The 121,896-nt window shown below is 39.1% G+C and overlaps 2 protein-coding genes and 1 non-coding gene across 4 annotated transcripts in view; all 3 read right to left on the bottom strand.

Moving 5' to 3' along the window:
• Positions 1-11,314: 11,314 nt before the first annotated feature.
• On the bottom strand, positions 11,315-68,671 carry SLC26A4 (solute carrier family 26 member 4). 2 transcript variants are annotated; one of them, XM_004459138.4, is made up of 21 exons: positions 68,266-68,671; positions 67,392-67,557; positions 65,710-65,849; positions 57,486-57,596; positions 54,843-55,027; positions 53,876-54,040; positions 46,795-46,947; positions 46,609-46,691; positions 42,897-43,044; positions 40,102-40,215; positions 35,784-35,861; positions 35,549-35,644; positions 34,492-34,598; positions 32,357-32,426; positions 30,832-30,924; positions 29,825-29,920; positions 28,640-28,870; positions 26,333-26,387; positions 24,824-24,969; positions 15,745-15,825; positions 11,315-13,624 (listed from the first exon to the last, which is right to left on the bottom strand). In XM_004459138.4, exons 2-21 carry the CDS (start codon positions 67,553-67,555, stop codon positions 13,601-13,603), a joined length of 2,340 nt encoding a protein of 779 aa, XP_004459195.2. In that variant the 5' UTR covers positions 67,556-67,557; positions 68,266-68,671; the 3' UTR covers positions 11,315-13,600. The 2 variants fall into 2 exon arrangements, with proteins under 2 accessions (XP_004459195.2, XP_058153142.1); XM_058297159.1 differs by lacking the exon at positions 68,266-68,671 and adding an exon at positions 67,841-68,097.
• LOC111764304 (small nucleolar RNA SNORA26) lies at positions 41,556-41,677 on the bottom strand. The gene has a single exon (XR_002796950.1). It is a non-coding gene; the product is annotated as a small nucleolar RNA SNORA26 (small nucleolar RNA).
• Positions 68,672-103,355: 34,684 nt separating the features above from the next.
• LOC101437845 (tRNA-dihydrouridine(20a/20b) synthase [NAD(P)+]-like) overlaps positions 103,356-121,896 on the bottom strand; it is a 137,803-nt gene continuing 119,262 nt past the window's right edge. Inside the window, exons 15-16 of the mRNA XM_071215517.1 lie at positions 112,401-112,501; positions 103,356-104,482 (exon numbers count right to left, since the gene is read on the bottom strand). Coding sequence (XP_071071618.1) covers positions 104,447-104,482; positions 112,401-112,501 — 137 coding nt within the window. The 3' untranslated portion in view covers positions 103,356-104,446. The remainder of the gene's footprint in view (positions 104,483-112,400; positions 112,502-121,896) is intronic.

The following is a 121,896-nucleotide window of genomic DNA, read 5'->3' as shown; positions in this document are numbered from 1 at the left end:
AAATGGAAGTCTGGTCTACCTTCACCCTTGCCTAGGGTGCCAGAGGAAATCAGAATGAATCTTGTCTGTCCAGGATCCAGTGCAGGATACTTCTTTGGCCCCCTCTGAATACCCCAAGTGACAACCAAGCCACTTCCTTGGAACCTGCTAGTATTTTAAGTGCTCTTCAACCATCACCAGTGTCTTAACCCACACCCTCAACATCCACTAGAATTGACTGAGATGTTTTGGCAGAGTAGTTAAGAGCTTGGACTAGAATTTTAGTTTTGCCACTTCCTGAGGGGCTTTAGGCAACTGAACTTTTTCTTGCCTCCATTTCCATTATCTGTAAAACGAGGATAGGGAAGTGGACTTGGCCCAATGGATAGGGCCTCTGCCTCCACATGGGAGGTCCGCGGTTCAAATCCCAGGCCTCTTTGACCCATATGGAGCTGGCCCATACGCAGTGCTGATGCACAAGGAGTGCCCTGCCACGCAGGGGTGTCCCCACGTAGGGGAGCCCCACGCACAAGGAGTATGTCCCGTAAGGAGAGCCACCCAGCGTGAAAGAAAGTGCAGCCTGCCCAGGAATGGCGCCGCACACATGGAGAGCTGACACGAGACGACGCACGAAAAAAGAAACACAGATTCCTGGTGCCGCTGATAAGGATAGAAGCGGTCACAGAAGAACATGCAGCGAATGGACACAGAGAGCAGACAACCGGAGAGGTTGTGTAAGGGGAGAGAAATAAATAAAAAATAAATCATTTTAAAAATAAATAAAATAAAATGAGGATAAATGTACCCATCCATGGGTTGTTTTGGAGATTGTTTTGGAGATCGAGCTAAATGGATTAGCATCACACCCAACACAGTACTGAACAAGCATTAAAGCAATGTTAACTCTCTTCATTGTTGTTGTCACCATTGCCACGGTCCAACTAATGAGGTGATGTCCACTAGGTGGCACCAGCCTTCAGTAAATAAAATCTCCCACATACACTGTATTTCATGAAAAATGTGAAAGTCCTAGGAAGAGACAGAAATAAAACTGAAATGGTAATAAGTGAATGTACATACATAAATGTATTTTGGCCCCCAAACTGAACATTTGCTCCATAATAATTACCTAACGTATGTTTTCAGGCCCCAAGAGATTGTGATGCAGGGGGTCAGCAGACAAACTTTGAGGAAGCCTCCTATTCTGAATCCAGGTGTGGTGGTATTTGGCTGACTGGGGCTTTTATTGCAGAAATCTATTCCTCCAGCTTTTGTTTTGCTGGGAAGGCTAAGGTTTGGAGAAGGACCCTGCAGGCCAGAAATTTTTGGCTAAGGTACCTTGGGAGGAAACGTTAATGAGGAAGAGAAAAAAGAATAGACAGCTGGCATAGGGGCAGCACTTGACTGGAAGAGCAAAGAAGTTTAAATAGCATTTTTAGAAAGTTTTTCTATATGATAAGAAATATCAACATAGACATGCTTTCTGAGACGATCACTGCGTGGTGGACTCGCTGACCTTCGGGGCTGGATGTCCGTACTTCCAGTCCATTTGCCACCAGAGTCCTGTTATCTCTGAAGACAGAGAAGAGGGATCCTGTGCCCCGAGCTTTGAAGATCCTCAAAGCAGCAGGTCATGAGAGAAACCAGAGAAACCTGTTCTTCCTGAGACTTCAGCAACCAAGTAAAAAATTAACTTGGTTTGGGGATGATGGTTTAAATCTCCTGCCAAAGTTGTAAGCGGCCAGCCAGTATTTGGTTTCCAGGTTTCTGGTTTGTGAAGGAAACAGGTCTAAGACTATGGGTTGGAATCTTCTCCAGGGACCCCTTGCCATTAAATGGGGAGCAGCCCCCCAGGTATAAGGCCACACCATTGGGCCCGGGCTTAAAAAAAATGAATATATTGGAATTGGTTTTACTCATCCAAGGTCTGTCCAAAAATCAAAATGGTAAATAAGTAGAGCTCTAAAGTAAAGGAAAACTGTTGTCCTGTAGATTGTATTTTAAAGCATTGGGAACAATTTGGTTATAAGCCAAGAATAAAAAGAATGAAATTATTGTGCAAAACCACATGTCCACTTTGCAAATTAGAGAATGGTCGGGAATAGCCTTCAAAGAGATCTCTTGAATACAATATTTTACAGTTTAAACTTATCTTGTAAGAGAATGAGAAAATGAAACAAAATCACATATGTATAATCTTTTATGTCTGTATCAGAATAAAAATTTGCAGAAGAGGGTGCAAAATTATAATTCAAACTAGGAAGTTTTATATTTCTGTGTTTCTGGTTTTGTGTGCCTAGCTTTCTATTTGTGTTTGCCTATTTGTTCAATATATATTTTCATACCTCCAGATGGTAATATCAAATTAGCAAATGAAAACTCTTGACAGAGCTCTATTCAAATTGCTAAAAATTAAATAAGTGCTTTATAATTGTAAATGAGTACTCTTGGAGTCCCAAAATTAGAAAAGCCAAGCTCCTCGTTCTCTTTTAAATTTATAAGCTAAGATATTCAGACTTTGGCCAATTTAATTTCACAGGATATGTACTGAAAGTCATATAGACATCTGAATAGAGAAACTATTGGAAAAAGAGGTTAAAAAAAGGGGGAGGGGTGATTTCCTAAGCTACTTGGCCTACCCTGCCACCAGGGACTAACCTTGAGTGAATTCAGGGGTCTCATTAAAACCATTTGAGGGCGCTATGGGTGAAAGATTGGGTGCAGAAAGAAGGGGGAAATGTAGGTTTAACCTAGAATTCTTTTCACTAGGTCAGGAGATTAAGAGCGATAGGGACAGAGGGACTATTACAGAATAAATCTTGTTTTACATAGTTTGTTCTGTAAAAAATATTAACAGCCTTAGAATGAGAGTTATTAATAACCCAATTGTCAAAGTTTAGTAAGTATATCAGTCAGCCAGAGGGGTGCTGTTGCAAAGTACCAGAAATCAGTTGGTTCTTACAAAGGATATTTACTTGGGGTTGAAGCTTAGAGTCACAAGGCCATAAAGAGTACATTTCTTCCCTCACCAAAGTCTTTTGCCATGTGTTGGAGCAAGATTACAGGCGATGTTTATGAGGGTTCAGCTTTCTTCCTCCTAAATGTCTTTCTCACTGGGTCGCAATTCTTTCTGAGCTTAGCTGCTCTGTCTTCTCCACAGAGTCAGCTGTAGACTTTCAGGCTTTCTCTCTTGCTGGGGCCTCTGCCATGTCTATGGGGCCATCTCTGTTTCTTTGTGTCCTTCTCCTGTGTGTTTACTTCCTGGGGCTCTAGCATCAAAACCCCAAACTTTCTCCTCTGCCATGTTGTTTTCTCTGTGAGGACTCAATGTCCTACTGACATGGCAGAATCAAAACCCCAGTCTTAATTTAATCAAGTAAAAGTGAAACCTCTGCACCTAATATAATCTAATATGCCCCCAGTTTACAAACATAATCCAATATCTATTTTTGGAATTCATAAACAATATCAAACTGCTACGGTAAGTAAAGGGAAATGTCCTTGAAAATAATGGAAAGATGTTTTCTAGATTATGCTGGAAACAAATTAAACAAATATAGTATATTCTCCAGAGGCTGATAATTAGTATGCTTTTAAGGTTATATATAATTTTGGGGTGTTATGGAAACAAAGAGCTTTTAATCTCCTATGAAGAAAAAAGAACACATTTCTTATGTAAATTTCATTATTTTAATTTTATTCTACTTCGGAGTAATCTCCCTAGGTTTATACAGATACTAATAAAATAAGTTAGCATTAAGTCTGTTAAATCTTTAATGCCTCTTCTAATTACCCTCTGTCTCCTTTCCTTAGGCAATCTCATCCCAACCATAACTGCCTTCCCTCACGGTCTTTACAAACACTCATATAATGGTAGACGTTTTGTTTTTTTGATCCCTAAATTTATCTCTCCTGCCCAGACCTGTCCTCTAACCTTCTCACTCATTTGCTTACTTGAAATTTAGCATGTCCAAATTTGGAACTCTTAGATTCCGTCTCCCCAAACACAGCACTAAAGAGTAGGGGTGCTTGTTGAGGTCCAAGTTCTGCCTTTCCTCATAACCTCCAACTTTTTTGAATCAGACATTTTAATTGTTTTATTCTTATGCAAAGTGCCTGGTAAACGTTACTGGTGTTCTAGGTTTTCCCTCCTTCCCTAGACATTTGGAAGGATTGTGTTTATCCACCTCCTTGAAGTTAGACTTGACTGGAACTTACTGTGTTCACTGAAATGTGAGTGAAAGTTAGCGTGTTGCTTGTGGGTGGAAGTATTTAAGAGCAGGCGCACAGCTCTCCTTGCTTTCTTTTGTACCAGGATGATCATGTGTTGGATATAGATGCCATCAGATCAGAGCAGCCTGGACTGCTGTGCCATCACGTGGTGGAAAATTGTCCTAGACCCACGGCAAACTCTGAATGAGAAAGGAAAACAAGCAAACAAACAGAAAACACCTCTGTGGTATAAGTCACTGAGGTCTGTGCTTTTTGTTGTGTTTTTGGTTCTGAGGGGTGTGTGTTTATGTGTTTCTGTTTATTGCAGTATAATCACACTTATCCTGATGGATATGAGTGCTGTCCAAATGCAGATTTAAGACAAATCTACAGCCCCTGCTTCCAACCAGCTGGCCACCCCTAAACCTCGCCAAACTAGAAATTCTGGAGCTGCCAATGTTCCTAAACCATCCCTCTTCAACTGTCGCTAATTTTAGTAAATTAGCATTACTGTCCACTTAGTTGCTCAATCAAGAGCCAGAAAAAGGGATCATCTTAACTCTTCCCTCTTTCTCATCCCCACATTTTGATCCCTCAGTTTTCCTAAATATGTCTAAAATTTGTTGTGTACATTTGCAAGAGCTTTCTTCCTGTTCTCCCTGCTTCCAATCTTAGAATACATATAATACCTTCACCTGGTAAAAAAACTCGGAAGTTAATAAAGGGTAAACAGTGAAAATTCTCCCTCCTGCTCTTGTCGCTCAGCCATGGTGTTCCTCTTCCTATAGACAACCAAAATGTTCCATTCCTTGTGCATCCTTTGAGAGATAGTCTGCACAGAGAAACAAGCATGCCCGTGAATCTCTCAGAGTCATCTTTTGAAAATTCAAATCTGACCTTATTTTTCCTGGTTTAATGCCTTTCAATAACTTCCCATTAGAAACTTGTGAATTTTAGGACCCTGCCTTGGCAACCTCCCCACATTCCTTCTCTCCACTATACTCCAGTCCTGCTCATCTTTCAGTTCCTAGACAATAATGTTGAGTTCTTTCCTGCCTGGGCTTTTTCCTGTGCTGCACCCTCTGCTTAGAAAATTCCTCCGTAGGTCTGTGCAATTCCTTCCGTAAATATTACCTCCTCAGTGAGCATACGTAGCTCTCCCTCCCTTGTTAACCTCTATCATCACCCTCCATTTGTTGCTTTCAATGCCTCTATCACAAGTAGTCATCAAATATTTGTGGGTATGATTGCTTATTGACTGTCTCTCACACTGGACTATAAGCTCCATGAAAACAAAGACTGTTTTGCTTACCATTCAGTGTATACTAAGTTCTGTTCCTATTACAAAACAGTTGCAGAACAACATTTGAGAAATGAATGAATGAATGAGGAACTGGTAGAAAAACTAGTACCTTGAAAGAAAGAAAGAAAAAAAAAGGCAGTCGAAACTGAAAAGACAAAACAGCCCCGGCTATTTAAATGGGCAAATTTGGCCTTCATAGTGTGTTTCTTTCCTTGAGTAGAGAGTTGTATTCCAACATTCCTCACACCGTGTGACTGGCTGTGTGTCTGGCTAAGCCACCCACCCAGCATGGAGGAGCAGGCTGAGGAGGGCGAAGACCAGGGCGTCACTCCTGACGGTCTCAGTCCTCCAAGTCTTGGAGAGAAGGTGGCAGCAAGCCCAGAGCTTGTATTTTCTCACAGACATTTAATAACTAGTTTCAATAGAAATATTAACAATCATTTCTTCCTTTGTTGTAGGGGTCCAAAGTTCTTTTTTTTTTTTAAAGTAAAAATAGCAGTGACAGTGACTCTGACATCGAAACAGCAAACTGTTTATAAAGATGTATTAACTCCACAATGTTAAATCAGTATCTGCTTCTGCCTTGTATGTTTAAAAATAACCTGTTTTCCCTTTCTTGATCATAGAAGCAATGACTTGTATAATTATAAATAATGGAATACTAGCAAACATTGTTTTAAAAGGATAAACTGTGGTAAATCACATCCATGGAATAAAAATTATTTCTAAATCATTAAAGCTGTTATTAATATTTCTTACTCTGTCCTTGGAAACCAGAAAACAAAAACCTCATTCATCACTACTTTAATTTCATCTTCTGAATTTATTTCTAGGTACCCAGGTCAGCTTATTGGATTAGCTGGGTAATGTAACTCAGCTGTTTGCCTTTATATCTTAGCAGCCTGGAGTATAAAGGCCAAGCTCCTTAATGTAGTATCTAAATCCCCTCATAATCTGGCCACCTTCCAGCCTCATTTCTCACCATTTTCTCCTCTTACTTAATTGAAGGCTTACTGGAGAAAAGTCATCGGCTCACAAATGTGTTCTCATAGTTCAGAGCTCTCCTATTCCACCAAATACTTCTCTACCAGGGATCCAAGGCACAGAAGGATTTCTAGACCTCCTTTTGTATATAGCATAGGCTTGAAGAATGGATCCAAAGGTCCTGCTGTGCTGGGTTCACCACAAATTGATGAACTAGGAAGTAAATTTATCTGGAGGGGGTAAGGTTGACTACTTTGGTCAGCATGCAGAGATAAGATTCATCCTTATGTTTGTGGCAGTGCCATCTAGTTCACAGACGACTTGAAGAGAGCTATACCTGGTCTCCCTTCTGAATAGTCACCCCAGCTTGCAGCACTGGTTAGCCAAGACTTGTATCATTCTTACGCTGATTGTAGATTCTGATCTTTAGATTCTCCTGGGTGGCCTATAGCTCCTCTGTGCCTGAAATAATAGTGAGTGAAGAATGAAGTTGCAGATGAAGGGTATGTTCTCATTGGAAGTCATTGTAAACGCTACCATAGAATGTTAGGTAGTCAACTTATCTTAGCTATAAGAAGTATAATATCAGAAATACTCCACCAGGGAAGAATAGCTATAATATGTGGGCATTTTCGGGACATTGGAGCTGTCCTGCAAGACATTGCAGTGATGGATACAAGCCATTGTATATTTTGTCATAATCTATGAAATTGTGCAGGACAGGGTGTAAACTATAAACTGTAATCCATAATTATAATAAATTGAAACAAATGTATTGCACTAATGAGGGACGTTGATGTGGGAAAGTCTGGCAGGGAGAGGGAGTGGGGCATATGTGAATTCCTGTATTTTTTATGTAACATTTATGTAATCTAAAACTTCTTTAAAAATAAATTAAAAATTTAAAAATAAATAAAGGGAAGCAGATTTGGCTCAACTGATAGAGCATCCATCTACCATGTAGGAGGTGCAGGGCTCAAACCCAGGGCCTCCTGATCCATGTGGTGAGCTGGCCCATGCACAGTGCTGATGCGCGCAAGGAGTGCCGTTCCACGCAGGGTTGTCCCCCACGTGGGGGAGCCCTCTGCACAAGGAGTGTGCCCCCACAAGGAGAGTCACCACGCATGAAGAAAGCACAGCCTGCCCAGGAGTGGCACCACACACACGGAGAGCTGACACAGCAATATGACACAATAATAACAAAAAAGAGACACAGATTCCCAGTGCTACTGACAAGAACGCAAGCGGACACAGATGAACACACAGCGAATGGACACAGAGCAGACAACGGGAGGTGGGGGGGAAGGGAAGATAAATAAATAAATAACAATTTTAAAAAATAAATAAAACTATATTTGTGATTTTAAAAACAGAAAAGAAATATTCCTCCAACTCAGAATTTCCTTGTTCAGCTGTAAGTGTGAGGGTGGTATGATATGGAGAGGTAAAGCTATGCTTGGAATATGTTTTTTGTTTTCCTGTTCCTGAAGCTAACACCATACAATGAGTTTGGACTAAACAACAGGACTTTATTGGCTCATGTTTTGAGGTTAGGAGAAGTTCAAAATTGAGGTGTCAGTAAGGCAATGCTTTCTTCCTGAAAACTGGCATTCTGGAGCTGGCTGCAGCAATCCTTGGTCCTGGGCTCTTCTGTCAAATGGCAGTGCACATGTGGCATCTCCTTTCTCTTCCAGGTCACGTTGACTTTCAAAGTCTTGCTTCCTGTGCCTTTCTCTCTGTCTGCATTTCATTCTGCTTATAAGGAACTCCAATAATAACATTAAGACACACACCTTAACTAAAAGAACCTCATCAGAAGGTCCTGCTTAAAGTGCGTTTATACCTACAGAAATGGATTAATTTAAGAACATGTTTTTCTGGGGGTACTTAGCTCCAAACCACCATAGGATGCTTTTAAAGAGGGTGGGGGGACTCAGAGGGAGGCTTGTGTGTTAAGCTTTCACTCTCTCTCTCTCTCTTTTTTTAACAATATACCATAATTTATTGAATTTGAATAGGTACGTACTTTGTAAAAAAGCAAACCCACTCTTACTATTTACTAAAATAAATATGTGCAAAAACTCTCCAAGAGATGTATACAAGGGTTTCATACTGGCACAAAATAATAAGCAAAAGCTGAAAGCAATCAAAAATAAAAGACTAGTTAAATACATTTTATATAGCAGTGAGAAAGGAAGAATTATTTGGGCATCTTCCTAGGGGTATATTGCAAATATAATGTTAAATGTGAAACCAAATACAAAGTGAAATAAACTATATGATTGAAAAGTTCAAAACAATTATATCAACCCTATAACATAAAAGGAAAGGCTAGTAACCTTGAAAACAATTGGGAGGGTAGCTATTGGTTAGGCATGTTGGGTGGATGCACTTGCCATGTTCACATTGTTCTCTTGATGGTAGTGTTTATGTGAGTGGTTCCTTTTTGATAATCCTTTGGATAATCCTTTGTTTCTTGTTTTTGTATGTGTGTATAAATGCACTAAAATTTAAAATGTAATTATACACATTATCCAATGATCCAGCAGCAATAATTTTAATTCTAGTTCTGTGAAGCTCGTTGACAAAGGGCAAAAAATGGCTAGAGTCTAAAAACAAGGGGGCCTTACTTTGCCTTAAGGTTACAGAGGGCTGAGTTGTTAAAGATTAAAAAGAGTCATCCTTTCAGTCTTGAAGGAAATTGGTAGGGAGGCAGGGAAAGGCAGTAATCTAGACTTAAGGTCATGGATGAAAGCCATGTGATATGAAGAAGCATAGCAAGTGTAAGATACTTAAAGTAACTATGGTTGAGGCATAGTGTGTCAGAAGGTGGATTGCCATCGGGTTTTTGGTAAAGTCAGGGGCCATAACACGCATAACATTGTAGACCATGGTAAAATTATTTTAAAATACTGCGTTCTAATTTGGAATTCAGTGAAAGATTACAGTTAAACATCTTGATTATTGTGGTGATTACACAGAACTATACATGTGCTAAAATTGCATGGCCCTATACAAATACACAAATGAGTGATGAAATTTGAGTGAGCTCTGTGGTTTGTATCAATGCCAGCAGTTTTCTGGGTTTTATATTGTGCTATAGTTGTGCAAGGTGTTAACATTGGGAGAGAATGGATGGAGAACCTCTCTGTACATTTCTTTGCCTTGCTATGAGTCTATAATTATTTCAGAATAAAAAGTTTAAAAGGGAGGAGGGTGTGGCTCCAAATACTGAAGCACCTACTCTAAAACAGTGCTTCGGGGATGGCACTGAAGCTAGAAGGTCTTACGCAAAAACAGTGCCTCTGTATCCAGGCCCAAAGAGGTTCCTAAAGAAAAGGATGGTCACATATTTAAAATGGGGTGTATGGGAAGTGGACATGGTTCAACTGATAGAGCATCCGCCTACCATATGGAGGGTCCAGGGTTCTATACCCAGGGCCTCCTGACCCGTAGGGAGAGCTGGCCCATGCGCAGTGCTACTGTGCGCAAGGAGTGCCATGCCACACAGGGGCGCCCCCACGTAGGGAAGCCCCATGTGCAAGGAATGTGCCCGCAAGGAGAGCCGACCCATATGAAAAAAGCACAGCCCGCCCAGGAGTTGCGCCACACATACGGAGAGCTGACGAGCTGACGCCGCAAGATGACACAACAAAAAAGAGACAGTTTTCCAGTGCAGCCTGACAATACAAGTGGACGCAGAAGAACACACAGCAAATGGACACAGAGAGCAGACAACAGAGGGGAAGGGGAGAGAAATAAATCTTTAAAAAAAAATCTATAACAAAAAAAGAATACTGATAAAATAAATAAAATGGGATGTAGTCAGAGAAATGCAAATCAAAACCATATTGCTATACTACTATATACCCTTAAGAATGGCTCTAATGAAAACAATCCAAGTGTTGGCAGAAATGTGTAGCAACTGGAACTTTAACTCATAGCTGATAGAAGTGTAAATTGGTACAAGCACTTTGGAAAACAGTCTGCAGGAGATCTACTGCAGTATTTACTGAAGCAAAAAATATGTGTATGACCCAGAAACTCCACTCCCATATTATACCCCACAGAATTGTGCACATATGTCTATGGAAAAAAAATTTACAAAAATATTCACAACAGTACTATTCACAAAAGCCAAAAACTAGAAACAACTAAGTAGCCATGGACAGTTGGATGGATAAATAAAGGCTGGTAAATTCAGACAATGGAATATTATACATCAATGAGAATTCATGAATGATCGCTAAATGCAGTAGCATGGATGAATATTCATGATTACAATGGCGAGTGAAAGAAGCCAGACACAAAAGGGAATGGGAAGAGAGAGAGAAACAATCTTGTTTGATTCCATTTCTCTACAGTTCTAAGAACAGGTGTTACAAATCAGGCCAGTTGCTGCAAGGCAGCACAAGAAGGGGTGCTGGGGTGCTGGGGTGCTGGCTCTGTTCGACTTGTTCATTTGGATACCGGCTACACTGGTGTACTTGTTTTGTAAAAATTCTTCAAGCAGTTCACTATGATTTGTACCCTTTTTATATGTGTATCATTCCACAATAGAAATATAAGAATGATAAGATTTAACTAAAATATTTGTGATTTGCATTGTTTATTGCATTGGTTAAGTCTTTACAAAAGAAACTGCACACAGACAAACGAAAATGGAGCTATAAAGATGATGTTAAAATGATGACTGAGCAGAATAATGACAGACTTGAAAAGTAGATTTTTTTTGTTATTATATTTAATAGTTGTGTTCAGAAAGGGCGCCTCGGAGTGGTTTAAAAGACACCTCTACATTTAATTTTAAAATATGAGCAAATCTTTCCAAATACACACATTTGATTTTTCATTTATTATTGAAAGTCATGTATACAATACTGGAATCTTTTCCTATCAATTAAAAATATAACAAAAGACGCTTTTAATTTCAAGTGAAATTTCCCTTGAAAATACAGAATTAAAGGTATACTTACTATTCACAAATGCATAGAAAAGACAGTATTTCTAGAGTATGCTTGGGAAACAAGCCAAACAGACTGTGGTCTTGGATGGTCATAATGGACCAAAGAATTTACAATACTCTAGCTTTATTGTAAAATGTAACTTTGATATTTCCTTTTAAAAAAACAAAACAAAAAAAAAAGAGTAGTGCAAGTTTCCTCTATTGAACAGAGGAGTTCATCTATTTTCTGCAAAACTATTACAGTCTTTCTTGGATTTTTTGCCAGTATAGGCAGGTTGTACTGTGAAAATGAGAACACATTATAATCCTGATTATAATATGCCCAATTTGGAAAGAAATGTGTTCTAAGTCAATTAAAGGCAACATAATCCATGAGCTCTAATGACTATTGCAGTATCACAATCCATTACAACTCACTCAAATTCTAATTTGCAGTATTGGATTGGGGAAGGGAGTGCTCTTAGTCAACCCGTCTGCTCTGATCACTGATCTACTTTCCTTCAAAAGTAGAAATGTTATTTCTGATTGTGTCTCAGAAGAAAAGCAGAGAGAAATGACATTCTGCCTTTGGATTGCCAAACAAGTTTGGTGATTTCATTCTATCTATGTCAAAAGGGGCCAGTATAATTCACAATCAAGTTAGGCAAGACATTGTCTCAGTTGGGGACCTGAGTAGTTACTTTTTTCTAGAAATGAAGTACTTTATTCATTCCAGCATGAAATATATGGAAATAGTCCACAGGACCAAAGCCTATATCATATAAATAATACCTAGATAATTACTGGCACTCAGAAAAGATTAAGTAAAAATAAAAGTTATAAAATTTTCTAGCCTAAAATGCGGATTTTTAGAAATGTATATATTTTCAACTTGTATATTCCATTTAGAATGCTCTATCTTTAAAAAGTCATTTTAAACAGATTACAATAAGCAGTTCATCTTTTAGAATTTTTTTTGAAACAGAATTCAGGTAAGATTATCTACTTTACATACTGCTAAATTTTTAGAGAAAAATATAACTCATTTTACTTACACAGTATTATAGATATTTATATCAAAATTGCTTTTTGTTCAAAATAACACAGTTGTTAAATTCTAAATAGAATATACCTATATATACCTCCACATAATGATCATTTCTGTAGACTAAAATAAATTAAAACTGAATTTTTAAGATACGGTATGCCGCAAACAGTGAACCCTAAGTTAAACAATGGATTTTAATTTAATAGTACAATTCCAAAAAAGTGCTATCATTAATTGTAACAAAAGTTTCACACCAATGCAAGGTGGTGGTAGTAGGTTGGTATATGGGAATCCTATATTTTATGCATGATTGTTCTGTAAACCCAGAAAAGCTTCTCTAATAAATAAATTTTTAAAAGATATAGTATGTCATATACTTTCTTTGATCTTAATTGCAATCCATGGTTATTATCATATCAAAAAATGATTTCTAAGAATCAAGATAAACTCCTTATCTTTTCATTCTTTGAATCAATGTTTCTAAAATATATCAGTTCAGTTCTGTGTCTTTTAAGTGAACCATTTCATTGATTCTTAATTCTGGCTATATAGCTGGTCACAAATAAATACTAATCAAACTCGCATTTTTTAAAATGTTGATTAATTTACCAAAAGAGACTTTGAAGATTTTATTGACTAACTTATTTCATAATTATATTTCAGCATTTAATGTGACTTTACCCTGGGATCAGTGCAGTTTATGAGTCTCAAGTTCAGAAGGAAACTTGATTTTTCATTACGATTAGTCATTCCTGACTCACCTGTCCACAGTGAATCCAACTGAACAAGAGATCCACATGAACGTGATTAGCAAACCTGTCGCGGAGATTGGCGGCATATTCTAATATCAGCAGATCCTGGACATTGCTAAATAGCTTGGATAATTCTCAACCATTTTGCACATTTAAAGAGGGGAGCTATTTTTTTAATAAATAAAGCCTAGAAACAAACTTGGTGCTTCTCTTTCAACATGTAAGAAGGAAGAAAAATACACCCAATGGAAAAGATTGAGCATTTCCATTGACTAGTCCAAAGAAATAATCAATGCAGAAAATGTTTGCATAGAGTGACATTGGTGGGTAAATTTTGCTTCACAGTCCTCGTTGGTAGTGAACTCCTGAGCCCTCTTTCAGGAAGCAAGTGTACGCATAGCCTGAGGAAGCAAAGAGGAAACAAAGCATTAATTCAACTGAATTCTCTTTAGGTCTACATTATGTTTTTTACAACATGTTTTTATAGTATTGGTTGCTTACCTTTGCTCATCCCAGGTATATCACCTCACAATAAAAAGTAAAAAACTTATCCTTGTGCCTTGCTGTACTTTAATTACATTTCATAAAAAGCAATAATTACTATTTGAGTACTCACCATGTAAAGTAACAGAACATCCTTTAATTTTCATAACTCTGTGAAGTATTACTATTCCTATTTTACATGAAGAAACTAAAATGGATACACGGTGAGTAATTTGCCCTAGGTGCACAGCTAATAAGTAGCAGAATCAGGATTAGCACTCAGGTCAGTCTTATCCTAAATCCAATGCCCTTAAAACAACTCTGCTCTACTGGCTCACTAGCTACAGGAACCCTACCATGAATCCTTTTATTCAGAAATCAATAAATCCTCCTAAAATGGAATAATATCCACAAGTTCCAATTTTGATATATGGATTTTTATTCAAATTGTCAGCCCTATATCCATGGAATTATAAACTTCTAAAGCTGGAAAGACTTCTCAGCTCAATAATGACTTTCTTAGGTTTACTAAGCTAGTGGTTTAAGATCAAGGTCTTCTGATTTTCACTCTAGCAATTTATTTTCTCCACAAATATATTCCCTGTCTTTCATCCCCACTGCCTGATTTTACTATAGGGGTTTGACTGCTATTCTTTTCAACATTTTTATTAGGACCTGGAAAAGGCAGAGAAGGTGTACTTAACAGATTTGAAGATGACTCCAGTGGGGGTGGATAGTTAATATGCTGGATGACAGATTCAGAATTCAAAACTGCCAATAGACTGGAACCAACCACATGTGAGCTAGCAGAAATATACGTAGTTCTGCACTAGGGTCACAAACTAATGATGTGAACATGAGTGGGGAGCCCAGCTGGATCACAGTTTGTGTGAAAATGCCCAAATCTTTACTTGAACCCTGCTCAGTAGAAGCCAAGAGTTTGATGTAACTATTATGTGAGCAAGCACATTTTTAAATTGCAGTAATAGAATTATCTTGATGAGATCAAGGTACGGCATGGTTGCATAATCTTCTGCTGGCCTGACCACACCTGGGGTTCTCTGTCCCCTTCTTGGCCAGAAAAGCATTGAGAGATTGTGTTTATGAAGATGATAGAGGGAACTTGAGGAATTTTCCCTGAAGGAGAGAATGTGGAGGCAATAGAGCTATTCTCAAATACTTGAAGGACTGATCAGTAGGAGGGTATGTGTTGCTAGAGAAGGCAGATCTCAGGCCATCAGATGACTATTACAGAGAGGTCAGTTTCAGCTTTGTAAGCACACCTAACATTTGATACTACCACTGTGTAACCAGCTGCCTTGACAAGGCACTAGGTGCCATTTTCTGGAAATGGCCATACAAAAACTAAATGAACAAACTCTCCATTAGGGATGTTATGTAAGGAATTCTTACATGGGCTAGGATGTTGAAACTACCTGATCACTAAGAAATTTTCAACTTTCAAATTTTATGCTCTTCCCTTGTTGTTCCAGTTTTACTCAGTAGTGGAGCTACAAATTTCCCACAGATACTAACTACTTCAAGTTTCAGTCAAATTTCCTGGAAAAAGTCTGATACCAGAAGAGCATCAGAAGTACATAGAATGAGTCTTGAGTGGAGGGAGTATCTTTCTTAAGACATTACCAGTCAGATGAAGAAAGATTCCTGTTCCTCACTGACTACTCCTGAAGCTTGTGAGTAGTTATTCCTGGGTTAGAACTTCCCTCAATTCACTTTCCCCCTATCACGCTGGCCTTAAATCTCTGAAAGAAAAGTATCCACAGGCTTAGGTATGAAATCAGGAGCAGTGTATTGGCTGCCGCAAAAGGGCAACTTGAGGCAACAGTTCTCCAAGTACTGTCTTCAAGGGACAATTTTTGTTTACCATTTTCCCCTTCTGGGAAGTCATTCCTTTAGTATTTTTAAAAATTATTTTCCCTAAACAGTTCTTAATCAGACATAATAACTATTTGTAGTATTCTATTTATTCAAGATTTAACTCCAACTTATTTTCTTAAAAAGAAAATAATGATCATACCTCATCCTGGACATCAAGTTCTTCAATCATCTCTGCTTCTATTAACTCAAGAGGATCTTTACATTCCTGGATGAGGGTGATCTTGACAAAGAGAACAAAGAGAGTATTCAGTGGAAATAGAATTGCATCAACCCACCTGATACTCCACCAAAAATGACTAAAAGCTTTGCTGATACTTCTCATCCATTATATACAGACTTCAAAATCTGTTTTCTTGTTTTTTTTAATATTTTCCACCTTGGAATTCTCCTCATTTTTTCACCTTCAAGGGTGAAATAATGGGAGATTTAAAGCCAAGCTACAAATTGGAGCTGTCCTGAGATAGTAAAATAAAGGGATTGGGAGAGGATCATATCACCACATCCACTTCATCACATCTACCTGAAGAAAAGGAAAGAACCACAGGCAGAGCTTTTAGCATAATTTACCACATATTTACTATGTATCAGAGTTGGTACTAGACAACAAGAGCACACAGAAGTATAAAGTTTCTGACCTGACAGGCTACAAGTAATACTCAACGCACTGTCCAATGAACCAGTATATTAATACACACACTCAATTATAGTCACTCTAACATTTGTTCAGAATCAAAGAACTCATCCCAATGAGTAATATAATGATGGTAGGTGCCCTCTTGGTTATTGGTTTTTGTGACATCTGTGACTTAACATCTTGGATCAAAGTAAGGGTATAGACAAATAAAACTAATTTCACATTAAGAAAGAACTTAATACTGTGGTCTTATTTTATGTTTGTTTGTTTTTTTTAACAAATCAATTTTACTGATACATATTAATAAAGCATACAATTCATCCAAAGCATACAATCACTTATACCAAATACAGGTGCTATTTGGTATAATCACATAGTTGTGCATTCATCACTTCAATCATTATTAGAGCATTTTCATATTTCATTAATAATTATTATTCACTTTTAAATCTCTCTATGCTTCCCCTGCTGTACATAGCTACTATTTCTGGCTATTCTTGCACGTTTATTTATTTTTAATTTTTAAGCAGTTTTATTGAGATATATTTACATACCATACCATCTTTCCAAATATATAATCGATGGATTTTAGTATAATCACAATGTTGTGCATTCATCACCACAAAAATATTTTAGAACCATTTCATTACTCAAAAAACCCCTGAACTCCATATCCTTTAGTAGTCACCTCACAATTCCTCTGTCCTTCCCCAGCCTTACACAACCACTGACCTAATTTCATCTTAATAAATTGATTTATATCTACATTTTATATAAATGGAATCATACAATATGTAGTACTTTGTGTCTGCTTTTTTTCACTTAGCATAATGTTTTAATACACATTGTAGTATTAACATATATTAGTTGTTTCAAAGAAAAGCGGTCTTACATATGCAATATTACCCCATTCATATTTCACATGTGGTTTTACTGTGTTACATTTTATAGCTTTCCTTTTATTAGTATACATGACCTTAGATTTTCCCTTTAAACTACTTCCATACCTATATAATAGTACTGCTAGTTCCAAAGATTATTTTGGCTTTCTCCTTTTCTATTCATTTCCAAAGATTAACACACATCCTTTATAACCATTCTGCACAAGATAACCCTCAGCTTTCCATTCTCTAACCTCATTTTATTTTCTGGTGATCCATACTCAAGTTATTAACTCCATGAAATTACACAATATATTTAGTTCATAACAGATCAATCGTATAGTATTTGTCCTTTGTGTCTGGCTTGCTTCACACAACATAACGTCCTCCAGGTTTCATCCATGTTGTCATCATATGCTTTACAACTTCATTTCTTCTTACTACTGCATAATATTCCACTGTGTGAATACATCACAGTTTGTTTATCCATTCTTTGGTTGATGGACACGTCGGTTGTTTCCATCTTTTGGCAATCATGATAACACCAATATGAACATAGGTGCGCAGATGTCTGTTTGTGTCACTGCTCTCAGTTCTTCTGAGTGTATACCCAGGAGTGGTATTGCTGGATCATGTGGCAAATCTATATTCAACCTCTTTAGGAACTGCTAAACAGTCCTCCACAGTGGCTGTACCATTCTACGTTCCCACCAACAGAGAATAAGTGTTTCTATCTCTCCACATGCTCTCTGACACTTGTAGTTCTCTTTCTTATTAATAGCGGTCATTCTGATAGGTGTGAAATGATCTCTCATTGTAGTTTTGGTTTGCATTTCCCTAATCACTAGTAATGTTGCACATTTTTTTGTGTGTTTTTTGTTGTTTTTCTTTTGCCATTTGTATTTCTTCTTTGAACAAATGTCTTTTTAAGTATTTTTCCCAGTTTTTTAATTGGATCATTTGTCTTTTTACTGTTGAGTTGAAGCATTTCTTTATATATCATGGGTATTAAACCCTTATCAGATATGTGATATCCAAATAATTTTCCCATTGTGTTGGCTGCCTTTTCACCCTTTTGACAAAGTCCTTTGAGGTGCAAAACTGTCTAATTTGGCAGAAGTTCCATTTATCTATTTTTCCTTTTGTTGCTTATTCTTTGGGTGTATGGTCCAAGAACCACCACCTACCACAAGGTCTTTGATGATGTTTCCCTACATTTTCTTCCAGCATTTTTTTCATTTTGTTTTTTTGGTGTGTTTTTTGTTGGTTGGTTGGTTGGAAGGAAGGAAGGAAGGAAGTACTGGGGATTGAACCCAGGACCTTGTACATGGGAAACAGGTGTTCTACCACTGAGCTACATCTGCTCCCCAATGAGCATTGGTTTTTTTCATTTGCTTGTTTGTTTTGTTTTTGGGAGGTACCAGGGATTGAATCCAGAACCCTGTACATGGGAAGGAGGTGCTCAACCACTTGAGGACATCCACTCCCCTCTTCTAGAGTTTTATGGTCCTGGCTTTTGTATTTAGGTCTTCGATCCATTTTGAATTTATTCCTGTATAGGCAGTGAGTAAGGGGTCCTCTTTCATTCTTTCAGTTATGGATATCCAGGTCTCTTGGCACCATTTATTGAAGAGATTGTTTTGTCCCATTGACATGAACTTGATAGGTTTGTCAAAAACCAGTTGACCATACAGGTGAGGGCTTACTTCTGGACTCTCAATTCTATTCCACTCATTGATGTGTCTGTCTTTATGCCAGTACCATGCTGTTTTGACCACTGTAGCTTTATAATCTGTTTCAGGGTCAGGCAGTGAAATCCCTCCTGTGTCATCTTTTTTAGAATACTTTTGACTATTCAGGTACACTTTCCCTTCCAAATGAATTTGGTAAATGCCTTTTCTATTTCTGGAAAGTAGGCTGTTGGAGTTTTGATTGGTATTGCATTGACTCTATAATCCAGTTTGGGTAGGATTGACATTGTCATGATATTTAGTCCTTCAATCCATAAACATGGGATGTATTTCCATTTGTTTAGGTTTTCATTGATTTCTTTTAGCATTGTCTTATAGTTTTTTGCATATAGGTCCTGCTCTTCTTTGGTTAAATTAATTCCTAGGTATTTGAGTCTTTTTGTTGCTATTATAAATGGAATTTTTTTCTCTGATTTCCTCCTCAGATTGTTCAGCACTAGTGTACAGAAACATAACTGATTTTTGCATGCTGATTTTATATCCTGCAGCTTTGTTGAACTCCTTTATTAGCTCAAGGAGATTTGTCATAGACATTTCAGAATTTTCTAAATATAGGATCATGTCTTCTGCAAATAGTGAGAGTTTTACTTCTTCCATTCCTATTTGGATGCCTTTTAATTTTTTTTCTTGTCTAATTGCACTAGTTAGAATTTCTTGCACAATGTTGAATAACAAAGGTGACATCCTTATCTTGTTTCCAATCTTAGAGGGAAAGCTTTCAACACTTCCCCATTGGTACAATGTTGGCTATGGGTTTTTCATATATGTCCTTTATTATTTTGGGAATTTTCCTTCTATTCCTATCTTTTGAAGGGCTTTTATCAAGAAACAGTGTTGGATTTTGTTGAATGCCTTTTCTGCATTGAAAGAGATAATAACATTTGTTTGTTTTTTAGGAGGTACAAGGGATTGAACCCAGGATCTCATACATGTGAAGCAGGAGTTCAGTCACTGAGCTACACTCACTCCCTGTTTGTTAATTTGGCGTATTACAGCAATTGATTTTATTATGTAGAACTACACTTGCATACCAGGAATAAATCCTAGTTGATTATGATGTATAAGTCCTTTGATATGCTGTTGGATTCTATTTGCAAATATTTTGTTGAGAAATTTTGCATCTATGTTCGTTAGAGAGATTGGTCTGTAATTTTCTTTTCTTTTCTTTTTTTTTTTTTTTTTTAAAGATTTATTTATTTATTTAATTTCCCCCCCTCCCATGGTTGTCTGTTCTTGGTGTCTATTTGCTGCGTCTTGTTTCTTTGTCCGCTTCTGTTGTCGTCAGCGGCACGGGAAATGTGGGCGGCGCCATTCCTGGGCAGGCTGCTCCCTCTTTTCACGCTGGGCGGCTTTCCTCACGGGCGCACTCCTTGCGCGTGGGGCTCCCCCACGCGGGGGACACCCTTGCGTGGCACGGCACTCCTTGCGCGCATCAGCACTGCGCATGGCCAGCTCCACACGGGTCAAGGAGGCCCAGGGTATGAACCACGGACCTCCCATATGGTAGACGGACGCCCTAACCACTGGGCCAAAGTCCGTTTCCCTGTAATTTTCTTTTCTTGTAGTATCTTTATCTGGCTTTGGTATTAGGATGATGTTGTCTTCATAAAATGTATTAGGAAATTTCCCTTCCTCATCAATATTTTGGAAGAGTTTAAACAGCATTGATGTTCTTCTCAAAATGCTTGGTAGAATTCACCTGTGAAGCCATCTGGTTCTGGACTTTTCTTTCTTGGGAGATTTTTAAGGACTGAGTCAATCTCTTTAAATGTGATTGGTTTGTTAAGTTCTTGTACTTCTTGTAGCATCAGTGTAGGTTGTTTGTGCATTTCTAGGAATTTTGTCTAGTTATCTAGTTTGTTGGTATACAGATTCCCATAATATCCTCTTATGATCCTTTTCATTTCTGTGGGGTCTGTCATAACTTGTGCCTTTTCATTTCTGATTTTATTTATTTGCACCTTCTCTCTTTTTTTCTTTGTTAATCTAGCTAAGGGTTTGTCAATTTTATTGATCTTCTCAAAGAACCAGCTTTTGGTTTTATTGATTTTCTCTATTGTTTTGTTCTCAACTTCATTTATTTCTGCTTTAATCTTTATTCTTTCTTTTCTTCCTCTTGCTTTGGGAATGGTTTGCTGATCTTTTTCTAGTTCTCCAGTTGTTCAGTTAGATCTTTGAGTTTATGTCTTTCTTTGTTAATATAGGCTTTAAGGGCTATAAATTTCCCTCTCAGCACTGCTTTTGCTGTATCCTATAAGTTTTGATGTGTTATGTTCTCATTTTCATTCATCTCAATATATTTACTAATTTCATTTACAATTTCTTCTTTGACCCACTGATTATTTAGGAATGTGTTGTTCAGCTTCCACCCATTTGTGATTTTACCTCTTCCCATCTTGTACAGATTTCCAGTTTCATTCCATTATGATCAGAGAAGGTACTTTGTATAACTTTGGTCTTTTTATATTTATTGAGAACTGCCTTGTGACCTAAAATATGGCCTATCCTGGAGAAATACCCACGAGCACTTTGAGAAAAATGTATAACCCGCTGAGTTTAGGTGCGATGTTCAGTATATGTCTGTTAGGTCTACCTCATTGATCATATTGTTTAAGTTCTGTTTCCTTGTTCATCTTCTGTCTAGTTATTCTATCTAATTATGTGAGTTGTGTGTTGAAATCTCCAACTATTATTGTAGAGATGTCTATTTCTCCTTTCAGTTTTGCCAGTTTGTCTCATGTATTTTGGGGCACCCTGGTTAGATGCATAGATATTTATGACTATTATTACTTCCTGGAGGGTTGTCCCTTTTATTAATATATAACGGTCTTCTATATCTCTTATAACTTTTTTGCATTTAAAATCTGTTTTGTCTAATATTAGTTTAGCTACCTCTGCTCTTTTTTGGATACTGTTTGCATGAGTATATTTTTCCAGCCTTTCACTTTCAGCCACTTATATCCCTTATATCTTATATCACTTATATCCCTAGGTCTAAAGTGAGTCTCTTGTAGGCAGCATATGGATGGCTCATATGTATATATTTTTTATCCATTCTGTTATCCTGTATCTCGACTAGGGAGTTTAATCCATTCACATTAAATGATATTACTGTCAATGCGTTATTTACTTCCACCATTTAATTCTTTGGTTTTCATATGCCATATCTTATTTTCATCTGTCTTTTTACTCTTTTTGGTTATTCTTTCTGATATTCTTGCTTACTATACTTTTCTCCAAGCCCTTGTATGTAATCATTTGCTTCTCTTTTGCTGCTCTCAGAATTTTCTCTTTAGCTTTGACATTTGACATTCTGAGTAGTATTTGCTTGGACTGGTTCAATTTGGGTTTATTCTGACTGGGGTACACTGCACTTCTTGGACATGTAAGTTCATTTCTTTCATGAGAGTTGGGAATTTTTCAGCCATTATTTCCTCAAATACTCTTTCTGCCCCTCTTCCATTCTCTTTTCCTTCTGGAACGCCCATGACACATATATTATCTTTTATGTTATAATTCAAATCCCTGATTTCCTGCTCAATTTTTTCTAATTTTTTTTTCTCTTTTCTTTCTCTCTTCAATTTCAGGTGTTCTGTCTTCTGTATCACTTATTCTTTTCTGTCATTTAGAATCTGCTGTTGTAGTTTTATCTCACCTTATTAGTCTTTCATTTAGAATCTTTCATTCCCATGAACTCTGTTACTTTTCTATTCAGGTTTTCAAATTCTTCTTTGTGCTCACACAGTGTCTTCTTGATGTCCTTTATCTCTTTAGCCATATTGTCTTTCAGCTCATTAATTTGATTTTGGAAATTTGCATGCATCTCGTTGATTATTTGTCTCAAATCTTGTCTCTTCTGGGGCTTTGGTTGGGCCATTTCTTCCATTTTCTTAGTATGGCTAATAATTTTTTGCTGATGTCTAGGCATCTGATTAGGATGGTAAGCTTACTCAGATGCTCAATTTCTTTTTGTAGGAATTTAGTGGAGGGAGGCTGTGTGTTACTACTATTCTTTGATTCTTGGTTGAACCTGTTCTGGGTCTTTAGGATTGTCCCTGTTAGTTGCTCAAATCTGGGCACTGGACCAGTAATGGGCTTTGGGGAGGGAGTCTATAAAGACTGGAAAAAGTCTTTCATCCTTGTTTACTCAATTCCCTCATGTGCACTTCCTTGGTCTGCCTGTACATGGTGCACTTCATCACACCTCTCAGTTCAAAGCCTGATAGGAGTGGTATTGCTGCAACATAGACTGGATCAATGTGGTAGAGGGTCCTGCCAGTAAGTTAAGAGCCTCACAATTCAAACTACCTCAAAGTTCTCCAGTCTTTACTGGCAGGTCCCTCCCTTTTCCCATGTCAGAAATAATTCCACTCCTTTTTGCATCCTCAATATCCAGTCCCGGTCTGTAGAGAGGGTGATTGGGAGGGTTGGATCTCTTTAGTTCTTCACTGGCTCCCAAGGCAAATAGTGGTGCAGCCCCACCCAGCCAAATTTGTGGGTCAAAGCTGAGTCAGCCTTAGACTGTGTCCCTCTCTCTGCCTTTTCTGGGGAGATGGATCCCTGCAGGCCCCTTTGTCTGTAGCCGCCAAGTCCAAGACCTGAGAATTCAAAAGTGCCTGTAGTGTGGGGGAGGGTGCTGTCAATTGCTGCTGCAGCTTTTCACTCCCAGTTTTGCCATCACGATTCTATTCCTTTGCCCTCTCTCTTCTGGGCAGTGTGCAGCCTTCCCCTGGTGTCCTAAACCCTGTAAGATATTTTTCCAGGCCATTTCTGCTTGTCCTCTAGCTATATTTTTTAGGAGAGAAGAGAGTCTCATGTCTGTCTAGTCTGCCATCCTCCCAGAAATCTGTATCCTTGTTTTGCTTTTAATATGGGGTCTTTTTCATCTACTTTATATGATCCTGCTTTATTCGTATTACTATGGGTTAAAGAATTTTAAGTTAAATAGAAAAGGGTTTATGAGTTTTCCAAGAGGAATCTAATATCAGATTTGAGCAGCATGCATGTAGGTTTCTTGTTTTTTCTTTGTTTTTTTCCTTTTTCACATTTAAGGTCCACGCCTTGGTGTTCAGGACTGGTATGTTCTCCAGGAGAATTAAGCAAAACAATCTCTCCAATATAAATAGCTGACAAGAATGTACCATTGTTTTCTAAATTAATTTTACTTCAAAACATTATCTTCTAATCTACAATACAGATCGACTTATCCTAATCTTAGGAAAAAAGACACACAACTTAAAGTGTACTGCATTATATCACTGGAGTCATTATTAGTTTTGTAAGTATTTATTTTAGTCTCCCAAATTTTCTGCTGGAGGGTTCTATGAGTAATGAGGTTCTTGTACCAGGCCCACCAGTAGGCCCAGCCTAATAAACTAGACCAGAATGTTCACCTCTCCTGGGTATTCAAAAGAAGTTTCACAAAATAAGGAGGCCTATCAGAAATCAGGGTTTAGTGGTGGGGGTGGAGAGATGGGGAATTAACTCTGGGTTTATGCATGGTTTGAATTTTTCTTTTTCAAAGCTTACTTATGGCCTGATGGATCCTATTTAAAGATATGTATATTTCACGGGTTTCCAGATTGCTGCAAATTTAAGCTATTTGTGCACACAAATCACAGAAGATTAAGACTCAGTGCTGTATTCTGAAAAGGCCTTAAGGCTAATGCCCTATTTTATTAGTAAACCCACACATTAGACAATCATAAACTAGGTACTGCCAGGTATTTTATTATAAACTAGCTTTTTTGGTCCCCACATCTATCCAGCAAGATAAATGCCTTCACTCCCATTTTACTGACTAGTAAACTAAAGCTCCAAGAAGTTAGGTAGATGGCCTAAATGTTCTCCTGCAAGGCTGCGACTAAAACCTAGATTTGGGTGATTTTTGCCATTTTACAGAAATCAAGATAGTTTAAAAAGGATACATATGTAGAAAGGTTGAATGTTTACCGTTTCTAAAATGGAATCTTGAATCTCTTGGGATTTAACCTGGTTCTGTAGATGGAGTATAGCATCATGGACAGTCAAAAAGAACATGTCTTTTCTAACGTTATCGTCAAAGAAACCACATTGCTCCAGCTTTTCCATCACCTGGTCTTCAAAAGAAAGAGATAAATAATGTTTAGTTTGTGAATCAAGAGAAATAATATAGACTCTAAGTCTATGCTTGATATATTTCCCATATTAGGAGAAGATGTTTTCCTAACTTCAACTAATGCAAAGTTTTTGTAACTCCTCATTTAATTTCTCCTCATTTCCAAAATATGGCCTTGCTCTAACCTAAGAGTTTCTTTTCCAGAAGCACATAGAATAATTTTACCATAACTGGTTGTGGTAGATGATCTTGGTACCCTACTGTGTGGCCTTTGCCGGCCTCCAGCTGCTGTGTGCCTGGCTGCTAACAGCTCACAGCTGTGCCCTTCTCTGAAGAACTTCCTCAACCAGTGGGAACTGTCTCACCTGAAAAGGCCTGGGAAGTTGCACTGCCACCCAGGGGAGGCCTGTAGCCAATTACTGACTAATCTGGAGGTACAAGGGCGGGTCCCCTTGCCTCAGGGAGGGATAAATCTCCAGTGTTCTTCCTGCTGTGGGGTGCCCTGTAGAATCAGGCTGAGGCCAGACTTCTGAAGCCACATCTTTGCTTAGTCCTATTCTGATGCCCTCACTCCTTATAAATTTCTCCACAAAGCACACTTTCAATAAATCACTTGTGTAAGAATCCCCATCTCGGGGAGCAGATGTGGCTCAAGCAATAGGGTTCCTGCCTACCGAAGAGGAGATCCCAAGTTCAGTTCCCGGTCCCTCCTACAGAAGAGAAGCAAGACAGCAAGACGTGACAGGCAGGTGCAGCAAGCTAACTCAACAAGATGATGTAACAAAAGAAACAAAGAGGAAACACAATGAGAGACACAACAAAGCAGGGAGTATAGGTGGCTCAAGCAATTGAGCACTTCTCTTCCACATAGGCGGTCCCAGGTTCAGTTCCCAGTGCCTCTTAAAGAGAAGAAGAGCAGACACAGAGAGCACATAGCAAATGGACATAGAGAGCAGACAGCAAGCGCAAACAAAGGGCAGGGGATGGGGAGGGGGGGTAATAAATAAATAAGATAAATCTTAAAAAAAAAATAACAATCCTTATCTCAGGCTCTGCTTCTAGAGAACTCAGCCTAAGTGTTGGTATTTTTATACACATATAAAATCATACATAGATGCATACACTTGAGGATCCTCTTGTTCTAAGGAATCTAAGTCAACTCCAACTCAACTCTTGCCATTATAAGGTCACCCCCATCGACCCTGCACAGCTGTCAGGACTTAGGTTTCCATGCACTACCAGCCCAATGGCCCATATTGGATTTAATAACCTTCTGGGTTAAAAGAGGCCCTTGGACATCATATGCCCATATTCCAAGATAGAGAAAAGGGAAGTCTTATAGATAGATATGTATCTTCGTTTACCTTGAAGCGATGCAAAGTACACATTCACATCAATTCTCTGGAATTCTTTGATAATCTAATAAAAGGAGGAATTGGTAAAAATTAGCAACTTCATCTGCCCCATAAATCAGTAGTATTCAATTATTTGCTCAGGAGAAACTTCAAGGCTTTGAGGTAAGTTCATTATTGGAACATGTGTAGAGGTTTTCAACCTTTAGTGGGGGTATAACTAAAGATGAAAGAGGTGACTTCATCCAGTGCTCAACAGCACAGCACTCTATAATGTGGAGGTGCTCAAGAAATATTTTCTGAGGGCACATGCTACAGTGTGTATGAAACTTGAAAATATTATGTTCAGTAAAGGAAACACAAAAGAACATATACTATATGATTCTATTCACATTTAATTATAGAATAGGGACATCCATAGATTCAGAGAGTAGATTAATACTTGCATGGGGCTGGGTAGGTAGGAGAGATAAGAGCTAAAATACTTGAAAAATGACTGTGGTGATGGTTGCCCATATCTGTAAATACACTATAAAAAAATTGAATTTTAAACTTTAAATGGACAAATTATATGGTATATGATTTATAATTGGATAAAATTATTTTTAAAAATATTGTGGGCAAAGGGAAAGGACAGGAGGCTTCCTAATATAGCTCCTGGTGATTCAAGAAAAGAGCATAAGTTTATAACTTTGAGTAGAAGAGATACAGTTATATGTGGCCACCAGGTTCAGAATGTAAAAACTGGCCTTAAAATCGAGGCTTCTAAATTTTGAATGTACAATATTCTAATTGCAATTTTGTATTAAAGTTTTGCAAGATATTACCACTAGGAGAAACTGGGTAATGGATACGTGGGCTCTCTATTAATTTCTTACAACTGCCTGGGAATCTATAATTATCCAGAAATTTAATTTTTAAAAATCAAGACAGAAGACAATAATGACTGAACTTGAAACTTCTGGGACAAAAATCAAAGACTCTATTCAAGTATAAAATTTGGAATTTTCTTTAGTTTTCGTAATTGTCATTATAGCACTCGATAGCAACTATTTGTTGTTAAATGTGGAAAATAGCATTAAATTTGCCAAGTCTCTCCCAAAAGTAATTTGTTAAACCCTTCGGTTATTACTGTCTGCAATGGAACTGAGCCAAGGCCTAGAGTGAAATGTCCAACAAAGAACAAGAGGGTATTCTCAAATAAGACAATAACCAGGTAGATCTGCTAAGGGAACTGAAACAGAACCTGCCGAGCTTATTCTCATACTCTTTTGCCAAATGCATTCACTTCTGTACTTTGCCTGCCCAGTACCTACACTCTGAATTATTTCCAACCCTTGTAGATTTTATCCGGGAAGCCCCCAGCTGAGCTAAACCTTAGTTAAGGGTCACTTCCATATTATGACATCTGATTGTTGGTGCCTTAAACCTGCTTACTTTGCTGCCAGTCCTCTTGATAGCTACCTGAACTTTCACTTAAACTTGAAATGTCTGGGTACACCCTATTTAATATGTTTTGGAGCATTTGATATAGTTATTATTAATAAGATTACCTGAAACCTGCCTTCCCCTATAGACTGCTTAATCTCATGAGAATAGGGACTATGGCTGCTTTATTGCTAAGAGTCCTGTGGCTGGCAGAATGCTCGAAATACATTAGACAATTTCACATCTATTTGTTGAAAACATTAATGAACTGAAGCTTGCATAATTGGATTTATTATGAATGTTCGACCCTTACTCTGACTTCCTAGATGCCTGACCTGCTTCCTGCTCTAACCTCTTACTAAAGCCTGGCTCTTCCAGCCCTACCTCCATGCTCCTTACCTTGCTGCTGTTCACATAAATAAAAACATAGTACTCAAAACATACTTCTGCTTGTATTTTCCTTTTTTCATATTCCCTTTCCTACATATTCTCACTTTTAAAAAACGTAATTAATATTAATATTGCTAGGAAGTAACTATGTGCCAGACAGTCTTCTCAGTTCCTTATATCTATTAGTTTATTTAATCATCATAACAATGCTATGAAGTACCATAATTACTCCTGTTTTACAGATGATGACATCTGTACAGACAGATTAAGCAACTTGTCCATGTTCACACTGCTAGCAAGTGGCAGAGTCAGGATTCAAACCCAAGTAGTCTGGCTCCAGAGTCTGGTCTCTAAAATATTTTATTTTACTGCAAAAACATTCACCTAGAAAAATTACAGAGCCCACGCATTTGCCCTTTTTAGCAAGGCTGTAGAACCCATATTACTATTGCCAAAGTTACAGAATTAGAATTAAAAAACAAAAAAAAAACAGAACCTTACCACTCGCAATGATTTCACTCCGACAATATCCAAGAAAGACACAGCCCCACAATCAAGCACAAGGCTATTGATTGGCACTTTTGGAACATTCACTTTGACTGGAAGCTCAGAGTTCCAATCCACTTGAATCTCTATTTCCTTGGTTGGGATGTCAAGTTCTTCTGGGTCTTCAATATCCTCGTCAGGCTCAAATGCCTTGTTAGACAAACCAGCATCACTTATGATGCCGTTCTAAAAAAGGAAACACTGCCAACTTAATTACCAATGATATTTGGACTGTCTTTTCAACAATTCGCTTCAGGTAACTTAAAAGTTTTATACCCTATTCTGTTCCTTGCTAAGAAAAATGGGATGAACTCTCATGGAATGACACTTACCTCAATCCAGACTTTGGTGTTTGCTAGGAAGAAATATAGCAGAAGAGAGGAGCCTGAACATTTGATTTGGGGAAGATTGTGGAACTTTGCCAAGAAATACATTGGAAGAAGAGTCTGAATAAAAGGGAATGGCTTTAAAAGTGTGTGAACTTATTGCCTTCTCGTGTGGATAATTTTCTAGCATTGAATTAATACTTATTTTGTTCCTTTCAATAAAAATAAAGTTGAAGAAATAACGTGGATGTTGTCCATGATGATTTCATTTTATTCCCTTCCATTCCCTCTTGCCTACAGAAACAGTCCAGCTGTTCACATACACATCTGGGTACCAAAGAGGATAGATTTAATTTTAGCCTTTCTAACTGCTTACATCAAAAAAAGGAAAACTGGGGAAACAGACTTTGGCCCAGTGGTTAGGGCGTCCGTCTACCACATGGGAGGTCCGCGGTTCAAGCCCCGGGCCTCCCTGACCCGTGTGGAGCTGGCCTAAGCGCAGTGCTGATGTGCGCAAGGAGTGCCCTGCTACACAGGGGTGTCCCCCGCGTAGGGGAGCCCCACGCGCAAGGAGTGCACCCATAAGGAGAGCCGCCCAGCGCAAAGGAGGGAGCAGCCTGCCGAGGAATGGCGCCGCCCACACTTCCCGTGCTGCTGACGACAACAGAAGCGGACAGAGAAACAAGACGCAGCAAAAAGACACAGAAAACAGACAACCGGGGTAGGGGAGGGGAATTAAATAAATAAAAATAAATCTTTAAAAAAAAAAAAAAAAAGGGAAAACTGAAAGGGAAAAAGAAAGATGTTGTCTCACCTTTGTTGCCCTTAATTGCCCTTTTTTGATGAGTTTCTGTATTTTCCTCAATGCTTGGAGCCTCTTATTATATACTCGAATGGCATCAAAACCAACCTTTGGAAATAAATGTCAAGTTACTTAAAATGTCTGATTCCTAATGCTCATTAATATGCATTGTTATCCAGGAAGGTTATTTCTCAGAGGTTATTACTTGAGATATTCTGCCAAAAAAAGGGAATTCTGGATCTGGTGGAGCAGATCCCTCTCTACTACCAGACCCCCACACCCCCCACACACAGAGACTCAAGAAGACATTAGCATATTAAATTCTCCAAGACAGTACAAAATAAAACAAAACAGCAAAAAATAACCCTTTTAGCTTTAAGTCTGTGTTTTCCACATTTCCTTGACATGATAGAGCTCTTTTGTTAGGGCAAGATCTATGAACATTCCTCTGGAGCAGTTTGACCTGGAACTCACCTGGAGAAACACTGATCAAGAGGCAAACTCCAAGTTTAAAGTATAACATGACATTCAAGATGAGAATTTCCTGCTTATATATTCCATTAGTACTTTTTATACTTTATTCCACCTAGGCAACTCTCCCCTGCATACATGTTACCATCTACTCCTCTCAACTCACATAGTTCCCAAACACCAAACATAATTTCATTTCTTCTACCCAACTGCTGCCTAAAGCCTGATCACTCACTCCAACTAATATGGATCTCTCCCTTCTGTGAACTTTTCACATTGTATTACCTATTTGGAATTTACATTCTGCCTAGGGACATCTCTAGCATTGTTGACCGCCATAGTTATTGCACCTAGATTTTAGTGAATGTGGGAATTTTCTTCTATCCCAAATAGATTGTAAATTATTTAAGAGCAAGGATGTTACATTATAATACTTGATGCCCTACCCAAAGGGAATAGTGCACAGGGCTTTATTCTCAGTTGGATCCCAATAAATACTTGTTTCAATGGAGGCTAAAAAACTAAATTTCTAGATATAAAATACTTACTGTGGACTTGATACATTTTTTAAAGCTATCGACATTGCCATAAAAAATAGGACTGGAAAATCTAAGAATCTTCACTCCTTCAGGTTCTTCAATCTGTAATTTAAAAAAATTATTAGCTGAGTTTAAACAGGTTCAGGCCTCAAATACTCAAATTTCTGTCAACTCAGCTAGGAGCTGGCTCACAGTTGCTTAGAGGAGCTGTGCTGCTGGCAGGATTTCACTTTCCTTGACTAGGGGCTTTATCCCAGTTGGGAGGCAACAGGCTGTCGAAGCTCCTAGACCCCTGCAAACCATAGTTTCATAGGTCAAAGTTAGGGTCTTAGAAAAGTAATTTATTCAGCCTTCTCATTTCCAGAGACTGATGCTTAGAACACTGATATGATTTGCCTTGAGTTCCTACCACTGGCACTCTTGATTTTGCTAAAATTCTTTTAAAATATTAACTGGCAAAACGTAGCATAAACAAGGGGATTTGTAAAAACTGAAGCCTGTGATGTTATCTGTTTGTTCCCGCTCTGACACACAATGGCCAGACCAAAAATAGAACCCATGGAATCATAGAATCATAGACTTTTCTAGTCTGTTGGAATCATAGCAATTTGAATTCAAGTCCTTTAGAGAAGAAAACTGAGGCCTTGAGAGACAGGGTGACTTGGGAAAGTTCTCACCCCAACAGAGTCCAGAACTCAGAACTCCCCAACTCCCTGCCGAGCCAGAAGATTCTCCAGAATCATTTTAGAACTTGGCTCAACATAACTGAAAATGATTGTGGTGATAAATGAAGTACCAGCTACTGGAATTTTAGGTTTAGTGCCCAACTTTTTTTAAATGTTAAGGTAAAATGAAAGACAACTTCTTAGAGACCACATTAAAATTTTTGTTTTTGCTTTCAAAAACTAAGTTTTGCTAAATTAGTGTTTTCTTAATTTTCTTTCTCTGCCTTTTAAAATCTTGTTTTCAGTGTGTATTCTCCCCTTGGCCATAAAGCAATTTTATCTGCAGGGACTGCTAGCCCATCAGTGGGATGCTTAGTTTGTTTTCCATTCCCTGTATTATATATTATATTCTACTATTTCAAAGCTAAAGCAAAATATCAAATAAGGTTCTTAGTGACAGAGAACTTGAAAGTCTCCTATTAGAATTGAATGAAGAAAATCTTATAGGGATTTCAGACAAACATAAGATCACATAGCAGAGAAATAGAACTCTGGTTCAATGTCAGGAAATAATCTAATTGCCTGTTTTAAAAATCCCTCTTCAAATGGTTTTACATTAAAATGATATGCTCCAAAAATATTGGTGACATTCAATTAGCATGGACGAAATTCATATAAATCATGTCTATCAGAGGCCATGTTGGCTCAGAAGTTTTCATGATACCCCCCAGTGGACTGAGGGACTTTTCCTTTTTGAGTCTCCCTCTTTGGTTACCTTGTATCTAGTATTCTAAAAGAGAATATGCAACTATCTGAAATTCTAGGCTAGGAAACCCAAGTCTAGCAAAAAGTCTTACAAAGGCACTTACGTTTTTGTAATTCTTGGTATTTTTGTAGATGTCTGTGGTAGGGATGCTTCCAAGGCCATTCCATGAGGGACTAAGAGAAGAAAAATTAAGGTCAGGATTTTTTTTGATACATGCGTATTTTGGAATACGAAGTTAAAAGAAGTAACAGATAAACTAAAGAGCCCAGCTTTCTGCGGTTCTGGGTTCTGGCACGAGTCTTTATTGCAGATGACATTTGCCTGTAGCTAACTCTGAAATGAACAGCTGCTGTTTGTGTGAAACTGGGGGAGCAGGAACAGTGATTCTTATCATCTGATGCTTAGAGAAATAAAAAGCATCCTACCTTCATGTGTATAACACTTTACAGGATAAACAAAGCACTTGGACACCTGTTAGATCTTATTAATACTTACAACTGTCATAATCCTGAAAGGTCAGCAGCAGCATCCTCATTTTTATAAATGAGTAAAAGTAGGTTCATCAAAATTAGGAAAGGCCCTAGAGGTAAGTGGCAGCGCAGCCTGCCTTTAGCCCTGTGTCTTCAGTGCCTGCCATCGTGCCTGGCGCTTACTTATGAATGGCGGCAACGTCCTGAGGAGGTAGGGGGCATCTGTGGGTGATCAAATTAGTCTCATTTTAGAAACAAGCCCTTCCTGTCTATCAGACTGTTGATTTCCTTTTCCTGATGCGATCAGATAAAGTCGGTAATTCTTCAAGTGTGACTAGGGACAAATGCTAAATACAGTTCCCAAAGAAAGAGTATCTGTTTTGGGGAGTTCTTTCAGCAGCATGCTCTCTGGATCGGCATTATAATTGCTGGAAATTCAATACTGTGAAGGATATTGCTTTTTGCTGGCTAAAAGCCTAGTTACCAAAGCAGCAGCTAAAATGTGTGGCTGGTTTCTCCTCAGCTTGCTCTGCTGTGCTGATTTTTAACTTAAAGCTGATAAGCTAAATAGTTTCTTTCTACAAAACCCTTCTCACAACCACACCTACACGAGAAAAAGTAGACACTAAGGCAGGAGAGGCAGTATCTTCTGAGAACAGTTGGTGAATTATTCTCTAGCAGCAAATTGGTCACTTTGGGAGCTCATGAACTCTTTCAGACCCCTGGGCTGTTGAGGGCACTGAGGCAGTAAACACAAGCCTTGAGTAGACACCAACATGCCAGGGTAGGGAAGGCGGGCAAAAAAGGATAACTGGTTGGTGGGACGGAAGAAGTGGGCTTATACTTTATTCTAAGCTGAAGACTTCTGTGTCGATGTCTTTGCAGATTTTCTACTTCATAGCCTGAATGCTGGCAGAAAAGGAGCAGAAGTCTGGAGAGAAAACAGAAGCGCCGAGAAGGGGAGAGACTCTGCTCCTCTCTGAGCCTGGGAGGACACATACCCAAAGCCTCTCGAGAGTGAAAACAAACCAACCCCCCCCCCCAGCTTTGGGCTCCCTAGCTTTGCCTGAAAGGTTGTTTTCTATTACTTTAAATCTTGTCTTTGCTGCTTTCCTCTGCATATGATCTAATCATGTCTACTTCACATCATTATCTTTATCTAATTGCTTATTCAGTATATGCCTTATTTGGCAGATTTGAATGACTTTTGGCTATGGTCAACTCTTTTAAAGTTTTCCGGCTCTGGGTTATATAACTGGTAACCTCCTCATACCAAAAGGAAAAAGGAGCTAAAATATATTGCAAGCGTTGGAACCAGACCCAGTGCTTCACATGCTTCATCTCATTTGCAGAAGAAGCTATGCAACAACCTCAGTCTTTTGCCGGACCATGTGTCATTTTGTCTCACCATGACCAAAAGGAGAGCACAGCAGTAGAGCACGTGGCTGAGTGTGTGGACTTTGGAGCGAGATACAATTGAATTCAAATACTAGCTCTGCCATGTGATCTTAGGGAAGAGTCTTAACCTTTCCGAACTCACTTTTCTTCCCTATAAAAGAAGAATAATAAAACCTATTCACGGTTTGTTTGTTTTTAAAGCTTAAATACGATAACATCTATAAAACATTGTATGCTTACTTTAAAGAAGTACTCAGTATACTGTAACTATTATGAAAGGAAGTAGTTTCACTGTATTTGTCAAAATGGCATGAGAAAGCTCAAGGTGTGCTGTCTTGTTCATAGGAATCCTGGGTCTTAAAATACTCACAACTGAACTCTCAGGACCACAGTCAGTAATCCAAACAGCAGGCCAGCTAGTAAACCGAAGTCCAGCCCCAGAATGATGGATGCTATGCATGTAAATACCCAGATAAGCTAGACAAAAGTTGAAATGAAAAGAATTGCATTAATTCACAGATATCGTAAAGGGAGATAACTAACTGTAAAACATAAAAATCATCAATTATCCATGAACAAATTACAGCACTTTTTAATATTCTGACTTCATTTATTTTATATTTACATACAAGGAAATTGGCCTTCCCACTAAAAACCAATTGACGCATTTTATTTATTTTTAATTTAACTTTAAATAGGTAATATATCCACGTGGTTCAAAGAGTAAATAAGATTTTTTTGAAGTTATACAGTGAAAAATCTTGCTCCCAACCCTCTCTTTTCTCTACCCATTCCCAGCTTTCACTCCTAATTGTGTCCTCTGGTTTGTGTGTGTGCTTTTTTCCAACATTTCTTTCTGCAAATACGCACATATGACCTAGATTATATCTTATTTCCCCCCTTTTAGTGTATTATACACACTATTCTGTTCAGCAGTAGTCTTCTTAAATTGTCTAGGATATGTTTCCATATCAATATATAGAAAGGTTTCTCATTCTTTTTATCTGTTCTGGTTTCAATTAGAGCGGAACTCTAAAGGTTTTAGCACCTGGTTTTTACCAGAACAGGACATCTGTGAAGGTTACTTTGGTTAGAATTATCATCAACATTGTATTTTTGTTTTTGCTTTGTCCTTCTAAATTTTAAGATTTTTTAAAAATTTGTTTTTTGGCTTTAGAAGGCCAGCAGTGTATGAATGAGACTCAGGTGGGATTCTTGCTGGAAACAAATCTTCCCAGCGATACAGGATCTTCATAAAATGCAGTTCATATGGAAGGCTTCACTGCTTTGGTTCATCACACAATTCTGATTTCTGTTCTGGGGTTCACAAAATGCAAGTAAGATTTAGAAGAAAGAGGACACAGTGTTATGGGAGCATATAATAACCACGTCTTACATCGGAGAAAGCTCAGTGTTAAATGACTTACAGCATCAATCTTATTCTGCTTCCACAGACGAGGAACGTCACACACTTGCATAAACATCCCTTTCAGGTTGGCAATTACAACAGCTGCCAAGACTGACTGCCAAGAGAGACAGAGAAGGCTGTTATTCAGGGGAATGGTTTTCCATGTGATGATTTTTTAATCTCCTGTTATTTCTCTGGTTGCAGGGCAGTGAAGGGAAATTATGCAATCAGTGTGTGGAGAAGCAGGGTTATACCTTCTGCAGTGGCTCCAGCAGCTTCCCCAGGGCAACAATGGCGATGAGCACAATCCCGGCCGAAATGATGCCAGCAATCTGAAAGACACTCCTCATGTCAACAGGGCTGCTCCTCACCCCTGGCACCTTCCAACTCACTAGGTGAATGCCTGAGGGAGCCTGTTCACAGGAGCACTTGATACGCCCTGCCTCCCCCAGCCCACTCTCTCAATACAGTTGAGAGAAATGAGAATTATTTGCTAAAACCCTACAAAAGGGAACAAAAAGGAGAACACATGTGCAGTCGCCATGTGGGTTTCCATTTTAAAACAAGCTTGCTAAAACTAAGCCAGTTTGACCTGGCTGTCATTTGGGTTGGTTACAGACCTATAGTTTGGATGTCAATTTAGGAGGCCATTCTTGTAATTTTTGCCATACCAGGAAACATTGACCATGCCTTTTCCTTAATGAGGAATGGAGGGATGTAATATTCTTTTATTTTCTTTTTCTTTGTCTTATAATATTCTTAAGAAACAAATTACCATGGCACTAATAATTCCATAACTGATCCTAAAAATCCTGCTGCATTTTTGAAGCAGCAGCTATAATGGTATGCCATCTTGCTCTAACACATGAAAATAGACTTTGGTGAGGGGAATAAATTATGCTTATGGCCTGGTATCTGTAAGCTCCTACCCCAAATAAATACCCTTTAAAACCTTGGGAAGTGGACTTGGCCCAGTGGTTAGGACGTCCATCTACCACATGGGAGGTCCACAGTTCAAACCCCAGGCCTCCTTGATCCATGTGGACCTGGCCCACATGCAGTGCCGATGCGCACAAGGAGTGCCCTGCCATGCAGGGTGTCCCCGGCATAGGGGAGCCCCACATGCAAGGAATGTGCCCCGTAAGGAGAGCAGCCCAGCGTGAAAGAAAGTTCAGCCTGCTCAGCAATGGCGCTGCACACACGGAGAGCTGACACAACAAGATGAAGCAACAACAATAACAAAAGAAACACAGATTCCCATGCCGCTGACAACAGAAGCAGACAAAGAACACACAGCAAAATAGACACAGAATACAGACAACTGGAGGTGGGGGGGTGGGTAGGGGAGAGAAAAATAACAACAACAACAACAACAAACAACCTATTTCTGGTATTTTACATCAGCACCTCTTCCGCTGACTAATACTGTCATTTATGTTCAGATTGTAGTTAGGCCAGCCTGAGGCTAAATTATGTACAATGTACTAAACAATTTGCTTTATACACCTAGTTCCCCTTTTCTAGGCTCCTCAGCACCTCCTAGCAGCACACCTCCAGGTTCTCAATAGGTTGGTGAGCTTTCCCCTCTCTGTCTAAGTGAGGAAGCTAATATCCTTCTTCCTTTTCCTACTTTTTTCCTTCCATGCAATTGCTTGACCAGTTTTATTGTGCCATGAGTTCCATGTGCCACTTATATCACACTGTGGATATAGGGCTCTGTGAACTGGTGAGGGATATGGAGATTTGGGGTAGAGACCACAGCCAGCTGCCTAGCTCAGGCCAGGGGAGTGGCCACTTGCTAAGTTTATGTAATAATAAGCCCCCAATTATGGAGACCAAAGGCTAATCGTCATCACTATATTAAGCTTGTCAATGCCCCATCTAAAATGAAATCAATTTTTGTACTTACTCCATAAGGCTGGTTTGATGGAAATACTGCAGATTTTATATTTATGAGCAGACTCAATTACTAGGAAATTACCTATTCTGTTAAGTGAAAGCATAATCAGAGTTAAAGAGTAGTTTAGAATTACTTTGTCATCAGTCCATAAGAGTTAGATGGGGGTGGGAGACAAAGTTTAACTCTTCTACAATATGTAGATGTACTAAAATAGTTCATGCTCACCAATATTCTTTCTTTTATTACTTCATTCAGTAAATATATGGATACTTCTTATGTGCCAGGCACAATATGTACCATAGGCACTAAGATGCTCCTATCTTGAAGAGCTAATACTAGAACAATGAGCATTCACAAATTTGTGTCAAAATTTAACAAACATTTTTTCATTTAATCCTTAAAACATACCTGTGAAGTGGCTATAATTAACCCCACTGTATAGATGCAGAAACTGAGTCTCTAACATATCAGAAAACATGAGAAGCAACACTCGCAGGGAAAACTTGCCAATTTATTTGGTCATGGACCTCTGGATTTCAGTCCAGGCACTTAGACTTTAAACCCTAGAACTTAGTATATATTTCAGTAATTAAATATCAAGCCATGACTGAGCTTCATTCTTCAGTGCTGAAATCCTGGCATGCTTCATTCCTAAATAATACCCTCCAGTGTGTGGCAAGGGATATTAGCTTACTAGAACACCATTATCCCCCAAACCCTTTGCCAAGGAGGTCACTTTACATGGGCATTCCTTCCTGTCATAGCCTAGCAGGCCTCATTAGAGCCTGGAAGTAACAGCAAGAGAGTGGACACCAGCAGCCTGGGATTTGCCTCCACCTACTTCAAAGCCACGTGGTGGGAGAACTTGTCAATGCTCCGTCTGAAATGAAAGCAGTAGAAACTCCCTCTGCTGATAGCTGCAGCCTGAACCAGGGCACAGCTTAAGTGATAACCTCTGACTTTTCCCCCTTGACCATCGATCTTTAGTTATGCCTCTCAGGGTAGAATGTATTATTTTACCTTTTCTCCTGCTCCCTTATGGCTAGAAATGTTTGCCAAAAGAAAAAAGTAAACTCAATTATAAAAAGGAAATGTCTGAAATTGGAATTAAAATTTTGTTCAAGAGAAGCCAAGAAAGTGGAAGGGGCCAGTTCCTCCAACTCTGTCATTAAAAGCCCATTACAGAAAAAAAAAAAATCCATTACAGGGAAGCTGATGTGATTCAGGCGACTGAGCTCCCACCTACCACATGGGAGGTCCATGGTTCAGTTCCTGGTGCCTCCTAAGGAAGACAATGAGCTAACACGACAGGCAGGCATGCAAGCTGATGCAACAAGATGATGCAACAAGACATACAAGAAGAAAAAACATAATGAGAGAGACAAAAAGTAGGGAACGGAGGTGGCTCAAGTGATTAGGCACTTCCCACCCACATCAGAGGTCCTGGGTTCAGTTCCTAGTGCCTCCTAAAGACACAGCACACAGCAAGTGCAAACAACAAGAGGGTGGGGATAAATAAATAAATAAACAAACAAACAAACAAAATCTTTTTTTTTAAAAGTCCATTACAAACAGGAAAGGAGCATCTGTGCACTGTGGAGAACATCAAAACTCTCCCTGGGCAAGCCACTGTTGGAGACATTAGTTTTCTCAGTTGTTCTCTTTAAGTGTCCTTGCCTTAATATCTGTTTAAAGACTTTGTATTGTGTGTGTATGTGTATTGCTACTACTTTGTTTTGGTTTGTTGTTCCTTCTTTGCAGTCTCAATACACTTTCTGCTCTTAAATAAAAACTCTTTCTGTGTCAGGAGGATAAAACCCTCACAACATAACATGAACACAATTCCCAAGGTTGCCCCTTGCAGTCTGCCTCATCCTCTTGGTTTGGCACGTCTGATGCCATGTCTAGCTGGAAAGTGTGCCCTTTGAGAAGGGTTCCTGAGCTTTCTGAACGATTGAGGGAGGAGTTATTTAGAGATGAACTGTAATGCTGGGTTGGTTGTTTTCTGTTTTGGTTTGTTTTTTGTTTTTTGTTTTTGTCATGTTGTGAAAGTAACAACTTAAAACTAGAATTAAAAGGCAAAATTAAATCCACGTTCAGACCTTCAAGAGGAAACACCTTACTCAGGAAGAAATGCCAGAAAATTACAACAAAAACATTCTTGGCTAACAAACTGCTGTTCTGTGGGAGCCAAAGGCCTTTGGAGGAAGTTCTTGATCCTTATAAAGGAAATGTGAATAGATGCATTTCATTTTCTTGATAAATATAATAATTTACTAAGCCATGAAATGCTTTTACTAAGCTCTCTCTATCCCCAGATAACAAATTGATAAAAATCAGCATTCTTTTTAATTGAAACCTTGTCAGTCATTATTGTTCCTGGAAAAACAGGTAAATATAGCTCTCTGCCAGGTGAGCACTAACACAAAGAGATTTGGGGATTGCTTTATCAGAAGATCACACATGTTTTTATAAGAGGTTTTAGGTTAGGGGGTGAACCAAGGGGATGGTTAGCCCCGGGCTGAATCACATCAGGAAGCCAAGTCCCTCTTTTTCAAAGGCTAATTGTCCTGCTCAATTCTTGTGCAGACCTCTCCAAGCTGTCCCTCCCCTGATTTGTTTCTCATGATAGTAAATGCAAGTTGTCACATTACTAAACTGTTGTTTCATACCTGTGTCTTTCCTCCAGTGCTTTCCTGGACAGCAGTGCGAGACAGGGCAGTGGTGGCCACAAAACAGGAGAAGAATCCGGAGAAAATATTGCTGATCCCAAAGGCAATGAATTCCTAAGGGAAAGACTGATGACGGTGATGCTACAAATAAACTCTTTGCAAGACCCTTGCGGAGTGTTAAAGGAAGCACATTAAGGAAGTAAATTTCCAAACCCTTCCTGCCTAGTTAGCCCCAACTTAATTTTTATAGTTAAAAGTACATGGGTGCAGCAGACTTGGCCCAGCGGTTAGGGCGTCATCTATCACTTAGGAAGTCCACGGTTCAAACCCCAGGCCTCCTTGACCCATGTGCAGCTGGCCCACGTGCAGCACTGATGCGCGCAGAGTGCCCTGCCACGAAGGGGTGTTCCCCGTGTAGGGAAGCCCCACGTGCAAGGAGTGCACCCCATAAGGAGAGCCACCCAGCGCCAAAGAAAGTGCTGCCTGCCCAGGAATGGTGCCGCACACACAGAGAGCTGACACAAGATTATGCAACAAAAATACACAGAGTCCCGTGCTGCTGACAACAACAGAAGCGGACAAAGACACAGCAAAAAGACACAGAGAACAGACAACCAGGGTGGGGGGGGGAAGGGGAGAGAAATAAATAAAAAATAAATCTTTAAAAAAAAAAAAAAGTACATGGGATCCTTGTAAGACATCAGGAGCTTGATCTAATAGAATCTAAGAGAGGCCTCACTGCTCCCAATTGAATTTCACATTGATGAGGGATCCTTTGCTAAAATGTTTATTTCACTGCCTGATAAGTGGCATATCTCTCGTAAAGTGAAAGCAGCCATCGACAATATGTAAATTAGTGAGCAGGGCTGTGTTCTATTAAAAACCATATGGGGAACGGGTATACCTCGGTGGTTGAGCACCTCATTCCCATGTACGAGGTCCTGGGTTCAATCCCCAGTACCTCCATAAAGAAAGAATAGATAAATCGATGAAATTCAACCTAAAAATTTTATTTAAAAAAACTTTATTTACAAAAACAGGCTATGGCTTACAACCCAACAACAAAAAGAACAAAAAAAAATCTTTTTTTGGTCTTGAGAGAAAGCAGGTTTATTAACACCAAAGGAAGGGCAGGAGATGGGAGTACCTCAAGTCTGCCTTTCCCAAACCACGGGAACAAAAGTTTTTATGGATTCAGACCAAGGAGAGTAGAGTGGTTACCATCACAAGGGCAGGTATACACAAGGGTGAGCCTAGTTCTGTAATAAAGTTAAAGTCAGTTGAGGGAGTTTTAGTAATTTCAGGTATTAACTTTTGACTATTTGTAATATACTGGAAAAGTAAGAAAAGTATTTCAGTTTTTTTTTTAATTGAGAGTTCAGAAATAGACCCTCATATTTATGAACTATTTATTTATTTATTTATTTGTTTGTTTGTTTGTTTGTTTTCTTCTCAGCTGTGACTCCAGACAGGATTTAAAGAGGATTTTTATCATCTCTTCTCTGAGTTTTATGGAGACTTACTTTACCCTTCTGCGTTAGTCTCTTAAAGCACTGAATCAATCTTAAAAGGCCACAGGAAAGGGCAAAAAAAATTTTTTTTAGTGAGCAAAGGACTTAAATAGACATTTCTCCAAAGAAGGTATACAAATGGCCAATGAGCATATGAAAAGAAGCTCAACATCATTAGCCATTTAAATAAAAACCACAATAGGATATATTTCATCACACCCATGAGATTGGCTATTTTGTTTTTAATGGAAAGAACAGTGTTGGAGAGGATACAGAGAAATTGGAACTCTGGTGCATTGTTGATGGGAATGTAAAATGGTGCAACCACTGTGGAAAGTAGCATTGCAATTCCTCAAAAAGTTGAAAAGAGAATTACCAAACAAAACAGCAGTTTCACTTCTAGGTATATACCTGAAGAAACTGAAAACAGGGTCTTGAGGAGATAGTTGTAAGCCAATGTGTATATAAGCAGTATTCAAAATAGTCAAAAGGTGGAAACAACCAAAGTGTCCATCAACAAAAGATTGGGTAAACAAAATACACAAAATGGGTTATTATTTGGCATAAGAATGATCGATGTGTCTTTAAAATGAGAAAGATAATTTTTAAAAATCTGAAAAAAAAGAATGAAGTTATGAAACATGCTGCAACATGGGAAACCTTAAAAACATGCTTAGTGAAATAAGCAAGGCATGTAAACACAAAGATTGTATAATATCACTTATAACAGGTGACTAGAAATAGAAAATTCGCAGAGACAGAAAGTTTAGAGTTTACAGAGGAGCAGCGAAGGAGTTTATGTTTGTTAAAAAATGTCTGGATGCAAATATAATAAGTGCTGGCTCTATTATAGGAGTGTCTTATAGAGACAAACCTTAAAACACACACAGACACACACACGCAAAATGTACTCACTGAAATGTATACTTGAAAGTGATTAATATGGGAAATGTTAAGTTGTATATGTTATCACAGAAGAATTTTTTTTAAAAACCTACCTAGACTAGACACTGGGTTACATGAAGAATTCTTATTATTCCCTAATACATTAAATTTGAATGTTATTCATACCTCTGAATTACCTCTTAAAATTAGGATTGCTTCAATTTATTTCTTATAAAACTTAAGTGATACAGTGTCCGTATTTCAAAATAACTTCAAATTCACAAGCACAAGAGGGAACGCAGCCCAGTAAGGATCAGTGGAAGAAGACAATCTTCCCCATTTATGTTTTCTTCCCATTTTTAGCCCTGTAAAACCATTTTAGAAAAAGGGTGCTCTTACCTGGTTCCCATCTATGGTATAATCGTACTTGATGGCGTATACTTTTCCTACAGACACTGCAATAGCATAAGCCACCACAGCAATGGAAAACGATGCAGCCAGCATCTCAGAAAACAAGTTCACAGATGGAAGTGCTGGAGGCAAAAACCTAGTGAGTTTTTAAAGAAAAAGGCTGTGAAGATTTGACCACAGTTCTCTTTTCCCATTTCATCAAGTATTATATCAACTCAGCCTCATGGTAGACATGAAAGTATTCGATCCTAGAGAACAAAGAGCACCTAAGAGACCTTAAGAGGTAGCATGTGCTATTATGGTTTTTAATTAGAAGTTGATATGATCTCACCAGCTGATTTCTTTGTCCCTTATTTGAGAGCCTACCAAAGCTGCACCATCTATACCTCTGACAAAACTAAACCTGGTTTTGAGGATTCTTTAATATCCTACAACCCCATGCCATACCTTTACACACATTAGCATTTCTCCTTACACAATTTCACCCTAATGGTCTTTGAATTTAAGAGATATTCTAGCCATGAAGTAAGATTTATGGCATATAAAGAGATACCAGGTCTGTTAAAGAGACAAAGATAAGATGCTAAAAGAACTAAGTAGAAAATCCGCATCTTAAGAGTCATGATATTTAAAATCTTCCTGAAGTCAAAATAAACAAATTTGTTTAATTATCAGAGTGCTCCATAGTCACAGTGACTAAAATATCCAAGTGATTGTGGGGTCAAATGACTACTGTTTGTTAGATACTTCTATCCAAAGGACAAAACCAGAGCTACTCTACAAACCATATAAAGAAATAAGCCTAGTAGTTTATCATCAAGAGGTTGTCCCACATACTAAAATTTTGGGGGAAGGCCCTTCATATATATTTTGATGATTATCCAGAGGTCTTACCAAAAATATCTCCCCATCTAATTCATTTATGCCTGAAGTTCCCATAATAGGGAACTACATTTTTTTACCCTATAATTAGAAATGGTAAAATTCAAGGAGAAATAAAATTCTCCAAGAAAAATCATAGAAATTTAGAGCTGTAAGCATCACATATATTGTTGGCTCTACCTTGCTCATTTTTTGATAAGGGAAGTGAGCCTCAGAAAAGTGAAGTACTTGCTCAAGATTACTTAATAGGTCTAGATATGAATGCTAGATATTAGATGATTTCCTAGAAAGAAGTTCTGTTTTGTTCTCTGCTCTTATATCCTTCCTGTGCCCACAAGTGAGGTTCACTGACCCCACTTCACATCCTAAACCACAGGTAGGCTCTGGAATGGCTCCTAGTTGTAGGCAGACAGGATATTAGGAAACCTGATCCAGCACTTGTGTGACTCAGTAACACATCACCTGCTAGTCAGGATCTGAAATTGTACCTCACTTCCTTAAGTGTGAGATCCAGTCAGTCCTAGGTAAAGTAACTGGGGCTTGTCATGAAGACTTTATGGTCCTGCAGTGAATTTAGTTTTAATAACACCCCACTGCCAGGTTCTAGATCCTTGATTCCCCATGGTTACAAAGTGCAAAGAGCCAAGACTTGAAATCAAAGGACCTGAATTCTGGCCCCATAGCTTCATAAGTTAGTCTATGATTTGGAAAAAATTTTAACCCTACTGCATCCCAGTTTCCTCAGCTATAAAATGGGAACTATATACTCTCCTCATAGGGTTCCTGAGAGGACTAAATGATGTGTGTACTTAATTAGTATTTACACAATGTTAGTACAACCTGTTAGGACATGTTACAGTAAACGTTTGGACAACCTGATTCTGCCATACTCCTATCACCCATTTGTACTATCTTGCCGGATCTTCAGGGCTCCAATTATCTGCCCCAAGTCTCTCAACTTAAAGTCCTGGCTGGACATCTTCTAATGACCTTTATGTGGTCCTTTCCCCTTTCTCCTGCACTCCTTCAGTGGACATAACTCTTACCAAATTCTCACTCAGTGGCCCTGTTTGGCTGTAGCCAGCTTTCACACTCTGGCCAGATCATGAGATAACACTACCAAGATCCTGTGATGCAGTAAGAATGTGAACACGCATTTACCTGAAAAGATGAGGACAGGGCTAGGTGAGCCCCTGAAAGATCAGAGGCCCCATAAAGGAGAGGCAAGAATGATAAACATAATGGGAACTGCACATTTTTACTTCAGGTTGGCCCTGATTGTTTGGAAAATGCACCGCCACTCTAGCCAAAGGGGAAATGTGGCCCTTGGAAAACAACTAGAAAAAACCCTCTGTGGTTTTGTTGGCCTTGTCCCTGCTATTTTCCATTGTGCCACACTTCCAAGTACAACTGCAAAGCACACAACACTTTAAAAACAGTGGTAACAAACATGATGACAAAGAGACCTCTAGCACTGGTAAGGAGAGAACTGGCCACTGGTGTGCTCAGAGTTGAGGCAGGAGAGATAGCAGTGACTAAAACTTAGAGAAGAAAGTAGGCCGTCTTGTTATGAGGTGGAAATGATGACAGATGAGATAAAAGAAAAACCTAGACTGTGATGAGTCAGCAACTGGACATGTTGTGGGCTGCAGGATAAAGATCAGTTGCCTGAGAAGAAAGGCATGTTGTGGGTGGCCCTGTTAGAGTCTGTTGGTTAAGAAAAAGCTTAGTGACTTAGGGCTTTTTGGTTTGGGGGAATCGTAGCAGCATACTGTCTGGACATGGGGGAAACTGAACATTTTGTCAGGAAAGGGAGTGAGAGAGCAAGGTGCAGAGTCACAGTTTATGGCTGTCCAGTGGGACACTGTTATTGAGGACACGGCAATTCTAACATACGGTCCTGACCCTCGAAAGGATAAAAGGAAGTTGCCACCAGTAGCTTTGCTTTTACCCCTTTATTGAAAGTTTGTAGGGGGGAGGAGATGAAAGGGTAAGATATCACAATCTTTCTCTTTGTTTCTTTTCCTTTTCTTGTACTCACCTCAACCACTTCAGCACTACTTTCCTTACTCTTTCCACTTCTCTCCACCCCATTCTCTTTTTCAAGTTTGTTAATGTCATCAGAATTGTGTTTGTGCTACCAAGTGAGATCAGGAAACAAAGGCCTTTCTGTGGCTTTATAATGACATATGCTTAGGCATTTGTTCCTTTAAAATATTTTTTTCTGATTATGGGCTAGGTCCTGTACTAGGGAAACAACCAAACAAGACAAATGGGGTCACTGCCTTCATGGAGGAACTTGTAATTCTTGGGGCCAGGCAGGGTAATTAGGTGACCAAGCTCAGCAAGGGTCTGTCAGAAAAGTAACCTTGGTTAAACCCAAGGGCCGAGGCTATGGATCCATTCCCAGGAGATGGAGAACAGGCAGGAAAGCTCTCTATAGGGTCAGGAAGGGTAATTTAGGGCAGCAAAAATAAGTTCCCTGAATCAATTAATGGAATTTGGATTTATGGGGCATTGTTACTATACATACCAGTTTAAATCAGGAGTCTGTTGTTAATTGTACATGCACTGCCATGTTTTAAGAAAATGGAAAAGAAGAGAGAGCATTGGGTCCTGTTTTTAAATAAATGGCTTAAACTTTATCTATACACATACTGTTCAACGGTTTGCACAAATGGGTACTTCTTCAAGATTACATGCAAATAAGACTATTGAAGGATCACCCATAAAATTAAGCTTGTAATAAAAGGTTTCATTTAAATAGAAAGTACTGATTTAACATACTAGTATTGCCTAAGAGGAATGCCAAACTCACCCCCTTGGGATGGATTTCACAATGCCAGCATTGTAGTTTTTTTCCAGGTTGACTCCATATGAAATGGCAGTAGCAAGTATTGTCTGAAATAAAACACAAGAAGAGGTAAAAAACTCCACTGATTTTAATAATTCCTTTCTCATCAACCCAGTTAATGCTGATTTTCTAATTACACATTCTACTTACCACAATTACTTCTATAGGAATCGGGATTGGGATTTTGTGTTTAAATCGATTATTTAATTCCTTTACTGCCATACAGATGATAATGGTGAGTAATCCAGCAATGAAATCAGCAATATTGGTGTTACCAACATTTTGAAATATCTCAACCAGAGTCTGTAAGAAGAAACTAATTTTATATACTTCCTTTAAAAAAAAAAAGCATTTCTCACATGAATATTTCAACCTGAAAAATTATTATATCATCACCAAACAGCACTTAGGAGTTTCATGTAGAATCATGAAGATCTGTTGGTTAATACAGAGAACATCAAATGCATCCAGTCTCTCAAAAATATATATCAAATTATTAATGATGAGAAGCAGATTTGGCTCAACTAATAGAGTATCCACCTACCATATAGGAGGTTCAGGGTTCAAACCCAGGGCCTCCTGACCCATGTGTTGAGCTGGCCCACGCACAGTGCTGATGTGGGCAAGGAGTGCTGTGCCACACAGGGGTGCCCCCCACATAGGGGAGCCCCATGCGCAAGGAGTGAGTCCTTCAAGGAGAGCTGCCCCATGCAAAAAAGCACAGTCAGCCCAGGAGTGGCACCGCACACACAGAGAGCTGACATTGCAAGAATACCCAACAAAAAGAGACACAGATTCCTGATGCTGCTGACAAAAACGCAAGCGGACACAGATGAACACACAGCAAATGGACACAGAGAGCAGACAATGGGGGCAGGGGGGGAGGAAGGGGAGAGAAATTTTAAAAATCTTAAGGCGGTGGACTTGGCCCAGTGGTTAGGGCATCCGTCTACCACATGGGAGGTCTGCAGTTCATACCCCCGGGCCTCCTTGACCCGTGTGGAGCTGGCCCATGAACAGTGCTGATGCACGCAAGGAGTGCCCTGCCACGCGGGGGTGTCCCCAGCATAGGGGAGCCCCACGCACAAGGAGTGCGCCCTGTAAGGACAGCTGCCCAGCGCGAAAGAAAGTACAGCCTGCCCAGGAATGGCACCGCCCACAGGGAGAGCTGACACAACAAGATGATGCAACAAAAAGAAACACAGATTCCCATGCCGCTGACACCAACAGAAGTGGACAAAGAAGACGCAGCAAATAGACACAGAGAAGGGACAACCGGGGGGGGGGGGGAGGGGAGAGAAATAAATAAATAAATCTTTTTTTTAAAACCTTAAAAGAAATTCTTAATGATGATTAATTGGAGTGTTAAGACTATGGTGATTCTGTTTTCATATTTTTGCTTATCTGTATTTCCTACAATAAAACTGAGGAAATTTTAGGAGGAAAAAAATTCATTATATATTGTCTTTTATTTGCAGAAAGGCTTTAAAAGTTTATATTTCTAATTTTAAAAAGTTTATATTTCTAGTGGTTTTAGAAGTGCTATTAAATGGCCTAGTTTTTACCATGTTGATATGGAATCATTGAGACTAAAGGCTGACAAACCAAGTTTTCATCATTTTGGGGAGGGACGGTTCACTTATCCAGTATTTTGGGTAAAGCTCTTCCCTAATCCTAAATAATACAGGCATTAATAAAAACTCCTAAAAATACAGGTGGACTCATCCATATTTATGGCAAAGAAAGGCTATTGAATTGGTATATAGCCTAAGTATGAAATTTTGGAAATCAATTTAGTACTTATTTCAAACTTCAACAAAGATGGCTTAAATAAAAGTAATTCTTTCCAAGTAGACAAACAAGCCAGCTCAAGAAAATTAGTTTTGTTTTGTAAACAGAAGGTTTCTGGGAATCAAGGGTGTTGTTCAAGGAAATTAGTAAAGGGAGACTCCCAGGGGAAAACACTAGTATCTTTGTTATATTAAAGTTCAGTTCCAAGGGGACATGACTTAAGAAGATAATTCTTCTTCAGTTTTTTGAGGCAAGTAATTTCCAAGAGAGGATTATTTCTCTTTGCATGAGTCTTTTTATGGATAAGTTTTTTAATGATGGTAAAGGAAATGGAGCATCTTATAGTTTATAACATGTATCTTACTTTTATAGACAAACTCTACTTGAAACAATCATAACAATCAAGTAACAATCATTATGTATTATGAATATTAAGTAATCTAGGAGTCATTTTGCCAGCAACCTGAACTCTCTGGAACACATTGAAGAGTAAAGGAATGGAGAGCGAGAGTTATTTGCTGTCAAAATATATTCCACCCAAGTCCTTGATCTAGAGTTCAAGCATTTGACTTGCAGAAAGCCTTTTGAATCTTCACTGAGAGGGTATTTTCTGCTTTTACTTTAAACCCATAATAAGATGTTCACTTTGTCTGTTTTTCAGAATCAGGGAAACTGCTAGAGGCAGATAAACTGACAGTAACAATTTGAAGCAGTTGACAGCATGGTGAAAAAGAGAAAATGGAAAACCTATCAAAAGTGGACACAATACCTGAAGAACTTAGGGCACCTAACATGGGGGCAAACTGCCCCACATATCTCATAGTTTTTATAAGGTATCATTGCTGTTTGGTACTCCACATAACCAGTTTTCGAAGATGACTCTCATTAATTCATGTGCTAGTTATAATATTTCAATAATTGTCAATGTAAAAAAAAAAAGACTTTTCAACCCAAAATGTAAAAATTAGAATTTAAAAAATAAACATTTGAAATAATTGTCCCATTCATGAAAACATTTTCACCTTACAAAAGGAACTACTGCAGGATTCCCATTTAATCTATGAGAGTCACTTAGACTTTTGAATAAAAATTACCTCTGGTTTATTAAAAATATAATTTGATTTGCAAAAAAAAACAGTTTATATTACACAATTGTATCAAACAAGGCAAACAAGCATACTAGTAACCTATACATTGAGTAGTCTTTCAGAATCTCTCATGAAATGTTCTATAAGAGAAAGTTTAATCCATGTGGGAATGAAACTCATCCATATAAACTGAAATAGTCAGATGGTACTCAAAGATATAAACATGAGACTGTACGAAAGCACTGAAACATGATTCTAATTTAGTTTACTATTAAAATATTGACAAAAATATACTTAAAATAATATGGATTCACGTGATTCCATATTTTTGCCTTGTATTCTGAATCATTCAGACCATAATGGACTTTTCAGTAAAGGATACATTTTTACTATGTTTCCTACCATGTTTGGAAAATTTTAGGACCATTTCATTTAGATAAGTCATTCTTTCCTAGCATTACCCGGGTGTTATGAAACCACAAAGAAAAAAGTTATACCTAATATTGTGTATGAGGACATTCATTGGTTAAATTTTTTTTCTTTATTTTTAAAGGAACTTTAGAATATATATGCATTACATCGAAAATATAGGGGAATCCCATATATACCATCCCTTATTGGTTAACTTTTAAAGCAGAGTTAATTTTAATTCATCTTATCTTTATGAATATAATAAACCCTTCATAATCATCTCTTTGCTGTCAGCATTTCCTGCTATCAGATCCTTGTGTATACATAGAAAAACCTTTAAGGTGTTACTCTATTTTAATAGCTTGTCTTTTACATACTGAAATGGGTTCAAAGTCATGAATCTGGTCAAGCTTATTGGTGGCTTCCAAAGCTCTCACCATCAGGGCAAACTCTTCAATGTGGTCTTCCTCATCTTTGGAGGAAGAAATGGGGCAGGTAGGATCACTTAAGTAAGCAAACTGACAGGCTCTCCTTGTCTGTTGAGACAAACTGTTCAACTCAAAGTGAATGGTGAAAAATAATCACTTTTAAATGCTCTTTGGGATTTATTTCCATATTGAGTAGATACATGGAAGCTTCAAGAATATTACCAATTCTAAATTGCTGCCAACATCCTGTCATTCTCCCCTCTGGATCCTATACACAGCATCTCTAGCACTTGAGAATTAAAGTGGGTTTTTTTTGTTTTTTTTTTTCCTTTCTTTCTTTCCTAATATTTTCTCCTCCAATTCTTTGTATTTACTATTTCCAGTTGTCAGTACACCTTCAGGAGATGGGGTGGAACAGTACACTCCATATCACAACCTTACAACAAAAGGGATATTAAATTAACTACATTCCAGGGAAAGAATCTTACAGCAATCTTACAGCCTTTCCTGAAAGAATTTGCTACTACTATGCATTAGTTGAAGGATTCTTTCTTGAATGATTGCAACTGGTAATGCCATAAGCAAAATTCTCTGTTTAGGGTCTGAGTGGCTCATTCATTCAATCTTTATGCAGTCATTTCCAGATCTGCTGATTCTTTCTTGTCAGAAGGGCAAAATTATATTCACCATCACTGAGGGATGATTAAAATATCTTCAACCAGTTTGACCAGCCTGCAAGGAATGTCTTGCAAAATTATTTGACACATTCTAAACTGAGGCTTCAAGAATAATGTTCAACAGGAACTAAATCCTATCATTTTGTGTTTGGTTTAAACATTATTTTTGACCTTATTTCAGTATTTCCTGGTCACTTGTGTCCCTGTCGAAAGTGGGATCATTTGAAGCAAGTTTCTTCTGAAACATAGTCCAAGGTGAACAGAATTTTCAATCTCTTATTCTGCACAAGTCCAGCAAAAGCCAGGCACCCAGGTTAGCCATTGGTGAACATCTCCTATGAGCTATATAGATGCAGAGTTCTCACAAAGAAAGGAGTGAGCTCAGAAAGGGATGTCTTGGTGCATTCAGGAGTCAGTGGGTTTGCATAGGGAGTGAACAGTGCCTGGCCCATGATAGGTATTTAATAAATATTTATTAAATAGATAAACTGAATGAATGAGGATGAATAAATGAATGAACAGGTGACAGGAAAGTGTGAAGGCAAGTAAAAGCTGGGTATGTCAGGTTCTGCAGAAATGAGAGAAGCAAGCAGAATAAAGCAGTGTGGAGTTCTGAAAAGAAAACTGAGGACTTGGTGGGGATAAAAAGCAACAAGGATGTAAATAACGATCACTCAAAAACAACCTGTATTGGGCAACATTCCATTCCTAATAGCTAAAACGCAAGCCTCAGGAACTAGTTGTTTGTGAAATCAGTAAACCCTGCATCAAAAATGCTGAACCTATTCTCTCAGAAACTTTCAGGACAAGCTGAAAGTTTGACTACACTCGTAATTTTAGGTAGCCACTGTGAATATGTAACTCCTTCTCTACTGATAAACATGGTGAATGTCTGTTCCTTTGTTATCTGCCTTAAGCACTGCATTCTGTTAAAGTCACATGCCTTCCCCATCTGCATGTAGACTTGTACTATAAAAGACCTATTTCATTTTGCAGTGAGTGCAGAAGCTTGAGCTCAGAACTGTTGTCTCTCAGTTACTCTCCAAAAAACACCAGCCTGTGTTAATGTCTTCTAAAGTGAGTTCTGAATTCTTTTCATCCCTGATGATGGTGTTGTAGATAATGATGATAAAGTGAGTTCTTACTATGTGCAAGACATAGTGCTAAGTGCTTTATGCAAATTTTCTTTTTTAATCTTCACAACTCCAAGACATAGCTGGTATTATTATTCCCATTTTACAACTGAGGATGCCGAGCCTTAGGCAAGTTAAGTATAACACATCTAAGGCCACACAGGTAGTAGACGATGGAACCAGGACAACACAAGTCTTTCGAAGTTCTAAGTCCATGATCTTAAACACTGTGATTTACTACTTCCTCTATCTATTCCCACTGCTTACCATAGTACCTGGCCTGTAATCAGTACTTGGTAATATTTGTTGACTGGATGGAATAATGTGGGCCTATGGCACTGTTTGAATTTGAGCAAATTCCCAACAACCTAACTAATTCTTAGAGATATATGTATGACCTTACAATGTTTCAGAAGCTAATGCCTAGGTCATTAAAGGACTTAAACTCCATTTAATGTTAGCACATTATTTTTGTGTAGTATTATTTCCACAAGCTGGGATGACATCATGTTACTATTATCATCTTTCAAGCATCAATAACATGCTTTATATAGAATGTATATTTAGACCCAAGAATTTTTTCAAATCTAATTAGTCTGATCTACACTCTTCTTCTACATCTCTTTTGCATGTTGAATCATCTCTGAATGTAATGTTCCTTTTCATCTATAATTGCTGAGACATTTACATTATGCATTTTATGGCCTTTCAGAGTTAGAAAGGACTTTAAAGATACCTCTCCAATCATTTCATTTTACAGATAAAAAAGAAAAGGAGCCTTGAGATGTGAAAAAATAGTTTCAAAATAAATAAGGTTTGGGAAGCGGCTGTGGCTCAGTCAGTTGGGCTCCCGGCTACCTTATGGGTAGGCCCTGGGTTCACATCCCAGGGCCTCCTTGTGAAGGCAGGCTCGCCCGCGCACATGCAGCAGAGAGTCGCTGGCCCACAAGCATCACAGAGAGCCAACTCAGCAAGATGATGCAACAAAAAAGGGAGACAAGAAAAATGCAGAAGAGCGTGCAGCAAGCAAGTCACGAGGGGGTGGGGAATAAATAAAAAATAAAATACAGACACAGGAGTACTCACAGCAAATGGACACAGAGAATAGACAGCAAGCAAACAAGGGGGGGGAGGGGGATAAAAAATAAATAAATAAGGTTTTTGATTACTTGTTACACACCGACTCCTACTCCAAGTGCTTCTCATCCATTATTGTATCTAATAATTCAGTGAAGTAAATGTTATCATCCACTCCACTTTACATGAAGGAAACTGAAGTGTGATGATTTGTTCACATGGCCTGTAAATAGTAGTCAGGATTCAAATCCAGGTTCATCCAGCTTCAAACCTGGGCTCTCAGCCACTACCCTCTGTGATGCATCTAAGGACATTGAGTTTGTCAGAGGCAAAGCTGAGTCTGGAACTCAAGTCTACTGAATCACAGACCAGTCTTCACTTCGCTATACCACTTTATGAATAGTTTTAAGTGTAGTGACATTTTTACTCGTGGAGAGCAATGATTTCTAACACTTCACTGGTACTCCTGAATTTATTGCTTTTTTCAGAGAAGAATGTTTTCAGTGCCTCCCAATGTAAGCCTGAAGAAACACACACTCCTCAAACTCAGGGTGAAGAGGGGAAGGTTGCATTGTCTTTCCTGGGATGAACAGTGACGGATCCCTGGAGTAAGAAGCAACACTTACATAGATAATGGAGAGAACTCCATCATAATTTTTGGTTGAAACGTTGAAGACGATCTTTAACTGTGAGACCAACACTTGGAAGGCAGCAGCTGTGGTAAATCCACCAACCAAAGGATCTGCCAAATACCTCACTATGAATCCAATCTGTAAACTTCCAAATATCAACTAGGAAAAGAAAAAGGAAAGAAAAATTAAATGTTTCCTTGGGAGAAGAATCAGCTCTCTTTAAATATTAATGATTTAAGCTTAACACCAATTAAAACCTTTGTAGCCTGCCTATATCACAAAAATAAATGTTGGAGAGCAAATCTGAGTTTCTTAATGCCATATCCCTTTGCTCCCTTCTACCAGCTGAAAATTTTAAAGCCATGTGTTAGTATAAACCTTGAAGAATTTCTATAAATGTACTTAAAACACAAAAATCATGCAGCTTTTTTCTTTGACTTTCAGATCCCATGGCTCCATCCACAAGAACATTTTTTTTCTCCTTTATGAGTTCTCACACTTCCCTCCCCCCATCCTCACTTGGCTCTTACATGCTCTTTTGTGGAGTTTTTTGTTTGGTTGGTTTTTTTAAGATTTATTTATTTTACTTTGTTTTATTTATCCCATCCCCCCTTGTTGTTTGTGCTTCCCATGGCGGCACGGGCCAGTTTGCATTAAAGGAGGCCCTGGGAATTGAACCCTGGGCCTCCCATATGGTAGATGGGAGCCCAATCACCTGAGCCACATCCACCTCCTGTTTGTTTGTTTGATTTGCTTTTTTTTCATTTCTGACTTGATGATAAATGAGCCTTTCCAACTACTTTAGCATCCAGTCCTAAACATGCAATTTAGAAAATAACTTGAAGGTCTAGGTAACTGCATCATTTTTGCTATTAAATGAATCTTAATTCTACTTATGCTTTTCAGTTAGTTACTTAAATAAAAACCACTTTAATATGTATTTTAGTTGTAAGTCCATTACCTGTATGATTCCAACCAGAACAGTAAGGGTGCTTGCAATCATTACTCTCCTTGCATCCCTAGTGGCAAAGTCTATCACGGTCGTATTTAATGCAGTCCCATTACTGCTGGATATGATAAAATGTTCATCAGGGGCCATGGTCAGAACAACAGATCCCACCATTAAACTGACCACTGGGAAAGGTCCTGGGGAAAAAAGTATCTATCAATTAGTAAATTATTTATGGCAAGTATTCGGCATCAAACATTTTTACATGGGATTAGAGAGATGTGCAAAATAACTAGCCGTGATAGGGAAATAGTTTGTTCACAAAAGAAGCTAAACAGGCAGATATCTCAAGACATTCATAACCCAGAAATAGGAGAGAGAGACACACAGGTAGGCCATTATAACACAGCACTCAAGATGCTTTGTGAGTACATTGGAAGGGCATCTACAATATCTTTGGGTGATCATGTGTATGGGGATTGGGAGTTGCCAGGAATGACAATGGCATATAAACTGAGGCTTTACTTGGTCTACCTTATTTCTATTTCCTAGTGCATACAACATCCTAATGTCTGTGGACTGAGTACCTTGATCATTACAATGGGTTCCAAATTATATTCCAAAGGGAGAATATAGTTTCTCCTTTTTTCTACTCAGGAAAAAATATTTTTTCATATCAAACTCCAGTCTGTAAGATTCTATGTTAAAAAACACTTTCCTTCCAGCAACTGCTCCATTCACTATTGAAATTTTTAGCCGTGATGATAATTCCAGCCTTAGACGATCACAGGCTTTATGATTGGGTGGACTCAGTACCAAGATCCAGAAACCTAGAACATCTAAATTTTTAGAAATACCGAGGAGAAAAAAACAGTTTCTATGCTCCTTACCTAGTCAAGCATTTGATGCTGACTTACTCCCCAAGGAAAGGAAGTTCCTTCAATCAACAACCTCTTCCTGATCTCTTTCTAAGGTCAAGGCAATAGGCTAGATACTGGGGAAGGAAAAACTAAGGACAAGGAGATGGGTTGGGAATTGAGTATATGACTGTATTTGAGTTTCAAGAAGATCATCCAGGTAGACATGTCTAGCCAGCAGGTGGATTCAGAGCAAAATGATTTCTGGTATAATGTCAAAGTTGCAAAATAATATTAAAACCCTCATTTACTGGAACATCTTAACAAAAGAGAGTTAAAACTTTAAGACAGCAAGAAATAAATGTACTCTGAGCCATACCGAGAATAAAAGCCAAGATTACCATCCAAATTGTGTTGGCAAGATTTTGCTAGTCTTCCTATATTAGTGATTTAAAACAAGTATACTCTTTAATAAGATAGAGAATATATATTTAACAAATGCAGTGTTTAAAATGCTAAGTTAATCTTGCAATACAATAGGTTCAAAGGCCTCTTGAAAAAAATTTTCCCCACTCATTCTATATTTAAGAAGAGAACACTTCCTAAATATGGAGTCAACTTATTATGTTTTTTAAAAAATCAAAACAAGTTAAATTTGAAGGTGAGCTATAATTTTCATTGCTTTCAATTTTCTCCTTTTCATTAGGAAAAACAGGTATATAAAGCTAACTGTGGTAGGTTGAATTATGTGCCCCAACAAACACATGTTCTTAACCTCAATCCATGTTCTGTGGATGTAAACCCATTATAAAGACTTTTTGAAGATGTTGTTTTTGAATCAAGGTGGGTCTTCATCCACATTATTAGAGGCCTTATAAAAAGAACCCAGAAGACAGAAGCCAGAAGGGAGAGGACAGCACCATGTGGTGAGAAGCAGGGATACAAGCCGAGGAACCCCGAAGATTGCCAGCAGTCAGCATTAGAAGAGTCTTGACTCCGGGAGAAAGGAAGCCTTGCTGATATCTTGATTTTGGAATTTTTCTAGCCTCAAAACCATGAGTCAGTAAGTTCCTGTTACTTAAGCAAACCCATTGTGTGGTATTTGTCACAGTAAATTGGCAAGCTAAGACACTAACTAAAGGCATATTATTTTATATTTATATTTAATTTTAAAAGAAGCTTTAGGTTACATAAATGTTACATAGAAAATAGAGGGAATCCCATATACCCCACCTTCTCCCCCTCCCCCATTAACAACATCTTTCATTAGTGTGGTACATTTGTTCAACTGATACACACATATTGAAGCATTGCTACTAATCATGGTATCTAGTTCATATTATATTAATAACTTACACTTTGTGAACTATTAATTTTATAGGTTTTGACAAAATGTCTAATGGTCTGTATCTGTCATTGCAATGTCATGGAGGACAACTCCAATGTTCCCAAAATGCCCCATATTACATCTATTCTTCCCTCTCCCTCCTCTCAAAACCTCTAGTGGCCACTGCCTTTATATCAATGATACAAGTTCTTCCATTTCTAGAATAATAATGTCTACTTTCGTCTATAGTTGCATTCACCCCTTATGTTTGTTCATTCCTCAATCTTGAGGTTTGGGAGATGGTGATGCTTATTTTGAAAGCTACAAAGATTTGTATCCTTGATTTGGAAAAGCAGGCAAAACACTAAAGACCTACTTTCCTGGAAAATATTAATGAAGCATGGTAAATATAATATAGCTGAAACACTGTAAACATGAACAAATACAAATGGAGAATATGCTTATAATTACCAACTGAGATGTGTCTTGATGTTCCAAAAACAAAATATGTAAGGATAGGAAAAAAAGCAGAGTAGAGACCATATCCAACAGGAACAGCAGCTAGTAGAGCATATGCCATACCTGAAAATACATCCAAAACAATTAAATTCACAAACAGAAGTTATGGTATCTATCTACTGCACAAAGAAAAGCCTTTTCGTTGATACCCTTAATTTACAATTTATATATCAGCCTGCCCTGAGCGGTCTCATTTTGTTTATAGTCTGTGCCTATTCTAGAATATAGAACATAATATGAATCAGGTGAGATATTGTTTGCACCTATACGTATGACCTGCTCAAATGAATTCACACAACTTATCAATAATTCAATCATCTACTAATCAGGTCAGTGGAAAAAAGTTAAGTCAGTTGCTTACAAACTTGGTCAATTCAGTCCAGAGGCTCTAATGAGTTTTGCAGGTAGTTTCATCCGGGTTCAGAGTTTTTCTGTGTTCTAGAGAACAGTCCCATTCCACTGCCCATTTTCCCTTTTTGTTAGGGAAGAGAGGTTAGATGCAGGCAAAGAAAAAAACCATGACGTTTCTACTTAGCAGCAGACAAGGCAACTCTTTTCCCTGGTGAAGGAAACCAGCTCCTTATTATGCTATCCTAGCAGCCTCTGGGTCCATGAATATCAGACTCTGTAAAAAATTTCATTTTGGTGTACCTGGGAGTTAGAAGATAATGATAACCTATTCTTTCCCTCTTGCTTAGACTCTTCTTACGTAGGAGCCACATCTTACTCTATATTACATCCCACTCAAACAGCTGAAAGGGTATCACGCCCTTGGGTCCTTCAGCTATTAGTAAAGGATTGATGTACCCTTTATTAATTATAATAATAGAAAATGTCCTAAATGTCCTAGCCCACAGGTGCTCAAGAATTATCGATTGAATGAATGTTCCAAAATAAAGAAGTGGTAAATAAATTATGCTTCAGGGGAAGCGGTTGTGGCTCAACCGATTGGGCTCCCATCTACCATATGGGAGGCCCTGGGTTGGCATCCCGGGGCCTCCTTGTGAAGGCAGGCTCGCCCGCGCCCATGGAGAGCTATCGGCCCATGTGCTGAAAGCTGATGGCCGGCGCACCGCGGAGAGCTGGTGCAGCAAGATGACGCAACAAAGGGAGATAAGCAGATACAGAAAAAACGCGCAGGAAATGAACACAGAGAAGAGACAGCAAAGAATGGAACAAGCCACAAGGGGGGATGTAAATAAATAAGTAAATATTTTAAAAATGGTGCTTCATACATTGTAATTCTGTGAATGACAATGATGTGACCAATAGAAGTACAATTACTGGCATAGAGAGAAAAGAAACAAAAGTTTAAAAATGGAAAAAGCAGGATTCAAACACTGAAAAATATGTATGTTCCTACTTTTGTAAAAATAAACATGTATATTGTATGCATAAAAAATCTGGAAAAGATTTTAATATAAATTAAAACATACAAAAAGATAAGGAACGATATAATAAACACCCATGTATCCATCATTCAACCTAAGAAATAACATTGCCAGGAGCAGAAATGCTCTGTATATTGTTCCTCAGTCACATCCTCATTCAGATCAATGCAAACAGTGGATTATCTAGGGCAATGTGCACATGCCCATGAAAAGACACGTGTGCAGAAAAGACTGGCCTTTCGCCTCAGGCTGGTCTCTAAAGGTAAACTCTAAAGGAGAGTGCTCCCACAGGCTAATCTGCAAAGACTGGGAAAGGGAAAATGGTGCAGCCTCTGAGGACACAGTGGTTCCTCCCATACAGCCGAGCAATCCCACTTCTAGGTTTATACTCAAAAGAACTGAAAGCAGGAACTTTAATGTATTATTGTACACCAATATTCATAGCAGCATTGTTGACAAGAGCCAAAAGGTGGAAGTCCCTGGAGGTCCATCAGCAGATGAATGATACTTGGAATGTGGTATATACATGCAGTGGAATGATAGTTAACCCTAGCAAGGAATAATAATCTGATACATGCTATTTCATGAATGAATCTTGAGAATATCAGGTTGAATGAAGTAAGTCAGACATAAAGGGACAGGTTCTGTATGATTCCACTATGTAAGAAACCTAGAATATGCAAATTCATAAAGATAGAAAATAGAGTACCGGTTACTGGAGCAGGGGAAGAGGGAGTAGGGGATTCAGATACATAGATAAACATGGATTAGTTAAGCAACATAATCAAGGTCTTCTTACTAATGAGAAAAATGAAGAGGAAAAAATGCTTAATTGTATTCATATCTCACAAAAGCAAAGCCCATATTCTTTTTTACCTTTAGAATTAATATAGTACTAGCTTTGCTTTTGCTACAAAAACACTATGATTTTGTAATTAACTGTAGTCCACAAATTACATTAGTTATATTTTTCCCATATATCACCATATTCTTAATACCCTGTAGTAGAACATTCCTGTATTTATATTATTAACCACAATCTTCGTCTACTTCCAAAATCATTGTTGTACATTCCCAATATTATCCTTCAGCTGCCCTCCAACTAACATTAATCGTCCTAGACTACTCATTTCAGCCACAATCACATCCATAAATCGACATTTTTGTTAAATTCATTATAATGCGTTACCATCAAGTCAACCATATTAATTTTAATATTAATTTGGTTATTAATATTAACTATATTAATGTTAATGTCTTTAACTTGATAACTATACTTAAGATGATTACATAAGTGAATATCCTTGTTCTTAGGAAATGTACACAAAAGTATTAAATGTTCAAGCATACAACTTGATATATACTTAAAATAAATGTTAAGTATGCAACTTAACTCAAATGTTTAGGATGTAGGTAAATAGAAAGATAGACAGATGGATGGATAGATAAAATGATAGGGCAAATGTGGCAAAATGTTAAAAGTTGGTGGGTCTGGTTATCTGGGTAGGAGGTATGTTGGAGTTCTCTGTATGGCGTTGGTTATTATTTTTGCAAGTGTACTGTAAATTTGAAATTATGTCAAAATAATTTTTTCTAAAAAGAGAAAAAAGATGCGATTATGAAATGAAATTAACCCAATTGAATTCTATACTTGAAAGTGGTTAAAGTGGGAAATGTTATGTGGAATATATAGATTACTGTAATAATTTTTTTTAAATGTCATTATCTGGCTTCTCAGTTACTTGAGCTTGTCTTCTATGATGAATTTTTCCTCCATTCCTCACCCACCCCATCTATTGTTATATCAGGGGCCTTGTCTTCATCAGAAACTGTATACCTCTGAATTCTTGATTTTGAGCCTCTCTCTTGAAGCTATCACTTTCTAGCCTTCCAGTTCACCTGCTCCAGAATCCTTACTGCATCTATCCATTAACTGATCCATTTCTTCACTATCCTTGGCACCTTCCTTTTTTACCCAGTCCAAATTTCATGGACTTTTGCAAATATCCTTAACTCCCCTGCTTATCTCTCTCTCTCTCCCTCCCTTCTCTTGTCTGTCAAAACCACAATCTGGCTGAAACTAAATATACATGACAGCCTGGAATGGCATAAAATAAAATAAACCATATGTGGTGCCTTGTAATGTTTGTCTAGTCAGTTCCCCTTCTGAGTGAAGATCCCACCTGGCTCTGCCCCGGGCTTGACCACAACTAGCATTGCATGCACCTTCCTATTGTTTGGATGATGAGCCACCTTTAAGTCTCCCAATGGCCCCTTGCTCTTTCATGCCTCATAATTCACTTGTATCTCCATAAGACTTGTATCTCCAAATGGCTTAGAGGATAAGAAGCTATCCTCATCTTCTCCTAACAGTTCTTGCTGCTTCTCCTTTTTTGCATCATATAATATCGTTTGAAATTCCAAACCCCAGTAGTCATGGGAAAATCCTTTTCCCCCTGGGTCATAATAAAGGCAAGAGCCTGGAACCCACTTGTGTTCTTCCCCCATTCTTCTGCAGACCCTCTCAGGAGCCTAGGTTAGGTAAGCCCTGTGCCCCTCCACCGCCTCATTCTCCCTTCTCTACCTCCAGGCTCTTTGATCTAATAATTCTGTCCTTCCATGCATTCTCTTCTGTCTGGCTATCTGTGTTTGTGATTCATCACCCAAAGATCTTTCATCTAACATCCAAAACACAACCTTCGAGCAGCTAAAAAACCTGGACTAGAGACATCTATGTTGGGGCTAATAAATTTCACTTAAAATTCATGATCACAAGACCCATATGGGTACTCAGCACTTCCTGACAAGCAATTACATTTTCTCAGTGAGAATGTTTTTCCTCTCTCTGAGACAACTATTCAAACCTCGCCTATTCTCCTCAAACTGCTCATCACCCTTCTCCACACAATCTCAGTTAACAGACTCATTTTGCACTTCATCAAAAATCATAGAATCCATAAGATATATCCCTAATTTGCTTTTCACCAAACTTTCAAACTTATCTGCATCTGCACAGTTTTGACTATCTTTCTTCCTTTTAAAATGGATGAAATGAAAATGTCCTTTTGCCATGAAGGAGCAATCTTCCCACTTCTGTCCTTGCATCTATCCACATTTGCCTTTTCTCAGGACTTTGCTATTTCACTTGTTTCTCCTCTAGCCCTTGGGCCACAGATTTCTTTCTGTTAGGACATTCCCACCAATTCTAGTATTTCTCATACTGAAAGAAAAATAAGTCCTCCCCTCGCTCCACATCCATCCCTTAACTACCCTATAATTCAGTCCCGTTTCTCTGCTCTGCTTCACAGTGAAGTTTCTTGAAAGAACTTTCTGCATTCATTTGTCACAGTCTCCCCACTAGGAGTACTGGTCATATTGGCCACTATCATCTTTGAAAAAACAAAAACTCTATCGAATGTACATGGAAGTATTAAGAGTTTGAGAAATATGAAGTATACAACCCACTCTCAAATGTTTAGAAGGTAGATAGATAGATAGATAGATAGATAGATAGATAGATAGATAGATAGAATGATAGCACCAATGTGGCAAAATGTTAAAAGACGGTGGATCTGTGTTTCTGGGCAGTGAGTATGTTGCAGTCCTCTGTAGGAATTTTTACTATTTTTGCAACTGTCCTGTAAGTTGAAAGTTATGTAAAAATACAAAGGTTTTTCTAAAAAATAGTAGAAGAAAATTCAAATATAGAGCTACCACATGACCCAACACTTCCACTCCTAGGCGTATGCCCCAAAGAGTTGAAAGTAGGGACTCAAACAGGTATTTGTACACCAATGTTCGTAGCAGCATTATTCATAACTACCAAAAGGTGGAAGCAACCCAAGTGTCCACCAACAGAAGAATAAATAAATAAAATGTATGTATGCACAATGGAATATTATTCAGCCATAAAAAGGAATGAAGTTCTGATACATCTACAACATGGATGAAATTTGGAGACATCATGTTGTATGAAATAAGCCAGACACAAAAAGATAAAAATTGTATGATCTCACTTATATGAAATATCTAGGAAACTCTTGATTTTCATCCCAAACCTACCCCTCACCCAGACTTTGCCATTTTAGTAAATGGCATAACCATCTCCCCAATTACTCAAGCCAACTACCTTGGAATTGCACGCAAACGTCATTACTCTATCAGTAAACATCTGCGATTCTCCAAAATACAGTTCAGATCTGTGTAGCTCTCCCTATCACCTGCTCAATCTGGATCTGGTTCAACCTGCTAAACCTAACCTCAGGGCTGGGACTAGGCTGAGGCAGGTGAGGTACTTAGGGCACAATATTTAAGGCAGCACACTAAGAATTAGGGCCTCTATTGATTCACCCTAGTCCTGCCCTCTCCAAATCTTATCTCATTCTGCTCATCCACTCCCTCCTCTGTACACTCCACCCATGCTGTTCCCCCTTTGAAAACACTAAGGGCTTTTGGCCCCAGGGCCTTTGCACCTTTGCCTGATACACTCCTTTTCATCATATGGCTGTTTTGTCCTTCTCATCTTGGTCTCTGGTTAAATTCCAACTCCTCAGAAATGATCATTCTATTTAAAATAGAATGTCCCCCACCAAATTAATCCCTACCAGACAATCCATATCCATACAAATATCCATAGTGATATCACAATCTGTTATTCTTTTTCTCTTTGTCTGTGTACTTATTTGTTCCTGTTTTTACACTAGAAATGAAATTGATGAAGTCAATAACTATGTCTGTTATTGATTCTCCATGGTTGAATGCCTGATATGCAGAATTAGTTTATAAATATTTATTAAGTGAATAGATGGTGATGAGTGAATAAGGGAATGAATACATCAGATTAATAAGTGAATGAATGAATAACCCAGATTAACCTCTCAGCAATCCACTTTAAAAAGACAACTTTATATGTTATTATGTTTCTGGAAAACATAGTACCCATAAAGTAAAGAACTACATTAGTTAAGATGATAGGAAGTAGACTCTGGGTTCAAATTGCAGCTCTATCACCTATCAGCTCTGTGACCTTGGGCTAGATTTGATAGATGTATCATTTATTTTTAAAAAATGATAATAATAGTACCTAGTTTGCAGAGTTGTAGTAAGGATTAAATAAGTTAACTAGCCTAAGCCTTAGCACAGTGCCTGATATTTAATAACCAAAATTAATTATTATAAGATACTTGTGTATGAAAACTTGATAGGCCTGGGACTCGAAACACTGTCTTTTATATGTAAAGATGACTCAATATCAGGAATACAATTCAATCCCCTTTACCAAATATTTACGGGACCATCTATTATATATTGATTTCTGTGCCGGGCACTGGGTACTCAAATATGAATTAAACATGGCTCCTGTCCCCCTGTGCCACATCATGACTGGTAGAGTCCCCTGTGCACACAGACCTTTGACACTGTTTAACCAGGACCTGCACAGCCCCATCCTTCTCTCTCTCCTGTCTGCCCTGTGATGGAGAACATGGTTGAGTGGGTGCAGCTCCACACCAGGGCCATAGAATACCTTCCTTCTCTGTGGGACTCTACCTGAGCTGCTCTAAGTAATCATAAGAGTTCCACAACTGAATTTTCGCTCATAATATTGCTCAACAATTATTACTAACTTTAGAAATAGTCTATTTTTAAGTTACCTTTCGACACACATCCACACCCCACCCTACTTCCCATCACTTAGCAAGCACAGACATCCTTCTGGGAAATTGGCTTCGACATCTCAACTTTCAGGAAGCCATTCCTGAACCCACAATGCTGTGTTGAGTGTACCTTGTTTATAATTCCTTGGTGGTCAGTGTTACAAACCCAGCCACAGCCCTCATCACACCAAGTTGTAATTAACTCTCTCCTCATTGTATTATGAACTCCTTGAAGGCAGATGGTACGTCTAATTCATGTGCCTGGCACATACTAGATGCCCTGTAAATTTTTTCTTCCATAAATATTTAATAAGTAAATGAAATTCTTTTGTGTGTGTGTGGTAGTGGGGCTTTAGGGAGTGGTGTTGGGCAGGGGGCAGAAACAAGATGGTAAGGATGGGACAAGGAGGAAAATGCCCATACCACTGTGCACCATCTATGAAACAGACATTGAAGATGCACACGTGTAAAGTCAGTTTAGAAAACAATCACCTGTGTTGGTACATTTTTCCAGAATATTAAGAAAAGGGGAGGGATGTAACTAAATTTTTTAAAAGATAAGGAAGGCAGGAAAGACACTCAAGGGTAATCTAGGCCAAGATAGTTTCTTTACTTTCCTTTAAGCCAGTTTCAAACTGCAGGACAAGACCCATGTATGAAAATGGGAAAATTTATGATGTAGATATGTTACCTAAAACTTGTACTTGAAAAAAGACCCACATGTGTGATGTAAAATACCTTAATGGGCTACATTCAACATTTTAAAAAAACAATAGAATAGACTATCACAGTGCATCACTTGTAGTGAGGATTAAGTGTGTATGAGTCATGATGTAACACGTCACATTTTACTGTGAGATGTGGTCAATAAAAGTTGGGAAACCACAGTTGACATGATTTGCCTCTAGCTGGAGCCAAGCAGCTAGAGGAGCATCAGGGTTTCCTAAGAAGGGAACTCTAAGGAAGAGGAGAAAAGAGGTGAACATCTCCGCTAAGGTGCTCTAGAGGAAAGATGATGGCCTTGGAGGATAAGGAAGCATTTGGGGCAGAGCTGTAGTAGCTGGGGGATATGAACTGCTGCTGGAAACTGGGACTCTCAATCACTAGGGAGCCAACTCACCATCATCTTACCTTGCAGCGTACCCACTAGGCCAGTACTAACTCCTGAAATGATGTCACTAAGCAGCCATTCCTTGACTCGGTATTTGGGGAGCCACTCCAGGACTGGCAGGAGAGTTTTCACTACACGGAGGGCTCTCTTTCTTGAACAACTGTCAAAAAGCAAGAAAAGTGGGTTTCCAGTGCAATCCGCATCACAACCAATCGCAAATAATAAAGTTATGAACTGAATTCTTCTGATGTTTATAACAAGATAGAAAAATTACATGGAAAACACTAACACTGAGGTGCTTAAGACACCTTTGCCGAGAACTGCAACTGTGCTTTAAAACGTACCGTACTAGAAAACACAGGATTAAGTGTCCACTACCCACTCCCACATTTTTAATCCTCTGAACAAATATCCCTACACAAGAACTTATTTTCTGGTCCAGCCACTGACTAATCAATGTTGGGTCTGTGAATGGAGATTAATTTTCAGACTTCTAACTCAGGCGCCTTCTTCTTCTTCTTCTTCATATGAAAAAATAAACAAGCTCTGTATATTTTGGCATCAATGCTTGGAGCCAGTTTCTACAAAAATCTGAACATGATGAATGTATACCTTGTACCTTGCTACTTAATTGTTGTTTTTTTTAAATTCAGCAACCCGTAGACAAAAGAGACAAAGAAAACACATCAACAGTGGCTGAAACTTATTTGGCTCCTGATTCAAATAAACTATTTTTTTAAATGATGACAATTGGACATTTGAATGATGACTGAATATCTGGTGATAGTAAGGACTTCTTTTTTTCAGATGCAAAAAAAGATTGTGGTTTCATTTTGTAAAAAATAGAATCCTTATAAACATATACTGAAATATGTACTGGTGGAAAAGATACAATATGTGGGATCTGCATCAAAATAATAGGGGAAGAGGGCAAATGGGTGGGGATAAATGAGACAAGATTAACTTTGAGATGATCTTTGTTAAAACTAGGTGATGGGCAAAGTCATGGGGTGGGGTTCATTTTATTACTATGTCTACCTTCATAAATGTTTGCAATGTTCCATGACACAAAGATTTTTTTTTATAAGAAAGAATGAAAATCTGGCAGCCGTTGACTAGTACTCCAAGTTCCTTATGTTTGTGATCTCTAATTACGGGTGGCACATTTGGATTTAGGGACTGATAGTGGTTCCCCTAGGGGCCCCACTGCCTCAGAAGAACTCTTTGCTGTTTTCTAGCCTTCATTCCATTTCTCTAACTGAATGTTATCTTGCTAGGTTAGTTCCGGGTTTCAAGGACTCCTGGTCGCGGATGGGTTTACCCATCATCTCTTCAAAGAAGTCCTCTTCCTCCATTCTATGCTCAGTTTGGCCTTCACAAGAAGGCTGTAGGAATCTGCTGTGTCCCAAGACACACTTCAGAGTTCCTTAAGAAAGGAAATAGAGGACGGGGCGTCCAGTATATACTCTCCCCAAAGGCGAGTTTCTGAGAGTCAACTTTAGGCTGGAGAATGAAGGAATCTGTCTCACCCTAAAGAACTAATTTCGGACGGGAAACCCTTTGGGAAACCCTTCGGGAGAAGCAAGCGGGTGGGCCGGGCCCCCAGCGCGCTGCCTCCCAGGGTTCGCCTCAGGCAAGTCCTCCCAGCCGGGCGCCCTGGACGCCCCCTGCATTCCCCCCGGTGCGGAGCAGAGGCGGCTACCTGCAGCTCTGGGCCAGGCGTTCCCGCAGCGTCCTGCGCTCCTGCAGGCGACGCTCGTGCTGCTGCTGGAAGGCGAGCTCGCTGTAGACCGGCCGCGACACCACGTAGCTGTAGGTGCACTCGGGGAGCTGGGGCGGCTGCAATCTGCCGCCTGGCGCGGCCATGGCTGGCGCAGCGGAGGGCAACACGGAGAGGAGATGGAGAGAGGCAAGAGAAGAGGAGGTGAAGGGGGAGGAGCAGGAAGAGGCGACAACCCGGACCCCGCCAGCGGCAGCAGACCCTGTGAACCCCGGTCGCCCCCAGTCGCGCTCTGCGCTCCCCGCACGCCGCCCCTAGGACGCGCTCGGCCAGACAGCAGGGGGGCACCCGAGGACCTTCGGGCCGCGTGGCTGCACCTGCCGCCACGCGCTTCCCGACTCTGTAGCCAGTGAGTTTCTTTTGCGGCGTACCCTCCGGCGGGTGACCCGGACTCTGTCCGCTTCCAGAAATCTCCCCCAAACAGCCCAGGGGCAGGGGTCCCCCGCGCGCAAGGCGGGAAGCTGGCGCTGAGCGTCACTCTGTACCCGCACGTCGCGGGACCCAGGGCGCAGCCCCAGCAGCGCCTCTCAGCGAAGCGCAGGTCCCGGGCAGAACGGGGTTGCCTCGGGCGCCCTCGCGGGATCCCCGGGCTGCCAGCACTCGAGCTGCGCGCAGCTCTCCTGGGGGCAGAACTTTCAAGTCTCTTCCCCGGGCCTCTTTCTCTCAGCTTCTCAGAAAGAAACCTGTCCCGTCCCTGCCCGCCCGCGCTGTGTCCTCTCACTAGCCCCGTCCCAACATCGATGCCTCCCCGAGAGTTAGGCCAGGGCAGGTTTTGCATCTTCAGCTGCGAACTCACCTGCTTCGACGTGTGTCCCGCTCGGAATGTCGTCGGGACAGCTGTTCTGCTGCCTTTATAGCGCTCGCAGAAGGCAGTGAGACGTTTTATTTATGGAGCAATAGAGACACCTTGACCGAAAGGGAGGAAGAGAGGAGCAGCGATCTTTCCCCACCTGCGCTACCGAGAAAGAAATCATACGCGTTCCTCGTTCTTTCCCTTTCCCGAACCCGGGAGACCGAGGCTTTTGGAGATCACGCAAGAGCCACCGGATTCTCCCTCACCGCGTAATTACTAACTCGAGCAGTAAGGTCGGGGGCGGACCAGGGCCTGTTCCCCGAGGGCAGAGCCGGGCTGGGAGAAGGGGTCACCGTTTCCTGGGGGGTACCGATCTTGGCTCCTAGGCTGCGTGGACCAGGAGTTCCGCAGTCTGTGTGGCTCATACGAGGTGTGTGTGTGTGGGGGGGGGGGGGGGGGGGGGGGATCAGAGCCGTGGACGGTTTTGTGTATTAATAAGGCTCTGGATTTCTAGAAAGTCTTTCTTTAGAAGTACCTACCCAGTGGATGGTGGTTTTAGGGTGATTCACTTTATCTTATTCATAAGTTTTAGATAAATATTCTATGTACTGTCCTCTGTGTGTGATATTTCACAATCCAAATAAAGTGTCCAGGTTGCCCCCTGTCTTTTACCACTGTCTTTCTGGTTCTTTCTATTTGTCTTCTCATTCGTTTAGACAATCGGAGAGGCAACAAGCTGGCCAAGGAAGGAACCGAGACTAGAAAGGGAAAGATGGGAAGTGGCATCTATCCCATCCCATGAGTATTTTGCTTTCTTCTCGAATGAACCTTGCTAAAACTGCTTAGTGCAGCATTTAATGAAGAGGAATGGGAAGATTCACACTGATTATTCTGAAGTAAATGAAAATGAGTCTCCAAAATATGGACCTTCTGAATGCTAGCTTTCTGTTACCCATACAGCTGTAAAATATGGACCATGGCAAGTCTACAAGCTCCAGAAACAGAACCCATCTCAGGAGACTTTAGTGTATATTCCACATGGTGTGAGCATGTACATTTCTTTTTTCCTGAGGAGTGAATGAGTCACTCTCACATATCTGCAAAGGTTTTCTTGATCCAAAATAAGGTTAAGAACCATGAAAGGAGCCTAAAAAGAAAATTCAAGTCGTGAACTTTAAATTTTTATTGACCTGCAGAGTAGAGGGAAGAGATCTATTGCATATGTTTTGTTTGTGTATAGCAGTGGTTCTTAAAAGGGGGCTGTTTTGTCCCCTGGGAGACACTTTTATCAATCCCTGGAGATATTTTTGGTCGCCACACCTGGGAGATAGATACTAGTGGGATCTAGTGGGTATAGGTGAAGAGTGCTGCAAAATACTTTACTATGGATTTCCCTGTCCCTCTAGGCTTACATATGTGATTCAGAATGTACATTTATCAATAAATTGCTACATGTACTAAGCATATGCATTTTTCTGTCTCTATTTCTCTTTGTAGATAGGTAGATGGTAGATGCATAAATAGGTAGGTAGATAGATAATGATATGTGATTTCCTATAAGCAGCACATTATTGCTGGCTGTGTAATTCCACTAAACTGAAAGATAAGCAAGTGTTTGTTTTCAAGCAAATTCTGAATGTACCCACTCTATACACCCTCAAGCACACCCAGGCCTAGTTAAAGCACTATATCCTCCGTTAACATTTTTTAATCCTCTTAGTCAGAATTAATCCAGTCCCTTTTATCACCTTGGCCTCTTTAAGACACTTGTCACTATCTACCTTAGTATCCTAGTTTTGTTTACAGACAAGTCTTATCTCCCTCACTAGACTGAACATTTCTTGCGGGCAGGAACTATGGCTCCTATCAACCATTATCAGCTCTGTCTTTATTGATTTTCTGTAGGTTTAAGAAAAATTACCCAGAAAATACAGAGGCCCCATGTACACCCCCCCCCCCCACATGCACACACAGTTGTCCTTATTATTAACGCTTGTATTAGTGTGTGGCCTTTTTACAGCTGATAAACCAATATTATTATGATTATATTATTAACTAAAGTTCATAGTTTACAGTTGGGTTCACTCTTTGTGTTGTACAGTTCTATGGGTATAAAACTTTCTTTTATTGTGGTAGCATGTATACAACATAAAATTTGTGATTTTAACACTTTCAAATATCCAACTCAGTGGTGTTTAAATACATTCACCATCTACCATCACCATCTTCCATTACCAAAACTTTTCCATCATCCCAAACAGAAACTCCATACCCATTAAGCATTACCAGTTAAAATTTTCTAAAACTAAAAATTGAATTGCATATCGGTCTAAAACTTATTTTACCCTTCAATTAAGGCATTGTCATAGATATAGTTTTATCTAGATGAGTACATAAGGATTTTTCTTAATCTTGTCATTGGATACTTTTGTTTTTTTTTTTTTTTGAGGTACCATGAGTGGGGTCTGAAACTGGGGACTTCATATGTGAGAAGTCGATGTGGCTCAGTGGTTGAGCACCAGCTTCCCTGAAATGTTATTTTGCTTGTTGTTTGTTTCTTGTTGTTTTTTCAGGAGGCACCAGAAACCTCCTCCCAGGTGGGAGGAGGGTAGGCAGCGCAACCGCTTGAGCCACAACGTCTTCCAGTTCCTTTTTTTGCTAAAGCAAATACCATACAATGGGTTGGCTTAAACAATGGGAATTAATTGGCTCATGGTTTTAAGGGGAGGAGAAACCAAGACAATGCTTTCTTCCAAGAGACTCTGGAGTCCTCCCTGGCTTTTCTGCTACAAGGCAATGCACATGGCAACCTCTCCTGGCTTCTCAGCTCTGTTGACATTGGCTTCTGGCTGCTCATGTGGCTTTTTCTCTCTATGCGACCTGCCTTATAAGACCTTCAGTAATAGGATTAGGACCATCCTGAGTCAGTTGGGCCACACCCTCACTGAAGTAAACTCATCAAAATGTCCAATTTACAAGAGTTCAGACCCACAGGCATGGATTAAGTTTAAGAACATGCTTTTTTTCTGGGGTACATAGCTCCAAATCACCACAAATACATAGGATTCATTTTTTCAGTTCCACAACAACTCACCTGGATGACTCACATCTCTAATTGAGTTGCAGAGGCTTTTTGTGCAAATTTAATTTTTTTTTCTTTTTTCTTTTTTATATTCCCTGTGCAAATTTAAATATAACCCACATTCCACTGTAATAGAGATTTCTGCTCCCTATTATTTTCTATTTTAAACACTTTTTTTTTTCCTATCTGATTGCGTCATCATCTTTTTTTGGTGTGTTTCTCCCCGCGCAGCCCTGGGGTCCTGCCCCTCTCTGAGCAGATCTGGGACCCTTTTTTCTTTTTTTACCAGGACGTCCTGGGATTGAACCCACAGTCACTTCCCTATTCAAAGACTTTTAATCTGGTCCAACCATTCCTGTAGACCACTTTGCTTTAGAACTTGGAGAGGGCATGATAGTGATTGAAAAGAATAAGGAGTAGGTAGGGTAGAGATGGTAGAAGCACAGAGGAGGAAACTGACTACTGAATAACACTAGGAATAAAGGATGTATCTTCCCTTTGAGAGAAGACACAATCCTTCTCTCTACATCCTTTGAAATATATCCCTTTATATTAGAAGTTAGGTCCAATAATCATACTCCTATAAAGCCTGCATGTTTCTGGATGAAGAGATCGGTTTCTTCTGTTAATCACCTTTTCTACAGAAAATAATATTGCATGAACAGAATGTCATCACCTTACAGGTTTCTACAAAATTATAGAATTGCTTTTCTTATAGGTAAAAGGCAGTGTGCCTGAATTTGGCTGTTTTTAAAAAAGAGAGAGGAGTAGGAGGTGATAACAGCTTGCTTTCCCCACTCAAATTGCTTCTATATTAAACAGTGCAGATTACTCACTTTCACTTTACCAAATCAAGCTTCACCTGTTTCACAAAGAAGTGGGTGGTTCTAATTGATCAGAGTTTAATCATTTCCAGGACTTCTTTCCTAAGAAATAGATATGTCACTTCTAAAGAAAGATCAGAAAATATTATTGTTATTTTATAGCAGTTACTTAGCAGTTAATTTTGATTTTAAATGCGCTTTGTTATTTATCATTTAGGCATTTGGAGTGTAAGACAAACCCCACTGTTTGATTTACTCAATCACTTGTTCATTCATTCATTCATTCATTCACTCATTTAAGAATTTATTAAGAATTTATTTGTTCTGATCATGGATACAATAGTGGACAAAAGAAACATGGCCCTGGTCTCATATCTGTGGGTACAGCAGACATTCATGAAATGGTCACAAAAATATTTACCCATTTCACTGATTCTAAAATGCACATTTTATTAGGATTCATTTTACAATTGATGGTGTGCTATTATTCAATTGGCAGGATTTTTTCTTCCTTAGTGATTCATAAAATAATGGGGAGTGTTATAATTAATGCCACTCTAAATGGATTGTGCAAAGCATGGGACTGTATAACAGTGACTCTTGTGGTGAAAGATGTTAACAGAATATATATGAGAACATTTTCCCATGAACTTTAATAAATACGTAATACTAATTTTTATTGTAGTAGTATATATACAACTCAAAAGATCTCACTGTAACTACTTTTAAGTGTACAATTTGGGAAATAGATGTGGCTCAACCAACTGGGCTCCCACCTACCATCTAGGAGGTCCAGGGTTTGAAGCGCAGGGGCTTCTGGTGAGGGCGAGCAGGCGCATGAGGGAATGTGGCCCCACGCAGGAGTGCTGCCCTGTGTGGGAACGTGCTGCCTGGCACAGGAAAGCCACCCCATGCAGGAGTGCTAGCCATGCAGAGAGCTGGTGCAGCAAGAAGACACAACAAGAGACACACAGAGAGAAAATAAGATGTAGCAGAACAGGGAGCTGAGGTGGTGCAAGAGAGTAATTGCCTCTCTCCTGCTTTGGAAGGTCCCAGGATCAGTTCCCAAGCCGCCTAATGAGAATACAAGCAGACACAGAACACACAACAAATGGACACAGAGCAGACAACAGGGGGAATGGGGAGAATGGAGAGGGGAGAGAAATAAATAAAATAAATCTTTAAAAAAAAAAGAAGTGTACAATTCAGTGGCATTAATTCTAGTGACAACACTGTGCTACCATCACTAACATCCATTTTCAACTTTTTCATCACCTCAAACAGACACTCTGCACCCATTAAGCAGTAACACGGTCTTCAACCCATCCTCTCCACCATGGCCCCTGGTAACATATAATCTACTATCTATCTCTGAGAAATTTGCTTACAATAGGTATTCCAGATAGGCAAGTTCATACAGTCACACAGTGTTTGTCTTTTTGTGTCTGCTTGTTTCACTTGACATGATATCTTTGGGGTTCAACCATGTTGCAGCTTGAATCAGAAATTCATTCCTTTTAGTGGCTGGATAATATTCCACTGTGAGTGAATGGAGGTGCCATTTATATGATGAGAATTCTAGAAGTCAATTTATGACATAATAGGTTTAAGGCAGTCATATAGATATTTTATGTAGAGTTAATCAGTGGGTTGGTGCTCAGGGGAGAGTTCTGAACTGAAGATACAAACCTGGTCTTTCAACTTTTGCAGAGAAAGAGAACATGCAATATTAAGAGACACTCAAATTCTAAGGAATTTGTCCTAGCAATAGATTGCATGTTTAAAATTATATTTGTACAAATTATTTTTTGAAACATTGCTTTTAATATTACAGATTATAAATCACCTAAATAGGTGCTGATAGAATTAGATATATAGTAATATACCTATAAATGGAATATTATATAGTTGGTAAAAAGGATTGGGTAACTTTATATATTCTGATATAGAATGGAAACAAGGGGCAATGTTAAGTGAAAAAAAAAAAAAAAAGGAATAGAACAAAATGTAAAAAAAAAAAAAAAAAAAGGTATCCCAGAATTGATGAATAAATTCATGAAGGTATCTATACTTTTGAGTGTATACTTTTGAGTCAGTCATTACAAGAATGATTTAAATTAAGACCTGTGTTAATTTAACTGAGAGCATTAAGTCTTGCTACCTTCTTTTGCCCTAACGGGCAAATATCGTGCAATTTCTTTTTTTTCTTTTTTCTTTTTCCCCACAATTAAAAAAGTTTCTAATCAAAAGAATGGGAACATGCAAATAAAGCCCAAAGAATTCTGTCTTCAAAGGCAACCCAGATTCTGTTTCTTAACACTTTCTACCTTTGAATTGTAATGTTTGTAGCTTTTTTTCTTTTTAATGTAGAGTTGAATTGAATCACTTCCGTTTGGAGGCAGCTTTTGAAACCTACTATTTTCCTCATTTAAAACTGAAACACTGTTCATATTTCAGCTTAGCATTGTTGATCAATAGAAGCCCTGAAAAAACCAATGGCCTGGTATTATGTAATATGGTAATTTTCCCTGGGAAAAGTCAATGCTAATCCTGAGCTTTTATTTTCATTACACTTGTTAATTTTCTGAAGACAAAGGATGCTAAATTTTCTGCTGTATTTATACAAAAAGACAATTTGAATTTCCTCTCAGCTTTTCTGATCTCTCCTTCATTGAACAACTTGTGGGCAAAACCATCCAGTTTTATACTCAGTTGTTTTCTGTTTGTTTCCTTTATGTTTCTATTTTTTTCCCTCCCCAGGTATAAATTATGCTCTGTGGCAGTTTGATATAGTTTATGAATTCCAAAAAGAGGTATTGATTATATTTGTAAACTGGTCTGTTTCTCAAGGCATGATATCCTTTGACTGTGTTCAATTCAAAGGCTTTACATTGGGGAAGTGGATGTAGCTCAGGTGACTGGACTCCCACCTACCTCATGGGAGATCGCAGGTTCACATCCTGGTGCCTCCTAAAGAAAAGAGCCTGCTGGCACTATGGGCAGGCGTAGCGAGCTAACGCAACAAGATGATGCAACAAGAGATGCAGGGAGGACACAATGAGAGACACAACAGAGCAGGGAGCAGAGATGGCTCAAGCAATTAGGCACCTCCTTCCCACTTTAGAGGTCCCAGGTTCGGCTCCCAGTGCCTCCTAAAGAAACAAGGAAGATGAATAGACACAGAAAGTACAAACAATGAGGGGGTGGGGAGAAATAAAATAAATCTTTAAGAAAACAAAAACAAAAAAACACAAAGGCTTTCCGCTTTCTTGATTAAATAAAGATTAGGACTTTGATTCGACCACATCGTTAGGGCATGCAGGGTTGACTCCCTGCCCCCTTGGTGGGCTATATAAATGGACGCTCAATCAAGAACTCAGAAACAGATACAAGAAGAACACAGAGGACTAGCGAGAGCTCCATAGACATGGAAAAGGGGAGAACTTGTCAGCTTTGATCCTGTGGCTCTGGAAAGAGAGGTGAATCATTTGCCTGATAGCTTACAGCTGACCTTGTGAAGAGAAAAGAGCAGCTGAGACCAGAAAGAAATGGGCCCTCCAACACACAGCTGATATTGGAAGAAACTGGGCCCATGGAGCCTTAAGAGGGACGAGGAAGACTGAAACCTCGCAGACATCACCCACCACCTTCTGTTAACATGTGGCAACAGACTTTGGGTGAGGAAGTACCTCTTATGGTACCTTGAGTTGGACTCTTTAGGGCCTGGTAACTGTAAGCTTCTACCCCAAATAAATACCCTTTATAAAAGCCAACAGATTTCTGATACTACACATCAGCACCCATTTGGTTGACCAAACCATGCTCCTTAAAGGGACAGAAGTTATATCTTATATGCCTTTTATGGTATTAAGTGAGACATGGTTATAGTGGACAATTTGGAAAATAAAGTATAAAATAGAAAAGAGCAATAACTTCTTATCCCATTATACAGATAACACTGTTGAACTTTTTACTTATTTAGTTTGTGTCTTTTTATTATTGCACCATATATATACATTTTAAGCCAGTAAGTTTATAATCTTCTTTTGTATCCTTACACAGGACCTTGGCTTGTATGGGATATATATTTGTTAAATTATTGATTGATTGCTTAACGATAGGATCTTGAGAAACCTTTAGGTAAGAATGAAACTAATTTTAAAGGTGACAATCCTTTTTTATTTAAAAAAAAAAAGGCCAAAAAAGGATTTTTTTCTAACCCTTTTATGGCTGTCCATTCCAACTTAAAATGACTTTCAGTATCAATAAAACTTCATTCTTATATTATATAATTCAATAAATGTCTCAGCCAGTAGAGGAAAACTCTAACATTCTTTAATGTGAACCCAAATTTGAATGTGGTTTAGTAAATTTGTCTCTCACTAGCATGAAATAATAGCATAGTTTTTTGAATAAAGAGTAATTTGAGGATCCTTCCAAGTTTCTCATTATTAAATGTATTTAACTTTCAAAGTTATCCTTGGATAGAATAGGGACTTAAGGAGAAGAGGCAGAAAACCTAGTAAGTTTGCACAATACCACCACCCAGTAGGAAAAAAACTGGAGCAGCATCCTGCAGGACTCACATAAACAAGTTATCGGGAGGCAGCTTGCACCTGCTGACATGCACAAACAAGTTGTGGAAATGCAGCTTATACCATTCACCCATCCGCTGGAGAAGTGGTCCTGGCAGCCTTGGCCTGCTGATGTGCATAAAAAGTCACAGAACACAGCTAGCCACAGTAAAAGGAGAAAAACAGGATATTCTCACACTACCCACTTATTTTCATAAGCTCCATTTACAGCCAATTCCAGCAGGACTCAAGAGCAATAGCCAGGAGCAAATCACCACCAGATACCAACCCCTAAAAATCAAACTAACCAACAACCTCCTTTGCCTAAATACTCCAATCAGTGTAAACCCTAACCCCTAATGACGGCCAATAAAATCAGAAGTCCCTAGAGAGGGGCATGTGTCTCGCCCTATAGCACACCTGCACCCATGTCTCAGGTTGCATACTATCTCTTTTCTTGTTTCTTAAATTCTTTACTCTCTTGCCTACCTATGGCATGTCCTTAAATTCCTTTATGCAACATAGCCAAGAACCTAGACACCGTCTCTGAAAATAAATTGTTTCAAGTAAATGCTGATATTTGTCATGTATTACCATGAGTAAGATGTTTAAGTATTCCATCCATTCATTTATTCATTCATTCACTTATCATCCAATGAATATTTTTTGAGGCCCCTGCTTATGTCAGACACTATCCTAAGTGCTAGAGATACATCAGTGAACAAACTCCCTGTCCTCCAAGGTCAGGGACTATAAGGAAACAAATAAATAATACTCCATTATGAGGAAAGTTATTGGAGAAACAAACAGAATGATGTCTTCTGGAATAACTGTTGGGGCAATGCACAGCATGGGGACAACAAAGACTACTTTAGATGGGGTTGTCAAGGAAGGTCTTTCTCTTTCTGAGGAGGTGACGTTTGAACAGAAACCCAAAGGATGAGATGACCTTCCTGCAGAGAGAACAGCAAGAGCAAAAACCTGGAGTCAGCAAAGAGCTTGATGTGCCTGAGAATCAAAAAGGAAGTCAGTGTGGCTGAAATTCAGATATGTCAGATCTGTAGATAACAATGGGTACTTATTAGCTTATGAGCTTACCATTTTGAGGGCATGACAATGTCCAAATCAAGGCATCATCAAGGCAATGCTTTCTTCCTGAAGATCAGCTGCCATCCCAGACTCCTCTGCCACATGGCAAGACACATGGCAGCCTCGCTGCTCTTCCCCTTCCCTTCTGGCTTTTTCTATCTGTATTCATCCCATTTATAAAAGACTCCAGTAAAAGGATTAAGGCCCATCCTGTTTTGAATGTAACATTTAAAAGAAAATATAGAAGAAAAAAATAAAATACTAAAAAAAAAAGACCCATCCTGAATGAGATGGACCACCTTAACTAAAGAGCCTCATCACAAGATCCTACTTGCAATGGGTCCACCTCCACAGGAATGGATTAACTTTAAGAACATGCTTTTCTGGGGTACATGCAGTTCAAACCATCACAAGTAGTAAGGGAAAAAAGAAAACAACCCTAAAAAAGTCATGAATTCCTAGGAGAACTATTTTCTAAATGAAAAATTGGGGGCAGCTATATTTTAAAATGATGCAGGTAAAGAAAAACCTTTTTTTTTTTTTCAGTAATAGTGGCACCTTATACTCAGCAAGTTCTTCTCAGTAGCCAAGATAACTCCTGTAGATCTGAGCAGAAATTCATTCAGGCAATTATGCTCACTACTTTTTTTGTTTTTAGGGTGGTACATCTGTTACAATTGATGAGCAAATATTGAAGCATTGCTACTAACCATGGTCTATAGCTTATATTACGGTTTACATTTTGCACCACACAATTTTATAGATTTTGACAAAATGTATAATGGTTTGTATCTGTCATTGCAGGACAATTCCAATGTCCCCAAAATGCCCTATATTCCACCTATTCTTATTTCTCCCTCCCCTCAGAACCTCTGGTGTCCACTGTCTTTATATCAATGATACAAGTTCTTCCATTACTAGAATAATAATAAGTCTACTTAGTCCATAGTTGCATTTCCCCCTTACGTTTGTTCATTCCTCAATCTTGAGGATTTGGGATGGTGATGCCCACTCTGCTTCTGACTGAGAGAGGGCTTAGTTCCCATGGGGCAGATGGATGGAACAGTCTTGCTTGCAGTTATAGATACTCCTGTTTTGGGGGATAGGTGGTGTCCATCATCATCATTTTGTTGGTTGTCCTGGGTGAGTCTGATGAACTGGAGAGCAGATGTTGGTTGCATCTCTGCTGAGATTCAGGGCTCAACCTGCATATGAACAGCCAGAAGATTTAAGTCTCTGGGACACATATTTGATGGGTATAGTGCTAATTATAGGTTCCAAAAAAAGGGGCAGAAGAGCCATGTATAGGAAAATTATAAATGAGTAACTCTGATACGTTGGGGAGATAGGTTACATATTCCAAGGTTAGGCCTACCAACAGGATGCCAATTTCCTGATGTTGTCTGCCCACTCACTACTTTTGGTAGAAAACAGCAGCACATCATCTGAGGCAGTTTATCTTTCTTTTTCAGCTGGCTGACAGCTACTTTGCTCTATAAAGAATGCTTTTTTAAATTCACCCGTGCATCCTCTCTTGAACTGCAAATTGGTAACAACGCAAGTAATTCTAGAATTTACTGGCAAATTTTTCATTTAAAAAGAATCTTAAATATTAACAGAGAGAATGTCTGTCACACATAAGATTGGTGAGATGAGCAGCAAAGAATGAGGGAAGGAAAAGGATGAGAGAGGCTGAAGAGGAAGAACTGTAGGATCTTGAATGCGGAGGGAGGCTAGACAGAAGCTCCTGGCTTTATTTCTACTGGATGTATGACGCTGCCCAGTGTGATCTGACTTGAAACTTACCTCGAAAGCTAAATCATTTTTGAGCATAAGTATTGCCTGGAGGTAGGTATTGTCATTCCCATTTTCCAGGTGAGGAAATGCCCATAGAAAGGCTAAATTTTCTACCAGCTTGACTATGAGCCCAAGCAGTTTGTCTGAAAATCCCCTCTCTTAACTCCAACACAGGATTATAGCAACATCATTGCACCTCACTCCTACATTGTAGAATTCCCAGCCTTCGTGGGCCCTCTAATTTTCAGCTTTTAATTGCCTTTTCTTGATATAATACATAAAAGTTTAGTAGGCACACACAGTGAAATACTATGGGATACTAACAAGGTGAATCAATATATATGGACATGGAGAGAAACCCCTGGTGTATTGTAGATGAAAAAAACAAAGCAAGGTACAAAACGTGTATAGTATTGTTCTAACCCATATTTGAAGGACATGAGTTTGGGCAGCCATAAGACCAAAGAATGCACGAGGCAAATATACATGCGTTTTATTGGGACTTAGGAACAGGAAAGGCTCTTTGATGGCAGCCATAGGAAGAATGAAAATAGCACTCTGCAAAGAAACAAGAAAATGAGGGGTGCTTTAAGGGGTTTTAAAACAAAGACATTCCACAGGGTATGAGAAAGAGTTTCTGCAAGAATTACAGGAGCTGAATAAACAAGGGGGTTGGTGATGTTATCACAGAAAGGGAGTATACAGCCTGGAGAAGATTATAGAGTTTTCAGTACCACCTGAACATTCTTTCCTCCAGGAAGACCAGTTACTTTTTAACTAGTGAGTATCCAGGTCATCCGGCAGCTATGTGATTCCGGCTGTGTTTCTTGGAAGGGAGGAGAGGGCATCCCAGGACCTGGACGAAGCTGAATTGACTTGGCTAAAGAGATAGTAAAGAAAGCATTAGCAAGATCCAAAAGAAAGTGATAGTGACATAACTGGGTACTAATTTCTTGCAATAAACTGGCAATGCTAGGAACTGCTGCATTCCGCAGTGGAGTTACTTTATTTAATTCATAATAATCTACTGTTATGTATCACATACATGTGAAGGGCACATACATATCACATATATGTTGCAGCACCCCCCCCCCATCACCGCTCTCTTTATGTAGTCATAGGGCTGCTTCATCAGCAGAGGTGGACAAATCAGATGAATATGAGCCAAAGCATCCACCTCTTGATTCCCAGGTGGAGAGGTTGTTTCAGTGACATTTAACATTTTATAAATAATTGCAACATGATTCACAACTTATACTATTATCTAATATTATGCATAAACCATTGTTAAATTTATAGGAATTTTATACAATCTTTATGTATTTATATGAATATTTTACCCATACAACTTTGATTAATAGAAGGTTAGAAAATCCCTTTTACTTTTTAACATTTTCTAAACACTTTTCATTCAACTTATATCAAATGAACTTAACTGGTTTTTGTATTTCCCCTTTTTTAAGGTGAAAAACCAAATAATTTGCCACAGTTTGAAGTAAAAAGATACTTTTCAGGATTTGACTTTGAGAAATTAAAAAGTTAAAAGTAGTTAAGTTTGAACATTATGCTCTTTTAAAAGTGAGAAGACTTGTTTTTCTTAAACCACCAAGAACATGATAAAGTTAAGTACATGAAGCTATTTTTTTAATTGACTTTGTAATAATATTACATTAAAAATATATATATATATGAGGTCCCATTCAACCCCACCACCCCCACCCCACCTCTCCCCACCCCCAGCAACACTCATTCCCATCATCATGACACATCCATTGCATTTGGTAAGTACATCTTTGGGTACCTCTGCACCTCATGGTCAATGGTCCACATCATGGCCCATACTCTCCCCCATTCCATCCAGTGGGCCCTGTGAGGATTTACAATGTCCGGTGATTGCCCCTGAAGCACCATCCAGGGCAGCTCCATGTCCCAAAGACGCCTCCACCTCTCATCTCTTCCTGCCTTTCCCCATACCCACCAGCCACCATGTCCACTTTTCCCAATCCAATGCCACCTTTTCTATGTGGACATTGGATTGGTTGTGTCCATTGCACCTCTATGTCAAGAGGAGGCTCAGATTCCACATGGATGCTGGATGCAATCCTCCCACTTTCAGTTGTAATCACTCTAGGCTCCATGGTGTGGTGGTTGTCCTTCTTCAACTCCATCTTAGCTGAGTGTGGTGAGTCCAATGAATCAGATTGTAGGTGCTGGAGTCTGTTGAGGCTCAGGACCTGGCTATCACATTGTCAGTCCAGAGATTCAAATCCCCTAAATATATCTTAAACCCCAACACTAACTGCACCTCCAGCTCTCTGCTTTGTATACCAATTATTCAGGAGAAAAACGCTTGATAATCTTCTACTAAAACAGATTAATGATTTAAGAAACTTTGTCACAACAGAGAGAGATCAAATTTTAGATTTGCATCAAAGATTTAAAAGCTTTTAAAAGGCTTTTAAAACTTTATAGGTAGACCCATCAAATCTTTACTCAACTTTGACCACAAAAATTCCTTTTCCATGAACCTTCCACATTTCCTTATCCATTCAGCTTTTGTCCCACATTTTACTCTTTCTTAATAACTAGTAATTTATTTTAGGACAAAATTATTTTCTTTTCCTTAATAATAAAAAACACATTCTATGTACCTTACACACTTAAGTTACAAAATGACTTTGGAAACTGTCTATAAGCATACTTCTTACAACATACAATTACCATCAAAATTAAACAAACTTGTCAGAATAGTGATTCAATTTGGTTATATGCAAACATAACATTTCTTCGGTTCAAATATATAGTAGCATGCAATACTGGAACATTGATAGCTTATAGGGGATAGTTTTCAGAAATATAAGTTTCCTTTAGTTTACTATTTTACCAGTATTTTGGTGAGATACAATATGAAACATTTAAAGGACACATTTCTGAAACAGTTTTCTGGAGACAAGCTGGCAGGAGAGACTGATTGCTATCTAAGCTAAGCCATGATGGCCCTGCAGGCTTACAAAAGCAGCCAGGATTTTTCTTTCTTTCTTTCTTTTTTTTTTTTTACTTCCTCTTTTACTTTTATGTCCATTTCAAAAGTTACTAAACTTTAACAGCCCCGATTTTATCAACGTGGCCATCCAGGCTCAATTAGAATTAACATGAAAACAGAACAGAGAATATTAATATTGCTAAGTTTTTCTACTTCTCCAGCAGTTAAACTAATTCCATCAGTCCCCACTGGCCCACAGTCCCACCATCCAGGTGGCAAGGGGTTTGTGGAGTTGCTGCTGGAATGCTTTCCCCACCTCATGCTTCCTTACAAGCATGATTTCACAGACAATTGCCTCATTTAGCACTCTTACTTGTGTGGGACAATGTAGCTGTGATTTATCTTTCATTTGCACAAGCAGTTTAACATGATTGAAAGGGAAGTGGATGTGGCTCAAGTGATAGGGCTTCTGCCTACCATATGGGAGGACCCAGGTTTGATCCCTGGGGCCTCCTGGTGAAAAAGAAGAGAAAATGTGCTCATGTAGTGAGTCAAGTGCCCACGTGGTGAGCTAGTGCCCACACAGTGAGCCAGTGCCTGCGCAGTGAGCAGTGCTTGCACAGTGAGCCAGTGCCTGCGCAGTGAGCAGTGCTTGCACAGTGAGCCAGTGCCTACGCAGTGAGCCAATGCCCAAACAAGGGAGTCACACAGCAAGATGATGATGCAACAAAAGAGAGATGAAGGAGAGAGTCAAGGTAAAGAGCATCAGAGACCAGAAAATGAGGTGACACAATTGACAGAGAACCTCTCTTCACATCAGAGGCTCCTGGATAATCAACTTTTGGTGAATCCTAGAGGAGAAAGATGGGAAGACAAAAAGAGAAATAGATACAAAAGATCACAGCAAAAACAGCAGGGTGGGGGGAAGGGGGAAATAGTTAAATAAATCTTTAAAAAAAGAACATGATTTAAAGATTTTCTTCTATAGTTGCTACATCTGAATCATTATCTCTTTCTTGCCAAGGGTTCCAGGTCTTAAGATCCTAATCCTTCCTATCTAGTTCCTCAGAGTGACATGTCACTATGGTGGAGGTGGAAATCCACAAATCCCTTTTAGTTGTAACTTTTCCCTCAAATGGTGGATTTCTTTGTCTTCCTTGAGACAATCTGCTATAGCTAACTGTGTTGCCCATAGCAACATCCAGCTGACTGCTGTGGCAGCATACCTGCTGTCTTTACTAAACTTCGTAATCTGTTGTTGCAGCATGCGATTTACCCTCATCAGCATTTTTGGGGCATCCCTGTACTCACACAGAGTTCCACAGCAGTCAAGCAAGTGGGCAATCCCTACTTGTCTGGTCCCCACTCATCCAGGAAGGTAGCCACCCTTTCCCACATGGACATTATAGGCCAACTCAGGATTTCCTCTGTGGATCGTCCCTTCCTGGAGCTCATGTCCACCACTGCCAGTGGTCCTTCAGGCTCCTGGCTGTGGCTTGCCAATTGTTCCAACCCAACTTTTTTTTTTCTCTCCCCTCCCCCCCCCCCCCCCCGTGGTCTGCTCTCTGTGTCTATTCTCTGTGTGTTCTTCTGTGTCCGCTTGCATTCTTGTCAGCAGCATCAGGAATCTGTGTCTCTTTTTGTTGCGTCATCTTGCTGCATCAGCTCTCTGTGTGTGCGATGCCACTCCTGGGCAGGCTGCATTTTTTTTCACACAGGGCGCTCTCCTTGAGGAGTGCGCTCCTTGCGTGTGGGGCTCCCCTATGTGGGGGACACCCCTGCATGGCATGGCACCCCTTGCATGCATTAGCAGGGAACATGGGCTAGCTCACCACAAGGTCAGGAGGCCCTGGATTTGAACCCTGAACCTCTTATGTGGTAGGCAGATGCTCTATCAGTTGAGCCAAATCCACTTTCCCCAACTCAACTTTTTTTTTTTCAAGATTTATTTATTTATTTATTCCCCCACCCCCACCCCAGTTGTCTGTTCTCTGTGTCTATTTACTGCATTGTCTTCTTTGTCCGCTTCTGTTTTTGTCAGCAGCACGGGAATCTGTGTTTCTTTTTGTTGTGTCTCCTTGTTGTGTCATCTCTCTGTGTGTGCGGCACCATTCTTGGGCAGGCTGCACTTTCTTTTGCACTGGGTGACTCTCCTTATGGGGTGCACTTCTTGCGTTGTGGGGCTCCCCTACACGGGGGACACCCCTGCGTGGCAGGGCACTCCTTGCACACATCAGCACTGCACATGGGCCAGCTCCACACGGGTCAAGGAGGCCCGGGGTTTGAACTGTGGACCTCCCATATATTAGACGGACGCCCTAACCACTGAGCCAAGTCCGCTTCCCCCAACTCAACTTTGAAGGGCACAAATTGGGGCACCTATAAGACCAAAGAATGCACCAGGTAAATTGTTAGACATGAGCTTTATTGGACTTACGAACAAGAGAGGCTCTTCGTCAAAGAATGAAGACAGTGCTTTGCAAAGAAATGAGAAAAGGAGGAGTTTCAGAACAAAGACATTCCATAGGGATGAGAACAGAGTTTCTGCAAGAGTTACATGAGGCACACAAAAGGGGTGTTTGGTGATTGTTGGAGAAAGTACAGCGCTTACTGGGACATGGAGACTGACTGACCATAAGTAAAGAATTTATTAAGAAGCTCTCCCAATGGAGGGAGTCTGAAGAACAGACTTCAGTCCCTCCACCAGCATGGTGGGGTCTGAAAAGAGACTTCAGCCCACTTCTGGAAGAGTGGGACTTGATTGAATTTATACAGAGCTTTCCTAGGTGGGGAATTGATAGTGGGAGGGGGGGTTGAGGGTCTAAGTGAGATAGTGGGAGGGGGTTGAGGGAGTTTATGATTTCTTTCTCTTTTTTTCCTACATTTTTAAAAATTTTCTTTTAAATGTTACATTCAAAAAATATGAGATCCCCATTATAACCCCCACACCACCCACACCACCCCTCCCACATCAACAAACTCTTCCATCATTGTGGCACATCCACTGCTCCCGACGAATACATTCTGGAGAACTGCACATGGACAGTGGTCCACATTGTAGTCCACACTCTCCCCCAGTCCAGCCAGTGGGCCACGACAGGACACACAATGTCCAGCATCCATTCCTGCACCACCTAGGACAACACCTAGGGCAACTCCATATCCTGAAAATGCTCCCACACCATATCTCTTCTTCCCTCTCCCGACCATCAGCAGCCACCGTGGCCACCCTCTCCACATCACTACTACAATTTCTTCCCTTACTAATCACAATATTTTCCCAGCAGAACACCAGTAAATCCACTGTAATCCATACTCAATTCCTCCATTTTCTGGACCTGGGATGGCTATGCCCAGTCCCCCTCTACATCCAGAGGGGGCTTAGATTCCACATGGATGATGGATACAATTCTCCTGCTTGCAGCTGTAGGCACTCTTGGCTCCCTGGTGTGGTGGTTGACCCTCTTCACCTCCCTGTCAGCTGGCCAGGGTAAGTCCAAGAAACCAGAGGGTAGGAGCTGCAAGTCTGCTGAAGCCCAGGGTCTGGCCGTCACATGGACAGTTCAGAGATTCAGGTCTCCTGAGTATACACCAACCCAAATGCCAACCACAGGTCCAGTAAAAGTAACAGAAGAGGCATGTGTAAAAAGGTTATATCTGAGTCCAACTCCATCACACTCAGGAACACAAACTCCAAAGTAAGGCCAACTGACATGGCCCTGAACTCCAGAGCCATCTCCCATAACCATAGAACCTGTGGGTCGCTGCAGCCCTCAGGAGAACCAGCACCTGGGTTTCCATCTACCTTGGCTGTCTCTGGTACCCTGCTGAGGCATGCATAAGCATCACCCCCTGATGACCTCCCCGATCCATTTTGGAGACTCATAGCCATATAAACTCATTTGTCCTTTCCATTTCCCCCTTTTATGGAAGGTCAAAATGCTGTTTTTAACACCTGGTATTACATGTAGGCTGAGATATTCTGCTGGTCTGAGTTGACCTCTTTGTTCATGGTCTTTTTGTAGTTACTGCTGCTCATGTAACTACAAAAAGACTGTGATTTCTTGGAATTCTGCAGGAGCAGATGTTTCTTTTCATCTGTAGGGATTAAAGGATATGTAAATAGTGAAGGTTTCCTTCTTGGTTTCCCTCTGATATGCAGGTAGAGGTAGTAAAGATCTCCATCTACCTCTGATATGCAGATGGTGAAGATCTCTATCTCCCTTTATTCCTGTCTCTATGGGGTTTCTTTATTTAACTGTGGGAAGGTGCCTTGCCCTGTCCTCAGGACACAGGGGAGGGGGTTTGCCTTTTCCCAGTGCGGATCAGGGGAAACTGAGCTACAGCTTGTTAATTATGGTAAACCCTTAATAGTGATGTTGTCTCAGGAAGAGAGTACACAGCCTAAAGAAAAGTTTGCCATACCACCCGTACATTCTTCCCTCCAAGGAACAAGGAGGCTACTTTTAACCAGTGAGTGTCCAGGTTCTGCCAGTGGCTATGTGCTTCAGGCTGTGTTTCATGTAAGGGGGGTGGGGCATCCCAGGGCCCTGGGCTCCCACAAGTATGCCCATACACTATAAATGAAGAGAATATGTATTTGTATATTACATCAATCAGTCCAAGCAAGAAATAGATAGCGCACTCAAATGGAGTTAATAAGGAATGGTTTGCGAAAGTGTGGGCAGGATCAAGGAAACCACTGGGCTAGCTGAGGAAGCTGTGACGGGAGCAGCTGTTACCAGAACTTAGGGTGCTGTCGGAGACAGCCGCCCAACAGGATCTGCTGCTTTCAGTCTAGGAATGGAGCCACTGCAATTCCAGGCCCAACAAGGAAGGAACTGGGGGAATAAATACCCCTACTTCCCTCTTTTCTCCCTCTGATCACCTGCCAGCCAAATCTTTCTAGAAAAATCTAGAGAGCGAGGGAGCCTGTTGACATTGCCCAGAAGGTCAGCCTCCTGGACATGGAGTAGTGGAGAGAAAGGTGGAGAGAGGATAGAGAGCCGCAAATGGAGAAGAGCCCTACATATAGGCACAGTGTATTTCTGGAAAGATTCATAAGAACCTAGGTTTTGATGGGAACAAGAGATTTTTTTTAATAGACTTTATTTTTAAGAACAGTTGTAGATTTACAGAATAATTGAGAAGATAGTACAGAGAGTTCCCATATACATCACACATAGTTTTCCTCAACTAGCATCTTACATTATATGGTACATTTGCCACTACTAAACAACCAGTATTAATACATAATTATTAACTAAAGCCCAAAGTTTACTCATGTTTCCTTGAACTTTAGCTAATATCCTTGTTCTGTTCCAGAACGTCACCCAGGATATCGTTAGTCATCACGCCCTCTGAGACTCCTCTTAGCTGTGACAGTTTCTCAGACTTTACTTGTTTTTGATGACCTTGACAGTTTTGAGGAATACTGGTCCAGTATTTTGTGGGATGTCCATCTATTAGAATTTTTCTGATGATTTTCTCATGATTAGACTGGTGTTACAGATTTGGGGGAGGAAGACCAGAGATAAAGTGCCATTTTCATCACATTGTATCAAGGGTACATATGGTCACTGGTCATGTTTAAGTTAGGTCTTGGTATCTTTTGAGGTTGATTTTTTAAAAAGGTACATGTGTGTAGGTATATATGTTATTTGACGTTGCCAGAATTGCTAATTTTATCTGTCAAAAATTTCTTCCTAGCACGCTCTTTTGAGTCACAGATTTTGGCTTTTAAGTAAGCTAAAGGTTGTTAATTGGGAGAACGGCCAGGAAAACTTATCCACGGCTTTCAAATCACATGTTGAACAAATCTGGCATCACAAGCATCAAGCTGCCTTCTGTTTCTAATCATTTTTCATTCTAATTTAGTTTCTCCCACCCAAAGGGAGTATAATTGATTTTTACTGCAGCGTCCATGAAAGATGTCACAAGGTGTAATAGGAATTATTTTCAAGTAGATGGAATCCATATTTGCTGAACAGTGGTATTGGTTTTATGCCAGATGTTGAGCATTAGTAACAGTTCCCTGGATTGAGAGACTGTGCCGCTGATCTGAAGGGGCTGGAAAATGCCTTGGCTGAGAAAACCTTTTTTCTCATCTATGCTTCTGAAGTTCTTAAAAAAGAAAGAAAAAAAGAAAAATGGCAGCATTTTATTTATGAAAACCTCTCCAAGAGGCAAGAGGTTTGGATGGTCTCTGCCACAAAGACTTTGAACCCAAGGTTTATCTCACAATGTTCTCCCCAAGGCATTTCTTTTCATTTCTTCAATTTCCAGTATCGACCCACTCCCACCCTTTCTTTAACTGTAAGAGCACAACTTCCCTCCCTTTGGTTCACATATTCTGTTCTTTCTCTCCCCACTTCTTCTTACCATTTTTTAAGTTTAGGCATTTGTCCCTGCTGTGAAAATGCTTTAAAAAGAATTGAATCTAGGAATAACTTTTTAACACTAAAGCCACTATCTTGTAAAATAATGAAATATTTACAAAAAGATGAAAATTGCAGGTATAGAAAATTACAAGAATCAGGAACAATGCTATTCACCCCTCTTCTCTGTCTATACAAATCCTGTATGCATCAAGTCTTTGCCCTCTTTTTCTGGAAAGGCTCACCAGCACCTCCCTCAGAGAGAACACTTTTTCCTTTAAGATCATACTATACTTTTTGGTTCTACCTCAGACCTGGCATCATCTTGTAGTTTTTGCTAGTTTCTTCTGTGTTTGTAGTTATCGGCCAGTGGCATATAAATTTCTCGAGGGCAGAAGCTCATCTCTGTGACCTCCTGCAAGTTCCCTAAACTATCTCAAGAGTAAAATGAAGGAACAAATCTTTCATTAAATTAATGTGATTTATTGAAAATAAAATGGTAGAACTTTCTGGATCATAGTAAGTGCTCAATAAAGCCAATTCCTTTGTCTTTCCCCTTTAGTGTTGTGGTATCCTCCATGGTGCCCATAACTATCTGGTGGGAGGCAATACACAACACTAAATCAGAGTATGGGCTCTGGGGTTGATTCCCTCCTCAGCTACTCCCTAAGGAATTCAGGAAATGTACTTAATCTCTCAGTGCCTCATTTTCCTTATCTGCAAATAGGGGATAAGAATAGTGTAAGTGTGATAATTAAAAGACGTGGAGTAGGCAGAGGAATTAGAACCTAGCATACGGTAAGTATTCAACTAATGTTGGCTGTTATCCTAATGCTGAGTATAACGGGTTCCTAAAAAATACTTAGAATGAATTGGAAAAAAATTCACAGCACAGTCCTTCTTTAATTTTTAATTTTAATTTTGGTAAGCAATAAACCTTTTAACAAGCAGATCAGCTGAGGTAAACTTGATCACTGTTCTCTACCCAGTGGCTGTCTTCTTTTAGTTTTTCCAATTTATCTTACACCTGGAACTTGTAAAGCATTTGCTGTACAAGTTCAAACTATATTCAAGTCATATAATCAAAAGTTGTTTGGATGACAAAAGCCAGAAGGAGTTATAACTGGAATTATAATCAAATAGGAAAGGCGTTTAAGGAGGGTAAATGAGAGGTTCCCACTGGTATGCATCTTATTTCAAATCTTAATTAGCGTACTGGAAAAGACAGTTATGTGCGAATGCAATGTTAATGTAATTACATTAGGAATGAATGGAAGTGCTAATACAGGCTGAAGACCAATATAAAGAAATTTAAATTAGGCTTTTTCTTCCAAAGAGCTCATAATGTGTTATCAACATTTCATTAATCTGCATTGTATTTCCAGAAAAGTAAAAGAACATACTTGATTCATCAATATTGCTTTCTTTTAAAAAGTTTTAGGGCGGAGGACTTAGCCCAGTGGTTAGGGCGTCCGTCTACCACATGGGAGGTCTGCGGTTCAAACCCCCCGGCCTCCTTGACCCGTGTGGAGCTGGCCCATGCACAGTGCTGATACGTGCAAGGAGTGCCCTGCCACGCAGGGGCGTCCCCTGTGTAGGGGAGCCCCATGCGCAAGGAGTGCGCCCTGTAAGGAGAGCCGCCCATCGTGAAAGAAAAGTGCAACCCAAGAATTGCGCCGCACACATGGAAAACTGACACAACAAAATGATGCAACAAAAAGAAACACAGATTCCCGTGCTGCTGACAACAGAAGCAGACAAAGAAGAAGACACAGCAAATAGAGAACAGACAACAGGGGCAGGGTGGGGGGGAAGGGGAAATAAATAAATAAATAAATCTTAAAATAAAATAAACTAAAAAATAAAAAGTTTTAATTTTAATTTTATTAGTATAGTTTGATCCTACTAGTTTTACAAGGGTAAATAAGATAAATTGCAGTCCCCAATCTCCCCACCCAGAGGTCCCCTTTCCCAGAGGTAACCACTTTAAGATCTTTCAGTTCATACTTTCACATGCATGTCCAAATCTCTAAATAACGATCGTGCATTTTTTTTCTACTTTTCTTATTTTGTGAGGTGACCTTTGCATACGTCCCATTTCCCATCCTCTTAATACAAAATCGTAATTTTGGTTAGATGGATAGTTTTCACATTATAATGATTACAGTGGGTTTTTTTTTTTTAATATTTATTTATCCTCCACCTCCTCCACCTGTTGTCTGCTCTCTGTGTCCATTCGCTGTGTGTTCTGTGTCTGCTTGTGTTCTCATTAGGCGGCTCTGGGAACCAATCCTAGGACCTTTTGGAATGGGAGAGAGGCAATCACTCTCTTGAACCACCTCAGCTCCCTCTTCTGCTACATCTTCTTATTGTCTCTCCTCTGTGTCTCTTGTTGCGCCATCTTGCTGTATCAGCTCTCCGTGTCTGCTGGCACTCCTGCATGGGGTGGCTTTCCTGAGCTGGGTGGCATTCCCGGGTGGGGTGTCATTCCCATGTGGGCCAGCACTCTGCATGAGCCAGCTTGCCCTCACCAGGAGGCCCTGGGCATTGAACTCTGGCCCTCCTCTATAGTAGATGGGAGCCCAACTGCTTGAGCCACGTCTGTTTCCCATAATTATGTTTTCTATTAAGAATGGAGCTATGTGGTAAGCTGCAATTACCTTTTATATCCTGCACATTTTGGGGGTGTTCCTTTGGTTTTAATTGTCTTGCTTTTTTGTTTCTTTGTCTTATGTTATTTGCTTAGTTTTCTGTGATCAGATCCTTATTCCTATTTAATCCAAAACTCCCTTGCTGCTTATGCATAAGTTTCCTTTTGATATGTTCATCCACATGAGGTATTTTATCAATTTCATCTTGCAGAAGCCTCTCCCCAAGTCATCAGAGCTGACTGCATCTAGACGCATTGCTTTCTGCTTGACACACAGCCAAAAATCTTTCTTCCCCCATCATCCTGTGGATTTCCACTATGTGAATCTCCTTTTTCCTGGTTCTCATCTTCCTCTTTCTTGGTTTACTCATCCTTCTGTAGGTGGAGCACATCCTCTAGCTTCCTGAGGAACGCTGTGTGGGAGGTAAAATTTTTAAGGACTTGCAAAATGTCTTTAATCCCCATTCACACTTGATTTATAATGACTCAATATAGAATTATAGGTTGGAAATAATTTTCACTGAGAATTTTGAAAACATTGCACCATTATTTTCTATCTTCCAGAGTTCCTTTTGAGAAATCTGAACCCGTTCAAATCCTTTAACCTTTGTTTGGAATCTTCTCTTTGATTCCAGTTCCTTGTTAAGGGTGCTGGGTATTTGGTGAGATCTCATTCTGCTTCTCCCCATCCCTCACTCTCAAGGGCTCCTTTTTATTCTTTGAGGAAAAGTGTTTTTAAATAGTGTCTGATCCTTATTTCATGGATGCGATAAAATAAGAATTCATCTCTCTGAAGACAAGACTTTGTTTACTTGTCTTCTGCCTATCCAGTTTCTATTTTCTGTTTTCCACCTTTTTCTGTTTGTTTTGATCTCTATTTTTCATGTTAGAGATTTTTCTCAGATCTTTTCAGGCTTGATTGCCTGCTCATATTTGAAAGTGGAGACCTCAAGGACTGACTGGAAGTGCTGAATGAATGGGTGAGGCTTGATCATGGTGATATTTCCTGTAGATGAGCAGGCTGTTTATTGGGGGATCCCCTGGTGTCCCATTCATGTTGGTATCATAGGTTCCTTCCTCCTGAGTCTAATTCCCACCAAGAAAAGACTCATTTTGTCTTCTGCCGGGAAGTAAAGGACTGGCTGCCAGTGTCTGGGTTAAGGAAGAAGATCTGCATTCAGGATGTATTCTACATTTACTTAATTCTCCTGTTTTCTGTTTATTAAAACAGACCCTCTGCTATACCCTCCTCATAGAGTAAGCCTATCTCTGCTGTGGGCAAGGAAAAGCAATCCCCTATCAATTTGGAGGAAGAGATGGGGATTTCGGAACCTAACTGCGTCTCAAACTGCTTTCTACCAGCCCTCCTTATTTTAACACGCTCCAACCCTCTCTTCTAGAAGTAGCTGGTGCCACCAATCCCTGAACCTTGCTTATTTTATGGTTTAAATTGACTTGGTTCTTGGCTTACCTCATTGAAGAATTATAATTCAATCTTTTTTTTCCCCCAAGGAGGTACCAGGGATTGAACCCAGGACCTCGTACATGGGAAGCAGGTGTTCAACCACTGAGCTGCATCTGCTCCCCCAAGCTATTATTTTTTATTTTATTTTAGTAATATAGATACAACCTATTTCCCCTTTTAACCATATTTAGAGATATAATTCAATAGTATTAATTACATTCACAATGCTGGGCTACCATCACTGCCGTCTGTTACCAAAAGTTTTCCATTACCCCAAATAGAAATTCTGTAACAATTAAATATTAACTCTCCATTCCCTATTTCCTTCCTGACTCCTGGTAACCTATATTCTAGTTTCTGACTCTATAAATTGTCTTACTTAAATTATTTCATAACTGTGGGTCCATACATTATTTGTCCTTTTGAGTCTGGCTTATTTCACTCAAGGTAACGTCTTCAAGATTCTTTCATATTGTTGCATGTATATAAGAACCTTGTTCTTTTTTGTGGCTGCATAATATCCCATTTATGTATATACCACATTTTGTTTATCCATCTGTTGATGGACACTTGGGTTGCTTCCATTTTTGACAATTGTGAATAATGCCTTTATGAACCTGGGTGTGCAAATATCTGTTCAAGTCCCTGCTTTCAATTCTGTTGGTTCTATACCTAGAAGTGGGATCACCAGGCTGTATGGTAATTATATACTTAAATTTTAGAATTCAGGCTTTATCAGTTCTACCAAATCAGTATACTACTGGCTCATCTGCTTTCCAGCTTCCAAAAACTTGCTGTTTTCTCTCATGTTCACTTTATCTTTGTAGGTTAATGCCTCTAAAAATACCTTTATTATAGTTTCAGTGTGTTTGAGAAAAGAGTAAAAGTATGTGTTCAATCAGCCATCTGTTTTGCAATTTTGTGTTCTGTAAGTGAAAATCCTACATCTGATATTGTCTAGTGTTTGGAGGCTTTTGCAGCTGCTTTCATTTGGAAAAACCAAAGGCTACAGACTTTGGGTGAGATGAACTTGGAGTACATACTTCCTTTCAATTCTGAAAGGTAGAGTTGTTCTTTTACTTCCCTCACAGATAGTCTAATTAAGAATGAAAATTCTCCAAATTAAGAACCAATAGTAAGTTATGGAAATATGAATGCAAGAAACATTTTCAAAAGTACTTGGCAAACTGGGAGTGGATATGGCTCAAGCAGTTAGCTGCCCTCCTCCCACAGGTGAGGTCCCAGATTCAGTTCCCAGTGCCTCCTAAAGAAAACAGACAAGAGTAGACAAGGAGCGAAAAACCAACCAACCAACCAACCCCAAAACAATGAGATGACAACAAGAACAAACAATGAGCAAAAACAGCGAGCAGATGAGGGAGCCATGGTGGGGTAGGGACCAAGTACTTGGCATTCTTATAATTTAGTGACAATGGTAGGCAGAGTAATGGCCTCCCAAAGATGTCTACATTATCTTAAACCTATGTTAAATTATATGGAAAACAGGAATTAAAATTGCAGGTGGAATTAAGGCTGCTTATCAGCTGACTTTAAAATAGGGAGATTATCCTGGATTATTCAGATATGTCCAATACAATCACAAGGACCCTTGAATATAGGAGAGGGAAGCAGAAGAGGCAGTGTCAGATCTCTCCCACAGCTCCCTCCCTTCACAGTTCCCTTAGCTAGTCTAGTGGTTTTCCTTGATCCTGCCCATACTTTTGTAAACAATCCCTCATTAACTCCACTTAAACATGCTATCTATTTCTTGCTTGGACTCTGATTGATGTAATATACAAATACATATTCCCTTCATTTATACAAACATAAATATACTATACATAGTTTTTAACCTTGCTTTGAAAATGAGAAAGACTTGCCTGGCTGCTGCTGACTTTGAAGATGAAAGGGAGCCATAAACCATGAAATGCAGGCAGGCTCTAGAAACTGGCAAAGGCAAGAAAACAGATTCACTACTCTAGCCTCTAGAAGGAACCAGTCCTGCTGACACCTTGACTTTAGCTCATTGAGGCTGATTTTGGGCTTCTGACCTCCAGAACTATAAGACAATAAATTTATGTTATTTTAAGCCATTAAGTGTGAGGTAATTTGTTACAGCAGGAATAGGAAACTAATATACTCTATATAAATGAAAACATAACCACCCTGATTGTGATTCCTATTACTTTAAATTTTGAGTTTTCAGCAAGTTGACTCTGTCAACCTTGTCCTCTCTTCCCATGCTTTGAGACAGATTTATATGGACTTAATGAAGCTTAAGCTTCAGATCCCTCAAGTCATAGGGGTCTTTGAATATTGAAATTGTAGAGTGTGGGAAGCAGATGTGGCTCTAGTGATTGGGCTTCCGTGTACTATATGGGAGGACTGGGGTTCAGTCCCTGGGGCTTTGTGGAAAGCTATGCCCACACAGAAAGCCAGGCCTGCGCTGCCAGCCACACAGCAAGATGATGACACAACAAAAAGAAAGATGAAGGGGAGAGTCAAGGTGGGATGCAGCAGAAACCAGGAACTGAGGGGGCACAAGTGACTGGGAACCTCTTTCCACATCAGACGTCCCCAGGATTGAATCCCAGTGAATCCTGGAGAAAATTAGAACAGAAGACAAAAAGAGAAATAGACACAGAAGATCACACAGTGAATGGACATAGAGAGCAAAAAGAGCAGGGGTGTGGGGAGGGGGACAAAATAAAAGCTATTTATAAAAAGAAAAAAATTGTAGAGTGTCATAAATAGAAAGGAGAAGCCAGTAAGGAAGCATTCTTTTTTTTTTTTTTTTAAAGATTTTTTATTTATTTATCTCCCCTTTCCCTCCCACCCCAGTTGTCTGCTATCTGTGTCCATTCACTGTCTGTTCTTCTATGACCACTCCTATCCTTATCAGCAGCACTGAGAATCTCTGGTTTTTTTTGTTGCGTCATCTTGTTGTGTCAGCTCTCCGTGTGTGCGGTGCCATTCTTGGGCAGGCTGCACTTTCTTTCGCACTGGGCAGCTCTCCTTACGGGGCGCACTCCTTGTGCTTGGGATTCCCCTATGTGGAGGACACCCCTGCGTGGCAGGGCACTCCTTGCACGCATCAGCACTGCGCATGGGCCAGCTCCACACGGATCAAGGAGGCCCGGGGTTTGAACCACGGACCTCCCATGTTGTAGGCAGATGCCCTATCCATTGGGTCAAGTCTGCTTCCTGGAAGCGTTTTTGATAACTTACCCAGAGAGATCTTACATGAAAGTGATCTGAATCTCCAAGTTTCCAGGAATTTGTTGTAATTTCTGTTCTTATTTTGAGTAAATTCTCATGGTCATACTTAATTTTGTTTTGTTAATTTTGTATTGTTTTTTCTTAAAAAGAACACCCCAAATTGTATCTGCTCTAGGCTCAACAAAACCTGGATCTGTCTCTACCACCTTTGAAAACAACACAAAAACAGAGTTAGAAACCACACACACATGCATATATCTGCATATATATTTATATCTTTGGGAAAGGAGGGAAAAAGTGAATTGCAGGTAAGTTTCAAAACACCTCATATCCAGATCCTTCCACAATGTAAAATCTGCCAATGGGATTTGAAAGAAGATACATTAGTGTACAGGAATAGGGAGTTATTAATATTTTTAGAAGGTTAGTCAAAATTGTAATTGATTATGTCATAATCTTGAGACAACAGAACACATTAAAGACTAGGAAGGCAAAGAGTCATCTGAAAAATATCTTTTATGATAGAATTGAACTGCATTCAACACAAATAAACAAGCATTTGTTGCACACCTAAGCAAATTGTGTACTATGCTTTGTCTAGGATGGTGTTGGGAGCAGCTGCGGCAGGGGGATGGCTGCATTGTTAGGAAAAATCACTCAAAACTGCCAAAAGTAGCAGTTTGATACTATTGATGAACTCCAAAAAGAAATACTGGATTATGTTTGTAAACTGATCTTTTCCTCTGGGACTATTAGATTATATTGGATTCATAGGTTTACTTGATTAAGTAATTATGTAAACCTCTTGTGCCAGTAGGACATTGAGTCCCCATCCTTTGGTGGGTGGGGACTCAAAGATAAGAGGCATGGCAAAGGACAATTAAGGGTTTTTGATGTTGGAGTTTGATGCTGAAGCCTTGAGCTGGAGCCCCAGGAAGAGAGGAACCCTGAACGCAGAGAGAAGCAAGACACTGGAAAGGAGGAACCCAGGAAGCCTGAACCCTCACAGACATCGGCAGCCATCTTGCTCCAACACATGGAAATAGACTTTGGTGAGGGAAGTAACTTATGCTTTATGGCCTGGTATCTGTAAGCTCCAAATAAATACCCTTTATAAAAACCAACCAATTTTTGGTATTTTGCATTAGCACTCCTTTGGCTAATACACTGCCTAACAGTCCCACCACAGTACATTTCATTACATAGAACTAGGAGTTCAGCTTTAAAAATGTATGAATTCTCCTTTCAGATGATTAAAATATATATATATATATATACATATATATATGGGGGAATTTACCATTTGGTGCCAGTTTTTGTATAATGTTCAGAGTTGCTTACCACCAGAAACCATTAAAATGTCTTACATGTATTTACTGGTTTAAACCTCTCAACAAGTCCATGAGGTGGTATTTTATTATCATCATTTTAAAGATTGCTCAAAGTTGAACAGCTAATGAATAAAGAAGATGTTACTTGAACCCAGGTTGTCCACAGATATAACCACCATGCTCTATCACTTCCAGAACATTTTCTTCCAATGAAGAGTCTCATGAAATACCCAGCAACTGGGCAAAGTTAAACACGCTATGTCAAGAACAAGGGGTGTTATCCTCCTTTTCTGCCCCCTCACACTTGATGGTTATGAATGATCTCTGGTTGTCTGGGTCAGTAATTCTCAATAGTTGTAGTGCCATATGTAGATTATTTATGTGGAAGTGGGGAAAAAGTAGGTCATAAAATAGTATATATAACTAATTTTGGTAAATGTTTTTGTGTATAGGAAGATTAATCAGTTAAATTTTTTCTGTCATTTCTATATTTTCTGGATTTACAATGCATTAATTTTGTTTCAAGGGGAAAAAGTCAACTAACTGAAAATTTTTTTCAGGAAGTAAACTCCTTTGGAGGGTTATTTTAGGAATCTGTTGGCTGAGAAATGGTACTCTAGAGGTCGTTTGTGCATTAGGAAACTTTCAGCCTTTAGAACAGTGAGATAGAAATTTTTACTACAGGGACAGTGCTTCAGGGAGAAACAAAGATTTCTGAAGGAGCAACAGACTTTTTGGAGGAGCATGGCTAACTAAGAAGGCACTTGGTTTAGAGGCAAAGTCAAAACTTCAAACACATTCTTTGCTCAAATTTAGGAAAAGAACCGATAATCAAAAACAAAACCCCATAGGAAACTTTTTCCTAATTTTATCACAACTATACATCAAGAAATTGTGTAGTGTGTATACATAATGTTGCTGAATCGTTTTATGTTTGTGGTGGCTGCTTTTCTTGTGTTGTAAATTACATGGTAAAGGACCAGAAAGACTGAGAGACCAGGATGTCTGTTTCTCTTGTAAACTCTTACAGTGTGAAGTGCTTAGGCACTGTGGAGGCACATTGCATGTTGTTGAAGGACTAATGAAAGTGAAGTTAGAAATAAAAGGTTGAACATGCAGAAAAAGTAGAGGATATAAGTTTTATCAAGATCCCAGCTTAAAATATAGGGCCAATGAGATGAGACCCCACAAGTAGAAAGATAAAGAAGGCTGATGATTTTGTGCTACATAGGAAATACCTATTTATGGCTTTTTCCTTATCATTAGGACGTGAAGAAAGAATGTATTAAACATATGTAATGCTATTCATTGATCCAACGATTGATTGAGTAGCAATTCAGGACAGGTGTGGTATCAGGGACAGAGCCTCCTACTTTGTTGGTCCATTTTGCATGACCTCAATCTCATGATCTACAATGGCAGCATCTCTATTTCCAGCAGCAGGGTGGAGAAAGAAACAAAGAAACTACTACATGACATTTTAATCTGTTTCCACCCAGATTCAGGAAAGACTGGAAAATACTGTTTTATGCTTAGCAGCTATTAAAAAATCAGGGTATTTATTACAATGGAAGAACAAAAGAATGGACATTGGGGGACAATACCCTCTTCCATAAACATGTATTGTAGGAAACGGACTTTGGCCCAGTGGTTAGGGCGTCCGTCTACCATATGGGAGGTCCGCGGTTCAAATCCCGGGCCTCCTTGACCCGTGTAGAGCTGGCCGTGCGCAGTGCTGATGCGCGCAAGGAGTGCTGTGCCACGCAAGGGTGTCCCCCGCGTGGGGGAGCCCCACGCGCAAGGAGTGCGCCCGTGAGGAAAAGCCGCCCAGCGTGAAAAGAAAGAGCAGCCTGCCCAGGAATGGCGCCGCCCACACTTCCCGTGCCGCTAATGACAACAGAAGCGGACAAAGAAACAAGACGCAGCAAATGGACACCAAGAACAGACAACCAGGGGAGGGGGGGAAATTAAATAAATAAATCTTTTAAAAAAAAAAAAAAAAAAACATGTATTGTAGAATTTCTCATCTGTGTCTCTACTGACATGTTGGAGTGGCTATTTCTTTGTTGGGAGTGGGGGCCACTGTATTGTGTATTGTAGGTTGTTTAGCAGCAATCCTGGCCTCTACCTACCAGTAGCACTGATCCAGTCTGACAACCAAAAATATTTATATTCCTTGCCAAAAGTCTTCTGTGAGCATTACTCTCCCCACTTTCACCTGAGAAGCACTGATCTACTGTATGCATGAACTGTGTTAGCCACTGGGCAGGGAACTAAAACAAACAATAAATGAGATAATTTCACATAGTGGTAAGTTTTATGATGAAAATAAAATAGATAATGACACACAGGGTTGGGGTCCAGCAAGAATGCCAAAGCCCTAAGAGAGGGAAGACATTGGTGGGGAATGTAGACTGAGATGAGGCAGGAGAGTAGGTGAGAAATGGTAAGGTGTTGAGATTTGATTTTAAAAAACTTAATTTAATTTAATTTTAACTGCTGTATTTAATTATATAAAAAATAATTTAAAAAAAAGAACAACAACTGTTTGTTCATTTTCCTACCAAGGGGCAATTAGGGCCCTGCTGCCTTGCGACTCACACTTTCTGCAGCAAACACGCTCATAGGCATTCACTCTTGCTGAAGTTTCCCTGGAAGTGCAGTCGCCAGGCCACGTAGTCTGCACGTCAGTGGTGCTGCGGAGAGACCGACTAAGCAGGTTTACCCTCCCGCATGATTGTGGACTGAATTGTGCTCTCCCTGAGGCACATGCAGGTCCTCAGCCCTGGTCCCACGCACGTGGTCTTACTTGGAAAGAGGCCCTCTGAAGACGTGATTGGCTACGATGAGGCCAACCTGGGCTAGGGTGGCTCCGACACAGCAGGACCAGTGTCTTCACAGGGAGAAGAAATGTAGACAGACTCAGTAAAGGACAGGGTCGCGGGCCACTGCACGACACAAATGCCGAGGAGTCGTACTGCGGCCTAAGAGAGATTTGATCTTAAGTGCAAAGGGAATCAACTGGAAATCATTAAGCAGGGAAGTGTCATGCTCTATGTTTGAAAAAATATCATGTGGCTGCTGAAAGCATATAAATAGGAAAGAGGTAAGAGAGGATGCAGGGAGACCAGTGGGAGATTGTCATAGTAGTCTAAGTGAGAAGGCATGAAGTTTGGTGATGGCAGTGGGGATGGTGAGAAATTAAACTGAAGGATGGATTGAAAAACAAGATAGGAGATGGCTATGTCTATCTTTGATTTACCCAAATGACTAATGTAGTTGAACTTCAGGCTCTAGATTGGGGTTCAGAGGCAGAACTCTGTCATCAGGTGATCCCAGGCTTCAAAGTACTGAAATAAATAGCCAAGAGTGGAATACAGGCCATAAAGAATAAGGTGGGTATTCGGTTTCAGTATTGGGGCCCAAGACAGAGGCAGACAAGCCACAAAAATGACTCATATCAAATTCTAGAGTGCATAACTAGAACTTCTTAAGGGCCACTACCTAGACCCAGGTACCTCAAGGCAAATTCACAAGTATAGAGAATCTGACAGAACTCTGTATAACTCTGATGGAAGAGGACAACAATAACACTCTTGCATTTGAATCTGTAATACAACCAAAGACCCAAAAAAGCCATTACTGACAATGGAAGAAACATACCTTAAAATGTAATGTAACTAAATCCATGGAATACATGTTTTATGTAATAGGATTTGCTGAACACCATCACTGGCAAGGACAGTAACAGGAAGAACAATCATAACTTGACAGTTTCGTATGGTATTTAAATGTACAGGCTCTGGAGCCAAATGCCCTTGGCTCAAATCCTGGCTAATACATGGTGTTACTGCTGCTTAGCGAAATTATAACTAGTCTCTTTATAAAGAGTACGGTTAAGGCTTAAAAGGTAAATAATTTCTGTTTGGGATGATGGAAAAGTTTTGGTAGTGGATGGTGGTGATGGCAGCACAACATTGTGAATGCAATTGACAGTTCTGAATTATATATTTGAATGTGGTTAAAAGGGGTTAGGTTGTATATATGTTACTAGAATATAAATTAACATTTTTATTAAAAAAAACAAACAAAACAAACTGGAATAACATTTGGGGAACGATGACACCTGAATTCTAGATGTAAATACCTGCCTAGAATCTAACTACCCTGCTACTTTGGGAAAATTCCACGAACTTTTGTGCCTCAGATTACAGATCTGTAAAACCGAGAGTTGAGTTTAAGGTCACTTAAATGTAAACTTTATGTGGGAATCTTTCAAATCCTCAAACTCCTCAAAGAGCAACAGGAGTTTCTCCTTGCTGTATGATTTGAACAGCTTTGAGAAACACTATTATCTTATTTAGTTCATATAATAATACTGATGTGGGAAGTAGATGTGGCTTAAGCAATTGAGTTCCCGCCTACCACATGGAAGGTCCCAGGTTCAGTTCCCGGTGCCTCCTAAAGCAGATGAGCAAGACAGTGAACTGATGCGATGAGCTAGTGCGGTGAACTGATACAAGAAGATGACACAGCAAGAGAGAGGAGGAAAACATAATGAGAGACACAACAAAGCAGGGAACAGAGGTGGCTTAAGCTAGTAGGTGCCTCTCTCCCACATTGGAGGTCCTGGGTTCAGTTCCCAGTGCCTCCTAAAAAGACTAGAACATAAGAAACAGACACAGCAAATGTAAACAAAGAAGGGGTGGGGAGAAATAAATAAATCTTAAAAAAATATACAAATGTAAGTTTTTTTAAAAAGATTTTTTATTTCTCTCCCCTTCCCCCTGCCATTGTCTGCTGTCTGTGTCCATTCACTTGTGTTCTTCTGTGTCCATTTGCATTCTTGTCAGTGGTACCAGGAATCTGTGTCTCTTTTTGTTGTGTCATCTTGCTGTGTCAGCTCTCCATTTGTGTGGCACCACTCCTGGGAAGGCTGTGCTTTTTTTGCATGGGGTAGCTCTCCTTGCAGGGTGCACTCTTTATGCGTGGGTCTCCCCTATGTGGGGGACACCCCTGCATGGCATGGCATTCCTTGCACGCATTAGCACTGTGCATGGGCCAGCTCACCACATGGGTCAGGAGGCCCTGGGTTTGAACCCTGGACCTCCCATATGGTAGGCGGATGCTCTATCAGTTGAGCCAAATCCATTTCCCTGATGTAAGTTTTAATGTTCCCATTTTGGAGAAAAGGAAGTGGAGGCCCAGGAAGTTTGAATGACTTGTTTAGGATCATATGGCTAAATAAATGATAGAGCTGGGACTACATTTTAGTTTTGCCAATTCTAAAGCTGTGCATTTTCTACTTTTCTATATGTTATTCTGTAATTAGACTTGATTTCCATACAGTGGGCAAGGATCCCAAATTCTCAATATCTTTGTATTTACCCATGTAGCTCTCACTTTGTTATTTCTAAGTCTATACTCTGAGCTGTCATTTCTTCAATTCCCTTCTATTTCTGTACTCCTTTTCCTTGTTATTTATGGTATTGTCAGCCCATATGGTCTAACTCCCATTTCTTACTCCTGTTAAATGTCTCCTACATCTCTGTTTTCTAGCACTAACTCCTGACTTTTCTCTGAAATAAAATTCATATGTACTTGCTCATTTCATCTACTGTGCAATGAAAAATATTAAATATGCATGAAGTGGGCGCTAAAATTATAATAAACAACAGAGGATGAAACAAAGACCAGAAGAGTAGAAACTCCAGTAGTTTTATTTTTCATTTTCTTTTATATTTAGGTCTTTATTGCAAGGAAGATGATTTTCCTATCTAAACACTGAAACAACCTAAATTATATTAATATTAAAATCATTATCATATTCTAAAGGAAACTAAATGAATATTTGAATGGAAGAATATTTAATATTTAATTTAATATTTAGCTTTCAGAATATAGAAAACATCTCAGAGAAATTGTGTCACACCAATACAGGTAAATTTGAGGTAATATTTATATAATTAATAGTAACTCTCACAGCCATGAAAACACTGTTCTTTGGCTATGTTACTCATTACTATTTTATGTAAAGAATTCCACATTGTTGACAAAGTAAATTCAGTTCAGTGCTTTGGGAGTTAAGTAGATATCAACCCTATTACCAGACGAACTTGAAAAGTTAGAATGCTTACTAATTATATGCTAACACACATGGCAACTAAAAACAGGTGCCGAAGCACAGCAACAAAAATATAATTATCAATATAGAAGACTTAAAAGAGTAAACCATAGTACCAACAGGCTTAAAAAAAGCAAAAACCAAGGTCATTGTTTTCATTGTTTGTTCTGACACTTCCCTAAAAACTACAATGGCTAATTCTAATCATTTTTTCTTATTTAATGTCCCTGTGAACAAATTTGCTGACAGTCTATACTATTTTCAAATACATCATCAGATTAAGTAGATTATTATTATTAATTAAAACTTAAAGCTTTCAAGGTTATTAATGGTTTCATGCAACTTAAAACTCTAATTTTGGAAGTAAATGTCTAATAAAATTTTCTTTTTATTGGTAAACAGCCATTATACATCAGTGTTAGTATCAATATGTAAATAGTGTTTAACATGCTTATATATTTTTTAGAGCTGGCATACAGACTTAACAATATATCTGAAATATCAAACATTGTGATAATGTCATTACAATACAGCCTGTGTGTTGCATTAAAAAAATTATTGGCCAGTCATAGTGCATTTTTCTTAACTGAATTTTAAATTTCCTAGAGGCTAACATGATAACAAATTTATCATCTTGACACAGTGTAGCACAATCTTCTCTCACAACGTTCACAGGCCTTTCTTATTGCCTTTTTCTAAATGACCCTGTAAGAAAAAACACAATTTAGGTAGTTAAAGAGTTTTAAAAAGACTCATAGATAAGACAAGGACTTTTTCTTTTTAAAAACATAGTCTCTTTTGTGCATTTGTATTAATTTTGAGAACGATCAAATGAGAAAGTCTCAAATTAAAAAATACAAGAATTACGGTTTTTGCTTGAAAAAAGTTACATTCTTGAAAAGTTCATTTTTTTCCTGCCTATGAGTATCTTGCTTTGGCTTCATGAGGGACACTAGGGAAATAAAATTTCTAAAATTCCTCTATGACAAACTCAGTTAGGAATTTTGGTAAGTAAAGAATGAAGGGAAGTGCTCACCCTGTTTAAGACGGCAAAGTGAGATACCTCTGGGCTCTGTCCCCACATAGAAGCTTTGAACCATCAGCAAGACCTGGCTGACACATCTCAAAGCTCCAGAGAACAATTAAAGGACTGCAGTAACAGAGTGAGCACTGAATCAAGAAAAGGCTATTTAAAAGCAGTAGGATCTCGTGGCACCCTGGCTGCTGACCCTTCTCCCCAACCGCCCCTATCATCTTGGCTTTAGCTGGCCTGTGCCCAGTATGGGTCCCTAGTCCCAGTTCTTAGGGGAGCAGACTGACCCTTGTGTACATATTAGGAGCTTGTATGTCTGGCCCAATCTGTCTGGTGGTGGCTGGAGGGTCTCACTGTCTCAGAACTTGCCCTGCATGTAAAAACATCTCACCAAGCTCTACTACAGATTGCTGTGTGAGAGTAGGCAAGTTGTGCTGGTTGGGGCAAGGGATTGCTGGCTTTGGACATAAAATGTAGTACTTGGGACCATGAGAAAACTGTTTCCTGGGGAAGAGGCGACATTTGTATTCATGTAAACAGGGAATTCCCTAGGGTTATGCACATGTGCATGCCCAAGACAAGACACATATGGAGAAAGGATTGGGGAAAAGGATCTGCGAAATTCCTATGCTTTGGCCTGGAGCTATTCTCCAAATTCATTATCTGGATAAGACCTGCCAATCTGCAAAGACTGGGAAGGTGTTTTTATCCTTTTTTTTTTGTTAGTTTCTGGCAATCAAGAAAAGCTGTCATAATACTAGCTGAATACAATTTTAAGGAACAGATGTCTCAGAGTCTAAATTACTGCAATAACACATTAAAATATCAAAATGTCCAGATTTCAATGAAAGTTTACAAAACATACAGAGAAAGAAGAAGTGATGGCCCAGGCAAAAAGAAGATTAAAGAATTGGAAATCATCAATGATAGGGACAGACATGGGAGGTAGAAGACAAAGACTCTAAAAAAACGGTCCTTCATATGCTCAAAGAGCTAAAGAAAAACATGGATAAAGAACTAAAGGAAATCAGGAAAATGATAAACACAAAGAGAATACCAACAGAGAGATAGAAATTATGAAAAAGAACCAAACAGAGCTGAAGACCACAGTAACAGAAATAAAAACTCCCTGGAGGGGTTCAATAAGAGACTGGAGCTGGGAGAAGAAATAATCAGTGAACCTGAAGATAAGGCAATTGAAATCATTTAGTATGAGCGGCAGAAAGAAGAATGAGGAAAAATGAACAAAGCCTGAAGCAACAGGGGGCCATAAAGCATATCAACTTATATATAGGGGGAATCCCAGAAGAAGAAAGAGAGAAAGGGGCAGAGAGAATATTGAAAGAAATAGTAGCTGAAAACTTCCCAATTTAACCAAAGACATTAATATACACATTCGAGATGCTCAATAAACTCCAAAAAGGATAAACCCAAACAGACCCATATCATGTCATATTATCATCAAACTGTTAAATACCAAAGATAAAGAATGAATTCTGAAAGATTTAAGAGAGAAGCAACATGTCACATACATGTAAACCTTTCTAAGATTAAGTGCCAATTTCCCTTTGGAAAAACCATGGACATAAGAAAAGGCAGTTTAAAGCGCTGAAAGCAAAACACTGCCAATGAAGAATTCTATACCTGGCAAAACTGTCTTTCAAAAATAAGGGAGAGGTTAAGACATTCCCAGAAAAACAAAAGTTGAGGGAGTCTGTCACCACTAAACTGGTCCTAAAAAAGATGCTAAAGAGAGTTTTGCAGGTTGAAAAGAAAGGAATATAGGCAATAGGTTGAAGCCATAAAAGAAAGAAAGAATTCAGGTGAGTGTAATGACAAGGTTAAGTATAAATGCAAGTACCACTGAATTTTTCGTTTGAAACTCCACTTTTTACTTCCTACAGGATCTAAAAGGCAAATTATAAAATGTAATGAGAAATCAGTGTTTTGGACTCATAATGTATAAATATGTAACTGGTGACAAGAACTCTATATATATATATAAAGGTAGGGGGATGAAGAGGTATAGGAACAAAGTTTGTGTATTATTATTGAAGGTAAGTTGATAGCAGAGCAAACAAAATCCATATAGATTAAGGATGTTAAAATTTAGCCTCATAGTACATATAAAGAAAATATCAGAAAGTATGCAAGCTCATAAAGATAGAAATTGGAGTGCAGGTTGCCAGGGGCACAGGTTGCCAGGGGCAGGGGAAATGGGGGGTTAATACATAATAGGTATATGGTTATGGTTTGGGGAGATGGTAAGTTGTAGTAATGGAAGGTGGTAAGGGTACAACAATATGGTGATTATGATTAATCCCACTGATGGTATGCATGAAAGTGGTTGAAATGGGAAGTTATGCTTGTTAAAATCTGTGCATCTGGGTAACTAGGGGTAGGGGTATATGTTGGAGTTCTCTGTATGGAGTTTGTATTATTTTGTAACTGTTCTGTAAGTTAGAAATTATTTCAACATAAAAAGTAAAAAAAAAAAAAAAAGAAGAGAAGCAAAAAACACAGATGAGTTGGCTTTTTCCCCCTTCAGATATTTACCAATAGAACTGGCTTCTTAAATTATACTCTTTGCTAATCATATTATAATGATAACTAAAATATATAATCTGAGTATATAGAAAAACGGAATAAAAAGTAACCTTAAGAGATCATTTGAATTAAGAAGGCAAATGTCTACAGCAAGAAAAAAATCTTCTAAAATGGAGTTGCAGAATGTTATTGCTTGTACACAGGAAGTTCATCAACCTTTTGTCAGAATGGCAAATAATGCTTTCAGAGCAACTTTAATAATAACTTTAACCAAATAAGAAGATGGAATTGGAGGAGGTATTTTGAGTGATAAAGTATCGCTTTTACATATTTATATATTACCTTACCACTTTAGATATAAGTCAAACCTGTTATTATAGGCAAATCCCTCAAGTGAGGGGTGATCTCCAAAATGAAATTTAAAACTGGCAGGTGCTGATGGGTTTTTGTACTGCCAATAACCCTAGCTAGTTTTACTTTTTCTTTTTTAGAAGAGAGCCAGGGCAAACAAGGAAAGGCAAACACTACATATTTTGAAGGAACTGTTTCTAATATTTATTTAGTGCTTATAACAGAGAGGCAACCAAATGGGGAAATCCAAATGGGTTTAAAGATGTAAAGTAGGATTTGTTCATAGTAAAGAAAACAGTTTCTTCCTCTGTTTTCTCCATATTTTTATAATCCTTTATTTCATGAATACTCTATATAAAGTAATTAATTTCCCAAAGAATCTTAGGAAATAATTCAATTACTATATTAGGATTGACAATAGAAGTAAAAATCATGAATGACAATTTGATACAGCCTTAAAAGGCTGTATCATGGTAGATGATCTACAGTAGGGTTCAGAAGGTGAACATCAAAGTGTTGAGTTACTTTTTAAGAAAATGGTTCTCATTTAATACCACCTAAAACTCATAATTGAATCTGAGAATTGCAGAACTTTATATGGCTTCTCAAAGTGGACAAAGGGAATGGGTAGATGGATGGGAAATAAATGTGAACCATCAAGATATAACTAATAACATTTTATGACTGTATAGAAATTTTCCTGTTTAAAAATTTTTAAGTGCTTTCTGGCACAGGATCTTGTTTAATGCTCACAGGAACTGCAAAGGAAGGTATTATAATCATCATTAAACTAATGAAGAAGCCAAAGTACACGATGCTGTAGCAATTTGATATGGTCATGGATTCCAAAAATAGATATTGGATTATATTTGTGATCTGGTCTGTACTTGGGTATGATTGAGTTATGATTGGGGCTTTGATTAGGCCATGTCATTAGGGCATTGAGCCCGCTCCTTGGTGGGTGGGAACTCACAGATAAAAGGCATGGCAAAGGACAGAGTAGAGGGGTTCTTAATGTTGGAGTTTTGATGTTGGAGTTTGATGCTGAAGTCTTAAGCTGGAGCCCCAGGAAGTCAGCACATAGAGGAAAGAGAAGCCCCAGGAAGAGAGGACCTGAGCCAAAAGAAGAACACAGGAATAGAGATGGTTCCTTAGACATAGCATAAACCCCGAAAAGAGAGACAGAGCCATTCACCTGACAGTCTACAACTGATCATGTGGAGAGAAGCAAAGTCTAGAGAGCCTCATAGTCTACAGCTGACCTTGTGGAGAGGAGCTGAGTCCAGAGGAACCCAGGAAGCCTGAACCCTCGCAGATACTGGCAGCCATCTTGCTCCAACACATGGAAATAAACTTTGGTGAGGGAAGTAACCCTATGCTTTATGACCTGGTATCTATAAGTGCCTACCCCAAATAAATATCTTTTATATAAACCAACCAATTTCTGGTATTTCACCTCAGCACCCCTTTGGCTGACTAATACATATGCTAAATAATTTGCCCAAGGGTTACAAAACTGGTAAACTATTGAGCTCAGTTTTTGTATTTTTTCCCTTCAAGCAAGAAAAACTCTTACAGGAAATTGGTTTTATAGGTCATAAGGGAGTAGACACATGGAATGTGACAGTGAAGCACCTAAGACGTAAGGGATTAGCAACAGCAAAGAGCTACCATCATTCCTTGGGCTGGAAGGATTAAGAGGGAGACAGTACTATGGATCCAGGAGCCAGGATGACCAGGCAAAAACTGGCATCTTGGTGGTTCTGTCCAGTGAAATTTGGGACCATAGAGGCTAGGAAGTGAACCATGAATGAGATTTAGCTGGTGCTGAAGATGCCACCCAAAGCAGAGAGTAGGAGAAATACCCTGGCTTTCCACAGTCTCCTACTAGTGCCTCACATTACTGAACCTGCCCAGAAGTCAGAGAATAAGAACGCTTGGGGAGTATAGCTCCCTGTGATAAAAAGAACAGAGGTGGGAGGAGAATGGATCCAAGAGCACATTGTCCAATGACTAGCATAGGCTGAAGAGCATAGGGATTAATGATGAAGCTCTGGAGAAGGACTTCCTGACTTTGAGTTCTAGTTTTTAATTCTAGTACTTTCTAGCTGAGTGACCTTGGGTGAATTATATAAATTCTATGGGCTTCAGTTTTCTTACTAAAAAAATAGGGGTATTAATATTTTAACTTATTGGATTGTTATGGAGAGTAAACATGATAATATATATGAAGCCATTAGCTAACTGGTTGGTCCACAGCACATCTTGAATAAATGTCAAGCATTAAATTTTCTAAAAACCTGAACACAAGTAGAAATTAGATCAAGGCTTAAATGTACTAATGAACAAGGCCCAGCTCTTGGCACAGCACTTGACATTTTAGAATAAGACCTTTCTTTAAAGAGTTAGGCATAACAACTACTTTCTGGGGAAGAAATTACTCATAAAAGCTTACCACATCCTTTGCCAAAAATGCCTAAGTTCCAAGCTGAAGGTGGCTTTTAGGGGGAAGGAATTGGGTTGAGGGACTCTCATCGTCACATACACTCTTCAGGGATCAGGAGAACTATTAGTTGTTAACACAGTGGTGATATTCAGCAATGGCCACTGACAATTGGAAACTGAGTATATATTCCTGCTTTCCTTTCCCCATACAGGGATCTAAATATTTCTGACACCTTGGCAAGTCTATTTGTGTAGATACCCATCCTGATTAAGTACACCCTGACCTCATGAATGGGAGAAAAAAAGTGTTACATTTCTAGGTGAGAGGCCTATATTTAACTTCTTGTGGTGGATCCATGGGGAGGCCATGGAATAAATAATTCTCATCATACTCTGATGAGGTCAGCAGATTTAGAATCTCTATTTTCAATATGGGGGAACTGTGGTATTTATGAAAACCTAACTACTTACTCCAGTACATGTGACTGAGCCCTCAGTGTCCTGGGATTAGGACAGCAAAACTTCTACAGAGGAAGTAATATTGATGATGATAATGATAATAGCCATCATTTTTTGAGTGTTTACTATCAGACAGGTACTGGTGCTATAAGGATTAATTTATCAAGAACAGAACCAAATAAACTGAAAAGAAATCAAAACTAGATGGAAGGAAATTTTCAAATAAAAAATGTTTTCCTCTGGTTCAATCCATACACATTTTATTTAATTTTCCCAACAACTCAGTGAGATAGATGTTCCCATTTTACTGATGAAGAAAGTCAGGCCCAGAGGGCCTGATGTAACCTGCTTGGGATCACAAATCTAATAAGAGCACAGGTATAGTTATTCCAGGTCTGGCAGACTCCAAAGCCTGTGTGTATAGTGCCTGCTTGCCTCATGCTAGGCAAAATGCTAAACCCTGGAGATACCAGTATCACTAAGACATAGGGAGATAAGTATTGAGACCAGGGCTGCCCATATAGTAAAATGACTTTAGAGTTCTAATGGCAAAAAAGCCCTGATTGAAAGTCACAAGGGCCACCAAATTCTGAAGACCAGCCTAACTTAAGAGCACAAGAGGGAAGTGGACGTGGCTCAACAGACAGAGCGCCTGCCAACCATATGGGAGGTCCAGGGTTCAATACCCAGGACCTCCTGGCCTGTGCAGTGAGCTGGCCCACATGCAGAGCTGCTGAGCAGGGGTGTCCCAGAGTAGAGATGCCCCACATGCAAGGAGTGCACCCTGCAAGGAGAGCTGCCCTGCGTGAAAAAAGCGCAGTCTGCCCAGGAGTGGCGCTGCACACAGAGAGAGCTGACGCAGCAAGATACCGCAACAAAAAAAAGAGACGCACTTTCCCGGTGCCACCTATGGTGCAAGTGGACACAGAAGAACACACAGCAAGTGGACACACAGAGCAGACAATGGGGGTGGGGGGGGAGGGGGAGAGAAATAAATAAAATAAATCTTTAAAAAAATAAAGAAATGTATTAAATAAATAAATAAATAAAAGAGCAGAAGAGCTCTCCCTCAGTCCTAGGGAGAATGGATCAGGGTTGATTCTCGAATGGTTTCTTCCCTACTCTGTAATGAGGGATGCTCTGCATCCTCCCACTTCTTCCCCAAGTCAAAGTGTGGCTGGGAAATCAGTTCAGAGGTTAGGGGATGGCATTTGAAGAGGGGAGGGAAAAACAGGCCTAATGTGGATGATTAGGAATTTGACTCTTGGATTGGAGGGAAAGAGAAGAAACTGCCTTTGTAGCCGGTGGAGCTGACACTTTAAAACAATTGCCTTTTTCCATTTCCATATTTCAAACTATTTTTGGAGATATCATATATTTGAATGCCACAGGTTTTGTCCTAAGATTTCTAAAACACTCCATCATAAAGTGTAGTGTGAACTTCATGAATATGGTACACATTCCAAACAGCAAACTCAGTTTTTCCAGAACCAGTCCCTTTTTCAATCCTGCCATTTTGTGGTTCAATCATTTTGTTTTAAAATTTCACCAAAACTGGAATGCTACAAATTAGCATGTCAGCAATTCTTTATGTTATGATTATCCTGTATTTACATATAAACTTCAACCATAACTCTTTAATATATATATATCTGGCTTCTTTAGTCATTTAACAAAGCCAGGATTAGGTATCTCATCTTGATTTGGGAAGGCAAAGTAACCCAAATATTTGACTTAGGTAATTATTATTTCAAGATTTGGCCCACAAAGTGAAGGCCTGTCACCCACCTGAAGTTCTGAGTGTTCTTTCAGGAGTCGGTCGTATTCTTTTGAAAGTCTCTCCGATTGCATTTTCATTGTCATCAAGTCATTTTGAGCCTTAAAAAGGGCTAGAAAACATCAAATAAAATTTTTTTATTTTGAAATAATTTCAAATTTACAGGAAAGTTGCAAAAATTAGAGAATTCCTGTGTAACCTTTACTCAAATTCATCAACTTTTAACATTGTGCTATTACTTGTGCTATCATATTCTCTCTCCACACACACATATACACAAACACACCCACACATATACACACTTATACTTTTAGAATCATTTGAGAATCAGTAGCAAACATCATGCCTCTTTACTCCTTAATACTTGATTGTGTATTTCCTAAGAAAAAATAAATTTAGGAAATTTAAAATCAATACATTTTGTTTAATCTTCTATCTATATTTCAATTTTGGCAACTTTCCTTTTTATCATTTTTTTCCTTGTAGTCCAGGATCCAACCCCAGATCACATACTTCATTTAGCTGTCATGTTCCTTTAATTTTTTAAAATCTGGAATAGTTCTTCATCCCCCTGCCACTCTATCACCACCATAGCACACTGTGCGCAGTCTTTTGTGACTGATATTTTTCAATAATAGTCAACTTAAAAACATTTTTTTTTTCATTTTGGTTTTGACTTTCCTCATGACTAACTTCAGTTTATGCATTCAACTTACATATGAATACAGCATAAGTGATGTTATTCCCTCTCAGAGTATCATATCCAGAGGCCACTCTGCCCTCATTGGCTCTTTCATTTTATAGTTACTATTTGCCCCCTTGTAACTAAGAACAATATATGGGAAGACATTTATGATTATACAATTGTCCTGTTCTTAATCAGAATTCCCACCCCACCTCCCATATTTAGCAATTCTTGGTAATTCTTGCCCAATCTCTATCATGATGGATCCAAAATGGTGATTTTCCAACATCATCATTCCCTCCATATTTATTGGTCAGCATTCTATGCTAAGGAAGGGCCTTCCTTTCTTCTACCCATCCACGATCCACCCATTAACCCATCATCAATATTGACTCATTGGTTTCCTGTTTTTCCAATGAGTTTTTCAATTCATTACTGTATTTAATTATTTTTATGCTCAAATTGCTGCAGATAAGGCCAGCAGATACCCCTTGAGGTTGGCTCCTATTCCTTTTTTTTTTTTTTAGTAGGTACCTGGGATTGAACCTGGGACCTTGTACATGGGAAATAGGTACTCAACCACTGAGCTACACTGACTCCCCTCCTGTGTCCTTTTCAGTATGCTCCCATCATTTTTCGAGTACTTCTTATTTTCTGGTACAAGATATTCCAGGCTCATTTTAAACTTTCTCTGGCTCAATCCTGGACTCTGGTATAACAAAACAGAATTTAACAGAAGGATTTCCTTCTGTGAAAACTGATAAGGAAAAAAATATTTAAAAATTCTTACTAAGGAATGGGTGACTATATTTCCTTAAGAACAAAGAGGGTGGGGGGTATATGGGGACCTCTTATATTTTCCTAATGTAACATTTAAAAAAAAAAGGAAAGGAAAAAAAAGGACAAAGATCATTTTCTTATAAAAAGTTGAATATGGGAGTATGTAAATGACACTTAAAGGCTTTATCTCAAGGTAATGATACATAATTATGGCTATACATTAGCCTTTGTCTACTGTGGTGGTTTGGCACTGTATGTACCCCAGAAAAACATGTTCTTAAATTTAATCTATTCCTGTAGGCATGAACCCATTTTAAGCAGGACTTCTGATGAGGGTAGTTCAGTTAAAGTGTGGTCCACCTCAATCTGAATGAATCTGAATCCTATTACTGGAATCCCTATAAGCAGAATGAAATTGAGACAGAGAGAGAAAGCCAGAGGGAACAGTCAGCTCAACATCAATGGAACCTGGAAGAGAAGAAGGAGATGAGGAGACACCACCATGTGCCTTGCCATGTGACAAATTACGGACAGAATCTCCAGCAGCAAGCCTCAGAAGGTAGGTCTTTGGGGAGAAAGCAATGCCTTGATAATAACTTTTTTTTTAAAGGACTTATTTATTTCTCCTCCCTCCCTCTATTGTCAGCTCTCTGTATCCATTTGCTGTGTGTTCTTCTGTGTTTGCTTGTATTCTCATTAGGTGGCTCTGGCCACTGATCCTGGGACCTTCCGGAGTGGGAGAGAGGCGATCATTCTCTTGTGCCACCTCAGCTCCCTGGTCTGCTGCATCTCTTACTGTCTCTCCTGTGTCTCTTTTTGTTGCGTCATCTTGCTGTGTCAGATCTCTGCGTTGGCCGGCACTCCCGTGTGGAGCAGCATTCCCATGCAGGGCAGCACTCCATGCAGGTTAGCACTCCATGTGAGCCAGCTTGCCACATGGGCCAGCATGCCTTCACTGGGTATTGAACTCTGGACCTCCTATATGGTAGACAGGAGCCCAATTGCTTGAGCCACAAAAGCTACCCTTGATGATGTCTTGATTTGGTTTTTCTTTTAGTCTCAACACTGTGGACCAATAAATTCCCATTATTTAAAAGCTGAAACATTGAATAGTGTTTGCTTGAGCAGCCAAGGAAACTAAAACATCTACCAAGAAGCTACAGTCATAAGTCAGAAGATTCATGTCTAAAGAAAGAGGTAGTGAAAAGAAAAGAAAAAAAAAAACTGAACATTTAAGTCAGTAGCTAATAAACTAAATATGTAGAAGAGAAATGTGATATAAGATGGGAGTGGAGAAATTAAAGAAGTCTATCTGAACAATTTCCCTTTTATGGTGCTTTTATAAATCATCTTTCCAAAATTGCTCTATATACAATTCTGCAAATGTAGAAGAAAAGTTCTGCATTTTAAATCTTTCAGGATAGGAGTGTGTGGTAGTTTGAAAAGCTGTATGTACTTCAGAAAAACATGTTCCTAAATCTAATCCATTCCTGTGAATGTGAGGTTACTTCAGTTAAGGTGTGGCCCAGCCCAGTCAGGATGGGTCTTAATCCTATTACTGGAGTCCTTTTTCATTTTTATTTTTATTATCTTTTTTTTTTTTTAAAGATACATAGATCACACAAAACCGAGTCCTTTAAAAGCAGAATGAAATTCGGATAGAGAGAATAGGCCATAGGGAGCACTCAGAAGCTAAAAAGTCAACAGAACCCAGAAGAGAATGGAGAGGCCACCGTGTACATTGCCACATTACAGAGAAGCTAAGGACTGCCAGCAACTAGACCCAGAATGCCACAGTTTTGGGGGAAAAAGCATCACCTTGATGACAACTTGATTTGAACATTTCCCTGGACTAAAAAATAGAGTTAATAAATTCTCACTGTTTAACTTGGCCCTTTTCTTGGTATTTGTTTGAGCTGTCAATGATATTAAAACTGAGTTTCAGGGAAGAAAGTGGGAATTCTAAATTTAAAAGTCACTTTTGGGGCACAATTTGTGTTCTACAGGCATTTATTAATGGTTACTTGAAAATGGGATGCATGGCTGGTGTCTTACTAGACCTTACTAGAAATGTTTAATACCCTGGATTTCTGGTATATAAAAAGCAAAGGTTCTATAACCTAATGTTTGACTAGTCCAAAGTGGTGGTTTTAAAGCATGTTGGTGAAGACCTGTATCGAACAATGGGTTAGTCTTAATGTTACAAGTAATTTATACTTAAATTTCTGACATGAATAAATTACTTAGAAAATTTAATAAATCTTTGACATCAACTCATTAGTTCCTTATTAAAAGATAACATTTTTTTCTCATGAATTATTATTAGAATGAGTGTGTCCAGGTAGTCAATGAACTCCCTGTCCTATGCATCTAAATAAGAAGCTAGAAAACCACTTGTGCAGCCTATCCAGAAGATTTTTTCTTTCTTTTCCTTTTTCTTTCTCTCCCTTTTTCCCCGTTGTCTGCTGTGTCCATTCACTGTGTGTTCTTCTGTATCTGCTTGTATTATCTGGCAGCACTGGGAAACTGCATCTCCTTTTTTGTGTGTCATCTTGCTGCATCAGCTCTCCATTTGTGTGGAGTGCCTCCTGGGCAGGCTACGCTTTTTTCACGTGGGGCAGCTCTCCTTGCAGGGTGTACTCCCTGTGTGTGGGGCACCCCTACGTGGGGCGCCCCAGCATGGCACAACACTCCTTGTGTGCGGCAGCACTGAGTGTGGACCAGCTCACCACACGGGTCAGCAGGCCCTGGGTATAGAACCCCGGACTATCAATTTCGCCACATCTACTTTCCCAGAAGTGTTTTTTCTCATTACCACTGGTATGCAGCTATAACAAAAAATCCTGTTTTTCTGATACTCCTAAAGCTAAAGTATGAACTGTGCTTTGTATTTTGTTTTGTATTTCAGTGGATATTAATAATCCTAATTACTACTATCTTATTGAATTCACTCCTATTAGGGGAGGCTGTTATTGTCTAGGAGATGCCTGGACCCTTTCCCAGTTCTTTCTCCATCTTTCATTTTGTAAAAATTACAATAGTGCTTGGATGTCTTCTACTTCCTGGAACTGTTTCTGTCACTAAGGGATTATATAAACTTGTTATGTGACAGTTAAATTTGCTTGTTTTATTTTGAACAATATTATTTTGGAAACAGCATATATAGGGAAAACATTACTGGACAAAGAGGCCTGAGGTGATACATTTAAGTCACTATTTCCATTTTTTCATCGCAAAAATGAGTTGATATCATTTGCCAGTGACTTTGTGGAAATGCTGAGATATTTCATGAATATATGAACCAAATCAAATTAGAACATAAACCATTCATTAATACAGAAAATAACTCCAATTAAGGTTACATTCACATGAAAGTAAGCCAAAATGTTTGTTTAAAATGACACGTAAACAGGGGAAAAGTATCTGTGGTATTTCTGAGTGCCCAACTTATATTTATGAAACTATTTGCACAGTGGGAGGAGCTGGTGAGATAATTGTTCAGTGTAAACATATTCTATCACTGTGATTTCTACCAGAGATAGCAGAAACCACCAGCTAAACTCTGCCAGGAAATGGAAGAAGAAAGTTTTTAGAAGTACTGGCATGCCAACTAAAGTTGGGCTGTTGCACAATGTCTATAAGGATTGAGCCAGAGGAAAACGTTTTTTATTTGAAAAATTTCTATCCATCTAGTTTTGGCTACTTTTCAGTTTATTTATTTATGTTTTTGATAATTCAAGAGTGTGATACACTTGAGCTATTTAATCTTCCTATTCCTTTGCCACTGATCAACTACTGTTAATCCAGTAATCCAGTAACTGTTAATCTACAGTAATGATTCCAAAATACTTAGAAAGTGGACATATAAACTTCTGTTCTGTAAAGAACAGAAACTGTGGTTTCAATTAAATTAGTTATTTTTATTCATACCTATATTGTGAAGTATAGATATGGTCTGTGTTTTATTCATTACTTCGATAATCACCCATTCTCTAGAATTTAGCACAGTATCATGTACACAGTTTTACTAAGTAGCTTGAATATCTTAAACTACTTGCTATACAATGGGTAAACATTAGTGTTTACTTGCTATTAAATGGGTAAACCAAAGAAAAATCAGACTTTCTCATTTTTAGGAGGAACTCTAAAGAACAGCAACATAAGTGACTCTTAAAAGCTTCTATTCTGGGGAGCAGATGTAGCTCAGGTGGTTGAGCGTCTGCTTCCCATGTTTGAGGTCCCAGGTTCGACCCCTGGTACCTCCCAAAAACAAAACAAATGAAAAAAACAACAACAACTCTCTATTAGCACTGTCCTCATCTCTAGCTAAGATGACTGAAGTGGATTCCTCACTTAGTTTACATTGTAATTCATTCTGCACAGTGCTGCGAAAGTGATTGCTCCAAGAGTGCCCCCAAGGTGTTAACATGTAAACATGGCATATGTAGCCCTTCATGATATGTTCTAGGCCTACTGCTAAACTCTCACCACTGTTTCCATCTTATTTTATGCTTCAGTCACATTGAACTCCTTGTAGTACTTCAAAATTGCCATACTCTTTCAAGTACATGCTGCTCATTTTGTATAAAATATCCTTGTCCATCTCCCTTAATCTCCCTGCTTCACTCATTTTCTCCTATTTCATCTGGTTGATACACATCTTTCAAAATTTTACGAAGTCTTCTGTGATCTCCACTGTTGGCTCTTGCTACATCTTTTTAAAAGATTTATTTTCATTAGAGAAGTTGTAGGTTTACAGAAAGTCATGCATAAAATACAGTTTTAGTACATCTTGAATTCACCTTCATCACAGCACTTATGTTCAAGGGCAACTAGGTCCCCACTTGACTGTGGACTACTCAGGAAACAGATTTGTATCTTATCTATGAGTCCCAAGAATCCAGTAACATGGCGGGTACTTAAAAGATGTTCCTTGAAAGAAGGAAAGAATGGATAAATGAAAAGTGTGAGCTCTAAGTGTATTTGAAAAACTCACTTGTGTGGAACCAGTCCATTTTCTGACAAAATGATAAATGTCAAGTGAACATAATATCATGTGGTTGTCAGCTGATGACAGTCTTTGTTGTAACTAAAAACAACTATAACCTCAACCAAAAAATTAAATAATCATTGGAAGTGGCTGTGGCTCAATTAGTTGCGCTCTCATCTACCATATGGGAAGCCCTGGGTTCGTGCCTTGGGGCCTCCTTGTGAAGGCAGGCTTACCCACCAGCACTGCAGAGTGCCGCCCGGCCTGCCAGCACCACAGAGAGAGCTGAGTCAGCAAGGTGAAGGAACAAAAAGGGAGACAAGCAAAAATGCAGAAGAATGAGCAGTGAATAGGCACAGAACAGACAGCAAGCAAGCAGCAAGGGGGCGGGAATAAATAAAAAAAATAAATACAGACACATAAGAATGCACAGTGAATGGACACAGAAAGCAGACAGCAAGCAAAAAGCTGTGGGGGGGGGGGGGTTGGATAAAAAAATGTTTTTTAATTAATGAATAAACAAACAAAAAAAACCCCTATAACCCTAGTCTAATCATCAGAAAAACATCAGACAAATCCAGTCAAGGAAAATTCTATGAAATACCTCATCAGTACTCCTCAAAACTGTCAAGGTCATTAAAACTAAGGAAAATCAGAGAAACTGTCAGAGCTAAAAAGAGCTTTAGGAGACATGATGACTAAATGTAATGTGGTCTCCTGGAAAAGACACCATATTAGGTAAAAGCTAAGGAAATCTGAATAAACTATGGACATTAGTTAATACCAATTTATCAATATTGGTTTATTAATTTTAACAAATTTACCATACAACATAAGATGTTAATACCAGGGGAAATTGCTTTTGGTATATATGGAAGTCCTCTGTACCATCCTCACAATTTTTCTGTAAATCTAGAATTGTTTCAACATAAAATTTTATTTTAAAAAGTACAATGGATACTAAAGGACAAATATTATATGATTTCAGTTATGTGAAATATCTAGAACAGGAAAATTCATAAAGACAGAAAGGAGGTTAGAGGTTACCAGGGATTAGGTGGTGATGGTAGAGGAGCAGTCAATAGGGGCTATTGCTTTACAGGTATAGAGTTTCTGTTTGGGGTGATGAAAAAGTTTTGCAAACAGTGGTGATGGTTGCATAACATTGGGAATGTAATCAATGCCACTGAGTTGTATACTTAAAAATAGTTAAAATGGCAAATTTTATGTTATATGTAAATCATCACAATAATTTTTTATTATGAAAAAGTACAATGGGAAACATAAAACAAAATACTAAGATTTAATAAAATTCACTAGGTTAAAAGTCCTATCTTAATAATAAGAACTTATCAATTCTGATCCTCAACATTCCTTTTTTTATTAAACAAAAATTTGATGAAAATTTTTGTGAAATATTTTCTAATGTTTACAAGATGCATTACAGTATGTTTTATAAAAAATGATAACCAAAGTGATAATATAAAACAAAGCCAGTGAGTGGGTAATGAGAACGTAGATATGGGAAGAATGATAGACTTACTACATTCTAAGAACATCAAAATATAGGATATGAAACGTCTAAGTATATATTTTATGCAAAAAAGATTCATTATTTAATGAGAGCTCAGTGTCAATATAGTTATAAATATCTTAAAATAATTAAAATTAGGATTCATAAAAAGTTTTAATAAAATTATACATCTGAATCAAAATGTATAATAAATAAGAAGGGCTATGAAAATTAAGATCCCTAGCAACAGCAATGGCAAATTTTACTGCCATTTTTGTCAAGAATACGAGGAATGTATCTTCAGGATCTTGTATTAGGCAATGGATTCTTTAAGACTTTACACCAAAAGCATGAGAAACGAAAGGAAAAAAATTAGATAAATTTAACTTTCTCAAAATTAAAAATGTTTGTGCACCAAAGACCATTATCAAGTAAATGAAAAGTCAACCTACAGAATGAGAAAATATTTGGAGACCATATATTGGATAGAATTTAATAGCCAGAGTATATAAAGAATTCCTATAATTCAACAAAAAAAGATAAAGAATCCAAACTAAAAGATGGGTGTGGTGATTAGGTTCACGGGTCAACTTAGCCAGGTAATGGAGCCCAGTTGTTTGTTCAAGCAAGCACTGGCCTCATTGTTACTATGAGGACATTTTTTGGACTTAAATTATCTGCAAGTTGATTACATCTATGGCTGATTATATTTACAATCAACTGAAGAGACTGCCTTCAACAATGAGAGATGTCTCATCCAATCATTTGAAGGCTTTAAAAGGAGAAGTGATAATTTCAACAGTTGGAAGAGAGAATTACCATCTCTACCTCAGCAAGCCAGCTTCTCCTGGGGAACTCATTCAAAACTTCATTGGAGTTCCCAGCTTGCAGCCTAACATGGAATTTGGACTTGTGTATACCCACAGCCACGAGACAATTTTTATAAAATCTGATAATATTTATAGATATCTCCTGTTGGTTCTGATTCCCTAGAGAACCCTGACTAATAAATAATGAGTAAAGGACTTGAATAGACATTTCTCCAAAGAGGTAAAAATAGCCAGTAAGCACATGAAAGGATGCTTAATACCATTAGTCACGGGGAAAAGCAAATCAAAACCACAATGAAGTACCACTTCACATCCACTAGAATGGCTCTTATTTAAAAAATAGAAATAACAAGTGTTGGGGATGAAGTAGAGAAATTGGAACTCTAGTACATTGTGGGTGGTATTGTTAAATGGGGCAGCCACTGTGAAAACCGACTTGGTGGTTCCTCAGCAAGTTAAGTATAGAATTACCACATGACCTGGCAATTCCAGTTCTAGGAATACACTCAAAGGAATTGAAAGCAGGAACTCAAAAACTGATAATCGTACACCAAAGTTCATAGCAGCATTATTTATAATTGTCAAAAGGTTATTGTTTCTAGCAACCCAGTGTCTATCAAGAGATGAATGGATAAACAAAGGGTGGTAAATACATAAAATAGAATATTATTCAGCCATAAAATGAATGAGGTTCTGATATGTGTCACAA

The sequence above is a fragment of the Dasypus novemcinctus genome, chromosome 5, assembly GCF_030445035.2.
Source record: "Dasypus novemcinctus isolate mDasNov1 chromosome 5, mDasNov1.1.hap2, whole genome shotgun sequence".
Taxonomy (NCBI): Eukaryota; Metazoa; Chordata; class Mammalia; order Cingulata; family Dasypodidae; genus Dasypus; species Dasypus novemcinctus.
This window is presented reverse-complemented; position numbering and strand designations above follow the sequence as displayed.

What these genes read in the sequence shown, in the direction of transcription:
- SLC26A4 (XM_004459138.4), bottom strand. Translation starts at nt 67,555, where the DNA reads ATGGCCGCGCCAGGCGGCAGATTGCAGCCGCCCCAGCTCCCCGAGTGC. An exon ending in TTCTGGTTGGAATCATACAG is followed by an intron (nt 54,041 to 54,842) that starts GTAATGGACTTA and finishes TTCTTTTCCTAG; the next exon opens with TTGATATTTGGAAGTTTACA. An exon ending in ATACCATAGATGGGAACCAG is followed by an intron (nt 40,216 to 42,896) that starts GTAAGAGCACCC and finishes TCTTTCCCTTAG; the next exon opens with GAATTCATTGCCTTTGGGAT.